The following is a 144,179-nucleotide window of genomic DNA, read 5'->3' as shown; positions in this document are numbered from 1 at the left end:
TACACACAATGGAATGGTATTTAGCCATAAAAAAGAATGAAATCTTTCTATTTGCAACAACATGGATAGAGCTAGAGAATATAATGCTAAGCAAAATAAGTCAGTCAGAGAAAGACAAATATATTATGATCTTGCTTATATGTAGAATTTAAGAAACCAAACAAACAAGGAAAGGCAAAAGAGACAAATAGAGAGAGAGAGAGAGAGAGAGAGGGAGAGAGAGAGAGAGAGAGAGAGAGAAACCAAGAAAGAGAGGCCCTTAACGACAGAGAACAAACCAATGGTTACCATAGGGGATGCGGATTAGGGAATGAGAGGAATAGGGGATGAGGATTAAGGAGTGCACTTATCATGATGAAAAAATAAATAAAATAATAAAAAGAATGTTATGTTAAAATGTAAATTGAATACAATTAATCAAGTAAGTGTATTAAGCGATCTAAAGGTAATATTGTATAATAATATCCAGTCAAAGCATACAGATTATCCTTCCAACATACCATGGAAATCTAAAAGGAATAGGCATGGACTTATTGATTCAGTTGAGAAACCTTTCTTAATAGGATGAATATAGCACTGCAGCCACTAAATTTAGGACAATGATGATTCCAATAAAACAAATATCAAAAATACATACAGTAAATCTCTCAATTGTGAGGCAAATTCTAAGGGTATTTCATTCTCCATCTTCCAAATTTCATTAAAATCACTATGGAACACATACATGATAATAAAAATCACAAAAGCCCTGAAGTCTAAAGATAAAAAGAGGAACAAAATAGTATTTCTTGATATATGCTACATTAGAAGCCAACTTAGGCAGTGCTTTCAAAGTAGGTAGATGTAACTCTTTCAGGAAAGACTGGGAGATGGGCCATTTTGCCTGCTCCCTCCACACTGAGCTGGCAGGAGGCAAGGCAGGGTATAGTATGTCTGCTGAGAGTGCCTCTGTGCTCACTAGCAACTGCTCCTTTGTGTGCCATAGTCTTGTAGGTCTCATGGACCCTAGCCTAACTAAAGCTGGGATTTGGGAGTTCCTTACCAAAAAATGTGTCTTCAGTCTTTCCTACCTGTTTTTGATATTTGTGTTTTCTCGTTCAGCTGAGTGTCTACAGAAGAAGGGAGCTCTGAATCTTCCCACGGTGCAATCAACCTTGGTTTCAACAACAAAAAAAAAAATTGATTCAGTGACAGGCATTGTAAACTTTAAATTGTTGATTACTGGGGCTCCTGGGTGGCTCAGTCAGTTAAGCTTTGGAGTCCTGATTTTGGTTCAGATCATGATCTCATGATTAATAGTTCAGAGTCCCACTGTCAGGCTCTACACTGACATCAAGAAGCCTGCTTAGGATTCTCTCTCTCCTTGCCCTTCCCTGCTCACCCTTTTTTGCTCACTCTCTCAAAATAAATAAATACACTTAAAAAAATAAAAATAAATTTTCAATTACTGAATTTTGTTGTCTGACTTTTAACAATGTTGGACTTTGTTCTGACAGGCTGTTGAGTTGCAGGAAAGTCCTATTGATCAGGTGTGCTTACAGGAGGAATCAACAAACTTTCTGTAAAAGGTGAGACAGTATCTATTTTAAGTTGTGCAGGCTAAATGGTTTCTATCTCAACTAATCAACTTTGTTGTTGTAGCACAAAAACTGCCATAGATAATATGTAAATAAGTGAGAAGAGCTGTGTTCCAAAAAAAACTTTATTTGCAAAATCAGGCAGTGGGTCAGATTTGGTTCTTAGTTTGCTTACCCCTAGTCTAGAGTAACCTATTCTAGGGATGTAGTTCAGCACAATTACTAAACCATGGCCTTGCATCTCTACAATGTTCCTTGTATTTAATAAGGTTTCTTCACTGTGGTTGCTGGGTTTTTGAAGGATCTATGGCCCTTTTTGAGGTACAGAAATTGTTTGGCTTACAGTTACCTGTAAATTATTCTTTCCCCTAGAAATTTTTCTTTGCCTACTCTCATGGTGTTTAAGCTTACACATGTAGATTGGTATTGAGCCTAAGACTCCAAAGGATCCTTATGCAGATTTCCAGAGCTTTCTCTGAGTAACTCCCTCTTCCCTGGCAATCTGCTTCCAATATTCCAGCCAGCATGGCTTCTCCAAACTTTAAACTAGGTAATTTGTGTTAGTCCTCCATGCTCTAGGATTTTAAAAATTGCCTATAAGGAGAAAGCCACACTTATTGACAACAGTTAATTCTTGTTTCTCTCCTCTCACAGTCCTGTGTTGTCTGAAACCCATGGTCTGAAAACAAATGTTTTGTTGAATTTTCTAGCTGTTCATGGAGGGAAGTAAGACCTTACCTGGAAGCATAAGTCCTCTACGTAGTTTTTATGAAGAAGCTTTTTATTGAGAAACTCGTTACCTATGCACATTCTTTCTGAGGAACACTTCTGGACATTTCTGAGGAAAAAAATACAGAATAGATAAATTACTATTTTTCTCTAAAATCTATAAGAAGTTAAAGGACTGTATCAGTTTCCCAGTGTGTTAGGATGGCAGAGTCCTACTTTTGAAGTACACCTTAGCAACACTGTATAGCCAAAAATGCTCTTATACATTGAGTGTGTATGTTGCTTGTTTGGAGAATCAAAACCACAACTATGTAAAAAAAATTAAAGTTTAAGGTTTCATTGCATATTTTTACTGATTCTACTGGCTAGAAAGGTATTCAGTGGGAAAATCTGAAAGAAAAGTCAAGCTTTAATAGTGACTTTAGGAGTTTTTTGCCCTATCTAGCTATTCTATATCTAATATTGTCACTTTTTTTCCTAAAACAGGTGGTATTAATATTTATAGTCATTTTAAACTCTATCTCTTTTCCTTCCCCATTTGCTATTGCTGGTATTTTGGGATTTCAAATATTAAATAACCTGCTTTCATTGTCACTATCTTGAGAAAGATGGCTGGTGTGTAGTCATAAACCCTCTCTGGCAATGCAGTTAGTGATACAGTCTCTCCATTAAGCCAGCTCTGCTCTCCAAGCAGAGAGAATTTAATGACCTAGATATAACCACCGGGAGAAGCAAATAATGCAATCCTGGTTAACTTTCTGAAATATACTTTTATCTAACTTGAACTGCCAAATTTTATATGATAGCTGTGTTAGGGTTCTCTAGAGAAACAGAACTAATAAGGTATACATGTAGAGAGAGAAATGGGGGGGCAGAGAGATATTTAATATAAAAATTGGTTCACACAATTATAGAGACTATAAAATTATAGAGACTATTTCGGAGGCCAAAATCTGCAGTGTGAACTAGCAGGCGCAAGACACAGAAGAGCCAATGATACAGATGAAGTCTAAAGGCAGTTTGCTAACGAATTTCTTCTTCGTCAGGAAGGTAGATCTTTTTGTTCTATTCAGGCCTTCAACTGATTTCATGAGGCCCACCCACTTTACAGAGAGCAATCTGATTTCCCCAAAGTTCATCAATTGAAATGTTCATTTATCCACAAACACCCTCCAAGTTGACACAATAGCGTGTACATTAATCCCTTACACCTTATTAAAATACTGACAAAAAGACAGGCAACTTAAAATAAATGTTTGATAAACTAACAAAGACATTCTCATTTTATAGGATGTAATGAAGAGGAGGGGGTGGAGGTTATAGAAAATCCATTAGAAGGGAATCACTGAAAAGCTGATGTAAAGGAAAACAGTAGTGTTTTTCTTTTTCTTTTCTTTTCTTTTTTTTGTATTCTGTTATTAAATCTCTATGTGTTTACTGTTGTCCCAGAGGCCTTACATATTAGTGGCACATAAAGATAGCTATGAAAACTCATGAGCGCTAATGATTTCAGACACTTCAAAGAATCATGTGTAAAAATCCTACAATTAGTGTGACAATTAATAAGCAGTTTTAATCATACCAGGGTAAGAGATTTTTCAACCTTTGCCTTCGGTGTTAACATTCCCAAAGAGAAAGCAGTATTATACACAGCAAAAATTAAATAAATAAACTTTGGTAAAGGTGTTCCTATTCTGACTCCCAATCAAGCAGAATCAGATATATATGTAAATCTGTAGATATATATTTAGGGTTTTCTGGGGGGTCATTTTCTGAACCTCTCTTATTGGTCCCGAGGCAAGAGTTAAAGTAATTTGTGAGGAATTCTCCCCAGCTAGATTACTGTCTTTTTATCCCTGGATACTTAAAATGTGTAAAATTCCTACACTTCCTTGATTCTTATCCTCTACCCTCAAAGCTTTATCCAGTGATTGGGAAAATTTTTGTTCAGCTATGCAATCATACTGGGTGAAATGGAAAATAAAGAAGCAGAATCTTGTGCCTTTTGTGTCAAACATAGCACTCTTCCAAGTGCTCAGAGTTAATCGAGCCACCCCCATTTTCACAAGGTTCTAAAACATTCATTCAAAAACTGTCTCTCTTCAATCTATAAAAAAATAATAAAATGGCTCCTAATTCACTTGCATTTTTATATCTTCATTCTTTTTTTTTTTAATTTTATTTTTCAACGTTTTTTATTTATTTTTGGGACAGAGAGAGACAGAGCATGAACGGGGGAGGGGCAGAGAGAGAGGGAGACACAGAATCTGAAACAGGCTCCAGGCTCCGAGCCATCAGCCCAGAGCCTGACGTGGGGCTCGAACTCACGGACCGCGAGATCGTGACCTGGCTGAAGTCGGACGCTTAACCGACTGCGCCACCCGGGCGCCCCTTTATATCTTCATTCTTTCAAATAACCTGTCAAATATCTTTAAATCTCTCATACCACATCTTATTTTTATATTTGGAAACAATACAAAGACCTACGTAAACATTAGAGTGAATAGATCATGTTAGAGTAATATCAATTAGATCCATTTTCATTAATCATATATTCAAATGTGTGCATTCAGGCTTTATATATGAATTTTCCCATGGCAATATGAAAACATTTAGGTAAGTGTTGCTGAACATTACATGCAACAGCGTGATCATTCACGAACATTTATATGAATCTTTCATTGCCCATCCAAATAAATGCCACATTGAGCATTCAATATGTTTGAATGTGCAATATCTTACAAAAAAAATAATAATCTTTCTTCAAACCATAATGTTATACATTATCTTACTATTGGGCTTTTACTATTGTATTAGAGTGTGATTCTGCACATATTATCTTTGGGATTTTATGCTATGAGCCATGGGATGCTCCTATACAGTGATGCTTGGATCATTGGACCTGAGCTTTATTATCTTACTGCGAAGAGAAAATAGACAAGAGTGCTTGCCACTTACATCACTGTCTCTTATTTTGATTGTTTCATTTAGATAGTAAATCTCAGTGGCATTAAAGGTGATCTTGAAGTTAAATATTGTAAAGGAATTCCAAAATTAACAATAGGCTGCTTTAAACTACAAGATGAACAAAATCCACTTAAAACTGTATTTATTTTTTTCTTCACTTCTATTTTACTTTAAACCTCCAAGAATTAATTAAACAGCCCATTTCTCTAAAGCCTACAAAGACACTAGGCTTGCTGAAGTCAGCCATAGTAAGCATCAGAAAAAAGCTGTATTTCTGCCATAAATTCCTGGATTTCTTGTAAGAAATATATTCTTATCTTACAGAAATGTTAAATAACAAAAACACGTGTAACTTTAAATAGTGTCACCTACGTGAATATTAATTACAGTACAGAAAAAAACTAATGAAACTTGAACCAATTTACTCAATACTCACAGAAATTACGGTAAAAATGGGAAGGAAAAAAGGCTCTAAAATTATTTTAAATGCAAAATCAAAGAAGCAGTGACTAACCAACACAATGTCCTTTTCAATCACTTTCTGTAGCATATAATGTGATGGGCAACTCAGAGTTCTCCCTAGGATTGAGAAACGCACGGAAGAGGCCAAGATGGTGGAACAGCAAGGAAGCTTTTTTTGTGTATCTTGTCCCTGAAATACAGCCAGATCAACACTAAACCTGGACATCTAGAAAACTGACTTGAGGATTAACACAACAATCTTCACAACTTGAACCACAGAACTCAGCAGGTACGCAGCACAGAGAGGTTAACTGGGGGAGGGAGAAGCCATGGAGGGCAAGGAGCTGTTTTTTGTTTGGGGAGAGAGGATGGAGACAGGGGGAGAGTATGGGAAAGCATCCTCCCCACTCAGAAGCAGCTGGAGAGAAAAGAAAGAGTATGCAAGGGACTGAACAAAAAAAGGGAGAAAGGAGAAAGGAAAGGGTTTAAATTCCATTAAGACTCTAGAAACAGGTGGAGTGCAGAGACTGAAACTCCACTGCTCATTACCTGGTGGTGCTCTAATGGGAAGGGCAAATCCCCAGAAGCAGGGAGCGAGGCCCAAGGGGTCCATGGGCCACATGGGGAGAGGCAGTTTCCCTGCTGGGAGGACATTTGGTAGAGGCTATGTGGCCACCCCACAGGCAAAGGTCCCAGTGGACCCTGGAGAACAACCACATTTGCTGGTGCTGGAACATGGATGTTAAGGGGGAAGGCTGGTGCCAGATACGTGTTGTGATTTACCATAATCCCTAAAACACTGCTGCTATAAGATTGTGGGAAATTTTTCCAGGGGTGTGAGGGGGTGTAGCAGCTAGCCACGGTCTCTGAGCAATGACAGCAGCACTGTCCTGGGAATGCTCCTGGGGGCAGACAGGCACCTGGCCATTGCTCAGTGAGACCCTACCCCAGAAGGTCTGAGCAGATCAAAGCCACAGTCCCTCAGAAGTGAGGGGTTGGGAAACAGCCCCATTTGAGAGAAAACACAGGAGGAAGGTGCCACCTGGCAGCCTGATGGCTTGGTCACAGTGTAGAAGCAGGGAGTGGACAGAAGCCAGAGAAAAAGGAGGGGTGCTTGATTTCCAGTCATGGAGAGCACAGAGTTCTGATACCAGAGACTGGGTAGCTGGGAGACACCATGTTCACCCCTCCACGCATGTGCATGCACTCCTAAACTTGCGTCAGCAATCTACTCCAGTAAGCTAAGCAGTGCCATCTAGTGGAAAACCCTGCCCAACAGGGCCAACCGTGCTCTTGACAAACTCATTTATGCATCTGCTTAGTTTACAGACTATCAAGTGCTTCAAGCTTGACTTCTATGGGAAACCAGATGTAATTTCAATCATAATTCCTGTTCACTGGTCTTTTATTAAATTTTTTCTTCTTTTTCTTTTCTTTTAATTTATTGAATACAGAAAAAGAAAAAAATTATTTTTCTTTTCATTTTTTAAGAATAATTTTCTTCTACTACATTTTTTATGTTTTTGTAAGTTTTTCAAATTCTACTTTACTTCCATCATTCCATTTTGTTCTATTTCATTTTTTCAATTTTTCAAACGTTATCCTTTTTTCCTTTTTTTTCTTTTCTTATCACTCTCTTTTTTCTCTAATCTATCAAGATCCTTTCAACAACCAGACCAAAACACACCTAGGACCTAGATCATTAGTGTGATATTTTTGTGTGGTTGCTTCTAAGTTTTTAATTTTAAATTTTTTACCTTATTAATTCTTTTCTTCCTTCAAAATGACGAAAAAAGGAATGCACCCCAAAAGAAAAAACAGGAATAAATGACAGTCAGGGCTTAATCAACAAAGATACAAGCAAGATGTCTGAACCAGAATTTAGAATCATGATAAAAAGAATACTAGCTGGGGTTGAATATAGATTAGAATTCTTTTCTGTGGAGATAAAAGAAGTAAAAACTAGTCAGGGGGAAATAAAAAAGGCTATACCGAGCTGCAATCTCAAATGGATGCCACGGGTGCAAAGATGGATGAGGCAGAGCAGTGAATCAGTGATATAGAGGACAAAGTTATGGAGAATAATGAAGCAGAAAAAATAGAGGGAGACTTATGCAAAAGAGCACGATTTAAGAATTAGAGAAATCAGTGACTCATTAAAAAGGAACAACATTAGAATCATAGGGGTCCTAGAAGATGAAGAGAGAGGAAAAGGGGTAGAAGTGTTATGTGAGCAAATCATATTGGAAAACTTTCCAAACCTGGGGAAAGACACAGACACCACAATCCAGGAAGCACAGAGGACTCGCATTAGATTCAACAACAACCAACCATCAATAGGATATATTCAATGCACTGAATCAGAAAAATACGCAGCCAGGAATTCTTTATCCAGCAAGGCTGTAATTCAAACTAGGAGAGATTAAAAGTTTCCCCAGACAAACAAAAATTAAAAGAGTTCAAGAAATTCTAAGGGGGACTCTCTGAGGGGAGAAAACACAAAGAAAAAAAAAAGAGACCAAGCAGCAAAGACTAGAAAGGACCAGAGAACAACATCAGAACCTCCAACTCTCCAGGTGACATAATGGCAATAAATTCATATCTTTTAGTACTCATTCTGAACATCGCTGGAATAAATGCCCAAATTAAAAGACATAGGGTAACAGAATGGATAAGAAAACAAGATCCCTCTATATGCTGTTTACAAGAGACCCACTTTAGACCTAAAAAAAAAATTCAGATTGAAAGTAAGGGGTTGGAGAAACATCTATCTTGCTAATGGTTGACAAAAGAAAGCCAGAGTAGCCATACTTATATAAGACAATCTAGACTTTAAAATAAAAAAAAAAAAACTCTAACAAGAGATGAATAAGGGCATTATATCATAATTAAAGGGTCTATCCACCAAGAAGACCTAACAATTGTAAACATTCATGCTCCAAATATGGAGTGCCCAAATATATAAATCAATTAATCACAAACATAAAGAAACTCATTGATAATAATACCATAATAGTAGGGGACTACAACACCCCACATAAAACAATGGACAGATCATTTAAACAGAAAATCAACAAGAAAACAATGGCTTTGAATGACACACTGGACCAGATGAACTTAACGGATACACTCAGACATTTCATCCTAAACCAGCAGAATACACATTCTTCTCTAGTGCACATGGGATGTTCTTCAGAATAGATCACATACTGGGACACAAAATCAGCCCTCAACAAGTACAAAAAGATCAAGATCATACTGTGCATATTTTCAGACCACAATGCTATGAAACTTGAAATCAACCACAAGAAAAAATTCGGAAAGGTAACAAATACTTAGAGACTAAAGACCATCCTACTAAATAATGAATGGGCGAACCAAGAAGTTAAAGAGGAAATTGAAAAGTACATGAAAGCCAATGAAAATAAAACACCACAGCCCAAAACCTCTGAGACGCAGCAAAGACGGTCCTAAGAGGAAAGTATATAGCAATCCAGGCCTTCCTAAAGAAGGAAGAAATGTCTCAGATACACAACCTAACCTTACGCCTTAAAGAGCTGGTAAAAGAACAGCAAATAAAACCTGAAACCAGCAGAAGACAGGAAATAATAAAGATTAGAGCAGAAAGAAATGCTATCAAAACCAAAAAAAACCAAAACAAAACAAAAAACAAAAAACAAAAAACCAAAACAGTAGAACAGATCAATGAAACCAGAAGGTGGTTCTTTGAAAGAAATAACAAAATTGATAAACTCATAGCAAGTTTTATCAAAAAGAGAAAGGAAAGGACTAAAATAAAATCAAGAATGAAAGAGGAGAGATCACAACCAATACAGCAGAAATAAAACAGTAAGAGAATATTATGAGTAATTATCCATCAATAAAATGGGCAATCTGGAAGAAATGGACAAATTCCTACAGACATATAAACTACCAAAACTGAAACAGGAAGAAATAGAAAATTGAACAGACCCATAACCAGTAAAGAAATTGACTTAGAAATAAAAAATGTCCCAAAAAAACAAGAGTCCAGGGCCAGATGGCTTTCCAGGGGATTCTACCAAACATTTAAAGAAGAGTTAACATCTATTCTCTTGAGGCTTTTCCAAAAAAATAGAAATGGAAGGAAAACTTCCAAACTCTTTCTATGAAGCCCACATTACCTTGATTCCAAAACCAGACAAAGACCCACTAAAAAGGAGAACTATAGACCAATTTCCCTGATGAACATGGATGCAAAAATCCTCAACAAGATATTAGCCAACTGGATCCAACAATGCATTAAAAAAATTATTCACCACAACCAAGTGGGATTTATACCTGGGATGCAGGGCTGGTTCAATATCTGCAAAACAATTAACATGATTCATCACATCAATAAAAGAAAGGACAAGAACCATATGATCCTCTCAATAAATGCAGAGAAAGCATTTGACAAAATACAGCATCCTTTCTTGATAAAAACCCTCAAGAAAGTAGGGACAGAAGGAGCATACCTCAAGATCACAAAAGCTATATACGAGTGACCCAACGCTAATATCATCCTCAATGGGGAAAAACTGAGAGCTTTCCCCCTAAGGTCAGGAACACGACAGGGATGTCCACTCTCACTACTGTTATTTAACGCAGTAAAGGAAGTCTTAGCCTCCATAATAAGAAAACAGAAAGAAATAAAAGGCATCTATATTGACCAGGAGGAGGTGAAACTTTCACTCTTTGCAGATGACATGATACTCTATATGGAAAACCCAAAAGATTCCACCAAAACACTGCTAAAACTGATCAATGAATTCAGCAACGTCGCAAGATATATGATCAATGCAGAGAAATTGGTTACATTCCTATACAACAATAATGAAGAAACAGAAAGAGAAATCAAGAAATTCATCCCATTTACAATTACATGAAAAACCATAAAATGCCTAGGAATAAACCTAACCAAAGAGGTGAAAAATCTAAACACTGAAAACTATAGAAAGTTTATGAAAGAAATTGAAGAAGACACAAAAATATGGAAAAATATTCCATGCTCCTGGATTGGAAGGAAAAATATTGTTAAAATGTCAATACTACCCAAAGCAATCTACATATTCAATGCAATCCTTATCAAAATAACACAATACTTCACAGAGCTAGAACAAACAATCCTAAAATTTGTATGGAACCAGAAAAGACACCAAATAGCCAAAGCAATCTTGAAAAAGAAAACCAAAGCTGGAGGCATGACAATCCCGGACTTCAAGCTGTTTTACAAAGCTGTAATCATCAAGACAGTAAAGTACTAGCACAAAAACGGACACTGAGATCAATGGAACAGAATACAGAACCCAGAAATGGACCCACAAACGTATGGCCAACTAATCTTTGACAAAGCAGGAAAGAATAAACAATGGAATAAAGGCATTCCCCTCAGCAAGTGGTGCTGGGAAAACTGGACAGTGACATGCAGAAAAATGAACCTGGACCACTTTCTTACACCATATACAAAAAAAAAAAACAAAAAAAAACAAAAAAAAAAAAAAACACCAAAAACTCAAAATGGATGAAAGACCTAAATGTAAGACAGCAGGAAGCCATCAAAATCCTTGAGGAGAAAGCAAGCAAAAATTCTTTCATCTTGGCTGCAGCAACTTCTTACTTAACACGTCTCCAGGGGCAAGGGAAACAAAAACAAAAATGAACTATTGGGACCTCATCAAAATAAAAATCTTCCACACCGCAAAGGAAACAATCACAAAACTAAAAGGCAACTGACAGAATGGCAGAAGATATTTGCAAGCAACATATCAGATAAAGGGTTAGTATCCAAAATCTATAAAGAACTTATCAAACTCAACACCCAAAAAATAAATAATCCAGTGAAGAAATAGGCAAAAGACATGAATAGACACTTCTCCAAAGAAGACATCCAGATGGCCAACTGACACATGAAAAAATGCTCAACATCACTCATCATCAGGGAAATACAAATCAAAACCACAATGAGATCCCACCTCACACCTGTCAGAATGGCTAGCATTAACAACTCAGGCAACAACAGAGGTAGGCAAGGATGCAGACAAAGAGGATCTCTTTTGCACTGCTGGTGGGTCTGGAAAACAGTATGGAGTTTCCTTAAAAAATCAAAATAGAACTACCCTATGACTGAGCAATTGCACTATTAGGTATTTATCCAAGGGAAACAGGTATGCTGTTTCGAAGGGGCACATGCACCCTAATATTTCTAGCAACACTATCAACAATAGCCAAAGTAAGGAAAGAGCCCAAATGTCCACTGATGGGTGAATGGAATAAGCAGATGTGGTGTACACACACACACACACACACACACACACACACACACACCATTGAATATTACTCGGCAATCAAAAAGAATGAAATCTTGCCATTTGCAACTACATGGATGAAACTAGAGGGTATTATGCTAAGCAAAATTAGTCAGAGAAAGACAAATATATGACAGCACTCATATGAGGACTTTAAGATACAAAACAGATGAACATAAGGGAAGGGAAGCAAAAATAATATAAAAATGGGGGGAGCAAAACATAAGAGACTCTTAAATATGTAGAACAAAGAGAGGGTTGCTGGAGAGGTTTTGGGAGGGGGGATAGGCTAAATGAGTAAGGGGCATTAAGGAATCTACTCCTGAAATCATTGTTGCACTATATGCACTAACTTGAGTGTAAATTTAAAAATAAATACATAATTTAAAAAATTTAAAAAAAAACTTTAAAATTATAAAAAAGAATAAAAGCATATAGATTAAGAAAAAAAAGGATTTAGACACCAATTCTTCCACATTTTGAGAATGCCAGTAGCTGACTCTCTCTAGAAATTCCCTTTAGCTGAAGAAAGTATCTATACTTAGGTCATATCCCATCCCAAAGTAGAAATCTACCCATTGTCAAAACAGGAGTATATAGTCATGGCTGCTTCATAGAAAGGCAAAGCCACTGCTAAGGAGCATCCTAACTCCCCTGCTTCCCCGGACACCATATAAATTCATCCATGTAACTGCTTTGAAGTTCTGTTTCTTTCTTTGTCCAATTCTAGTGCCTTTACTCCTACAAAATGCTGATATTGAAGGTACAGACCAAAACACTTCCCACATGGAAATCTCCATCTGAGTCTGTTTTCCATAAATCCTGACTTAAGACAATTAGTGTCAGTCATAGTCTAAGTATATAGTTTTAATATGGGACCATGAAGCTGAATACTATGCGAACAAATTGGCAAGGAGGACTTCATAACTGGCAGTAGGTGGAGCTCTTCAATTATACCAGTGCATTTGTTAAAACACCTGTGGTAAACTGGTTTGGTATGCTGGTGCAAATGAATGTACTCACAAATGCAGTATCTCAGGATTTTGAGTAGCTGAGGGAAGTATTAGAAGGAAATTACATCAGATATCTCCTACTGAGTGACTTTGATGCATCAGAGAAGACCAATAGAAGTCTGTGGGTGATGAATCACCAATTGGAGGTGAAATGTGAAATTCAGAGGGCCCCTATGGCAGCTCACTAAAGATACTCTTATCTCATGCAACTGGAGGCAGGAAAAAAAACCCTGAGAATTTGGCCCAGGAATTAATTATAATACATCAGAGAGCCTTCCAGAGAAGGCTGAACTGTCAGTTTTTCCAACAAAGGATGTGCCAGTGATAGATTCTTGGTTGAAAAGAGTGAGACCCTTTAGGTTTGAGTTGGGAACATCTGGGTTGCTGAATTCATAAACAATAGCTCCAGATCCCTTGAATCCTCTGGCGTTTCTAAAAAGGGCTGGTATGCCTTCACTGCTTGAAAATGATGCAGTGATCACTGCCTCATGGGACATCATGAATACCCCTCAGCACATGGCTGTAGCTCCTCATTTAGCCTCTAAACTGGGAAAGTGTGAGGCATGCTAAGGGAGATAAGGGACTATAGACCCCAAAGGAACCTGAGGTCACTTCCCAATAAACTTCTAGTGGGTTCTGAAGGACCTAGCCAATATACACTTGAAGGAGTTGGGAAAATATGTTTGGTACTACATCCTGAGAGTCCTACATCAAAAAAGGTAGAACATGAAATTGGATAAGGAATTGTTAGTTTAATTGATAAGGAAGAACTATCCCATTATAAAGGATTTGAGACTTTGACAAAGACCTCAGAAAACAGTACTAATGCACTGTCAAGATGATTCTTGGAAGCTTAGAGAAAATGATAGCCAATAATAAGTAAAGTAGAAAAGCCAAAACTGCCAAGGCAGACATGAAAAAAAGGAATTTAAAAAATTCACAAAAGTGACCAAGCTACTGGATATACTATGTAAGGCTAGACAACTTAGAACTGCATTCTAAGGTAAAACCTGGAATATACCCTAATTATAAAAACAATAGTAACACACTAGTAAAAGAAACACCATCATCCTTGAGACAATCAATGGCAACTGTCTTCTGTTGGTAGGGCTCATAGCATTTATAATAATAAGTGCTATTATAGAACTGTGTTCTCAGAAGGTAAGAGGGATGATAGAATCTAGAAAATATAGAGGTCAAAGGCAGCATCTAACCATCAGAAGCAAATTGGGTGCAATTGTTATGAGTGACAAAACTGGAGTGGCTGTCATGTGTACTCCTAGAGAGTTATGGAAATGGTTACCTTTCAGGCAATGTGAAATAATACAAATGGTGCCAGGATTAATCCAAGATTTGGAACTGGCTCACTTGCTACCCAGTAGGCAAAGAAGATGCAATCTTGAAAGGAAGGTAGGACATTAGTGCAAAGTGTGGCCCAACTCCTAGTGATTTCACTAGTGGTGACCTGGAAAGATGTTCCAGTGGGTGAGAACACCTTTGCAGGTGTGATGGTATACATGTCAGAGGCAGGAGGATTAAATGTGGAATTCATGTGACATACTTGGATACTTCCTGTTACTCCATCCCTCTAATGTAAGTGTGAAGAGACACATGCAGCAACCTTGTCCCAGGAAGATTATGATTACCACTGAGTCAGAGCACTCATGAATGAAGGTTTGGGTCAAACCACTAAGTAAGCTACTAAGACCTTCAAAGATGATAGCTGAGGGTTAGAGAAGGAGAGAGAGACAATGAGTATTAAGATATAGCCCTGTGATCATCTGCAGTGACAGGGGCTATATATTTTTTAATTAACTACTGCCTTCTAAGATTCCTCTCAGAAAGAGAGGTCCTTGAGAATCCTACAAGAAGCGCTTCTCCAACATGTGTAGAGAAGCGAATCTGGAGCAGGGAGTAGGTGGGGATAGGGAGTGACAAGAGCCATGAAAATGTACTGTTGACACATCCTGCTTCAGAAAGCATAAATGATAGAAGACCCCAGATACTACACTGTGAATTTACAACCCCATTCCTGCCAAGGCCACACTTCCTACGGGCTACTACCAACTAATTACTAATTAGGGCAGAAATATTCATGCCCTCTAATGGGAAATTTTGTTTCAAGGATTCTCCATACACTTGACTGAAACCCTTATAGTTGTACTAAAGGCTGAGATTTCATTTCCTATTCGGCCCTTTTCCCTTTCCGCCTTCCTTCAGAGGTGTAACATTACACGAATTTGATGGTTCTCCTGCCTCCTCTGGCTGCTTCCTTGTATTCCTTCCTCCAGTATATCTTGCAAGTCTAATCCTGCCTTGTCTTCTGCTTCTTAGATGAAATGAACTAACACTATGTGATCTCTTATAGATGGAAAATGCTTAGGGCTAGTCTCATGTTCTCACTAAGCTCTGAATGTATTCCATGTTCTGGATTGAAATGCAGGAATTTAAAAGCAAAACAGAACAGAGTTTGCTGAACTGCAGAGAAGATACTTGTGTTCTAGACCTGCAAATCAGCTGGAATTTCAGGACAAGTAACAGAAGAGGTAGAAATATGCAAAGCAGTAGCCCCAGAATTCTACATGTGGTTTCCCACACATTACAGCATGAGGACAGAACTGTGCATGTACTCAGGGGGTCTTAAAAAGACCCAACAGAAGGTAATTAACTGCTGCAGGATAAGACCTAATGGAGATACCAGAGGTCATGTGAGGGTGAGAGATTTTGGAGTTATAACACATCCAAGGCTTCCTATAATAAATTATCTATCCCCACTAGCTGCTCTACAATAAAAAGAAAGAAGACATGCAAAACATGTAACCCCACAGTTAAGCAAAAAGGGCACATAGAAACATAGCCCAGTATAAGCCAGATACAGAAATTATCAAAAAGAATTTAAAACAGTTAAAGCAAATATGACAAAGGTATTACAGAGAAAATTGGACATGATGAAGGAGCAGATGGGGACTCTGAGAACTGCTATGAAAATCTATAAAAGTGAACCAAATGGAAACACAAATATACAAACAAATATCTGAAATGAAAAATTTAATGAGCAAGCTTAGTGGGAGGTTAGATATAGCATGAGAAAATGTTAGTGAATTTGAACACAGTCCAATAGAAATGATCAAACCTAAAGAATAAAGAGGAAAAAAAAGTTGGGAGAAAAATATAAAACAGGCTCAGTGGCCAGTGTTAAAATAGCAATTGATATGATACATGTCATTAGTGTTTCAGAGGAGAGGAAAGAAGAAAATGGGTCAGAAAAAGAGTTCAGTTGAAGAATGATGGCCCAAACTTTGCTAAACTATGTGAAAAACGTCAGCCTATGATCCAGAAAGCTTGTTAAACAACTCCTACATACATAATAATCAGACAGCTGGAAATTAAAGATAAGAAACAAAATGCTGGAGAAAGATTAAAAGACACATACTTATGTAGGAACAAATATAGGAATCACAGCTGCCTTCTCATTAAAAAGATAGAGAGAGAGGGAAATAAATACAATGAAATAACATCTGTAAAGTGCTGGAACAAGAACAATAAATATTATCCCATAGGTATTCTATATCAAGCAAAAGTGTCCTTCCAAAAGTTGGGTGAAAAGAACATGTTCCCAGCAGACCTGAATTACAGAGGATATTAATGGAAGTGTGTAGGTAGAAGAAAAACAATGCCACATGGAAATTCATATTTGCATTAAATACTAAAGAGGATGGTAAACATATGGATAAAAATAAACAAATATTTTCAGTTTGTACTATCTTAAAATTTTTAAATGTCTACCAATTGAAGCAAAAACAATAACAGTGTATTGTGTGGTTTATTATATATTCGAAGGGACACTATATGACAAAAGCACAGTGGTAATAAATAGAAGTATATACTTGTAATTTTCTTACATTTTAATGAACTGTCATAATATGCTTTATGAATGAACATTTCTAACTCTTAATCCTCTTCATGGAGATAAAAAGTACAATATAGGAAATATACTCTATAATATTATAATAATGTGACTATACTTATCAGGGTGAGCACTGAGTAATGTATAGAATTGTCAAATCATTATGTTGTATAACTGAGACTAGTATAATATTGTATGCAAACTGTACTTCAAAAAAATGAACATTCTAACATGCATAGCAACCATTCTATGAAAGTAATAAATAGAAATATGTCTAAATATATAAATAAAATGAAATGGTAAAAATGTTGGAATAATCTAAAAGAGGGTGGGAAAGACAGGAAAGAAAGAAAAGAAGCACAATAATTAATCAAGTAGAAAAGTAATATCAAATTAATATACCTAAACCAAAGTGTATTCAAAATTGGTTAAAATTAAACAGAATTTTAAAAAATTAGACTAAAAACTCTAAATGAAATGAAAAATTATAAAATTTGATTTAAAAAATATCAAGTCTTAATTATAGGCTGTCAATAATTTCTCCTTAAATATAAAGGCAAAGATAAGTTGAAAGCAAAAGAAGAAAAAGGGTAGAATTTACACAAAGGATACAAGAGTGCTGATGCATAGGGGCATTTGTACCCCAATGTTTATAGCAGCACTTTCAACAATAGCCAAATTATGGAAAGAGCCTAAATGTCCATCAATTGATGAATGGATAAAGAAGTTGTAGTTTATATATACAATGGAATACTACTTGGCAATGAGAAAGAATGAAATATGGCCTTTTGTAGCAACGTGGATGGAGTTGGAGAGTGTTACGCTAAGTGAAATAAGTCATACAAAAAAGACAGATACCATATGTTTTCACTCTTATGTGGATCCTGAGAAACTTAACAGAAGACCATGGAGGAGGGGAAGGGGAAAAAGAAAGTGACAGAGAGGGAAGGAGGCAAACCATAAGAGACTCTTAAAAATTGAGAACAAATTCAGGTTTGATAGAGGGTGGGAGGGAGGGGAATGTGGGTGATGGGCATTGAGGAGGACACCTGTTGGGATAAGCACTGGGTGTTGTATGGAAACCAATTTGACAATAAATTTCATATTAAAAAAAGGAAGAAAAGGTATATGATAATGCAAATTATCAATAAACAAAATATTGAAAACTCTCAAAACAAAGTCATGAAAGAGAAGCTACTAATGATTTTATATAACCATTCCCATGGAGCTTAAGAATAGGATAAACTCATCTACAGTGAGATAAATGATAAAGAATCATTGCATATGGTAGGCAGAGAAAGTAAAAAAGTACAGAAGGCATTTCTGAGCTGATGGGAATGATCTATGCTTGGACCAGAGTGCCAGTCATAACTTACGGATTTTACCATACTCATCAAATTGCCCTCTTAAGAAGAGTACATTTCAATGAATGTAAATTATATCAATAAAATTAAAATGACTCTCCCCACAGTCCACATTAGACAATGAGAAAGAGTAACTAAACTCATTGTTATGCTTTTTTGAACACCTCTATTCAGCTAATTGTTCCTTTGCTTACTTCTTTCTCCCCTGATCAGATATTTTGGGTTGTTGGCTTGATATTTCAGAGTTTTTACATCTGCCTTTCAAATGTAAACATTATTAACTTATTGAGGTGATATAATTAAGGGAAAACTGTCTCCAAGATTGAGATTCAGGAATATGTGTGTGTCATGTTTGTTCTCTGGAATTATAGTGGAGTACACCCTCTAAATTTTTAGAGTGGAGTAATAGTTGCCTCCTGAGAGAATTTTTAAAATTAAAGAGCAGAGACACAGTTGTTATATGAAGAACACCCGATAGCTACATAGCCATGAAGACATAAATGTAACCTGACTATGGATTAATAATACTAAAGAATAAATATGCCAATCATAAAGGGTAAAGAGTAAACCAGAAATAGTACAGAAAAGAAACCTGAGCTATAAGTTTGGCAGTTCTTACCCAATCACAGTCCTATGGAAAGAGCTTTGGCCATCAGGCTTCAAATACATTTAGTTCATTGGCAAAACCATTCCTAGGCTGAGATGAATAAAATAAGCTATTAGCTATTAATAATGTGAGCCTGCCCTTTGACACATGGAACATCATCATATATTTGAGTCAGTAAATTTGGTGGTCAGACACTGGATCATGAAAGTTTTACCATAGAATTGCTATTATGTGAGGGTTTTAGGAATATGGACTAGTTAACTTTTCTAACAGTACTATTCCCATTGCTTCACCTGTTTTTATTTTCTATGATTTTTACAGAAAGATTCTTGACATTTATTCTTTCTTTAAATCTCCTCTCCCTTTGGACCCTGCAGACTGTCAGCATTTGGATTTCTATCCGTGGCAGATAACATGTCTATCTGCCCAGTACAGATTTATCTCCTAATGATTATTTTCCTAACGGATCTATCTATTATAACGTTTTATCTTGTGTTAAGATCTCAGTGCTACATTCCAGTGGTAGGATTTATTTTAGGTGCTAAATTCTTGCTTTTTTTCCTGGTAAGGGCCTTACCTCGCCTAATTTATGAACAAGGGGCACACAGAGACCTCCTGAAGGATGTGCCATGGTACTATCTCATTGATTTGGGGCTTGCCTACAGTACAAGCTTTAGCCAAAGGAATGTGAGGGAACATAACATACAGAAACTTTAGGAGGCATCAAGAGTTCTTCTTTTTTGGGTGTCCCAAATAAGGCACACTTTTTGAGGCTGGAATTTGGAATGAGAAGACATGTAGCAGAGCCATAGAAGTTGACCACAGCCACTGACATCTATTATGAAAAAGAAATAAGTGTGTGTTACAGTAAACCACTGTGATTTGGGGAGGGTCACTTGTTACTAATAAAGCTAACTAGTAAAATTCATATACTGGATTAGGAGATAATCAAAATGAAATACTGTAACAGCAAACTTGAATTGCTAATTTGAAGCCATTTTAGAGGTTGTGTCAAGTAAGAGTGAAAAATATACTGTTTAAACAAAAATAAAAATAAGATTAAGGTTACTTGAAATTCACATTGATATAAAATAAGAAAAAAATCTTAAATAAGAAGGTATTTGAGATCTAGAGTTACTAAAAACATATTATTTCTTTGCCTTTTGGTTATAACAATTTAAGATTAAGTAGCTAGCTAGTCTTCTCATCACTTCATGATCACTTTTGAGCCTTTGAGGAGAGATCACTCCTTCTCCAGCAAGCACTCACAAGAGAAGTCTATTTTTCTTTGGCATGTCAAGTAAGTCATTGTCAGTAAAGGAAAACTATCCCTTTTGGTTCCCCTTTACATATACAATCTCTCCATTTATGTCATCAGTGTTATCTTCATCGCCTCCTGTTGTCATCTACAGACCACCTATTCACTGTCATTAATTAATGGCCTGCTCAGTTTGTGTAATCCACACTTAACTCCTATTATTCTTAGTGACTTCCAATAGTCACACAGACAATTTATCTAAAACCCTAGACTTTCTGCACTTCTTGTTTTTCTCATCTCTAGCAAAATTTGGTTTCACTTCAATTCAATCTCCCATTAGTCTCCCATTCCCGTAATAATTTTGCATCCTGCACCATCATTAACGTATTTTCCCCCAAATCCAAGTTGTAAGTAACTCACTCTCTTAGTACTACCTATCACCTTTCCAGCTTACTTTCCCTGGCAGCCCCTTAAATTTAGTATATTGTATTGAAATTTCATCCCACAGGGTTGTAGACTTTATCTTAATGCATCTGTCCTCTTATGTTTTCCCTTCCCTTTTTTCCATATTAGATTATCATCTTAGTTCATCATTATTTTCATTAGTTTTTAAGTACAGTAATTACAAGTCTTATTTTCTCTCCTTCTGCCGTACTTGTTCACAAAACCTCAGCCCTGGTTGAATTCAAGTATATATTTCTGTTGTCTAAAGCCTGTATAACTCAACTCAGCTGAAAATAGTCATTGTAACCACACTGAGAAGTCTCTGTTTAAATTCATGAGGTCAAGCCTTAAATAGACAAGCAGCACTACCTAAAAGTAATATTACATGTTCTAAATAAGTTTGCTTTCCCAGACTTTGGAATAAATAATTCAGAAATTTGCTTTCAACAAATACCTTATTATACAGTATCTTCCATTTTGCTTAGTTTATTATGCATGATATAATGGCTTCCATTGTATTCTTTATTTTCTGACATTTCTGCCTAGCCATTCACTACTTCTTGCCCTTTGTACTTGCTATTCTCTCAGCCTACAATGCTCTTACCCAGTTCATAGCTCCCTCTTATTCCACAAGTCTCACTTCAAATGTCACCTCCTCAGAGAGCCCTTCTCTGACCATCTTGTTCAAAGAACAGCTCCTTTATTACCCTGTTATATCACCTTGTTGCTCCTTCACAGCACTAATCACAATATGTAATTACCTCATTTTTTTTCTTTTTCTTTCCTTTTGTCATATCTTTCTGCATGTAGAAATTAAACTTCTCAAAAGGAGGAGGAGTTTGTCTGTGCTGTATTCTGCTGTATCTTCAGTGCCAAGTATAATGTCTGGCAAATAGTATGTACTCAAGGAATATTTTTTGTCTAATGAGTAAATGAGTATGAGAGAAGCAAAATATCCCACCCCAAAATATATTACTTTGACATATTATTTTAAATTAAAGTTATTTAAAAAACAGCAGGTATAACAAGGACACTCTAAGCTCCTTTGTTCAGCCGAAAGCAAGAAACAAAAGGTACCCTACCTGTATCAGGAGTTAGAAGGCAACTTTATCATCAGAGTTAGGGACAGCAAGGAATATTCCAAGCTCAAAATTCTTTGTGTTGCCAATTCATCACAAATTTATTTTTTCATTGCCTAAAAGGTATAAAAGGTTCCAGCTTTGGTAATTTCTTTTAGCCTCATATATTTATGAATATATATATATATATATATATATATATATATATAATTAATTAAATTTGTTTTTCTCCCATTAATCTATCATAGGTCTTTAATTATTAGACCAGTCAAAGAACCTAGAAGGGAAGAAAAGGTTTTTTTCCTCTACAAATCAATACCCTATACAAATCACTTCATAACACATTAACTGTTTTTTTAATATGTAAAGTAAGAAGATAATAGTAATAAATGGCTTTCAAAGTCTACTGTGGGCTTCTGGTTCCCTCTTTAACCCCTTACCTATAGGTTGGGAATAAGTGTACCATGAAATTAAGTGAGTAGTTGAATTTACTCATTTGAAGCGTGTTTTTACATGTGAACTACCATTTGTCATCAGAGAACCCATGATATAAGGCTAGTTCTGAGGCTTCCTATGGGTAAATTCATCTTCAGAGGGATTTCAACATCCATGGATAAGAATCACCAACTTCCCAAACACCTCTGCTCACCTAAACAGACATATGACAAGTGTCTATAATACCAAGGACACACATTCAAAATCTTCATGGGTTCCAGGTTAGTCCCGAAAGGAATTCTACACACCAGAAATGTTATTTAAAAAAATGTATAATAATCCATTCACCCCTGAGAATTCCCTATAAGTTCACTTCTCTGTCAAAAAAATTATAAGTGAATAAATCCAATCTACTTTCTTCATATCTCCATCTAACACATGCAGTCAAAGGTAGTTTTGCATTCAGGTCATACAAGAGGTGTAAAATGAGGTACAGGTCAGATGTGAATTAGACTCATTATTATTTCTTTATTCCCACAGGCTCCCTCCAATAAATATGTATTGATTCATTCTCCCAAAACAACTTTTTCCTGCTGACAGAGTAGGCAGGCATCTGTAGACTCAGCAATCAAAATTTTAGCTCATAAAGGCTTTATCAAAATTATCAATATTTCAATCCATTAAACAGGTAAATCATAAAATGTGTATCCTTTAACAGAATTATTTACTTGAAGTATTACAAATTCAAATATATGTAGGGACCAAGTAGATAAATGAATAAAAAATTCTGGAATAAAATAAATTAAAGGGAGAGATGAAACTACCTAACTCTACTTAATTGTTACTACCAGAGTAGGTGAGTTTGGTATTAACAGGTTTTATGGTATTTTTGAAAAAAAATTTAAAATATTGGTGACTCGCTGTGTGTGTATGTGTTTGTGTGTATTTTATTTTTTTTTTTAAATTTAAGTTTATTTATTTATTTTGAGAAAGAGAGAGAAAGTAAAAGCTGGGAAGGGCCAAAGAAAGAGGGAGAGAGAGAGAATCCCAAGCAGGCTCTACTCTGACAGCACAGAGCCCGACACAGGGCTCAAACCCACAAACCGTGAGATGATGATCTGAGCCAAGACCAAGAGTCAGATGCTTAACCAACTGAGCCACCCAGGAGCCCTTGTGTGTGTTTAATTTTAATCCATTTTGCAAGAAAACAAACGTCTTCTGTGGGCTTTACCAGTTAATAATGCTTACCAGTTTACCAGTTAACAATGACCTCAATAGTATTTTTCTTTAGAATCTTCAAATAATAAACATTAATGGATCATTTAAAATGACTGCTTCACAAATTTCAATTTACATAGGACTGTTCCATGTTATAATTATGTACACTGAAACAATATTTTCCAGAGATACTCATTGTATACTATTATAACTATAAAAGCAATTACAGAGATGTGTGTGTATGTGTGTGTATGTGTATATATACACATATACTAATAATTTTTCAACCTTGAACAATTTATACTGCTTTTTCTCCTTTGCTTTTATTATGGTGAATTTAAAATTATATAAAAGGAAGGTGAGTTGCATTCAAGAAGAACTAAGTGGGTAATTGCACTGGGAAATATAAGAAAAGAAAGATAGTAAGACAGGAGGAAGAAATTCTATCTAAATCAGATACAAGAGAGGCATTTAGAAAGTTCACAAATATTAAAGAAATTATAACCTTAAACAAAAAACTCTCTAAATAGCAACATAGAAAATTATCTAGTAAGTGATCACTATTCAATGGAAAAGCAGTTTGGGGTAGTATTTAGCCTGATAGTTACTCTCTTCTTACCATTCAGTCCCTCCCCTCACCACTGGGAGAACACACAAAAAAATATTGCCGTGTTATCATGTAGATCAACAAAGATTTCCCAAAACATGTGTAGGATAGTGTGTCTGTTTATTTTGACATTTCATGGGTCTGTGCAATACAAAAAAGTAGCAAGAGCTAGTATTATAGAACTAAAGGGGTTAAGAGTCTATAAACAATTAAAATGTTGGTTGTGAGCAAGTGAAATACCCATTCCAAACTGGGGTATATTTGACTAGTAGCAGTTAAAAGATGTTTTACAGAACATTGCAAATGACTATTATAAATTAAAGAATATTTGACTAATAGTACTTAAGAATCGTATCTTCTAAGGACATTCACATTTAAATAGAGATCAAGTACTAAATGCAAAGGATAATAAAGTACCATGGGTTAGATAATGGGGAAGAACTGAGAATGGATATGATGGGATTTATCCTGTTCCAGAAATTATACTAGATTCAAAACTGTATCTTGCATTTAAAGTCAAGGTCACCCTTCTGTTGTAAGCTTATTATATTTGATTATTAAGGATGAAAACAAAAGTAACAGAAGGCTGATGAATATACATATAGAAAAAAATCTGTGTAGCTTTTATGGATATTTACATAGGCAAAATAAATTAATTTAGAATAATTCTTTAAACTAGATATCACCCCCCCCCCCAAATAAAAGAGATTGGGCTGTCTAGTGGCGAAAAGCTGACTTTTCTCATTAATACCCTTCTTGCTTTTCCTGATCATTGATTTATAGGTAAAAGGCTTTATATGAACAATTCTTAGTGTATTTTAAGATCATTAACAAGAACTTCAACCAGCCCATCTGTGACGATTTTCTGTACCAACTTGATTAGGCCATGGTACCCATGGTACTCGTTTTTTGGTCAAAAACTGGTCTAGATCTTTTATGTTACCATGAATGAAGGTGTTTTTGTTTGTTTGTTTATTTGTTTGTTTTTTAGCAACATTTAAATCAGTATAAGTAAAGCAGATTATCCTCCATAATATGGGTGGTCTTCATCCAATAAACTGAAGGCTTTAAGAAAAAACAGACTGAGTTTCCCCAAGCAAAAGGGATGTCTGCCTTCACATGTCTTCAAACTTTAGCTGCAGCATCAACTTTTCCCTCTTCCCAAGTCTCAAGACTACCAGCTTACTCTATAGATTTGGGAATTGCCAGCCTCCACCATCACATGATCAATTCCTTAAAATAATCTCTTTCTCCCAGTATAGACACACGTGTTATTGGTTCTGTTTCTCTGGAGATTATTGACTAATCCACCAATATTGCCATTATTAAAATGTCATGGGTTCTAATAGCAAGAAATAATTGGAATTTGAGATGAAAAAAACATTCAGAAATATGTCAAATTCTGAATCAAAGAGTGAAAAAAGAAATGAACCAAGAAAGAAGTAAATAAATGAAGAGATAATCCATGTTCACAGAAAGGAAGACTCAATATTGTCAAGATGTCAATTCTTCCCAACTTGCTCTCCAGATTCGATCCAATTCCAATCAAAATCCTGGCAAGTTAGTTTGAGGATATTGACAGAATAATTCTAAAATTTATTTGGAGAGAGAAAAGACTCACAGTATTAGAGGACAACAAAAACAGAGGATTGACATTTTGAGACTTCAAAACTTATTATATAGCTACAATAATCAAGACAATGTGAAACTGGTGAAAGTATAGACTAATAGATCAGTGCAACAGATAGAGTGCTCAGAAATAGACACATGCAAGTATAGTCAACTGATCTTTGAGAAAGGAGCAAAGATACCACAGTGCAGAAAAGATGGTCTTTTCAGCAAAGAGTGCTGAAACAACTAGACATCCACATGCAAAAAAAAAAAAAAAAAAAAAAAAATCTAGACATATACCCTACACTCTTCACAAAACTTAACTCAGAAGTTAACAGGCCTAAAATAAAATGGTAAACTATAAAATTCCAGAGGATAAAACATGAAAAAATCTAGATGACCTTGAGTCTGATGAAGACTTTTTAGATCAATGTAGGAAATCATCGATAAAATGGACTTAATTAAAATTTAAAATTTCCTCTCTATGAAAGACACTGCTGAGATAATGAGAAACAAGCCATGAAGTGGAAGAAAATATTTGCAAAAAAATATGTGATAAAGGACAGTTATCCAAAATATACAAAGAACTTTTAAATTAAGCAGTAAGAACAACCCAATTTTAAAATGGACAAAAGGTCTGAACAGACATCTCACCAAAGAATATATACAGATGGCAAATGGACATATGAAAAGATGTTTCACATCATACCTCATCAAGAAAATACAAATTAAAACAATAATGAGATACCACTATATACCTATTAGGATGCCCCAAATCAAAAAAAAAAAAAAAAAAAAACCCAAACAAACAAAAAACCTGAAAATACTAAATGCTGGCGAAGATGTTGAGCAACACAAAAACACAAACTCTCATTCCTTGCTGGTGGGATGGAAGATAGTACAGCCAGTTGGAAGACAATTCAGCACTAAGAACAAGTTTCTTATAAAGTGAACCATAGTCTTACCATCTATCTTATCAGCAACTGTACTCTTTGGTATTTACCCAAACTGCACATGGATGTTTACAGCAACTTTATTCATGATTTCACAAACTTGGAAACAGCCGACATGTCCTCCAGCAGGTATTTAAGTAAATAAACTGTGATATACCCAAACAATGGAATTTTACTGTTAAAAAACAAAAACAAAAACAAAAAAAACTTTCAAGCCATGAAAAAAATATGGAGGAATCTTTAAAGAATATCATTAAGTGAATGAAACCAATATGAAAGGGCTTTCTGTATAATTCCAACTATATGACTTGTAGAAAAGGCAAAACTATGTACACAGTAAAAATCAGTGGTTTCCTGGGGCTGGGGGGGCAGGCATGAATAGCCAGGGCACAGAGGATCTTCAGGGCAGTGAAAACTGTATGATACTGTAATGGTGGATACAGGTCATTATACATAATACATCGGTAAAAGCCCGTGGAACGTACAAGACCAAGAGTGAACTCTAATGTAAACTATGGAGTCTGGATGACAATGATGTCAGTGTAGTTTCATTGATTTTAACAAATGTACTGCTCTGGTGTAGGACGTTAATAGTGGAGGAAGTTGTGCATATTTGGAGGGGAGGGCATATGAGAAGTCTCTGTACTTTCTGGTCAATAGTGTTGTAAACCTAAAACTACTCTAAAAAAATATCTGATTGAAGCATGCCATAGGCTATTATACTATATGATACTGCATGTATTTACCCATTTCTTTCCAGCTAAAGCAGAGGGCACAGCCAGCAATTAAAACATGATTCACATTAAGTTAAAGGATAAAGTAGCATTTTAAAACCAGCTGCCATTACTTGCATTATTTATTCATCAGGTGCTGTGTAATTGCAGAATTGTGCTGAATAAAGACAAATGTGTTCTCTTCATTGAAGAACTTACAGTCCAAAGATAGAAGGGAAATTTAGAAACATCTTTAACATCTCAGGATCATCAAATGGGGCATGCTAATGGAAGGAGTTGAGTCCAAAAGACTCTTATGTGGATAAGACTTCTTACTCAATATTTATGTTTATGGTTCTTGTACCTAATAGCATATTGAGAAGAATCAGACTATCCTCAGTTTGGCCTAAGTGTTGGCCTATGTCTTTTTTTTTTTTTAACCTGGTAAATTGTTATGGATGTATATTTCATAAATCTAATCATATTAAACAAATGACACTAAATTACACTCTAAAACCAAAATTATTCAACTATGGGAAAGAGGAATCTCTTGAGTGTCACCAAAACTATTATCAGTCATTCAGAAGTGTTCACCTCAATATAAAAGGTGTTATGCTTAATGAATACAGAAATAGCAGCATTATACAACTGGAGAGTTCTTTTTTTTTCCTCCTCTCAATGTTTACATTTTCTTATGTGTTCCAGTAACTAGTTCTTTGTGTTCTTTTGTTTCACTCTTGGTGGGTTTACTTTGTTTTGTTTGGGCCAAACGAACAGTTTCCCCTAATTTAACTTGAGGCATAGTACATAAATTAAACACACTTTCCTCTTGAAGATATTCTTGTTGCAACTTCCCTATTAGAGAAGACAGTTTGATAATGTGAAGCTATAGAATATTACGATCACACTAAAACCTTATGTCACTATTCTCCTTTCCCACTCCGTGTTCTAACAGTACTGAACTACTTCAAAGTTCCCCAAAGTACTGGCATTTTATTCTCTGAAGTGCACAAAATCTTGCTTTGTTTGCAGTGTTGTATCCTCCCTCTGCCTGGCTTGCCCTAGTAGATGTGCAAACCCCACTTTATGTGTGCCCTCTTCCAGGAAGCTCACTTTCCTTGCTCCCAACAACTCCATACACTCCCAACCACTCCATCTGCTGCTCCCCTGCAGCTTACCCAGATAGGAGATACTTAAAATGCTGGCATTAGTCCATGGTGCCACATGGCAACTTAATTCTTTTACAATCTGACCTCCTCTGAGTGAATGAATTCCCTCCCTCCTTAGATGCTATATTTTATTCAACTGTGTCCCCATGTCCTCACAGATTTCCTGGACCATATTAATTGATCCAGAATATGTTGGACAAATTTTATTAAGTGATGCATATTACTCCATTCCCATCAGCGAGCGTTTTGAGTCCAAAACATATTTGTTTACTGTTTAGAAACCAAATGTTAACCTAAAGAATTTAATTAATTAACCTATAGAATCCTAACCATGCACTGCCCACTCCCTCTCTGCCCCAATTCCCTTTTAACTTAAATAAAAAGCTGTTTTATTCTTGCAGTTTCTGCTAGTTGAGAAGTCAGTGTGATAGAGATGCTAGCGGGATTTGCCTAGACATCAATAAACTCCAAAGGCTCCCGGCGGGCCACTTGTAGTGTCAATAAAGACTCATAATTACTTGCTCCTTTGAGCATTTTAGACCCAACCCCTTAGTTCACTCTGCTGCGAATAAGAGGCTTGAGAACTGAGAGGCTCTTAACTTCTTAAACCTTAGGCGAAGAATGGCAAACATTGGCAGGTACCTCAGAATTTTAAGCAAAGGTGCTGGCTGCTATAGTTGTTATTTTAAGCTGCTAGGGGACTAGTAACTCAGAACTCCCCTTCTTGCTCAGCTCCCTCCAAGGACTGGTGGTGGGCCTCACCATGTCCGGGCTTGGGGAGGTATAAACCCCAGGGGCCAAGAGTGGAAGGCAGCTGGAGCCACTGCACAACCCTAAGGAACAAGTGATTCAATTGAGAGAGGCCGTGGGGTGGGGAGAGGAGAAAGCCGAGAACTTGGAACCTTTTCTTACAGATGGGGTAAATCCTGGCTTCCGGGCAAGATCTCACACTAGGGGTGCCTCCCGACCCATCCATCCCACTAGCCATGAGGCAAAACCAAACCAAGGCATGGATATAACTAGAACAGCAAGCTTCTCTCTCTTGGTGAGGGCGAGGCCAAAGAACAGTGAAGGAAGTACTCAGACTCACGGTTAACTAGGACTCCAAAGTGCCCCTTCCACACAATACAACAGAAGTAAGGAAAACAGTAGGAGGGAGGAGAGAATGTAAATCAGACGCTAAACACACATCACTGAAATTTTTGAGGAAGAACGTGCCCTTCCTTCTTTCCTTTCTTCCTATCCTCCTACCTTTCCCCCTTCTTTCTCCTATGTCTGGGTGTACTTGCATTTAAAGGATGTCCTTGGTGGCTGCTTTTTCGCAAAATTCTGTTTCTCCGCAGTGAAGTTTAAGGCGGATTGGAGTTTCCTTGACTCCTGCGTGAGGAGTTTCCAAATGGCAGCGAAAAAGCGTCACATAAATATCCATAAAGCGCTTAATGACACCTCTGTCATCTGTTTCCTTCAAGATCCTAAATCGGGGTGGTCATCCACCACCCACCCTGAGTGGGCGATCGGCTAATTGGTTCATGTGTGTATGGGTACTTTCCAGATCGAGCTGTGCACCGAATACTAAACGTCCTCCTCCTCCTTCCCCCTCCCTTCCTCGATTCACTCTTCTCGGGAGGGCGTGTGTATGCGCGTTCGCGTGTGTGTGTCCGCGTGTGTATGTTTAGGAAAGGCTCTTGGATGAAGCTACCCCCTTGTAACCCACTCCCCCCCCCCCCGCCCTGCTTAGGACGAAGCATCTCTCAAACAAGATGCATCTCTAATCTGTCCCCGGCTGAGGTGTCCTCTCCCCGCTGATAAGGACAGACTATCTCTGCGCTCGTCCAGGGAGCTGATACGTAGGTTTCCCAGGAGGGCGACCTGACTTCCTTCTGGCACGCTGCGTTCTCCCCGGGTTGTGTGACTTGCTGTTGCTTGCGTGCGCGGGTATGTGTGTGTGTGTTTGTGTGTGTGTGTGTACACGGCTGTGAGCTTGTGAGCTTCCTCTCCCGGCACTGTGCAGGCAGCGCCGGCGACGTTACTCTCCAAGCAGCCGACAGCAACGCGAGGCAACCGCAGCCTCCGCCCCCTCAGTCTGGTGATTGGCTGGTTTTGCTCATCATTTCCCTGCTAGGAAAAGGGAAGGGCCAGTGACGCCCCCGAACCCAGCTGCAGAAGCGGCCGCCACCTCCGATGCACAAGGTGTCTCATCTGAGAAGAAACCTGAGCCCCAGGGAGGAGGCGCGGAGCGACCGGGGCAGGGCTGGCGCGAACCAGGAGGCAGAGCGCTGGGCAGCGCTCAAGGACCAGCGGGAGCTCGGCCGCGGAGGACCCTTGCGACCCGCTCCTGAGATCCCGGCTCCACACTCTCCTCGAATTTTACAGATTTCCCCCGGCGACTGTATCTCCCCAAAACGGAGCCTTTATCCCAAGAGAAGGTGAGGGAGCTGGGGCAACCAGGACTTTCCCGGGCACCCAAGATGCGCTCCATTAGGAAGAGGTGGACGATCTGCACGATAAGTCTGCTCCTGATCTTTTATAAGACAAAAGAAATAGCAAGAACTGAGGAGCACCAGGAGACGCAACTCATCGGGTAAATGCAAAGCTTCATTTCAGGATATAACAATAATAATAATAATAATAATAATAATAATAAAGTCAAGCCATAAATGAAATGTGAATATAGACGGGAGAGTGAGGGTTGGGAGAGTGTGTGTGTTCATAATGAGCTTTTGTGCGTTTAGTCTCATGAATTAAATAACAAAGGCTGTTGTTGAGGTGTGTGTGCTTCTCCCCGGCGTGCTCTCAGTAGGAGTTCAACTTGCCCTGTGTGGTGATGGTGGCAGTTGTGTTCGCGCCGGGGGCTCGCACGCCCAAGGAGAAGTCACTGCAGAAGTGTCAACAAAGAACGTGTGCCTTTGTCCTTTTAATCCCTGGGCAGAACTCAGGAGAGGTGGCTTTATTTCCCATGTGGCTGTCCTTCTTTTTCTGCCCATCACTCTAAGGAGATACTGGAGACAGCCTGGCTTCCTCAAAGACTGAAGTTAAAGCCCAGAAAGCAGGAGAGGTGTCTCCACTGATTCTTTACTCTTCTTTTCGTTGGGTAGATCTGTGTATCGTTTGAATTAGAAACTCCAGTACAACCAAGAATTCTTCCCTATTTGCTCTTCTGTGGCAAAACGCATGGGCGTCATGGTTACAGTTTTAGCAACTGGGTACTGTAGATTCTCACAGACTATATTTCTGCTATTTCTTTAGTTTGTCTAAATGAGTTCAGAAGCTTCCCCCACCCGAGTAAGTTCTCTAAATATCACACTTCCTTCCTCCCTTCCCCTGGCTTCTGTTTCTTTGAAGTTTACCCAGGAGGTGGCTGCAACTTTGTGTTGCTTACATATCTTGGAAGCGTTTTCTGAGGATGTGAACCTGGTTGTCAACTCTGTTCAAAGTCCTGTTTCGGAAATCCTCCCTTATCCGGAGGCGTCCGCTATCGGAAACTCCACGCTGGCAGAGATGCCAGCCTGATTTTTATGTTCCCTGACATTTATTAAAACGAAGATAGAGTCTTTGCGTGTGTGTGCGTGCGTGTGTGTGTGTGTGTGTGTGGACTGCTAAAAGGTGCACGCACGCGCGCGCGCACACACACACACACACACACACACAAACTTCATGCACTCCATTTAATATTCCTGCTCCTCCCTAAGTAATGAGTGTTTAAGTGAGCAAGATGCAGGCTTATACTTACAGAAAGAATCTTCTGTTCGATCGGAAACTAAGATAGCAGAAGTACAGTCGAAAGGGACTGGAAGGGAATGAGAAAGCTGACGGGCTGGATGGTCGTTATGCATCACAAATCTGTAAAAGGTCTATTCTGGGGAAGAGAAGAAAAGCCGAACTATATGAGGTCGTTTACATAGGGAGTGGGTGGGTTGAAAACGCCGCCTAGCTCAATTGTCAGGAAAGCAGGACTTTGGGCGGGGACGTGGGCATCTCGGGCAGACTTGTGCTTCCCAGGCAGACAAAGGGGTCTTAGGGAAGGTGATAAACGGCGCGCGGGGGAGAGGTGGAGAGGCGGAGGTTGGGCGTGGGGGGGTCGAGGCTCTTTGTTCCCCTCCGGGCTGGTGGGCTCCAAACAGACGCGTGAGCCCAGACAAAGCCGCCAAGCCTCGCCAGGACTCTGAGGGTTCAGGCCCTCAGCTCGCTGACGAGCAGGAGCGGGGAGGACGCGTGAGGCGAGAAGAGGCGCCCCGTGCTGCCCAGGCGCCCTCTCCGGGCCTCCCTAAACCGCCGCCAGAATCGGGGAGCGCACCCCGAGTCCCTCCGAGGGAAATCACCGACCTGGGACACTCCACATTTCCCGGGCAGCATTCCTCCTTGGCCCCTTCCTGGGCGCCGCCGGCCAGTGGGCACCGCACAGGACGCCGACGAGGGGCAGGGGGCGCAGGTAGGGGCGCCGCGCTTCGGCTAGCCCGGCTGGGTTTCGCGGGCCCCCTCTTGGGGCGGAGCTGCGGTCGCTCCCCTGCTGCTCCGAGAAAGCGTGAGGCGAGCGCGTGAGTTAATCAAACAGGAAGCGAGGTACGCACCGGTATTCTCCCCTCCTCCGCGAGAGCGGCAGCGGGGGTGCAAGAATGAGTGGGGAGGCAGGGGAAAGCCTTTAATGCAGGAAGCCGGTCTCCTCTTGGGGAAAAAAAAAAAAAATCACTTTTACGGCTCAGTCGGCAACCGGACTCCTCCTCCTTAATTAAAACCCGCAATTACGGCGGTGCGGGGGCAGGGCTGAGAGGCGGACGCCGGCGCCGCGCCTGCACTAGTGCCCTGCAGCGCCCCGGCCGCGGCGGCCGCTGCCCTGACGCCCTAGAGTTGGCGCTGCCGGGAGAATGCGGGCACAGCCAGTCCCGCTGAGCGCTCTTGCCCTTCTCCGTCAAGATGAAACGTTCGGTGGAAAAGCTTGTGATAACTAGTTCATGATTTCGTTTTAACTTCCCAACAGTGCTTCTAGTGGAGGAGTTGACTCACCCAAGGATCTAATGATCTCTGTGACTCTATTTCTAACCTAAGCCACTTACAGGGTCTATTTTTAAGATGAGTGAACTAGAGTGGAGCTTTAGCCCAGAGCCCTGACTGATATTCAAAAGTCAGGTTAACGGGCAGTCTGCCCTTTGGGAGGCACTGCGTGACTTTGAGAGTGGGCAGTACATTCAATTAAGGGCCTTTCGTAATCCTTGTACCTTAGGGAACCACCCCTCACCACCAAGAAAACACCCTCGTATTTAGCTTCCCTGCTACCATTTGCAATAGGCAGACCTTTTCTTTATTACACGCCCCCCTCTCTTACTGGAGGTCCTATCTGGAGTCAGCGCAGCGTTGTTCTTACATACAATATTGAGCGGACATTCCATGCAGAAGGAAAGAGAACACCAGCACAACTTTCCTGCCTACCATCCACATTCTCATATCCCCAGAGGAATACTAGAAGCATGGATTTTATAAGGAATTCTTTGAGAATAGGTCAAGTAATTATTGGAAATTTAACCATTCATGCAAACATATCAATTGCCTGGTATGATGACTAGTTAGTAAAGTTTAACTCAAAAGGCATGGAACTATAAAGTGGTTTATTCTTGACAGACATTTTTTTTTTTTTATGGGAAAAATGGCACTTACTTCACAATTGGCCCATGATTTCACTTGCTTTCTGTGATTTGGAGGTATAATTGGAAATGTGTTAACTTAAGGGTCCTACAGGTAAAAACATGTGGGTGTGCTCATTTAATAAGATAATGTATTTGAAAGAGTGGCATACACTTTAATATCATACAAATACTTGTTTTGATTGTGACTTCTTAAAATTTCCACATACTGTGTTCCTAGTTGACCGCAAATGACACTAACTTAATTTTCTTATCATCTAGAGATTTCCTTTTGGCCCATGTATGTTAGACTGTCTCACTAAATGATCGCCCACCCATATTAATAATGAAACATGATAATATTGACAGTGGAAATAAGCATTCATAGAATATTACCATTGTCAGCAAAGTTGGTTCCAGTTAGTTCTAGGGTAGAACACACTAATAAACCAAGAAACCCAGAATCTGCACTTTACGTGTTTTATTTGGAATTCTACTAAAACCTTAAGCAGTAGGTAAGGTAGTACATCTCATCTTTATTTTTAGTTGTTTGATGCTTAGGGAATGAAAACACAAAATTGCCTGCTGTTTTTATTCAGGCTTACTTTTGTGTAAGTTCTTTTCTTTTGAATGACTTTTATAATTTTGTATTAAGAAGGAAATTTAACCTAATCTGTGGGGAGCACATTTACTCCAAAGCCAAGTTATGAGGACTTTTCAGTAGGGTTGAATGAAGGTCTTTTGGGACCTAATCTCAAAAAACAAAAAAATTAATCGTATTTGTCATATACTGCAGAGTTAATAGAATAAGTTGTAGTGATGCCTGGCAACTCATATTTTGAAGAGAAAAATATTTGTAAAAACTGGTGACATAACTAATGATCAGTTTCCGTTACTACTTTCATATAGACAATCTTGTAAGTAGGTTTTTCTTAGCTCAGTATAAGCAGGAATACCTTATAATATCTGTTGCTTTATGCTGCATTGTTTCCTTAACGTGTTTTGTGATTTTTCTCTTTAGAGGTATATGTTGAATCTTCCTGAACATAGCCCTATGCAAAAGATATTATCAGTGTGCTGTTTAGTAATCATGTTTGATCTGGAATGAAACACTAGTAGAGGGTAGCAACATCCTTCATGCCTTGCATTGAAGGAAAAGCCTTTTTAAGACAGAATACTACCAAGGTCACAAATGAAACATCCCTTGGGACCCATCTAACTTTGTACAAAGAGATTTGCTCCAGAGCCTCAGATTGCACTAAGCCTAGGCTTCTTACACAGAAATTCCATCGACCTCAAGAAGAAGTGGGACTGGTTGTAGCTATTTTCATTTAAAGTTCTTTCCAGGAATAAAGCTGAATTTTGGCTTATCACCAGTTCAATGAAAACTATTCAAAGAGCAGAGCAATGTGGTTATATTTCATTAGTATAAAACTGATTTAAACTTTTAAATTACTTTTTTTTAATCCTACAGGTTCTGAAAAAGACTCCATACAACTAGTACATCACAGCAATTATTTTGCCATGCAAAATGTACCTTTAGCTACATGTCAATGAAACAATCTTCCACAGATATTTAAAAATGCCTACCCATTTATATATTTTTACTTCTCCTATGAAGGTTTATTGGGGGTAAAAACAATTGTTATAATTATAGCAATCTCTGGTTAGAAAAAGATGATATTAACAAGCCAGTTAATGAGAGGAAGAGTGGCAAAAAATCCCTAGCCTTAAAAATGGTGAGAGTTTGTGCCCATATTCTTGAAGGTATAGTTCCTAAAGTGTGAAGGTTAACTTCTGTATATATCCATATTCTCATTCAAATACAGTTATTATCATTAAACATGTAACATAAAAATTGACTTCTGGGCCTTTGAGTAGTAAATTGCACCCCATGTTTCCTAGCATCTTTTTAAATTTTTTTAAAGTTTATTTATTTATTTTGAGAGAGACAGAGAGCAAGAGGGGGAGGGGCAAAGATAGAGAATCCCAAGCAGCTCCACACCATCAGCACAGAGGCCAATGCGGACTTAATCCCACGAACTGTGAGATTATGACCTGAGCCAAAAGACTCAGATGCTTAACCAGCTAAGCCACCCAGTCACCCCTATTTCCTAGTATCTTTTTTTTAAATATTTTTTTCAACGTTTATTTATTTTTTGGGGGACAGAGAGAGAGCATGAACGGGAGAGGGGCAGAGAGAGAGGGAGACACAGAATCGGAAATAGGCTCCAGGCTCTGAGCCATCAGCCCAGAGCCTGACGTGGGGCTCGAACTCACAGACCGCGAGATCGTAACCTGGCTGAAGTCGGACGCTTAACCAACTGCACCACCCAGGCGCCCCTATTTCCTAGTATCTTAAATGACCTCTATAAAATGATTATTGTTAGCCATGAATAGGCATGCAAGTGCATCATTTTCATCAGCAGCATAGTTTAAAATATTGATTTTTATAGAATTCTAAATTTCACAGGGAGTAGTTGCATGTGATACTTTGAGTTACTTCAGACTGGAACTACATGTTTAAAAAAGAATGCAAACCGAAATACCAAACTATAAGCCTCTAATTACAGAATTCATCTAACAGCTGTTACACAGGCAATGTTTCCATTGATAGTAGGAGAGGATTGCCTACTAATAAATACAGATTTAGACTTCTTGACTGAACAAATAATCGCCTTTTTAACTATATTTTTGAGATTTAAAAAAAAAGTAAAAGGTAACATGTAAAGAAATGAATGCAGATACTGAAAGGGCTATACAATAAACAGGTAGCATTTTGTTTCTCTGAGTCTCAGTTTATAGCTAGCTATAAAGTGCCATGAAAATAGTCTTTGAACAATAAACTGGTTCTGTTTCAACTGTTCTAATGACACAAATACTATCACGGGTATCTGTCACTATCAGCACTACCACCAGCACCTACCGTGCCACATTATGTACTTGCCTGACAATATTGACCGAAAGGGGTAGCACAGTTGTTTTGTGTGTGTGTGTGTGTGTGTGTGTGTGTGTGTGTACGTGTGTGTATAATGTAATAGAAAGTATCAGTAAAAATGGCTAGTGAATAAGTTTTCTTTCTCCTTATTATAATCCCTGTCTCCCTACCACCAACAATTATCAGGAAAGTGTCTCATTGTTGAGATGATTTGAGACTCAATGTAATTTTAGAAATTAGCACGTCAATAATGCTTTATAAATTACTTTCACATACAGACTCCCACTGTCACAAATTCATTGCATATTAGATAATGTTATTGCAGTTTTCAAGATCAAGCAAGGCCGCTGTGGCCTAGAAAGAGAATATTGTCCAAGGACATATAGGCTAGCAAGTGAAAGAATCACCAACATGTCCAGATCACCTGGTATTCCAAGGTCTTCTTACTCCAAAAAAAATTTCTTTCCATTGTGTCTATATGCCTTCTGTGGAAACAAAATTACAATCTTGAGAGTCACAATTATACAGATGCAGGAGAATTGGCCAAACTTCCTGTTTCTATTGTCTAAACACAACAGGGAGGGGTGACAGAGTTTAAAACAATTTTTTTTTCTTTAAACACCACAAAAGCCTTTATAGGCAAACTGTTTTTATTTCAAAAAGAATAAGTGTAAATGATTACCCTGATAAAGTCATATTCTCTTAATTCTTGTAGTACCATTCAGCAATGTCATATTTCTAACATGTAGAAAAAAGTTGTATCGACAATTTGTTACCAGTAATCTAAGTCAAATTATGTATTATGCTGCTTAGATAAAATGTTTCTTACTTTCACATAACTGGCATTTTTGTTTTGTTTCAGAGATGGTGAACTGTGTTTGAGTCGATCACTTGTCAATAGTTCTGATAAAATCATTCGAAAGGCTGGCTCTTCAATCTTCCAGCACTCTGTAGAAGGTTGGAAAATCAATTCCTCTTTGGTGCTGGAAATAAGGTGGGTTTCTTTAATAAGCCATAATAAATTTCACATCATGTTCTTGAATACATTGGGCTTGGCAAACTTATATTGAATGCTTGATTTATAGTTTAAGTATGAATACTTTAATAAAAGAGTGAACCAGCTCTACTTAATGTTGATCAATGAAGGATATGAAGCCATAAAACTGAAATCATTATGCAGTCAGAAATTTAAGGATGAATGTGTGAGTTTTGAATATACTGTCTCTATTCTAATGGAATAAAATATTCAACAGAATACTAATATTTAATAGGCTTTTCTTTTTTTTATTCTATTAGTCAGGGTGGACATATATTTTGAAACCTACCTTTAACTTCCTTATAAGTTTTTCCCTATCTTGTGTTTTTGCACACTGGATGAAAGGACAGCCTATTCAATTCCTATTTTGCTGACTATTATAAGTAAATTTGCTTTACCCTATGAATAGATATTTCTATGTGAGCCCCTGTAATAAGAGTCTCAATGATTATATCCTAAATTGGCAAAAGTCAGAAAGTACATTTTCTAGAGTACTGGTTTATTCTTTATTCTTTATAAGATTTTGGCATTTTACCTGAAACAAGCTCATGAAATCAATCTCAGTGCCTGCATATATCTATTATATCTTATTTTCTTCTAGTATAATCCTATAACTAATAAGAAGTTTAGGGCCAGACCTTCCTAAGCATGGAGGAAGCAAGCAGATCATGTTTCTTTACAACTACATAGCTATATTGGTTGGTATGTTTAAATCAGAGCATTTCATTAAGTCAAACTTGTTTTAAAAGTTTCAAAGAAATATCCTTTACATGATAAAATAATTGCATTTTTATATTGGCAAAATGCTGATTATTCAATGATTGGATATTCCTGCACAGATTTTGTAAGACTAGGTTAGTGGTTAAGAGGATAAGCCATTGATCTGTTTGTTGGGTTTCTATCTACTTGCTTCTTGGATCATACCAACATATAATATAGATTATGACCAACTTGAAGGAAGAGTCTACTACACTCATCTGTAGAGTATGCATAACAATTCTTAAAATGAGTTGTAGCAAAGACACTACATGTTGAAATATACTTGGAAGATTGTCTGGAAATTTGTTTAAAAGATGGGTGCCAGGGAAATGTAGGATCATTAGACTACTTTGCTTGAAGCTTTGGAAGTATAAGGAGAGGGAAACAGAAATTAAATCACGGCAATATCAAATAGTGTATGCTTGGTTGCTTTTAGTTTAGGGGAAGTTTTGTATATTTGTGGGCAGAGGATAAGAATGAGGAGATGAGTAGAATCTGATGACAGTTTATAAATTGGTGTCTTCTGGGTAGAATATGGTCAGCAAGCAAGATTTATTTCAACTGTATAAATAAAAACCCTCAAAACCAATATTAAAATTAGGAGATTCCTTATAAAAGCACAGATTTTCGTATACTCTTGAGAAAAGGAAAAATTGGATGACTCTGGGCCTGTATTCCTCCTGAGAACTAGTTATCTGAGGCCGACTGTAGCCATGATCTCTGCAGTTCCAACATTTTTACACCTGGGGTTCATTTCTTTATTGATACATATCTAGTATCTTCCTCACTATCTCACACCCCTATACACACATTTAAATTAAAAACCCTGAAAGAGATAACTATATGAGGAAAAAGCAACAGAATATGGGACTACATAGGGTCATGAATACAGGTGTGTTTTAGTTTAGAACAGAATAAGGATTACTACTTCTTGGAAGTAGATTGGGAAAACAGAAATATATGGGTGATTTAAAAAGGAAATATTTAATCTATACGTGTCTCAAAAAGAACTCTCAAACTGAAAGATTGGGCAAGAAGGGGGCCAATTAGGTAAGGGTATACAGATCAAGTAAAGAAAAGTAGTGGAAGAAAGTAAAGTAAAATAAGAAATTTTAATAGTTTAATGTATCTAAGTATGCTAAATAACATATCAGATAAGGTAAAGTCTAATAAGTAAATTCAGTAAGTAATTAGCAATAGTTTAATTAATATATGTGGCCATGCCTTTCTAGTATCTATACAAAAATGAATACTATAGATCCCCATGAGGATACAGAGATACATTTTGCCATTTTTAAGATATTCAAACTAAGGGTATTAACCATAAATTGAAGAAATTCATTATTATAATTTTACAGTTTAATGAAGATTGTGTTCATATCTTTGAAGGTGATTAATCTGTTTTCAGTTATAACAGATGATAATATGTATGAAATGTTAGTACTCTTTTCATATGATTCTCCGTAACAGATAAAGAAGTAAACAATAAAACATTGAGAAAATATTGCATAATACATACAAAGTTGTCACTTCCTTACAAGGAAATAATCTGTAAAACCATTATTGTACAACATGCAAACAGTTCATAAAAATTATAATTGCCTATAGTAGTAGTAACTAGTGAGTATTAATCAGTTTGACACCTGTAATAAAAAATTCAGACTATGAAAATGTCTGATTGTTAGCTGAGTTTTTGTTTCTCTTAAGTTGTACAAGAAACTAACCATAAACTATTTTGGATTATTAAATTTCTTTATTTCTTCCCTGCATGTGTAACATTTATGAAGAACCATATTACTTGGTGTATGTGAGTGGGTATGGACATATTTTACAAGTGTTTTTAAAATTCTACTTTGAAGTTTTGATTAGGATATTACAACTAATCATTTTTGATCTTACATGATTAAACCATGCTTACAAATCTTTCTAACTTTAAAAATCTCATTACATTTATAATGCTCTTGTGACATTCCTAATAAATTATCTATTTGCATTAACATGTGAAGCAGTCACTAAAGATAAATTGTTTTTCCCTACATTAGTAGACATGATTTTCTTTCTTATTACTAATTTTTCCAGCCATATATATATATATTCTGCTACTTTCATAAGCACATCAAGAATTGATTTATATGTGTTCATCAAACAACTGTACCTCTGGGGAGTTTTCTAAGAGAGATGGCTCCACCTTCATTGTACTTTGAAAATTCATCAATATTTAGAAGAGTTTATACATTCCACAGCTAATTTCACAATTAAAATAATTACTTTGGTTAAGGACTTGATTTCATTGGTAGTTGTTTGTTCTTTGTTAGTGTAAGCCAAGAAATGATACATTTAGGATACATCAGGTGTTTGTGAGTAAATCCATAAACATTGTACTGAGAGATTATTTGATCGTGTCTGACACTGATGACTTGACTTTTTTTTACATCTTTGGGTTGTTTTTTTTTTTCCCCTCATTTTTCATAGGTTAAATAGAAACTTAAAGAATTACAATACCAAATGTGGACATATAGAGAGGTACGAGGTCAGCAACTTATCGGGAAAGATTAAAAACATCATGATTAGTTTGAAATAATATTTTCAACTCTTAGCATTGTCATACATCAAAGTTTTTAAAAAGGTCAAGCTTGCAGGTTAACTAAACATAATTGCACATTTATATATGCTTACCTATCAAAAATAATTCACTGTTGCATGCATTCATTTACTTTAGAGCAAAGTCCACATAAAATTCTTCTACATACTTTGTTCAGTAAGTAACCAGAGGAGCGCATTTTGGGTCACACAGCTTGTTTGTTGCTCAAACTTCAAAGCTAGTTCTGTCCAACTGGTACCAGATCTCTTATTATGAAAACAATTTGGGGGGGGGGGCTCTATTTTCATACTAAAAATGTAGTCTTTATGGAATACACATAGTGGAGGGTTCTTTGCTCCAAAATAATAAAATATATTATTCATCCATGTTGCTAAATGCTGTGCCAAATAATCAAATGACCATCTGAGGTGTAAATTAAGCTAAAAAAATGCTTTTCTTCAAGTATTTTGAGACAATTTTGCCTGGCTGTGGAGGATTTTTCTTTGATGCTAGAATATCTTTCTGTATCAGTTGGGACCCTAAGCTCAGAAGTCCTATAACAAGCTAATTATGTTCTTTCAGTGCTTTGAAAAACATTGCCTTGTGAAAATAATCTTTGAGACAAAAATTTGTGTGTTCTCTCTGCATTTTTGTAGGCATAATGAAACACTTGGCATTTCTTAAACCTTTTAATTTTTTTAATAAACCACATTAGTAACAATTGATTCAATTCAGTGATTTTTGGTTAAAGTCAAAAGTTTACAAAAACTGATTCTTTTTATAACCTAATTTGCTTCTCAACTTGTGATGCGTTCCAGCTGTAAGATTTGTCTTACCAATACTCTCTGATGGAGTCAACAGTGTCATTTAGATTAAATTTTAGTTGCCACAGCACGTATGCTTGTTGTTGACAAGAAACCTACAGAGAAGAAAGAGTGGCACCTGGTGATAGGTTAGCTATATTTAACATTACACAAGTGAAAACAATGTTTAGTAAATTAACTCTCTGGAACTCTGCAGCTGCTATTTCAAGTGATGTGTGTTGTTGAAAGGGAAGTTCTAGTTGAAAATTCAGTTGAAAAGTTTCTGTATAGAATCTATTCCTGTCAGTTTAACAGTCTCAACCAGTCTTTCAGTTTAACCCAGGATTGCCTAACAAAACATAATCTTTATGACTAAGATTTTTAGTCTCACTGAAAGTGAAACATATTTTCAGACTCCTTCAGTTATCTTTATCATCAAAACAGTTACTGAATTTAGGTTTTTGCTTCAAAAGTTACATTATGGCCACAAAACGACAGTTGAAGACCTGTCAGGAATCTTTTCTGTTGTTGCTCTTTTCAGTCACACACAGAAAACATGACCCCTTGCTTTAAGTATCTGGTAATAACTTGACCACATATTAAGAAAATGTATTACGAATAATTTGTCTCTCTCATGCTGAAATCATTTTGTTGAATCTGCTGTTTTCATGCATGTCAATTATCTGAGCAAAAGCATGTATGTTCTTGGTGATAAAGTGTTGTTTCAGTTCAGCATAAGAATTTTTCATGTTTCCAATGGCATTTAGTTAATTATACTTAGGCATTAGTTTTTTTTTTCTTTTTCTTCAGAGATTTACAGTCTGAATAACAACTAGATTTAGCAAATCTACAGAACTTTTTATAGTCCATTACATCTATAATCTAAAAAAAAAAAAATGCCTATAGCTTGCTAGGGAGAAAAACATAACCTTTCCATACTGTTTGCAAAAAAAAAAAAAAAAAAGTTATTAAGCTTTGAAGTCACAATATTATTCACTCATAATAATTATTTTCAATTTTTCTTGGATCCTACACCAGGAGTCTGAGCTAAAATAATGTTCCATGCATAGATGTAAGCCCTAAAATAGAAAAGTTTAGTTCAATATTAGAAAAAGGACATACTGCAGACATTCAAGGTTTCCTTTCCCCCTTTTTCCAGTTTAAAAAAAGCAAATAAGGCTACCTGGGTGGCTCAGTCGTTTACCTCCCACTCTTGATTTTGGGTTGGTTCATGATCTCACGGTTAGTGAGTTCGATCCCCACATTGGGCTCTGTGCTGTTAGCATGGAGCCTGCTTGGGATTCTGTCTTCCCTCTCTCTCTCTGTGCCTTGTGTTCATGCTCTGTCTCTCTCTTTCAAAATAAATAAGTAAACATGGGGCGCCTGGGTAACTCAGTCTGTTAAGTGTTGTACTTTGGCTCCGATTGTACTTTGGCTCAGGTCACATCTCGCAATTCATGGTTTTCAGCCTCCCCGTCAGGGTCTGTACTGACAGCACAGAGCCTGCTTCAGATTCTCTCTCTGCCCCTCACTTCCTCCCTCTCCCTCTCTCTCTCTCTCAAAAATAAATAAACATTAAGAAAAAGAAAATAAATAAATAAACATTAAAAAAAAATAAAATGAATAAAAAGACAAATACTATACTAACAAAATAAACAATTGTTCGCCTATACAAGAGCATTGGAAGAACACATAGTATTATCTGCATTTAATAATTATGTCATGTATCTCAAGTGTTAGACAATGTGTTATCTTTTGAAATTTCTCTGAACTCTTATTGTTTGTTTTTAATATCAATTTGCCCTAAGAGTGAACAAATTAAAGATGTTCTATTATACTGAGGAATGTAAAAGACCTGTGTTTAAAATATTTTGCAGTGCTCGGGGTTGGGCTGGCTGGAAACGCGTATTGAGCTTTTCTGTGTATGTAGCAAACTGTGTCCAAATACAGTAGCTTTGTGCCCTGAAAAAAAAATAAAGAATAAAACATTTTTCTGCGAAGTCTCTATAACACAGCAACGGTGCTGTTAATTGGAAAGTCCCCATCAGTTGACAAGAACGTAAGTGGTTACTTTTTTCTTGAGTAAAGGGATTTTGCTTTTTGGATTTCCCAGTTAAAGAGTCTTCTTTCAAATCTTGTTCTCTGGTCTATTTACCTCACATTTGCAAACACTTCACCACTTGTGAGTTACATCTTCAAATATCTACAACAAGCCCTTTAAATTATGTTCAAAGGAAAATGATAATCTACTTTGGTGATTTGACCACATCCGTGCAGTTTTTATTTTAGAGCCAGCCTTGTCATTTTCACAGGAAATGAGAATTTTTTTTTGAAATACAGGTGTCAGGCATTACTAAAACTTTTCTCCAAACAAACAAATGTCAGTAAGTATGTACAAAAGTTTCTATGGATTGCTGTTCTTGGTGATAGTTAACTTTTGTGAAGAATTATATGTTCTTAACATAATGAAAGACTTCTTAATTTTCTGTAATTCATATACCCTATAGTTGCTGATTTCACTAGCAATTGTCTTCACATATAATCTGTACTTAGTTAAGATGAACTGTTATGGTGCTTGATAGCATTTTTATTAATTTTTAAATTTCATTTATAGGGCATTTATAAAGGTTTTTCCTGTATAAATTCTAATTATGAACCTGATATTCTGATTGGAGCAAAAATTCAAAAAATATTTTCTTTTCCAGAGAATTAATGGTTATATCCCTTGTGTATCAAACCTGGCCAAAGTTTTCAGTCAACTGGTTTTCTAATAAGACATTAAACTGACACCCATTTAAAGCAAGCCAAAGTAAAACAAAAAGGAAGATTTGAGTTAGTTATTTTTCATCCCTCCTTGCTATTCATGCTTCTGGCTTGTGTGATACGGAGAATTGCCCTTTTGGTTGAGTAGTGGGAGGAGGTCACATTGTGCTCAGTAATAAAATTTACAAATGTGTTAGAGTTTAAACCGTAACAGCACTAAAGAAAAACATGTCTCTCATATCTTAAATGTTATAATAATGGCATTGTTTTTAGCACTCTGAGAATACAAGCTTATAATAAGAGCACTTCAGTAAATTATATCCAACTTCCAATCTTGGAGAGAGTTTCTCAGATTGCTTCTGGCTGGTATATGTTTGGTAGCTTGAGGATTAAGTGATCTCAGATGTCTGTAGGCAGGCTTATCATTTCTTTAGAAATATAATTCCCTCAAAAACATACTAGACTCCTGGGCCATTTCCTTATAGTTAATTCCTTGTATAAATAACCACACCCAGAGATTTCTTCTGAACAGTTCAGCCTCTGACTCTCCTCTAATTATTCTAGCTTCACCATCCTTTCCCTCAATTTCCCTCCCAAGTCATTTGAATCTATAAATTTGGTGGGAAGGCAATGACTCTTGCTCCTGGGATGGCTCTGATTTATAGTTGTGTCTTTTGATAATTGGGGTATTTGAGACATTTTGGAGGTCCCAATTACCAAACTCACACAGTTTACATACAGGTCATTGCCATTTCCATCTCAGCTTGCCACTTGGCTGACTTTGTCTTAGTGCCTTGCTAAAAGGAGCAACCAACATAAAACAACATGAAACACTTTTTAACCATTTTTCCAAGAGCAACAGGCTTATTAGATATAGGATATAACTCCCAGGTTACCGCAGATAAGAGTTTTGATTATATCAAAAGCCAGCTATACCTTTATTTTTTTTATCGTCTAACTTAGCATATACATATTTGTTTATACAGCACCTTTGAATCTGTTATAAATTTCTTTATTTGGTATGGAATAGGCTAAGCTTCCATAATACAAAAGAGAAACCTTAAAATACAGTGGATCAAACAAGTTGAGATTTTATTTCTCTCTTGTATAGCCACGCACATGATCCACCCGTATCCCATGTAAGAAAACTAACTCACATGACCAAACCCATCTGCACTTGGGTTTGTAAACTTGGAAATGTTTTAGCTGAGGATTCTTATGCCTGAGCAAAACTTAGAAAATTCAAATACTAAAAGCAAGATAGCAAGGAAGATCACTAAGGAACTATTAGCTATCTCTGCCATGCATAGTGAGGTATTTTATCTATCCATTTTTTTTCCTCTAATGTACCCATCTTTCTTCCTGGATTCTTGAAAGAAAACTTTCATACAGTGTAGTTTTAACCCTTCTACAAATAATTATAATATATACATGATTTGAGTTAATGTATAGGTTTATTGGGAGGTTTAATCCTTTTAATAGAGTTAAGTAAGGTATAATTCCAAACCATTTTAAGTTATTTCTATTTACCTTAACTACAGAACACAAAACAAAACAATATGACTATAGAAAATTAACTAAAGCTAGCAGAATATCTAGTTAGGCAAAGTCAAGTCACAGCATTTTTGTTTTATTTAATAAAATTTTCTTTTTGGCCTTTTTCAAGTTTTTATTTAAATTCTAGTTAACATATAGTGTAATATAGGTTTCAGGAGTAGAATTTAGTGATTCATCACTTACATGTAACACCCAGTACTCATCCCAACAAGTGGCCTCCTTAATACCCATCACCCATTTAGCCAATCCCCCACCTACCTTTATTCCAGCAACCCTCAGTTTGTTTTCTATAGTTAAAAAAGAGCCTCTTATGGTTTACCTCCCTTTCTTTTCTTGTTTCCATCCCCCCATGTTCATCTGTTTTGTTTCTTAAATTCCACATATGAGTGAAATCATACGGTATTTGTATTTCTTTGACTGACTTGCTTCGCTTAGCATTATACACTGTAGCTCCAACCACATTGTTGCCAATGGCAAGATTTCATTCTTTTTGATGGCTGAGTAATATTCCATTGCATATAAGTGCCACATCTTCGTTATCCATTCATCAATTGAGGGACATTTGAGCTCTTTCCATAATTTGGCTATTGTTGATAATGCTGCTATAGACATTTTGGGGTACATGTGTCCCTTCAAATTAGTATTTTTGTATCCTTTAGGTAAAACCTAGTTGTGCAATTGCTGGATTATAGGGTAGTTGTATTTTTAACTTTCTGAGGAAACTCCCTTTTGTTTCCCAGAGTGCCTGCAGCAGAATAAATTATTTTTTCTATATCTTTTGATAGATGGGGACCTTTTTTCACTCTATAAATAGATGTGTATACTATATTTATTTGACAAATCATTGAGAATGTATGTGCAAATGATTTTTTAAGGACGAATTCAATTTCAATAGAATTCACTTATTTGGTTGCTTTAATTACCACCTGACAATTTAAGATTAGTAATTTACCAATTTATATTTTATTACCTGTTACTTTGTGCATATCACCAGTTCTCGGCTATGTTGTCATTAATGGAAAACTTTGTATTTCACATATAGGAAGAACATTCTTCGTTTCCTAGATGCAGAACGAGATGTCTCGGTGGTCAAGAGCAGTTTTAAGCCTGGTGATGTCATACACTATGTACTCGACAGGCGTCGGACACTAAATATTTCTCAGGATCTTCACAGCCTCCTACCTGAAGTGTCACCAATGAAAAATCGCAGATTTAAGACCTGTGCAGTTGTTGGAAATTCTGGCATTCTGCTCGATAGTGAATGTGGAAAGGAGATTGACAGTCACAACTTTGTAATAAGGTGAGCTTTCTTTTGTTCCTAAAGATTGTAATTTCTTCAAAGATGTTTTACTAAGGAATAGAAAACTGACAGAAGAGTGTAAGTCTAGTATCGATATTAAGGATTATTGAAAAATCAAACAAATATTTATGTATGCTGTGTTTTTCTGCATAGTTTCCAAATTTACATTTACCCTGGAAAATGAAGTTAAAATTATTGTGTCATTGAAAGAAAAGGTGATCTTATTGTAGCAGTAAGTGTCACACCAGCTTTTTTTTTTTTGCCAGTTGAAAATTTTATTAGATTTAATACACAGAAACTGACTTTCATTAATCGTTTTCCTTGATATCAATTAATTTAATGTTAATTAATTAATTCACTAATATAAATAATAGTTAATTATTGGTTAATTAGTCGTTAATTTTATAATCCTTTTTATATATAAGAAATTATATTTATTTATTCATAAAGATTATGAACATCTATGTAATGGTGTAATAGATGTAAGTAATTTTACCCTTATAATGACAATTATTTAGCAGACTCTAAGAACATAACAAGTTTATAAAGCAAATTTTCAAAAAGTACATAAGCAAGGTTACATTTGATATCTTTCACCAAATTGCCTTCATTACAGTACTCTATATATTTATGTATGTTAGTATGGTTTAGTTTTTGAGTTTTCTCACATAATTAAACATCCCTGTTTTTCATTGATGGTGAGCAGATGTTTGATGAGTCATGTGTTTGGTTAACCTTAGGTGAAACAAACAGCCATAGAAATGGGATTGTGATGACGTCATAGGTACTGGTTTTTAATTTCCAGTTCATGCATCTGAACATATTTGTTGGCTTGTTTTCGTTCTTCAGAAAAAATTTTCTGAATGAATGAACTATGTATGTTTAAATATGAAATAGCTCAATGTCAACATAGGAAAGCATACCAATTTGCTATGTTGAAAACCTAGAGTTATGCTGGAATTCAGCCTGTAAAAGTATAGATTTTGAAAGATAAAAGTATAGATATTTCTTTGAAATATAGCCTTAAAAATAAATATAATTATATAAGTATTAATCATAAATTGGCAGCAATGTTTTCATAAAGTAATAATGGCCATGAAAAATCATAATAGCACACTATCAGGTGAATACATTTCATAACAATGAATAGAACTACAAACATTTTACTTTATTATCTTTTTCTCAATTGGATGCATGGTCAAAGATTGATTGGATTGAGGGGGAGAAAAAACTCTGTCAACATGTAGATATACAAACAATAGGGGCGCCTGGGTGGCGCAGTCGGTTAAGCGTCCGACTTCAGCCAGGTCACGATCTCGCGGTCCGTGAGTTCGAGCCCCGCGTCGGGCTCTGGGCTGATGGCTCAGAGCCTGGAGCCTGTTTCCGATTCTGTGTCTCCCTCTCTCTCTGCCCCTCCCCCGTTCATGCTCTGTCTCTCTCTGTCCCAAAAATAAATAAACGTTAAAAAAAAAAAAAAAATTAGATATACAAACAATAATGTATCCAAAGAGGAGGTAAAAAAAAATAATAAGGGAAAGAAAAATTGGAAATTTAAATTGGGAAAGAAAAAGGGAAATTTAAATTGGAAGTGGAGGTAATGAGCTCCAACCACTGAAGTCTGTGTGAAGTATGGTTGTGAAGAAGAAACTAAGGCTTCTAGAATTTCTAAAGAGACTGAAAATCAGAGGACAGGAATAATAAAGAAGTAAAGATTTATAGCATAAGTGGAAATTGTTGCAATATAAAGAGAAGAATTTTCAAGTTTGGTTAATACTGGAGGAATACAGGATCACCTGTGACTGAAATCCTTGTTCTTACATCCCTCTAAGCTTTAGCACTGGGATCTATATAACTTATTAGGTTCAGCCTCACCTTTGATTAAAATTAAGACTGTTGTCTTAACACCTCTGCCAGTTCATATAATTGCCACTTCTTTCTTATAGTGAAAATGATTGGGTATTCTAGCAACTTTGAAGTCTATAGTACAGTATTGTTCACTATAATCATGGTGCTGTGCATTGTATCTCCAGAACTTTATTATCTCCTTGTTGCAAGTCACTTATTGGTTTTGAGCATTTGCAAATGGGGGAGTGATTTTAGGAACAGAACTTCATGAGGTTAATTATACTTTTCTGAGCTATGATTATTTTTTTTTGTATATATGAAATTTATTGACAAATTGGTTTCCATACAACACCCAGTGCTCATCCCAAAAGGTGCCCTCCTCAATACCCATCACCCACCCTCCCCTCCCTCCCACCCCCCATCAACCCTCAGTTTGTTCTCAGTTTTTAACAGTCTCTTATGCTTTGGCTCTCTCCCACTCTAACGTCCTTTTTTTTTTTTTTTTCCTTCCCCTCCCCCATGGGTTCCTGTTAAGTTCCTCAGGATCCACATAAGAGTGAAACCATATGGTATCTGTCTTTCTCTGTATGGCTTATTTCACTTAGCATCACACTCTCCAGTTCCATCCACGTTGCTACAAAAGGCCATATTTCATTTTTTCTCATTGCCACGTAGTATTCCATTGTGTATATAAACCACAGTTTCTTTATCCATTCATCAGTTGATGGACATTTAGGCTCTTTCCATAATTTGGCTATTGTTGAGAGTGCTGCTATGAACATTGGGGTACAAGTGCCCCTATGCATCAGTACTCCTGTATCCCTTGGGTAAATTCCTAGCAGTGCTATTGCTGGGTCATAGGGTAGGTCTATTTTTAATTTTCTGAGGAACCTCCACACTGCTTTCCAGAGCGGCTGCACCATTTTGCATTCCCACCAACAGTGCAAGAGGGTTCCCGTTTCTCCACATCCTCTCCAGCATCTATAGTCTCCTGATTTGTTCATTTTGGCCACTCTGACTGGCGTGAGGTGATACCTGAGTGTGGTTTTGATTTGTATTTCCCTGATAAGGAGCGACGCTGAACATCTTTTCATGTGCCTGTTGGCCATCCGGATGTCTTCTTTAGAGAAGTGTCTATTCATGTTTTCTGCCCATTTCTTCACTGGGTTATTTGTTTTTCGGGTGTGGAGTTTGGTGAGCTCTTTATAGATTTTAGATACTAGCCCTTTGTCCGATATGTCATTTGCAAATATCTTTTCCCATTCCGTTGGTTGCCTTTTCGTTTTGTTGGTTGTTTCCTTTGCTGTGCAGAAGCTTTTTATCTTCATAAGGTCCCAGTAATTCACTTTTGCTTTTAATTCCCTTGCCTTTGGGGATGTGTCGAGTAAGAGATTGCTACGGCTGAGGTCAGAGAGGTCTTTTCCTGCTTTCTCCTCTAAGGTTCTGATGGTTTCCTGTCTCACATTTAGGTCCTTTATCCATTTTGAGTTTATTTTTGTAAATGGTGTGAGAAAGTGGTCTAGTTTCAACCTTCTGCATGTTGCTGTCCAGTTCTCCCAGCACCATTTGTTAAAGAGGCTGTCTTTTTTCCATTGGATGTTCTTTCCTGCTTTGTCAAAGATGAGTTGGCCATACGTTTGTGGGTCTAGTTCTGGGGTTTCTATTCTATTCCATTGGTCTGTGTGTCTGTTTTTGTGCCAATACCATGCTGTCTTGATGATGACAGCTTTGTAGTAGAGGCTAAAGTCTGGGATTGTGATGCCTCCTGCTTTGGTCTTCTTCTTCAAAATTCCTTTGGCTATTCGGGGCCTTTTGTGGTTCCATATGAATTTTAGGATTGCTTGTTCTAGTTTCGAGAAGAATGCTGGTGCAATTTTGATTGGGATTGCATTGAATGTGTAGATAGCTTTGGGTAGTATTGACATTTTGACAATATTTATTTTTCCAATCCATGAGCAGGGAATGTCTTTCCATTTCTTTAAATCTTCTTCAATTACCTTCATAAGCTTTCTATAGTTTTCAGCATACAGATCCTTTACATCTTTGGTTAGATTTATTCCTAGGTATTTTATGCTTCTTGGTGCAATTGTGAATGGGATCAGTTTCTTTATTTGTCTTTCTGTTGCTTCATTGTTAGTGTATAAGAATGCAACTGATTTCTGTACATTGATTTTGTATCCTGCAACTTTGCTGAATTCATGTATCAGTTCTAGCAGACTTTTGGTGGAGTCTATCGGATTTTCCATGTATAGAGCTATGATTATTTTAATATTTATTTATTTATATATTTATTTTTGAGAGGGAGAGAGAGAGAGGCACAGGGAGAGAGAAAGAGTGAGAGCGAGAGAGAGAGAGAGAGAGAATCTTAAGCAGGCTCCACTCTCAGCATGGAGCCCGATGTGGGGCTCAATCTCAGGACCCTGAGATCATGACCAGAGTTGAATTCAAGAGTCAGATGTTTAACCAACTGAGCTGCCCAGGTTCCCTGCTATTTTATTTTTAAAACTTATTTTACAAGAGCAAAATAATGACCAATTCTATAAGCTTATAACTGTGTTATGGAGTTACCAAGAAGTGTAAAAAAATTAGGATAATGATCTTAATGAAGGCATGAAAATTATCACTATAATTATTTTAATTTTCTTCTCCTACCCCGAAGTTTTTACTAGTTTCCAAAAATAGAAGTTGGAATATTCTAGATAATAGTATGTACTAGGGCAATACAGCCCTGGATTAGGTTTCTGGTTTTATAAGGAAAACTTTAGCCAAAGTCCACTTATGATTGGAAAGAAATAATCTCTGCAGGAAAACAATATTGGTTGTGTAATAGCTGTTTGGAGAATTCATTCCTTTGAGTCTCATGGATGCAATAGTTTTCAGTGACATATCACTAAACCAAACTTCAATCTTTCCTAAAGCTCTTGCCTTTCTCATGGAGTTCTGCCACATCATCTATGTGCCAAATACCTTTTCCTTCTCTGAGTATATGTGTCTTTTTTTTTTTTTTTACTGTACATATGTTTCTTTTACTCTAGAATACCACAAAGGACTTTTGCTTTAAAACTCAATGGGAGACTCATTCCTTGAATTAGTTTTCTATCCATATCAAGCTGGTTGAAGTTGTTACAAATTTTGGTAACAATCTTTAGAATCTTTCAAATATCTCACCATCCTAGATACCTACTGCACATATATCTGCATATCTACAGATGGTGTTGGTCATTTGGTTGCATGCATAGCCTGTGTTTCCAGGTTGTTTATTTGTTTCCCACTTTTCCTGTTAGTAAGTTTGTTAAGAGAGAGATAAATTATGCCTGGTCTGCTTGCAGAGGGCACTGATTAGTTCAGTGACTCCTCAAAGATCACATACATAGAAGTATTACGTTCAACTTAACCTCAAGCTTTATAAACCAAATATTATTTTTAGATAAAATCTTCAGTTGACATTAATTAAATTTTAAGCTTCACTTTTAGTTTTTTTCAGAAAGACTTTAAAGGAATAAAATGCTTTTTTTTGTTTAATGATGTATAAGTGTATTATTATACGGCAACGGGAATCTCTTGTTCTAAGCTGTTGTCCTATTGGGGGGAGGAGGGTATATGGTGCATACACGTGGCATCATTGACCTGTGAAGTATAATTTTGGAGAATATTATTTTTTATTATTTTATTTTATTATTATTATTTTTTAACGTGTATTCATTTTTGAGAGACAGAGGCAGAGCGCAAGTTGGGGAGGGGCAGAGAGAGAGGGAGACACAGCATCCAAAGCAGGCTCCAGGCTCTGAGCAGTCAGCACAGAGCCTGTTGTGGAGCTCGAACCCAGCACCCATGAGATCAAGACCTGAGCCAAAGTCAGCCGCTCAACCGACCTGAGCCACCCATGTACCCCAGAAAATGTTATTTTTAATACCTCACATAAGTATTTTAAAATTAGCCTGTGAAAAGTGACCATTTGTATGTTTGCCCGTATAGTGGTAGTTTTACATAAATACAAAGACACACACATTGTCATGCCTTTCTTGTCTTAAAAGAAATATTGCCTTAAACAAAAAAAAAAAGAAAAAAAAAAAACAAACCAAAATACTCCCTTAGTGGAAGTTTGTTTCATCACTTAACTAATTAAATTAAAGGATGGTTTCAGTGGGATATTACACAAAGTAAAAGCCCTGGTCTATGTGATGCTTCAAGTAAAAAAAAAAAAAAAGGAAAATCAATTAAAGCCTAGTTTGGATTCCCTAATGACTGACTAAATATGGAATTTATGTGTAAAATCTATGTCTCATATTTACATGTACTTAAATAACAGGAAAATGCACTTAAATAACAGATTCTACATATAAATGATATCATACAGTATTTGTGTTTCTCTTATTTCACTTGGTATAATACCTTCAATTTCAAACCACGTTGTCACAAATGGCAGGAAAGGAAATATTTTAATATTATTCATTACATCTACTTCTTCAGATCTAAGCACTTTGAATACTCTGGATTTGTTATCTTGAAACCATAAGAAACTATGACTTTCTCTTATGTGCCTCTGCATCCATAGAGTTGGCACAGACCAGGATCTATACAAAAGAATTCTATGGGATGTATGATTTTATCTCCAATATTTTCTTTTCCTGTCTGGGATAACTCTTCTTCTCTTCAAATAAATTCTATATCTATGGCATTTTTAAGTGAAGAGAAGTATAATTTTAGGCTTAATGATAGCTTTGTTTTATTAATTAATAAAAAGACATTCCAAATATTCAGTGGGCTACTGTTACACTGCTAACATCATTTTAAAAGATGTCTGTAGACAAAAGAAGGAAAAATATATGTGATTTTAAAATTGTGAAACACTCCTTTGTACCAGTATTTATAGAACCAGTAAATTTAGAGGTTTCCACAAATAATTCTCTAAAATTCTTCTCCATCCAGGTGCCACATTAACTATAATTCTACTCATCGAAACACATTTGTTTGGTATGATGCTAATTGTCATGTAAAATGAAAATGTGTTAAAAAATAAACTGTAATTATTTTCTCAAAAGTATCAGTAACTTACTACATTAGTTTATTCATACAACAAACCTGTTGTGGCCAACCATGCCATTCAGGCCAGTCATGAGTGGAGCACAGTTATAGAAATGATTACCTATACATTCCTTCTTGCATTCCTTCTGTGTGGGGTCAGAAATAATCCCTGAAATGAGACATCTCTAAACACACATGGTAAATTTAAAATATTTGTCTGTGGTCAGCTCCATTAGTTCAAGTTGTACAGAACAATACAACATATTTGAAAGAGAATAAGGTATGCTTCCTATACTGAATGAGACTGTTCAAACTCAGAATTTTATGTGAAGTCTTTGAAATATTGAAATATCCCATAAGAATTCTAGATAGGTGACTAACCTTTAGATATCACATACAATACATTATAAGAAGATATCACAGAGCATTACAAGGCATTAGTATAGTGCCACAAACTGTCTCACAGCCCAACATACACTAAACAGAACATACCAAACAGCTACACAACTTATAGAAATAACCAAGCCTTCAATAGACTCAATCACTTTCACAAGATATGGAACAATATTCAACTCAGTCTAAAGGGCATGGTGACTTCTACTATAGTTATACTGTAAGGTATTGGACGCACTTTTAGGCTTTATGTACAATCTATGGAACAATCCTAATAGTACTTTCTCTGAGCCAAATTTAATTTTGATAGCTCTTTAATATCACATGAAGAAGAATAATGATATCACTAGAACCTTCATCATTAAGTTTAAAAAACTGGTAAGCATTAAATAAATTATCCTATTGATATTAATTTTTTATAGTTTTTCTTTGGGTGGCCTGACATATGCTAAATATTGGAGAGAGAATCAACACTGCACAGGAAAACCATTGCCCAGTATAGAATTCAGGAGTACAAGCCCAGTTCATTGTAGATGATATTGAAAGAAGGTATATGCTTTCTATGCTTTTGTTTTTTTTTTTTTAATTTAGAAGCTGAGATCATTGTATAAAGTATTTATCTTTACTTAAAGTATTACAATTTACCTACTCACAGAGCCCACAGAGTGATAGAATTGCCTCTACAAAATCTCTGCCCCATTCATTCCACACATACATATCTAAAAGTATGCTGTAAAATTTCAAGAATTTCAAGAATTAGAAGACAGTATGTATCATTTTATATCATCATAGGCAAAGGAAAACAGGTTTATAAAGCTACTTTTACACAATCTGTTTAAAAGTATCTTTTAAGTCTTTTTTTTAACTTCATGTAGTTGTAAAATTATTATAACATTGTATATTTTAAAGTTTACAACTATTTAGTGGTGAAAATTGCTTTGGATTTTGTAATATTTAAAGTGCTTTTAAATTTTCCTTCAGTTATTTTTTTAAGTTTTTCACATAATTTACACCCATGTGAACTTACAAAACAGTACATTCTAATATTTGTCTTTACTCAAGAATTTCATGAGCTTAGTAATAGTAGTTTTCTGATGACAACAGAAATTTCAGATAATTCTTAATATTGATACTGAGAGATGGTGGAGAACAAATCCTCACTGCATCTACCCTATTCTTCTCACCTCACCTAAGTGTGGGAAAGCGATGGTGTATTCTTTCCTTTTCCTTCAATATCTGGGGATTGGAGGAAAAGTCAGGCAACCTGTCCCTACTGGGTTTTTATAGAAGGGAGACTGTGTCCAGTCTGATAAAATAAATATGGTCTGCTCTGTACCACTTTGACATCAGGTGGAAGACTCTGAGAGAGGAGTAAATTAACAGTTGCAAACAGCAACTGATATTTTTGACCATCATATGCTGCTCTTCACTGTGCTTAAACAGAGATGCTAGGAATAGCAAGTAAGAGTGAAGTGATTAAGAAATGGTTAACTGAAGGCTGTAAAACACCTTTTGTTCTGTTCGGGCTAGTTGGAATTTCAAATTTAATTTTGTTTATTTATTTCTTTCCTTGTACCGCTTTTTTCTCCATTTTATACTGCCCCCATCTTCCCTCCAGTCTAGACAACTATCTTGTATTTGCTCAGTTTCTCCTTTGTTAATCATCATCCTTGGTTCCTGACATGTTCAACCAACTCTCTCCTAATTTCCTCTTCGTTCATTTTTTTCCTTAAAATATAAAATCAGCAATGAGAGGTCAGTTAAAATTATCTATCTATCTATCTATCTATCTATCTATCTATCTACCTATCTACCTACCTACCTACATATATTTATACATACATATTTATATAAGTAAATCCTTGCTGTTCAAATTGTACTTCTGAACTACCAATGCTGTCATCACCTGGAAGCTTGTTAGAAATACAGAATTTCAAAATTTGCAGCAGACCTGTTGAGTCAGAATGTGCATTTGGTCACAGTGCTCAGGTGGTTCTTAGGTGCTTTAAGGTTTGAGATGTATTGGACATCTCAGTATATGTAGACACTAAGCTCTAGGTAAGCTGGAACTCCCAATATGTCTAATTTATTTAGCCTGTATCTTCAGGATCTAGCACCAAAACTGATATACTGAAGTATATGCTATATATTTATTGGATGAAAAAATTAATGTTGGGCTTAAGAAAAATACAGTTTGTGTTCATGTATTGTTGTCTTAGAGATCATATAACACTGGATTTCAAAATTAATATGTTAAGAGGAGTCATATATAAGTAAAGGTCATTGAAACACTTACAATTAAGAAGAAAATACAGAAATATGAAGGGTAGTATAGTGAAATATCCTAGATGTCAAAAAGCTGGGTTCCTGCTAATAGAAGCATAATATTAAACAAATGTCTAATTTTTCCACTGTTCAGTGATAATAATAATATATGCCTATCATTTCAAAGTGTTTTTATAGTGTCAGCTGGGAAATATAGTAAAGAAATGCATAAACTATAAAAATAATTAATGATGAATGATACTAAAACACATCATGCTTAAGTGTTGTAGTTAAAAATTAAATTTGTCAGTGCATTTCCCAATAGACATGGACATTGACTAGAAATGACAATTCTCATTGTCTGATATATACAAGAAGATAAACTTTCTCCAAAATCATCAAATATGTGTATAGTTGACACTGAATAACATAAATATGAAAGGCAAAGACACAGACAGGAACACTTCTTAGATAGGAGCATCTGTAAAATCTGAGTACATAATATTAGAAATAATTGTAGTGAAGATACATATTTCTTCAGGAAACTGAGGCAATCAGATAAAAATGTTTACTTTATGATGATCTAGTTTCCTAAAGGAAGGGATAATATGTCTTTAAAAAAGAAGAAGATGGAGGAATTTATTCCCCTTGACTGATACAATGCATTTTCATAACCTAGTCAGTTCTTGATTCTCCACTAGTGGGTAATTTATGGCAAACTTTAAATCATCCTCTTGCCCTTCTATGCATGTAACTCTTACAGCAAAACAGACTCTTTTCTGGGAGAGAAAAATATTTCTGCTTTTCTCAATGTTCATGAAAATGGCCTTAATTCTTTCCCCTCCACCTTCACAGAGAATGTTTGTCCTTAACTCAAATGTGTTAACTGCAAACAGCTAAGTTTCTGGTAATGAGTCAGGTCCAAGGCATTGGAAAGACTTAAAAACATTTTTTTTTTTTTTTTTTTATCAGGAGTGCCTGGGTGACTTAGTCAGTTGAGAGTCTGATTTTGGCTTGGGTCATGATTTGGTGGTTCGTGTGTTGAAGCCTCACATTGGACTCTGTGCTGACAGCACATAATTTACTCCAGCTCAGAGCCTGAAGCCTACTTCAGATTCTGTCTCCCTCTCTCTCTGCCCCTCCCCACTCATGCTCTGTCTCTGTCTATCTCTCAAAAATAAATAAACTTTAAAACATTCTTTTTGATTAAAATAACCACTTTATATTTTATATTTTAGGGATAGTTCCATTGCATATGCAATATTTACTCCATATATTTCCTACCGTATTTTTACTTAATATTTTATTCATATTTTGGATCTTAAATTTTATAGTTTTTATAAAACTAATTATCTTTATGATTTCTATTGATTTAATCATACAATTCATGTTCTGGGTAGAAAGCAGAATTCCCATTTTATATAATTATTTACGAATTTTAAAATTTAACTTAAAACCAAATATGGACTTCATTATGGATTGTGATCTGAGGTGAAAGTCTGAGTTTTTTTTTTTTCCCTAACGACATCATTCCTTGGATAAAAAGACTTTATCTAGAAGAGATCATTTTTTTAATGGAAATGACAATGATTAACTATTTTAAGTTTTAGAAATTTGACTTACAATGCATATCCCATTTTCCAAAAACACATTATTATAAACAGATACAATTTCTCATCTATCAGTCTGGCAAGGACTTTTAAAACTCTTCATATTCAGTGCTAAGTTGTGTTGATACTGGAACTCCTGTGAAATGCTTTCAAGTACATAAATTGATACAATTATTTGAAAAAATCAGCTTGATAATGTCTACCAAAACTGACAAATAGTGTATCCCTTTATTTACTATTTGCAGTTGTAGGAATCTATCCAAACATAAACAATTGCTTAAGTATCAAGGAATTGTATAACATGTAAGCATGAAAAAAAGCATAAGTCAATCATGGTACATCTAGATGATTTGTCGTTCAACAAGTGGAAAACAGGAATCTAAGGCAAAGAGACCAGTAATCATAAAGACAAATACTTTCCATGATCTTCGGTTAGGTAGAGGTTTTGGGGACCATTGAACTATTAGGTTCAAAATGAGAAACAATGTGGAAGAGGAAATTGTCCAGGTATGTTGGGCTTATAAGATGAAGGATCATTATACCCTATTAAGGATCTACATAGCATCCTGTAGTTCAAGAAAGTTCCTTAGAGTTTGTTGGTTTGTTTCTTCTTGTGTGGGTTTTATTGTTGTAAGCAGAAGTGGGATATACTTTGAGGTATATAAGCATAGCATATTTACAGATTAAAGGACCATGATAATAAATAAATCAAAGATAAAAACAGGAAGAGAACTGAATAAGGAAGTTACTAGAGGAGGCAAAATGTGATTAAATCCAACTCATAGGACAGAGAAAGTTGATATAATTCATATTAATATAAAATGTTGTGGAGATTATCTTTTCCTGATATGAGTTGAGCATTAGCAAATGGACAGTTGATCAGTCCTTCTATAGATTTTCAAAATATGGCTTCAGTTTTGGGTTTAAAGTATTTGTTATTTTTCAACTAGCAAACTCATCTGTAATAGACATAGGCCCAAAATATCTACTCCAAAATCAAATACAAACTTTCAGCACCTATTGTTTCAAGTGATGCATAGCATAGCTTTGATCTTTCTTATAATTTATTCATTAACACCTTCATTTTTTTTATCTGCCTACTTAACAGGAAGTGGAGATACAAAGGGAGTGGGGAGTAAGGAAGTGGGGAGTAAGTCTCTAAGTTTGAGGTGATTACAGTCTAGTGTAGGAAATAAAGTAATGATCAAAAATGTGCATATTGCTTTATGAGAGTTATACAGAGAAGTAAGCACTTGTGGTGAGGCAGAGAGGAGACATAAGCTGATGGTCAAGGATGATTTCCTGAGGGAAGTAGCACTTGAGTTGACTGAGAAGGTTAATATAGAAAGGAGAGAAAGGAGAGTGAGACCAAGTCCCAACTGGATCCATGATGCACAGAGGGACCTGAGTGTGGAAGACAGTGGCATTTCCAGGCCTGTGGGGGCGTTTCAGCATGCTAGAATAGAAGTTTGTATGGGTCAATGGAAGCAGGTGAGGCTGGAGAAGGAGGCTGAGAGACAGGTAACACAGGGTCCCTGGTGCCTAGCTAAGGAGCTTGGACTTCATTTTGCAGGTAGTCTGTAAAGCCACTCAGTAGAGGAATGACATGGCCAGTTTAAATTACAGGAAGATTTCTAGGTAATAGATAAAATAGAGAGGGATAAAAATGATACTACTAAGTCTAAAAGGTAGAGATAATGAGGGCAAAGTAAGATAGTGACAGTGGAGCTAGAGTGGAAGGCAAATTAAGAAAATAAAGGAATGATATGGACTGTATACTAAATGGAAAGGAAAATGATAATAAATATGAATGTGCTATGTTTTAAAATGTGACATTGTTTTGGATGACAAAAAATGAATCTTGAAGAAACTAAACTGATTCCCACTAGTTCCTCTGAGTTACTTAGGCTTAGGTTGACAAACTGTTTTTCCATGGGAAAAAAAAGAGTTTGAGTGACTTTCCTGAGTACACACAGTAAGGGAAGGAAGCAACAATAGAGCTTTTTCCTCTCCTACTCAAAGCTTAATATTTTATTTTTAAATTAAGATTGGAAACATATTTTTTAATTAGAAATAATAGTTTGTGCTGTACTAGATCAAGAGGTCTTCAGTTGTATGTTTACTCTGAGACATGAAAACCAGTGACAGATTGTTTTTATTAGGGTAAATTTCAAATTTTGATAACTTATCATGAAAAAAAAGAATGAGGAATGCCGTTTTAATGTCTGATATTTCCACAAGGCACCAACCATTCTTCAAAGTAGGCTAACAAAACAAATCCAACAACAAATAAAACCTCACACACACGAAATGGTAACTATGTGAGATGATGGATATTTTAATAATCTTTGTTTTGGCAGTTATTTATATATATATATATATATATATACACACACACACATATATTTGTATTTATATGATCATCATGTTGTATACCTTCAACCTACACAATATTATATGCCAACTATATCTCAATATGGTGGGAAAAACAATTTAAAAAATCACAGAAATACAAAAGAAACACCAATCTGAATTTATAGTGTTGAGCAGTTTCTCCAGTTATGATCTATGGACAATTTTGTGGGGCATTCCCTTTTCTAAATTTTTTTAATGTTTATTTTTGAGAGAGAGAGGGAGAGAGAGACAGAGAGACAGAGTGTGAGCAGGGGAGGGGCAGAGAGAGAGGGAGACAGAATCTGAAGCAGACTCCAGTCTCTGAGCTGTCAGCATGGAGACTGATGTGGGGCTCGAACCCACAAACAATGAGATCATGACCTGAGTGGAAGTCAGATGTTTCACCTACTGAGCCACCCAGGTGGCCCTTTAAATTATTTTGAGAGAGAGAGAGAGAGAGAGAGAGAGAGAGAGAGAGATTGGGGGAGAGGCAGAGAGAGAGAGGGGGGGAGAGAGAATCCCAAGCAGGCTCCACACTGTCAGTGCAGAGCCAATGCAGGGCTCATACTGGTCAACTGCAAGATCATGACCTGAGCCAAGATATAGTCAGATGATTAACTGACCGAGCCACCCAGGAACCCTAGAAATTCCTTTATTTTAATATGTATTTAGTGTGTGCAAAAAGTATCCCAAAATATCCTAAGGCCGGATAAATGAGGGGGAAACTCAAGACCTTTTCTCTCAAGAGAGTTAACACCTTCATCAATGAGATAAATCTTTAAATCAGATAGATCTGATTTCAAGTCCTAGCCTTTCCATTTAATATATATATTCAGTCTCAAATGATCTATTTACTTCTGTAAGCCATGGTTTCTTCACATTTAATGTAAAGAAAATCATCCTTACCTTCTATTTTTTGTGGGTATAGAAGTAGAATGAGATAATGTGTGAACTTGACTGATATAAATTCAAGTACAAATTATTTATTCAGTAAATGTAAATCTTTCTTCTGATGGTTTAGGATTAATGTATTTGTAGTATATTCATGATGTGAAAATTATATCTGTGACCTAGGTACAAAGAAGATGTAAATATTTGCAGTTAAATGGTCATTGTTGCTAAGCAGTACATTTTCTCCATTGAAGTATAATTGAAATAATAGTCATTCGAGAGTTCAGAAACCTGGATCCTCCTGCTGGCATCAGCATTAAATATAGCTGTGTGACTTTGAACAAGTAATGTAAATCACTTTGGGTTTTAGGTTTCCAATATACCAAATGAGTCAGTTGAACTAGATGGTCTCATAAATTTCTTTCTGGCTCTGAAACTCTATGACTTTATTTTCTTATGATTCAATAGACACCTTTGGAATAGGTTCTGTCAACTTGCACTGTTGTTTCAATTTTTTTTCCTTCTGGTTGCCATGTTTTGTGAATAAATTTGCTTCTCATCAGTCAATTTGTGGAAATAATATTGTCCACTTAATATTGCATCCTGTAATCTGGCTTTTGTTTCCTTTGGTCCAGGAGTGTTGCCTTTCTTCCTGATGTAGTCAAGCAAATGTTAGACTCAAAATTAAGAGAAGAGTATCACTTCTTAGGCAAAGAAAAACAAAACTAATTTTTAATGATTCATACAGGTTTTGGTAAATATGATAAGGTGAAGGCCTTGGGAAGTCATGGTACACAGAAAATAAATAAAGAAGAACTAGTAAATACAAGTATCATCAAAAGGGAGAGAAGTTGTTTTACATCAACATCATTTAGTATAGTTTTGGGGAAAGGACCCTGACATTTTTCTAAGAGATCAGACCTCCCACTTCCCATATCTACTTTACTGGCATCCACCAAAATTCTGGGAACTACAGAATGTAGTCTTTTCAGTATGTTGTTTGACTTATGCCATTACTGGAAATATTTTTTTCTTAGAATATTGGCAGTCAGTATGGTACCAAATGTTAACAGTGACTATCTTTTAGAGGGAAACTTAAAAGTGTTTTACGTTTGAGTTAGCTTAACTTCTGTTTTTGGTAGTGATAGTGTGTGTGTGTGTGTGTGTGCGCGCGCATTTCCCCATGCAGTGAATGCAAATACTGTTTTAAAATTGGGAACAAAACCAATTTTACTTTTAAAAAGAAGGTTAAAGTGGGTGATGGACATTGAGGAGGGCACTTGTTGGGATGAGCACTGGGTGTTGTATGGAAAACAATTTGACAATAAATTATATTAAAAAAAGTGGTTACAAATTTGGAGATAGATGAGAAAGATGATATCCTGGCAATCTGAAGAGTTGGGCTCAGTTGTAATAGTACCTGAGTGATTTTGAGCATAAAAAAAGGCTAGAGGGGCGCCTGGGTGGCTCAGCGGGTTGAGCGCCCGACTTCAGCTCAGGTCGTGATCTCACAGCTCATGAGTTCGAGCCCCGCGTGGGGCTCTGTGCTGACAGCTCGGAGCCTGGAGCCTGCTTCCGATTCTGTGTCTCCCTCTCTCTCTGCCCCTAACCCACTCACATCCTGTCTCTGTCTCTCTCAAAAATAAATAAACATTAAAAAAAATTTTTAATGTTTATTATTATTTATTTTTGACAAAGAGAGAGACAGAGCATGAGCGGGGGAGGGGCAGAGAGAGAGGGAGACACAGAATCGGAAGCAGGCTCCAGGCTCCGAGCTGTCAGCACAGAGCCCCACGCGGGGCTCGAACTCATGAGCTGTGAGATCACGACCTGAGCTGAAGTCGGGCGCTCAACCCGCTGAGCCACCCAGGCGCCCCTAAATATTAATAAACATTAAAAAAATAAAATAAAATAAATAAAATAAGGCTAGAGTTAGGGCTAGGGTAACTTATAGAGTTTTGTAGCCTATAGTTTTGTGTATTTTCTCATTAGTGACAAGCATTGTGTGTGTGTGTGTGTGTGTGTGTGTGTGTGCGCGTGTGTGAGGGGTGGAGGGAGACGGGGGGTGGGGGACAATGTGTTTTGGATAATCAAAATCATTTGAAACTTTGGTATTGTGCATTAAATTTTAGGTTTGTAGTTTTGTTGTTTTGTTTTATTTACTTCAGTTTCATTTTGGGCCAACTTATTTACTTATTTGAAGTATAGTAGACACATAATGTTAGATTACTTTCAGGTGTTCAACATAGTGATTCAACAAGTTTATACATTATGCCATGCTCACAAGTGTAGCTACCGTTTGTTGAATTTGTAGTGTTTTATATTCAAAGTTGGGTTTAAATCCCAGATCTGAAGCTATGTAAACTGAAGCTTTCTCCCCCCTCATTTTTAAAACATGATTATAGGGGCGCCTGGGTGGCGCAGTCGGTTAAGCGTCCGACTTCAGCCAGGTCACGATCTCGCGGTCCGGGAGTTTGAGCCCCGCGTCAGGCTCTGGGCTGATGGCTCAGAGCCTGGAGCCTGTTTCCGATTCTGTGTCTCCCTCTCTCTCTGCCCCTCCCCCGTTCATGCTCTGTCTCTCTCTGTCCCAAAAATAAATAAACGTTGAAAAAAAATTAAAAAAGAAAAAATAAAACATGATTATAGATAACTCAATTATGTGAATGTTCTTTAAGATTTGAACAACTTCTATATAGCATCTGACAAAAGGTTATAACTAGTAGTTGTTATTATATTTAGTGAATTGTGCAGATGATCTGACTGAAGAAATTGGTCTTGAGTCAAAAGCATGGTGATCTCATAAATAATTGAGAATGATTTTTCTACTGTGATCCATAACTTGTTCAGGAAAGAAGTTCAAAATTAGAGTCCCATAATTTTTTGAGTAATGGTATAATCTTTTGCATAAATATATGGCTCTTAATTGTCATTATTTCAAAAAATAGAAACATGTATTTAAAGTTTAAAAGTAAAAGCAGTCATTCTATGAATTTGTTGTCACATAATTTCAACAAGTATTATTTCATTCAACAAATAATTATCAAGCAGCCACTATATGCCAAATCCTGAGAGACTGCAGTAGATATTAGGGAAATAAAGATAAATTACATGGTCTAATCTGTTTGGAGTTTGCAGTCCAATGGAGAAGATAGACATGGAGAGGAATAAAAAAATAGTAAAGTAGCAATAGTAATAGAGCTAGGAACAAAGTATTGCTGCCAGTGAGACAGAAGGAATTAATTATAAAAATGAATGAAACTAAGTTTTAAGACAGTTCTATTTGGAACAGGAAAAATAATTTCCTTTCCAAGAATATTGTATTTTTATGGTTATTATTGTCCTTAATCTTTGTTTTCATCATCTTATCAAAGTATCGTGTGAATGTGCTTTTCATGCGTTTTATGATCAAGATCACTGATAATCATCCTTAATTTTTTAACATGTATATATGTATGCCTTGCCCTTCACTTTAATTTTTCAAATGCCCCAAGCATGATTTTCTATATGTATCTTAAGAAAACTATTGGGGCGCCTGGGTGACTCAGTCGGTTGGGCGTCCGACTTCAGCCCAGGTCATGATCTCATGGTTCGTTGGTTCAAGCCCTGTGTCAGACTCTGTGCTGACAGCTCAGAGCCTGGAGCCTGCTTTGAATTCTGTGTCTCCCTCTCTCTCTGCCCCTTCCCTCCTCATGGTCTGCCTTTCTCTGTCTCTCAAAAATAAATAAACATTTGGGTGCCTGGGTGGCTCAGTCAGTTGGGCGACCAACTTCGGCTCATGTCATGATCTCGCAGTTTGTGAGTTTGAGCCCTGCATCGGGCTCGGTGCTGACAGCTCAGAGCCTGGAGCCTACTTCGGATTCTGTGTCTCCCCCTTCTCTCTAACCCTCCCCTGCTCATGCTCTGTGTCTTTCTGTCTCTCAATAATGAATAAACATTAAAAATATTTTTAAAATAAATAAATAAATATTGAAAAAATTAAAAAAAGAAAACTACTAATATTTGGAATACTTAATTTGGTGCCTTTTATATTTACAATATTTTTGATCTATTCTTTAGTTACCTGATAAGGATATTTCTAAGTCTTTGTCAATTTTAATGCATAATAGGCTTTTAAGCTTATCTCAGTATTTTATGTGGTGTTCAATAAAAAAACAGAACACTATCCGGGTAAGAGAGAAGTGGGAGTTTCATTTTTACAAGCCACCAACTGAAACTTGTTATATTTTAATAAAATAAAGGGGTGGGGTCCTAACAATTGGAAGAATGCTAAACACTGGTAGTTTCTTGTTTCCACTTACCATCCCTATGTACTAATTCTTCTTACGGGTAAATTCAGACTTATGGGTATTTTAAAACATCAGAGTGAAAAAATTTTATCCGTCTTTAGAGCTTCTCCTGTCTTCCTAACTTGTTTTGAATGAATTGCTCTGCTTGCTGAAAACACTAGTTACCTAAACTAGATACATCAGTGGAACAGGTCACATTTCTTGTTTCGGTTTAAATAATTCCAACTTAAAAGGATGATTTTTTTTCCAATATTGGTCTATTTTAGTTAGCACAGTTTCTGACAGTTAAACATTTTAACACTTTCAGTTAAAACAAAGCTGCCAGCTTAACACATATTTATTGGTACCGCACCCTTTGTTTTCCTGAGCTCACCTCTCTAAACACATTTTATCAAATGTCTAATGGGACATCTGTAACATGTTTAACAGAACTAACATGTTAAAAATAAAAATTGAAGCAACTATACAGGTATCAGAAGATTTGGTGCAGAGCTCACAAGACACCCTGAGGGCCCAATCCAGGTAGTAGATTTGTTTTCTTTGGCATGTACCATCAGAAGCCCAGAAGAGCCTGTCCCCTTTAAATGAGGAAATATATTCAAGCAAAACTGCCCATTTTCCAAAGTTACATTACCTCTGACCCAGTTCTGCATGTTTTCAGGACATGGTTTAGAGCATCAGCAGTGCTCTTAGAAGACTGAGATATCAAATAGCTGTACACAGGTTCTCGGTTCACATATACAAGATACACAGAGGAACTCTCATTATTATTATGGTTAGCTCTACTAATTTCATTAAAGATATCAACACTATATAAGCAAGTAAATATGGTAACTTTTCAAATGTGGTTGAATAAAGGTACTAGTAAATATTTTAGAACAGTAGAGGGGCAGTGATTTGTTCTGCCAAAGAAATACTGTAAAGCATTGCAATGGATATTAACCTTTGACTTGTAAGAACAAACACAACTTTTTTGGATTAGAGGCTAGAGTGTATTGGAGAGGGAGGTCATTTCAGGAGGAGACCTCATCATAAATAAAGGGACATAGACAGAAAAGATATATATGGAGTAGTCTGAAGCCTTATCTCAGATTTAAGATAAGCAATGGGCTTATAGAAATAAAATTCTGAAAAGTAAGGGTAGGGACAATGTATGAAAGCCCTGGACTGATATCAGCGAAGAATTTTTGGTTAGGATAAAAATGTGATCAAAGGTGCATTTCAGTAAGATGATAACATCCTTGAAACAGAATAATAAAGTTGGAGTCTTTGTGTTAAAAAACTGGAGAGCAATGTTTTTCAATTCTGTTTAATAAAGATACAAAGTAAGAAATACAACTTACATCATGATATACTCCTACTACTGCTTCCATGGCTGTTACTACATAGGCCACACACACACACACACACACACACACAAACCTTCAACAAATTTTCATAAAATTATGTGCAAGAAACACTGTCATTTTCTAATATTTTCATTCTCTTCTTTCACATTCTTTAAAAATGATGATCAGTGACCCCAAATATAATTCATGATCCACCACTGGGTCTAGCTAGTAGTTTAAAAAATAATTAATTAACAAATTATTGCAACAAAAGTCCAAAGAAACATAGTGGTGACTAAGCTGAGAAAATATCAATAGGAATAGAGAAGAAAGACTATACTAAAGAGAGATTTTCTTTTTTTTATGTTTATTTTTGAGAGAGAGAGAGAGAGAGAGAGAGAGAGAGAGAATGCGAGTGGGGGAGGAACAGAGAAAGAAGGAGACACAGAATCCAAAGCAGACACCAGGCTCTGAGCTGTCAGCAGAGTCCGACGTTGGGCTCAAACTCCCAAACCACAAGATCATGACCTGAGCCAAAGTCAAACACTTAACTGACTGAGCCACCCATGCACCCCTATTCAGGGGAGATTTTCTGAGAGGAACTTTCTGAATCAGATATGGAGGATGAAAGAAATATGGAGATCAAGGCCTTTCTGCCAAGTCAAAATGTGGTTTTCTACTAAAACAGACTATAAGGAAGTTCTACTTAGAATAAATATGATTTAATGAATGTGAAGTTGCCTTGGCCTACTTTGTTATATCAGAAAATAAAACATTCATTTTTATTCACTCATAATATGACAATTTTTCTGAATACTTGATTGGTACCAGAATGCCTAAATCCTCTGAGCATACTACCAACTGTCTTTCCAGGGCCTAGTGTGGAATAAATCATATATACTAAGTTAGAAATTATTTTTCAACCCTTGGTTGTACTTTCAAAAAAATGAAAAAATATATTCATAACTTATAATGACAAATCAAATTTTTTTTCTTTTCTTAAACAAGAAAATTAAATGTCAAAGCTATGTTGTCGTGACAAGTTTGATAGTATAATCACTAAAAGTTAGCAAACTCAGATGTGTTTCCCACAGCCTCTGTAATGACCATAGTGTACATTGTTTATTAACACCATGGATTACAATGAGAAGAAGTTACAGTTTTTCTGCCTTGGTTTTCTGGTTTGGGTGATTAAAATATCAACTATAATATTTCGTGAATCCCGTTTCCTTCTTTTTAATGCACAACGTAACTTTTAAGGACATACATTTCATGCTTAATCAGTTCTTCCGTCTTTAAAACAGTAGTAACTGCTTATCAACCATTGATCAATAGGGTGGTCCAGTCCCCTGATTATGACAAGAGTACCTGAAAATATATTCTAAGTATTCTTGCTTGGTTTCCCACTCCTATGTCTTAAACATTCCCCAGTCATGAATTTTTACCCAAGATAATGAACATGGAATGTCTCAACAATGGCCAGCATTTTCTCTTTACACCGTCTTCAGAAAAATAAAAATGATGTTTTTTAATTACAAAGGAAGCATTTTGAGGGTATGCTTAGGATTCATTCTATATGCAATTCCAAGAAGTAACATTTACAGTAATTCAAATAAATATTAATCTTGCTACCCTATATACATTACATATTTACTTTTGTGAAAAAACAATCACATGCAAATTCTTAATTGTGATAAAGGCTGACATTAATAAATCATTTTTAAATTCCTTTAAAATCTGTGTCATATAATGACAAGTTTTTAACAATGCTCAGGAGGTTTATGAACTTTTATAAATACATTGTCAGGCCCCAGATAGAGGACAGCAGTTAAAATTCTTTCCTTCTAAATTGCTTATTGCACATTACTGTGCATTGACAACCAGAGGCTGTGAGAGTTCATTTTTTAATTGAGAAAAATATATTTGTAAGTCATTGCTCTTCTGATGCCTTACTTTCCCCTTTTAATTCTCCTATAGTTCCTTTTATTGCTCCTCCAGTTTTTTCCTCTTTTCTTGAAAAATAGGTGATGATTTGTAAGTATTCATACTACTCAAAGTTAAGCAGGCTCCAAGAAGAATGATCAATGTCAGAGATTGATTAAAAATGTGGAATCAGAGTGAAAAGCTTTGACTGTCCCCACCCTTCCTGATTTCCCAGACTCTTGTCTATTCATATGCTAGATTTCATGGTGAGAGTCTAGGCAGAGGCCCATTGAGTCAAAATACCTGTGTAAGCTGAAGTCTTCGAGTGAGTCTATACTTTTTAGGACTTATTTTTATTTTTATTTTTATTTTTTCCCAGTGGAATAGGCCTTATTTTTAAACCAATGCTTTATATAAGAGGAGATATTTGTATTTTATATTACATTTAAATTTGTTAACGTTACTAATAGCCTTCTAGTATTCTCTATATTGTTGTGAGATCTTTTCAGTATCCTTTCATTATTTTAAAATCCAGGAGATTTTTCCTTCCAACAATACCTCTTGTTCATATTAGTTTTTCATAATGAGAGCACTTTTTTATGAGAAAGAAGTCCCCAGAAGAGAAACTGAACATCTAAACAGTTCAGTGTATTTCTTTCAAAATTAAACTCATTGAGTAGACTGTACATCTCATTCTCTCCTGAGACAATTTCCTTATTTTACAGAAGAGAATGTAATCCACTAATGTTAACATAGAGTCTCAACTTGAATTTTAGTCTTGTGCTTTTAAATGGCACCACCAGGGGTGCCTGGGTGGCTCAGTCAGTTGAATGTCTGACCCTTGATTTCGGGTCAGGTCATGATCTCATGGGTTTGTGGGTTTGAGCCCCGTGCTGTGAGTGCAGAGTTTGCTTGGGATTCTCATTCTCACTCTCTCTCTCTCTGTTACTCCCTCAAAATAAATAAACTTTAAAAATAAATAAATAGGGGCGCCTGGGTGGCACAGTCGGTTGGGCGTCCGACTTCAGCCAGGTCACGATCTCGCGGTCCGTGGGTTCGAGCCCCGCGTCGGGCTCTGGGCTGATGGCTCAGAGCCTGGAGCCTGTTTCCGATTCTGTGTCTCCCTCTCTCTCTGCCCCTCCCCCGTTCATGCTCTGTCTCTCTCTGTCCCAAAAATAAATAAAAACGTTGAAAAAAAAATTAAAAAAAAAAATTAAAAAATAAATAAATAAATGTCACCACCAGCCTGATGCCTTCTTTTCTTCCTTCCTTTTATTCCTTCCTCCCTCCCTCCCTCCCTCCCTCCCTCCCTCCCTTTCCTTCCTTAGTCTCTGTATATATACTTTTTTTTTTTTTTTAAATTTGTTTTTTTTCAACGTTTATTTATTTTTGGGACAGAGAGAGACAGAGCATGAACGGGGGAGGGGCAGAGAGAGAGGGAGACACAGAATCGGAAACAGGCTCCAGGCTCCGAGCCATCAGCCCAGAGCCTGACGCGGGGCTTGAACTCCCGGACCGCGAGATCGTGACCTGGCTGAAGTCGGACGCTTAACCGACTGCGCCACCCAGGCGCCCCTGTATATATACTTTTTTAAAGCTTACTTACTTATTTTTTTAAGAGAGAGAGAGTGAGAGAGAGAGCAAGAGCAACCGAAGGGTAGAGAGAGAGAATCCTGAGCAGGCTCTGCACAGTCAGTGCAGAGCTCCATGAGGGGCTGGAACCCACGAATCGTGAGATCATGATCTGGGCCAAAGTTGGATGCCTAACTCACTGAGCCACCCGGATGCCCTTCTACTTTTAATTGCCTCACCTTTCTTCCATAATCTGCATATTTTTCCCCTTCACATTCCTTTTCATGTTTACTTGCTTTGATTGTTTTTCAGAGGAACACAGCTGTTTATATATCCCTGCCAAGGAGTAATCTCCACATGCCTGGGTAGTTATCTTCTCCCATCCAAGACCCCATCTTTGGTGAGGAGTGTTTACAGAAGAGTGAGGCAGGATGTAACTTTCTCACTTCCTTTAGTCAACCAGACCTTCAGATCAGATGTGTGAATCAGTGAAGTTACTGGGATGATCAAAGATAAAGCTCTATCACATTCAGGTGCAACTGAACTTGTGACAAAGATATCTAAATTCGTTTGTCTAGTTCTTCCTTTTCATACACAGGACTTAATTGATGCACAATGTTTCAGAGCTTAAAACCTGCCTTACTCTTTACAAGCTTTGTAAATTTATACAACTTACAACGACTCAGTTACTTCATCAATGGAGATACATAATGATAGTGCCTGTCTTATGAAATTATTATGAGGAAAACAGCAAAAAAAGGCAAATAGAACAATTTCTAGCACACAATCAATGCTAAATAAAACTTAGCTATTAATCTTCTTGCTGTAGTAATAAAAGACCTTCACTACTTTAAGAATTGTGTCAAAGTCCTAATTATAGAACTTTATTCTAGCTTTTCCTGCATATATGTGTCCTATTCTCTTAAGTACATTTAGCCATGTTTATGAGCTTGAATAGTTTTCATATTGCCTATGAAATTAGATTTGTTTTGTCTAATATTCAAGTCATTTTTAATCAACCACTGAGTCAACCATTTAAATCCTAATTAGTTTCTTTTTGGAGGGGGGAGGGGGAAGAGTGGCTCGACTCCAGCCAAAATGGTTTATCACATGTGCTATCAGTCAATCTTTTTTCCCCACACTGTTGTTCAGTAAGTTTTTTTCTATCTACATGCTCTTTAATTTGCCTGCATGCATTCCTTTTATCTCTCATAATAGGTTGCAAAAGGAAAGGGCATATAAAAAAATGATTACCATAAGCTAATATTTATTACCAATTCTAAGCAAACAATTCTAAGACGAAATTCAGATATTTTGTTTCAATTTTCTCATAGCATTTTAATCAGTGTTAATAGCATCATTTATAGAAAAAGTTGGATCTCAGAGAGTTTGAGTAACTTGCCCAAGGCCATGCAGGTTGGGATGTGAACACCAATGCCCACATAACTACTCTTAAAAAGATGGCTGAGGGGGTCGCCTGGGTGGCTCATTCAGTTAAGTGTCCAATTTTGGCTCAGGTCATAATCTCACGACTTGTGAGTTGAAGCCCCTCGTTGGGCTCTATGCTGACAGCTCAGGGCCTGGAGCCTGCTTTGGATTCTGTGTCTCCCTCTCTCTCTGCCCCTCCCCAGCTTCTCTCTCTCTCTCCCTCTCTCTCTCTGTCTCTGTCTCTCTCTCTGTCTCTCTCTGTGTGTCTCTCTCAGAAATAAATAAACATTAAAAAAAAAGATGATTGAGGGCAGAAACTAAGCCAAATACTTTTTATTCATAAAGTTTAAGCCAAAGTTGCATACATACTGGATGCATATTTAATATATTATTTGATTTAAGCACAATATATCCATTCATTAACATTCCTTCCATACCCTTCAGTCCCCAAAAAACTAAGTTATTAAATCGTATCTATGCAGTTGAAGCAACTTTGCCTAATGACTCCATTTTGGATTTGGCAGAAGTGTGGGAATAATATAGCCTAACGTAATTCTCGGTATCAATTTTTTTGAAATGTTATTTATTTTTGAGAGAGAGAGAGAGAGAAAGAGACAAAGTGTGAGCTGGGAGGGGCACAGAGAGAGGGAGACACAGAATCTGAAGCAGGCTCCAGGCTCCAAGCTGTCAGCACAGAGTCTGATGCGGGGCTTGAACCCACGAACTGTGAGATCATGACCTGAGCTGAAGTCAGGCAATTGAACAATCGAGCCACCCAGGTGCTCTCATTTTTGTATTTTAGAATGAGTTTGATTTTTTTTTTAATTCTGTGATTTCCCTGGAAATAATATGGCACTGTTTTTCCCACCCTTGCCAGTAATGTAAACAAATCTGGGTTTGTGAAAAAGTTTCCTCTTCTGGTTTGTCACTTAGTTATTTTCACGACATAAGTGTCATTTGTTTTTATTTCTGTCAAACTGAGGATTCCATTAATTGTTATCTGATCAAGCATAAAATGTGATATGTGTATGTGTGATTGTGTATTTCTGTGTGCATCCATCACACTGAAACACAAATCTTCAACATGATGTTTCATCTCTATTTCTTACACTTTGTTTACTACATAATGGTATGCAACATATAAATTAACTGTTAATCCTATGATTCAAATTTCAAAATGTCATATCAGTTTGATACTTAATTATTTTATCGACATTCTGAAAATCCTCTCCTTCAAGAGATGTGAAATATAAATATTATTCTTATGGTTGAGATACTTAAAACGCTTTGTTTTTAAGCATTTTGTTTTGGCTGAATGGACTTGTATAATATGCTTAAGTCCTGGGAGTCTGCACTTTCTCCTATAGGAAGGTTGGGATGAAGGATGAATATATTGACATTTTCTCTGATTCTGAAAGAAATCACATGTATAAATATTGTCAATTAAAACCGCTATCCTGAATCATTCTAAGACAGTTGTGCTTTTCTTTTATATGCACTATGTCCTTGGACATGTTTCTTAACCATTTTGTCCTTAGTTTCTCATCTCTGAAGTAGAGCTAATATTATTCCTTACCATAAAATATTGCAAAAATTATTGGCTTTAGGTCTTTTCAGGGCTTACTAGAGTCACTCAACAAAGTCAGCAAGACTGACTGATAGGTTGCATGTTTTAGCTTCCTCTAGCCATTTGGAGAGGTTAACCACAAAACCTAAAAAAAAAAAAAAAGAAAGAAAGAAAAGAAAAGAAAGAAAGAAATAGGTATCAGAGATTCTTTGTTCTCTTGGCTCTTCAACTCAAAAGCAGGATGGGAGCAGATATGAACCATAAGCTTCCTTTGAGGGCAGAAAAGAGAAGAGGTTATCTCACATTTCATAGTCTGTTGACAAACATGGTTCCCTTGGTAATGATAGTTTGGGTTGAGATATTTCAGTGTTGATACCTAGAAACACACACAATGGGACTGGCCAAGAGAGCAAAAAAGATGTTAATCATGTGTTTGGAACTTGTTTGAACATTAAATGGCAAAAAAGAATACAATTTGGTCTATAATCCACTCGTTGTTTTCTGCTCATTAATCTATGTTATTCATTTAAAGAAGTGATTAGCAACCTCCTGTATCACAGCACACACTGTTTTACTTTAGTATTGTGGATGACTAGTTCTATAGCTAGCATAAGTGTGTAACACAACCCATGGGATGAATAAACGCACAGCTAAATGAATGAACCTTATCTTATGGGTATTACTAACAATAATGGTCAAGATTATTTTTGGCCAGATTATATAATTTGAAAATAGCACAAATAGTAAAATAGCTGGGAAAAGAGTTCTGAGTATTTGAATATAGTATAGTATTTGAAAAATGAACTCTCAAGACAAATCTGCTGAGCTGTTGAAAGGGGGAACTTCTAGTTGCTTAGACTATTGAGCTATTACTTAAAGGACATGCAGAGAATATTGACAAATTAAAAGACATGTTCCTAGGGAATTCTGTGATCCTGAGGTGTTACACATGAAATAAGAGTTTTTTCCTTAAAAAATTAAATGAGTTAAAATTAAAATTAATTTAAAACATTTTCTATAGCATTGAAAGAAATGAAAGTATTGTCAGTTCTATATAAAAGGAATGTTGAGAGGCAATCACATCTGGTGTGAGGTCAAGAAGAAATTTCAGAGGTCTAGAGTACACATTCCTGCAGGTTTTTAATGATGGAAAATAAACACAAATAAATTTAAAATTGGGTAGCTTAGAGTATACAGGGAGTTTGGCCAACATACCTAATTCTGAATACCTGTTTTCATGTTTTTGATATGTCAAAAATAGTCAGGTAGTACACAAAATTTAATCTGGTTAAAGAAATAGAGTTTGAGTGTATTAATATTCTTATGTACTCAGTAGTTTTGACTCACAGAAATCCTTCATTTAAAAATTGGCCACTGATCAGTTTTATGAGATTAAGAATTAAATGAAAAATAATGTGTTAATTCATAAATGCTTGCTACACATTCTGGATACTTTTGAGTATTATAATCCCTCAGAAGATTTTAGAAAAAAGAAAGATGAAGAATGTTTGATTGCAGATCTATTCATAATCTTGCTCACTCAGCAGTATTGCTACTAGTAACACTATGCAGTTCACAACAAGTCTACTGAATTGCGGGAGTGCAACACAGCTGGTTGGTTATTTTGGGTTTTATAATGCTTGCCCCGATTATGTGGCATTCAGCTAATTATATGACTAAATATCTGACTCAACCACAGAGTAGTTAATTTACTGACCACATGTGGACACGATGTTAGTCTTTCCTTCCAGTGAAAAATCAGATATAGTCACTCCAAGGAAAATGAATATACTGGACTCCTAGAGCTAATGTAGATTATATTTTATCATGTGTCCTTCTGTTGTGCTATTTTCAGTGCTTCTATTTCCATCCCTCAAGCCTGGTTACACTATGCTTAGGTAATAAAACCTTTACAATAGAGTTCATGTGAATCAATTACTCTTTCATCTCCTCCTGCTTTTTTAGTGAACAGTACAATCAGTTAGTATTCCTTGCATCATATACATTGGCTGGTCTCCTAGATCAACCCTATTCTGAAAAAATATTCTTATTCTCTAAGTTTACTTTTGCTTCCTACTGGAAAGTACCTGTTTTTCAACACCCAACATCACTGATGAATCTATTAGTTCTTAAAAGACACATGGCCATACAGTTATGTTTAAGACACATGCTGAGTCAATTCTAAAAGTCAATTCTAAAATCCTAAAAAAAAAAATGTTGGCCAACATGGGACTAGGAATATTTAATTTTTTTATATTTATGTATTTATTTTGAGAGAGAGAGAGAGCACAAGCAAGGGAGGGGCAGACAGAGAGGGAGAGAGATTCCAGAGCAGGCTCTGCACTGCCAGCACAGCCCAATGTGGGGCTCGATCCCATGAACTCTGAGATCATGACCTGAGCTGAAATCAAGAGTCAGGCGCTTAACCACCTGAGCCACCCAGATGCTCCAGTATGGGTGTTTTTAAATCTGTGATAAGAAAAAGTAATGTAAATCATAAAGTAATTAAGTGACATTTTTCCCCTGAAAAGATAATGCAGTAGAATGTTATTTTTGTTTTTTCTAACTGGGTTGGCTCTGTTAATTTTAACAATTATAGAAAAAATGAAGTAGAGATGTTGTTTTTCTACAGTAGAAATCCTCTGAAAAGAATAGCTGAGGAATTTGATGGGGAAGACATATTATGTTAACTCTAACATTAACAAGCATTGTCTATTTTTACCTGAGGAAGGAGAAGTATCTGTAATACTGACGTTCAGAATGCATGTTCCCTGCAGTATTCAAATTCATCTTGCAATCAACTTGGTTAGAATTTTAACTATTTTTAAAGTTGGTATGAAACACAGTTTAGGACTTGAAAAATAATCATGTCCTCAACCTACAGTGAGTTCCACAGTAAGATGTCCATTTTGGCTTCTGTTCACATGTAGCTATTCCTTTCATAATATTCTTCATAATATTATGATGGCATCCATAATATTCTTACTGTGATGGGAATGAATAATATCTAATCTCATATAGTGCATGGATCATGGCTAAAGACAAATAAATATGACACACTGTAGTGGGTATAATTAAATATATATAACTTGAAAAAAATATTTTCTAAACAATATGATGCGTTATTTTTTATTTGTTTTCTCTGAGGAGCTCATCCTAAATAATACAGACTTTGCTGAATTGTGTGAGTTGTTCCTTATGGTAGCTAAATGTTGTCAGAGATCTAGCAAGTAATAAGATATATTAATTAAGAGAGATAAGGAAAGGAAGGATATACAAGCCAGTATTTTTAATAGTGGAGCAAACACTTCACCCTTTAATTAAATGTGACTTGTTTGAGAATTAAAGTGGCAAAGAGCACAAGGAAGGGAAATGTGAGAAATTTTCATAATGCAGTATAACCCACAAAAATACAGAAAGAGGAAATCAGTTTATTTCCCCTTTTCTTTAAAGGCTGATATTAGGGAAGAAAAATAAAAGAAGAAATTGCATGTATGTACTGTGTGTGTGTTTTCTTGAAGGGGTAGATTGAATAGATTCAAATGATTTTTTTATAAATTATCAAACTATTACTTGTTAAATATCTAACTTTTCACGTACAAATTAACGTTTTTTAGAAAATGAAAAACATTTTAAAACTATTTTTAAGTCAAGTATCCAAACACCTATGTGATAGGATCAAAGAAGCATCAAAATTTGATTGAAGACAAAATTCAAGGTGCTTTTCAAAGCTTTCTTGCGATGTAAGAATAAAATCAGGTGCAGGCACTTTGTGAGACCCTGGAGCTTCAGTGGGGAGAACAGGACATGGAATTCTGTCCCTCCTCCACAAAGCATATGAGGCCTGATAGCAGGGAAAAAAATGTGCATTTTGATGATGTGCTCAAAAGGAACAGAAAGATATTTGATAATAAGGGATTTTCTGAATTGTTTAATATCTCAAAAAGGCATATTAAATATGATAATTCCACTTTTCTTACACTTCTTTCCCATTTAGGGCTGTAGCGGGCAATTAAGAATATGGTTGTGGAAAATGCTATAGCAAATTGTACTTTTACTGGACCTCAGGATACAGAAAAGCCACCTTCACTTAATTATGTTTATAAAGTTATTAAAATGACCTAAGTTTGACAAGTGGTGTGGAATTAGAATATCAAGTCTAATGTGTGTTTTACTTACTTAGAGAACAGCATGTGGTTTTAGGTTGCCTACTGCACGGCAGCTGAGCTTTTGTGAATTTACCATCATAAATTCAACTATTAGGAATTCATATCATGTGGTTTTATGAAGATAGCAACAAAGAGTGTTCTTAGACAACAGGCCGAATTAATATCAATGACAGTTTGAGCCCTATACTAGGAGAGCACATCCTTATTGAAGATAATATTCCTGAATATGTGATAACTTACTGAAAATATAATTTTATCAGGCAGATTATCTTATTTTTCTAACATGGTAGGAAAAAAAAATGCTTGTTCCCCATTCTTCTTTTTATGTACACTGTTTTAGGAGTTAATGTTTCATATTAATTTTTCATTTGTCCATTATTTTTTTTTTCCTCTTCAGGTGTAATCTAGCCCCTGTGGTGGAGTTTGCTGCAGATGTGGGAACTAAATCAGATTTTATTACCATGAATCCATCAGTAGTACAAAGAGCATTTGGAGGCTTTCGGAATGAGAGTGACAGAGAAAAATTTGTGCATAGACTTTCCATGCTGAATGACAGTGTCCTTTGGATCCCTGCTTTCATGGTCAAAGGAGGAGAGAAGCACGTAGAGTGGGTTAATGCATTAATCCTTAAGAACAAACTGAAAGTGCGAACTGCCTATCCATCATTGAGACTTATTCATGCTGTCAGAGGGTAAGTGTCTGGAAAGGACCAGTCTGTCCTTGGCACAATGGAACACATAACTAAACATTTTCCCTAGACAGGAAGGAGCTTCAGGAAAAGCTTCCAATGGATACATGTTTCTCCTTTTTTATGATGGGTACGCTATTCAGCAACTTGCATTTTGTTTATGTGCTATGTTATCTTAAAGCTCATTCTCTTTCTTAAAAAAAGCAAATATTTGAACTTAGCATCTATTTATGTCTAGTCATGAGCATACTACTGGTTTTTATGTTTTGCCATGTTAAAGAGTAATAAGAATTCATGGTAAAGTTGATGAATTTGGGGTAAGAAAACTACCAACAGAAGTGCTAAATGGCTACTGGGCAATATTGTGGAAGCATAAATGTTAGCTATATTTAAGGAGCAATTAAGTCCCTTCTGTAGTTAAGAGGTCTACTAGAGATAGAGAAGGCTGGATGAGATAACATGCCCTGATGCTTCCCCCCAAAAGCCATAGATTCCAATTTTATGAATTAAGTTAACATTTCCCTTTTATTAATACAAGCTCAGATGTAAAACCAAGAAATATACTTTATATAAAAGTGGCAAGTGGCCAAAAGGCCAAGTTCAGTCATGCACACATATAAATGTGTAAAATATATAACACAAAGATAAGCAGTAATGTGTATTTATTGAATATCTACTGAATGCCAGATATTGGAGATAGAAAAATGAAGAAGTCTGATTACTTCTTTAAAGGAATGCATAGGCTTTATAGCAGAAACAGATGTATATATACAACTGGCTAGTACATAAACGAATGGTAAGAGGGTATATTGTCAGGAGTGTAGAGTTTGTTTCTCATGTTAGCAAAGAACACTTAAAAGTCTAACATTTCAACCAGACATAAAAAACAGAATAGCTATTTATCAGGGATAAAAAGAGAAAGAGAGAAACAGGACAGAGACAGAGAGAGAGGGTGACAGAGAAAACCAAACAGAAGGAAATGTTATTGCATTATTAGAGTGAACCGAGACAATGATGTAATTAAGAACAAGGTAAACTTGAGGAATAATGGAGTCCAGTGTAAAGCATTGGAATACAAGGTTGGAAAAATAACTTGTGATTTGATTGGGAAAAGAATCAGTTTTATTTTAAAGCCCAGTTATATGTGTGAATTTAGGAGAGTAAGTCTTGTAACACCAGACTCTGAATTGGCAAGAAGAGGTGCTAGGAGTATGAAGACCAATTAGACTTTTTTGATTAACATACTCGCAAGATGATAAAAATGTGGGGCAGAATTAGTGGCCATGGGAGGGAAGGGCAAGTTCAAGGGACCAATTAAATACAATGGATAGAAGTTCTAAAAGAAAAAAAGTTTCCAAACCCAGAATTAAAAATAGTTTGCTTGATATACTGTAATTGGGACTGGGCTAAGGTGTTTTCATTTTGTTTTGTTATTGTGATACTTTCCTTCCAGGATTTACCTACTGTTTCCTTGTTTAAACTCGAGACAGTTTCTTGGATTGTGTTATTCTTCACACAATTAAATTGCATTCTTATAACTAAATCATGGTTATTCAACATTCACTCTTTTGATGTTTGACATGAAGCTTCAACAAAGTAAGATAAAATACATTCATTTGGAGGATAGGTGTTTTTTTTTTAATTACAAAGATTCCTGGTAATTACAGTTTGACTCTGAAGGAAAAAAAAAGTATTTTTAACAGGATAACTTTATAAAGCATTGTGCTAAGAACACATCTGATTTTTTGATATGTTAATGTGGAGTATCATTTGAGTGTGAGAAAATATTAAAGATAACACTGTCTTATTGTCTTATCTTTTTTTTTTTTTAATTTTTTTTTCAACGTTTATTTATTTTTTTTGGAACAGAGAGAGACAGAGCATGAACGGGGGAGGGGCAGAGAGAGAGGGAGACACAGAATCGGAAACAGGCTCCAGGCTCTGAGGCATCAGCTCAGAGCCCGACGCGGGGCTCGAACTCACGGACCGCGAGATCGTGACCTGGCCGAAGTCGGACGCTCAACCGACTGCGCCACCCAGGCGCCCCTTATTGTCTTATCTTAAACACACACGAAGACACATACACTCTGACACACACATAGAAATATTCATACACACTCCAGTGATAGTTTATTAAGATCCAAAAATAAATGTTTTGAAGTAAGTACTCTTTGATTATAGGAAACTAATAAAATTTAAGATTACTCTGAATTAGTACCATTTTAATAGACTATTTTCGGAGCAGTTTTAGGTTGACAGCAAAATTGAGAGGGTGGTACAGAGACTTCCCATATGCTCCCTGCCCCTACACATGCATAGCCCCACTATCAACATCTTGTACCAGAGCCGTACATTGGTTACAACTGATGAACCTACATGGACACAATATTATCACCCAAAGTCCATAGTTTACACTGCAGTTCACTCTTAGTTTGTACATTCTGTGGGTTTTGACAAATGGGTAATAACATGTATCCTCCATTATAATATCATACGGAGTAGTTTTACTCACCTAAAAGTCCTATTCATCCATTCCTCCCCATTAATTCATGTAAGAACATTTTTTGTTTGCTTTTGTTTGTTTTTACTGTGTCTATAGTTTTGCTTTTTCTTGACTGTCATATAGTAGGAATCATATAGTAAGCCTTTTCAGATTGGCTTCTTGTGCTTAGCAATAAGCGTGTAAAATTCCTCCATGTCTTTTCATGGCTTGACAGATCATTCCCTTTAGTGCTGAACAATCTTGCATTGTCTGGATGTACCAGTTTATTCATTCACTTGTTGCTTCCAAGTTTTGACATTTATAAATAAAGCTGTTGTACACATCTGTGTGCAGGTTTTGGGGTGGACATAATTTTCAACTCATTTGGGTAAATACCAAGGAGTATTATTGCTGGATCTTATGATAGGGGTATGTTGAGTTTTGTCAGAAATTGCCAAACTGTCTTCCGAACTGGTTGTACCATTTTATATTCTCCACAGTAATGAATGAGAATTCCTGTTCCTCCACATCCTCACAGCTGTGCTTTCAGTGTTCTGGATTTGGGCCATTCTAATCGTTAGCGTAGTGGTATTTTATTGTTGTTTTAGTTTGCATTTCTCTGATGACATAATGATGTGGGGCATCTTTTAATATGTGTATTTGTGGTCTTTATCTCTTTTTCAGTGAGAGGTGTATTGAGGTGTTGGGCCCATATTTTAGTCAGGTTGTTGGTTTTCTTATTGCTGAGTTTAAGAGGTTTTTGTATATTTTGGATAACGCTCCTTGACCAAGTAGGTCTTTTGCAAATATTTCCTCCCAATCTGTGGCTTGTCTTTTCATTCTTTTGACAAATGTCAAAAGAGCATAAGTTTTTATTTTTAATGAAGACCAGCTTATCAATTATTTCTTTCATGGATCATACCTTTGGTGATATATCGAAAAAGTCATTGCCAAACCCAAAGTTGTCTTGATTTTCTTCTATGTTATCTTCTAAGAATTATATAGATTTGCATTTCACATTTAGATCTATCATCCATTTTGAGTTATTTTTTGTGACGGGTATAAGGTCTGTGCCTAGATTCTTTTCTTTATATGTGGTTGTCTAGTTATTCTAGCACCATCTCTTGAAAAGATTATCTTTGGGGAGCCTGTGGGGGTATATATTGAAGGGCAGGAGTGAAGTTTGGTTGCATGCACAGTCTGGGTCCTCCCAGCAATTTCCAGTGCAAGATGGTGCCAGGAGAATCTTAAAAAAAAAAAAAAAGACTATCTTTGCTCTCTTATATTATCTTTGCTTCTTTCCGAAACATTAGTTGACTATATGCTGTCCTGATTTTGCTAGCTTTATGGTAAATCTTGAAGTTAGGAAGTGTCAGTCCTCTGACTTTCTTTTTCCCCAATAATATTGTGTTGACTATTCTGGTCTTTTGTCTCTCCATATAAACTTTGCAATTAATATTTTGTTCCCTAAATTCTGTTGTATATTTCTTCATTCACTCTAAGTGGCAAAGCACAAAATAAGAGGTATGGTTGAAATGGAGCATTTTCAATAAATTAGAATCTAAATGGAATTGTACATGATTAATAGCTGTGGATTCACATAAGCTTTTTACAGACTTTTAAAATTTATTTATTTATATTGGGAGAGATTGAGAGGATGAGCAGTGAAGGGGCAGACAGAAAGGGAGAGAGAGAGAGAATCCCAAGCAGGCTCTGTGCGGCAGCGTGGGGCTTAAACTCATGAACCCGTGAGATCATGACTTGAGCCAAAACCAAGAGTCGGAGGCTTAACTGACTGAGCCACCCACATGCCCCTTTTAACAGATTTTTTTTTAATATAGAAAGTGCAGGGGGGAGCCTGGGTGGCTTAGTGGTTAAGTGTTTAACTGCAGCTCAGGTCATGATCTCACGGTTCATGAGTTCAAGCCCCATGTTGGGCTCTGTGCTGACAGCTCAGAGCCTGGAGCCTGTTTCGGATTCTGTGTCTCCCTCTCTCTCTGCCCCTCCACCAATCATGCTCTGTATCTTTCTCCCTCTCAAAAATAAATAAACATTAAAAAATATATAGAAAGTGCAGAACCTTTTAATAACTAGTTCATCAATACTCATGTTTTGTTTTATCCACATTCCTTCCATAACGATTATAAACTATTTCACCTAAGCATTTTATTCCAAAGATTAACAAGGCCAAACTTCGGACCACTGGTGAAGTTAATGGTATACTTTCTTTAGATTACTATGCTTTAGATGTTTTTCACAAGAATTGTTTTGAATTCTCCATGAAGAATTCACCTTGCTACTTTACTACTCATCCATCTATGTGCTCCCCCTTCAGATGTCAAATGATTGAATTCTAAACTGTGACCCAGGGTATAAAGAAGTAGTTCTAGAGGTGCCTTTCACTCTTCAAATCCCACTGGAAATTTGTACAGGTGGTATATGTGAAAGGTGACTTCATTTATGGAATTAATGAAATGAACACATTAATGCATGCAATGTAGCATTTCAACATAATGTTTATACTCTGCAAAGCTACTGGAACTCTGGAAGAAAATAAGGAAGTGTGAATACTGATGAAACAGATTCACATGATATGAAAGCATGAGCAAACTCCCCAAAGATCTGTTCTTTAAGTATCTGTTTTACATCTCTCTGAAACACTGTGGTTAATAAAGTTCAGGAAAATAGTTTAGAGAATTTCATAGCCTCTGTTGATTCCTGGAGTTTGTTGTCTTTCATAAAAAGTTTAGAACACCTAGTAAAAGCACGCAGTTTAGTGTGCATGTAATCACTGTGTATGCAAAGGGCCTTCCAAGCACTGCAATTACAAGTAGAGAGTTTAAGTGATTTGGAAAGCAAAAGGTTCCTGAACACAATGAGAATCATTTAGATAGTTTTCATATTGTCAAGCATCATTATTTAAACTTTTTCCTCGCTGAAAATTATGATGGCTTACCAACTTCAAACGTCTATTCAATTGTAGGGATTTTTTTATAAAGCCCCCAAAATAAAACCTCAATCATAAAACTCAAAGAGATTCTTAGATTATGTTTTAATGGTCATTCTTCCCAAGCCATATTAAATAAAATGTAAGGACAAAAGGATAGCTAGATTATAATTTTAAAACAATCTTACAAAATAATGAAAGGGTAATCTAATGGGGACAAATAAAAGATATATTTACAAATTTAAGAGAATACCTGAATGCATTAAACTGGTGTGGAGTTGCAAGCTTTTCTCTGGTATTTCTTCAAAAGCTGCACATGACTACATATTTTTATAATTATTTTTCAGTTTTCCTTATGAAAGAGGAATAATTTTCATAAGACTTTAAGAATGAAGAGGGGATTTTGAAACTTTAAAATGACTTGCTGAAACTTTAAAAATGTGACAAGATATAAAAAATTCAAGGTTCTATTACATTTATAATAAAATTGTCAATGTACAACACATAATATACTGAAACAAACATTACCCCTTGGACTAGTTTAAGATACAATTTTAAATTATTATATGACATATCAAAATATATTTTTATAAAATATTTAGTGTTAGTCAAAAAAGTCCTATTTTTATAATTACTATAATTTGATGCACAATAGCCAAGTGCTGTTTTATACAGTGGGATGGTTATACTTTATTTTCTCATTTATTAACATGGTAAAAACAAATCAGCATGAAAAAGTAAACCCTCAGTTCCACTACCAAATGCTATAGATAATTTTAAGTTCATTTATTTATTTTTGAGAGAGAGAGAGAGAGAGAGAGAGAGAGAGTGAGAGAGAGTGGGAGAAGAGCAGAGACAGAGAGAGAGAGAGGGAGAGAGAGAGAGAGAGAGAGAGAGAGGGAGAGAGAGAGAGGTTTCCCAAGCAGGTTTCACACTGTCAGTGCCAAGCCCAATGTGGGGCTCAAACTCATGAACTACGAGATCATGACCCGAGCTAAATAAAATCAAGAGTCGAATGCTTAACCGACTGGGCCACCTGTGCACCCCTGATAGTTTCTTAAGAATTCTCCAAGAAAAGGGGCACCTGGGTGGCTCAGTTGGTTGAGCATCCGACTTCAGCTCAGGTCATGATCTTGCGGTTGGTGAGTTCGAGCCCCGTGTCAGGCTCCGTGCTGACAGCTTGGAGCCTGGAGCCTGCTTCAGATTCTGTGCGTCCCCTCCCCCACCGCCCCGTCTCTCTTTGCCCGCTCCACCGGTGCTTGTGCTCTGTCTCTGTCTTTCAAAAATGAATAAACATAAAAATGTTTTTTTTTTAAATAATTCTCCAAGGAAAGAGATTAGATAGATAAATAAGTGTATTTTATTTTTTTTTTAATTTTTTTTTTCAACGTTTATTTATTTTTGGGACAGAGAGAGACAGAGCATGAACGGGGGAGGGTCAGAGAGAGAGGGAGACACAGAATCAGAAACAGGCTCCAGGCTCTGAGCCATCAGCCCAGAGCCCGACGCGGGGTTCGAACTCACGGACCGTGAGATCGTGACCTGGCTGAAGTCGGACGCTTAACCGACTGCGCCACCCAGGCGCCCCAATAAGTGTATTTTAAAATTATATTTTATATGCATAAAAATGTTATATACAAATTTCCAGTTCTTGCTTAGAATGATATATAGTCTTCTGCCTCTTTTTTTTTTTTTTTTTAAGTTTTTACTTTAGGGAGTTTGTTCCTTGGGATCTTATCTCTATTCTCTGATATCTTAATTATAATTCTCTTACCTCTATTCAGATATTTATATTTAAGAGCATAATTGATTTAAACTTTAGTTGTTTTTTTTTTTTTTCGGGGCGCTGGGGTGGCTCAGTTGGTTAGAATGTCTGACTTCAGCTCAGGTCATGATCTCATGGCTCCTGTGTCAGGCTTTGTACTGACAGCTCAGAGCCTGGGATCTGCTTCAAATTCTGTCTCCATCTCTCTCTGCCCCTCCCCACTCGTGCTCTGTCTCTCTCTCAAATATAAATAAACATAAAAAAAAAAACCTTTAGATTTGTTGCAATCATTCTGGAAAATATATTCAAACATTTATATTTGAATCCTTTTCTCTGACAATTATTATGAAGCATTAAAGTATTTAAGTCAAAATTTAAATATTCAAGTCCAAATTATTTTATAAATTTATATCATCCATTAGTTTATTGTTTCAGTTCTACTACAACAAAAAAATGTTTGTCCTATTTTGTCATCATACCCTAATTATTTGTTTTAATATCAATATTCATATAATAGAGACTATACTCTCTTTAAGTTGATAAAGATACTTTGTATTAATCAAGATAAACACTTAGATTAAGGACTGGTGATTATTGAGATTAATAAAAGTTGATAATGTTCTATGTGTTACCTTCATAGTTGGTAATTCTAAAGTTATCCAACAATTTGTAAACATCTTCACCAAAATGATTAAGGGAAAGATAAATTCAGTTCATGTATATTTTAAAAAATTTTTATGAGTTCTATCTATGATATCTGTTTTTTTTTTATCTTTTAGTGGAGAATATGCTACGCTTATAGTTAACAAATCTTCCAAATGTTTCTTATTTAAAGGATAATTTAAAAACTACAAAAGAAATGTACAAGTGTGAGTAAAATTGACTAATGACTGCATTAAAATAGCTTGGAATTAAGAACTTTCATTTGAAATGCTTGGTATACCCTATGACCTATAGCAGAGTTTCTCAAATTAGAGTTAACAGATGTATTTTGCAGGTTCTGAAAAAATATTCTTATTCTTTTGAAAACTTGTCTCTACATTGAACCAAACTGAGAATACTGGCTTAGAGAATTTTCAAGAATTATTTAGGAGTTTAATATACAAGAAAGGTCAAAATGAAACTATTCTGTCCACGGACAAGACTATTTATATCCTTCAGACTCAGATTTGTGTCTTTTAAAATGTGGGAAGTGACATAAATAACCATTTAGGTTCTTTTGGGTGCTGAGTTTCACTGGTCCTATGCTTTAACTGTTGTTGCTTAAGTGAATATTCAAAACAACACAATACACATTTGTACTTAATATTTACAAACATCCTCAGAAATGTCATCTATTAACCTAAATAAAAAGTTTTGTTTAACTTAATCAACATAATAATTGAGGTAGCTTACTATAATATTCCTGCTTCAAAGTCATTTCTCTTGGAATTTAAATATTCTTTATATTTTTCAAGACCATAATTAAGCTAACCCACCCCCATCTAAATGTTTCTCGTTGCTGGTAAAAGACATACACACACACACAAACATGTACACACACATATACACACAAATATGTGTAAGTGTGTGTATATAGATGGGTATAGATATAGATGGTATAGTTATAGATGATATAGATATAGAAGATATAGGGATATATGTTTGTTAGGGAGCCATTTATCCTATTGAATTTGTTCTTTCTTTAAATTTCAAAAATTATTAACCTGTTTAAAAAGCATAGCTTTTGGGGCGCCTGGGTGCCTCGGTTGGTTAAGCGTCGACTTCGGCTAAGGTCATGATATCGCGGTTCATGAGTTCAAGCCCCGCGTCGGGCTCTGTGCTGACAGCTCGGAGCCTGGAGCCTGTTTCGGATTCTGTGTCTCCCTCTCTCTCTCTGACCCTCCCCCGTTCATGCTCTGTCTCTCTCTGTCTCAAAAATAAATAAACGTTTAAAAAAAAATAAAATAAAAAGCATAGCTCTTTCTATAAATGCAAATTATGTAAAATTACTTCTGGAGTAGTGTTTATATATTGCATACAGGAAAAATAAAAATAATATATACTGCTACATGTACACACAACATATAACAATATTTAATATACTATTAATATTTTGTATACACTTAACACACTATGTGATATACAATATAATACACTATTATGAGCAAATATATAACATATGATATACTAATAGTATCCCATGCAAGTTGTTTGTTGGACTTTTTGCATGTCAGACAGTACCAATACACTTTCCTTATAATGATACATTCATATGCAACTTGTCATCACTTAGGATTTTGAAAAATTGATTTTGTCATGCTTAACATATGGCAAAAGTTTCCCACTTTATATTTATTGTGTTGGCATTTGTTGTGCTATCTTGAATTTATTCTTAGTAATTTCATCTTGTGTTGGGAGGATAAGTATTCTTTTACACTATTACTGGAAGTGACTAACTTTTGAATTATTTCCTCTTATTCAGAATATAATAAATTAATCTGCATACTTCATAAGCATTACACTTATTTCTTCATTTTTGTCATTAAATGAAATGAAGTTTAACAATGGGATATCACTTAATATACCCTCTTAAGTTTCCTGGGATTTTGCTGGATCATTTAGGTTTTCTTTTGGTAGGCAACCCATAAACTAGCAGGTTGTGAGTACTTCATTCACAATTTAATGATCAGGGTCATAATTTCTAGCGTGTGCATTTAAATGTAGGAAGGAATAACAAGACTTGCAGAAATCAAATCAAGTGACATGTCTTTTCTGTGTAGCTGATGTTCTAAATTTTTCATTAGTCAAGTATATCTTTCTATTAAAAGAAAAGCAGCACACAGTTAATTTGTTACAATGTATGATATTTTTCCTTAAATTTTTTTATTTGAATATAGTTGATACACAATGTTAACATTAGTTTCTATGTACAACATAGTGATTCCACTTCCCTATACATTATGCTGTGCTCACCACAAGTGTAGCTACCACCTGTCACCATACAACACTATTAGAATATCACTGATTGGGGCACCTGGGTGTCTCAGTCAGTTAAACTCCGACTTTGGCTCAGGTCATGATGTCACGGTTGGTGAGTTTGAGCCCTGTATCCAGCCTGTTGCACAGAGCCCACTTGGGATCCTCTGTCCTCCTCTCTCTCTGCCCCTTCCCTGCTCATGCGCGCGCTCTCTCTCTCCCTTTCAAAAATAAACAAACATAAAAAAAAAAAGAATATCATCAACTGTATTCCCTATGCTATGCTTTTTGTTCCCATGAACATTCCATAATGGGAAGCCTGTATTTTCTACTCCCCTTCACCCATTTTGTCTATCCACCCACCTCCTTCCTCTCTGGTAACCATTAGTTTGTTCTATTTATAGGTCTAATTCTGCTTTTTGTTTGTTTGTTTATTCAATTGTTTTTCTTAGATTCTGCATATGAGCGAATCATATGATATTTGTCTTTCTTAGTCTGAGTTATTTCACTTAGCCTACTACTCTCTAGGTTTACCCATGTTGCAAATGGCACAATATCATCCTTTCAATGTCTGCATAATATTCCACTGTATATATAACAATGTATGAGTTTTTAAATTTTTATTTATCTTTTTATTTTTTCTTTCAAGATTTTATCTAAATTCAAGTTAGTTAACATAGAATGTATGATTTTTTAATGTGGTTCCTAACAAATTAAAAGGTTTTATCTTCACACATCTTTTAGCATCACTTTTTTTCCAGTTTTAAGACTGACACAAAAATACCACTGCTCAGATTTTAGTTACTACACTCATTTTTCAGACATGAAAATCTTTCAATTTTAAATGAATCTAAAGATAAAAGGCTAATTAAAATTAGGTGATCTTCTGCAGGCTAAATTCATGTAAATGACATGAGCTTTCAGAATTTGAATCAGACCAGGCTCCCAATGGAGTTCCCAGTAAAAATAGAGACTGAAATAGACCATTGGTAGGAAATATGAGTTCATCACTGTTATTCAAATGGATTGTTTTGGAATATTGAACCAACTCAAAGTCACACAAGGAAAAGTAATTTTAAGAAACAACTGAAGATCGTGACATTCACTCCAAATGTTTTCTGAAAATGGCTTGTTTTAAATTTAATCTTATGCCAAAAACATTTCCAAATGATTTCTATTTTGACCAATGAGCAACACAGCTGTAATATTTATTTAAAAAAAACATGCATCTTTAATGTTTTTGATTAGCTAAACACTGCATACTGGGTATTTTAAACCTCATGATATTTCCATGATGAAACGTTTCTTTCTTTGCTGGGAATGCGGATGTTTGCCCTTCTGGAACTGCAGTGTTTCCTGAAATCATAATCCAGTTACCCTTTTGTTAAAGTATTGTTTCCTAGCAGCTCATGTCATTTATATTTCATTGTGGAATGTGAAAATATAAATGGCTTGTATCTGAGAAATGATTCACAGGTATATGGCTCACAAAGGAACCTGTGGGAAGCAGAGCTTCTAGGCTGCCCTCGGCCAACATATTTCTCTCTCATTGAGACTAAAAGGTTCTGCAAAGTATCTAGAATGGCTTTTGAGGAGTGGGGAAGCCTTCATGGCAGTCAGTGACAATGACCCATCCTGTTTTTTTTCCCCTTGGTATGCATTTTTTTTTCTTTTCTCCTCCTGGATCATTTCCATTCTTTCTTCACTCTTGTCCCTTATTCAGAGATTGACCTGGGAGTCCTTTCTCTGTATTTTCTTTACAAAGGATGTGTGCCTCTAAACAGTAATCAGAATGTATTTTATTGTTCCCTTTGTTCTCTATGTTATAAATTTCATAAGTGCAAATACTTATTTATCTATCTCTTCATATAACTAAGAGAAAGGATGAAAGCCTATATTCATTATGATGGGGGTTGGGGCACAGGTGCAGAGGAGTAGAAAATTGAGTCATGAAAAAGGGCAAAGTTGTTCTGTAGAAAGACTTTGAAGTTTGAATCAGGGTTAGTTCTTTAGAGCAATCAAAGAAGCAGGGCAGCAGGCTGGATGGAGGAAGAAATTTTTTAATCAATCTGGGTATCACTGGAAATCCTATTTACCATGCAGTTTATTTTGAAGCAGAGGGAAACCCTGCCAATAAGGAAGGCTTGAATCTCCATAGAGATAGCTTGTTTTCCCAGCAATGTATTAATTAATCAACTGGTATATGTGAAGAACCAACTTGTGCCCAGTACCCACATAATTGTAAATCAATGCTTACTAAATTGTACCTGCCTAAGGTATTGTTAGAATAAAACTGTTAGACTAAGTTCTGATTAAAAAGTAAATGAACCATAATAATGAAGTGAGACACTTGGGAACATCTAGAATGAACATCTATAAATTCATCCTGAAAAACTAAGAAAGTTGCCCTAATTCTATAATTTCATAACTTAGTGTCTCTTGATTATTACCTTGAGCATTATCTTTCAAAATCTGTATATATACATATATATGTGTGTATATATATATATATGATTTTTTAACAGATTGATTTATTATAGTGTTTTCTAGAAGAAAAAAGGCTATTTTAAATACTTTAGCCAGGGAAATAAATTGATTTTCATCATTTTTAAATTCCAAGACTGAAATTTAGTATTCAGAACAAATGTTTATACTGCTATATTTAAGAGCTACAGGAAAAATTCATAAATTTATTTCATAGGTTATAGTCAGTACATGCTTTTGGTTGTTTATTCCCTTTCTACTTTCAAACCCCAATCCTGTAATGAGTGGTAGAAACTATATAAAATACCTTAGAAATTCCCTTGTTTCTCTGACCTTTCAGGAAAGAAAAGAGGAACACTCATCAATATGCAAACTATGTATTGAATTATTCTGCATAAAGCTATTCTAATTTAAGTCCAGGTGACTGGGACTTTATTCCATTCCAAGATTTCTTATATACACTAAAATAATTGTCAATTCAAGAAAGAAAGCAAATATATAATAATGTTTAAACAGTGAGCATGACTAGATACTGAGTTTGCCAAGGAAGGTGATTGAATCAACTACTCCATAAATCTTTAAAAAATTTATAGTTTCTTATTTCCTTAGAATAATTTAAATGTGGTTTATCTTGAACTCCTTCAACCTACTTGATTAGGTGTTTGCATATGATTGATCATTGTCAGTCAGCTAACCCTAGCTCCTAACATTTTTTAATAGATTATCACAGTCTCAGCTGCAACTTCCAAATTATGGCTTAGATATTTGAAATGCCAGCTGGTACCAAGATACCAGTAATATATGAGAAGAGAATAAGACAAAAGACTTGATGCTTTGGATTCTGTGTCTTCCTCTCTCTCTGCCCCTCCCCCATTCACTTTCTGTCTCTCTGTCTCTCAAAAATGAATAAACGCTTAAAAAATAAAGGAAAAAGACTTGGGGCTTGAGCACTAGACTTTTCATGTAGGAAAAAAAGTTATTGACATCTATTGCATATTTCAAAGGCACTTTTGGCAAGGGATCAAGGGAAGGGTCATCTCTCCTTTTTTTCTCTTCTCATCATTCTTACCCCCAAATTATTTAAAAATCTGGGTGAATGAGTAAACATATTGTACCAGAATAAGGGATTGATTTTAAAATATTTTTTAAAGTCCTTTTAAAAATCCTTCTAGTTATGGGTTTATATAAAAACCAAGAATTGGAAAGCATGTTAGCCAGGAGCAGGCTAGAAACTCTATTTTCTATGTCTGGGATTGATGTCTGGTAAATAAAACATTTCCATTTTCACAATCCATGGATGAAATAAGTCAAGAAAAATATTCAGAGAAACAAGAGAAGAAGGAAAAATTATGGAGTCCCAGTAAAAACCAGTATTCAGTGGTAGGAAGGTAAACCACACTGCAGAGGTCAGTCTGATAACTCTACCAGCTTGCGCTCACTGAGGTTCATCCCAAACAGCCAGACCTATTTTCTGTCCCCCAGTAATACGCTGAATGATGTTCCTTTTTACGCATTAGTGAGTGCACTCTCCCTTCAAGATAGGGCTTGTGGTTCAATATGGTTTTCTGAAGACTGTATTTAAACTCAATATATTTGTTGACAACTGTGGGAAATATTGTTCAACAGCTTATTTTGAGAACCAATCAAATCACATTATGTAAGTTGTAAATTCTTACACTTGTTTTCAGTGTTCATTGTCACAATCATTTCCTCCAAATGATATTATGCTGGTACTGCCACTTCAGGGGCCTAAGTGAAAGTAAAATCCTAAAATATTTTCTCAGTTATTTTTCTTTTAATTTATTTTGAGAGAGAGAGAATGAGTAGGGGAGGGGCAGAGAGAGAGGGAGAGAGAGAGAATAAAAAGAAGGCTCTGTGCTGTCAGCGCAGAGCCAGACCAGGACTCCATCTCATGAACTGTGAGATCATGAGTGAGCTGAAATAAAGAGTCAGATACTTAACCAACTGAGCCACCTAGGCACCTCAGTATTTTCTCAGTTCTTAAGAAAAGATAATTTCTATCATATCTTAAGAACCTTAGCCTTTGGCATATTGTACACCTAAAACTAAGGTAACACTGTATGTTAACTATACTGGAATTAAAATTAAAAACTTGATTAAAAAAAAAAAGGCAACACACACACGCACACACACACACACACACACACAACTTTAGCCTTCTGATACACCATTGTTACTCCTTGTCAGTAAGTTAGGGTCCTGTGTAAATGGTAGAAGTTTTGTACATGCCATGAAGGCTTTCTCATCCTTTGAAAGACCTTACGTCTATATAGTTTGAACAGATTTTAGTTTCAATAAGAAATAACCACCTACACTTCAAATACTCAGGAGAGAGAGGATAAAGTAGCTTAGATAAACATTAAGGTATATATAACTGATAGCTAATTCTTAACTAATGGTAAATAAGTTGTTGGGAATAAAGAAAAGTAATCATAAAGGCCCAAAGAATACACGTGGGAAATCTGGGAGTGAGAAGTGGAAAAGCCGTGGGTGCAGCAGTACTGCTGATTTTTTCCTCCTGTTGCTCCTTACTTTGCATCTTTATCCAGCTGGATCATGAAGTTAGGCACTGCAGTCAAGGTCAGCACCAAAAATTGTGACAAGTCACTGCTCTTTTATTGGGGAAATGCCTGCTTGTTTTCACATGAGTTTGCAGCCCAAGAGCTCATTCCCTGATTAAGGTTTTTCTGGACAAAATGTCAGTCAAATGCTAGTGTATGAAGAACTCAGTTATAATCACTCCATTCTATCCTGCCTCCACTTTTATCCTCCAAACCATCATCCAATGACCATGTTGATGGTCAAATGGAATGCCTTGCAGAGAGAATGGGCTGGCGGTTGCTATCATTAATTTCTCACCAAAAACAAATTGCTTTTGTTTCGGGCAGCATAACATTTTCATTCTCAACACTAAATTGTTGTCATGAAAAAAGTATGGTTCATATTGCTTGCCTCATTCTCTCATTACTCATTTGAAGCATGCTCTTGAAGAAAATACTGTCCTTTGATGTCACTCTAGGGATAGTAAAAACAATGGAAGAATCCATTTGTCCTTCTGTAAAAAAATAAAGTCATAAAGTGATAGTGTAATAAAGAAATTAGGAATTCTTAGGTACCTAGCTTGTATAGATTCCATTGAATGAATTATATAGACTCAGCTTCCTTGGTCTTTATAACATTTCAGGGCAATTTGCCAAAATTAATTAAGCTGTAGTACCAAGTAACTGAGTTCAGATATCCAATGATAGTTGTGCCAGTTAAAAACTTGAATGACATTTAATAGCTAAAACAATCATGTGACATCTAGATAACCTTTACGTAATCTAAAATGCAAGGGACTCTATATTACACAGTTAATATTTTTGATAATTTGGTTTAATAGTAACTCATTTTTTGCTCTTCCTTTCCCCCAGTGGATCTTACTCAAAGTAAAATTATTACCCGCAGCTACTTATGATTTTGCATTTTATTCCATTGATCTTACTCCTCTCAGTAGAACTCCGTAAACTTTCTGCAGAAATTATTTTATAGCCACATATAAAATTTTCACAATGTGACAAGCTGATCTTACATTAAAATATATGTTTTTCGGTAGTGCTTGAGAAAATTGCACAGTCTTATAAATGTTTGACAGTAATCATTTTAAAATAATAAAAATTAAGGAAGCAATGTCGGGGTAGGATGTGGGCATCTTCCCCAAACTCTTTGTTTTTGCTTGTTGATAGTCATCACATAAAAAAATAAAAGAACTTGATTCTTTGTATAATCCATATGTGTTGTAGTCAATCCATCTGTAGGTTCCCATTAATAAAAGTCACTACTAGGAAGAATCAGTGCTACTAAACATATTTTGTAGTTTATTCAGCTGGCAAATATTTTCTCTGTTTCTTTTTTGCCTAGACCAGATGCCTACAACAAAATTGCTGTCAGTTTCAAAACTAGTAAGCTGATTATTTTACAGAAAATAATAAACGCAGAATATGTTTCATACAAATATTGTAGTAATACACAAAGCATGGTAGTCCTATTCGACAGAATAAAAAATCGGATTCAGAATTTTGCATTAAAAAGTTTGTTTTGAAGCAGCAAAATACTTTAAATCACATAACTCCACATTTGGAAAAAATGAATAGACAGTGTTTCTGCACATTTGCTCATTCAGGAATATTTATATGGCCAGGGCTGGGCTACATCTGGGGCTGCAAAGAAGATATCTAAGCATGGGCTCCCCCAAGGGAGGAAATCCCCACTTTCATAGTCCAGGGTTTTATGTAAGGAAGGGACAAGGTAATTTGGGAATGTAATTTGGCAAGTGCTTGGAATACCTTCAGTGGGATGTGAGTGGTATCACTGAGTAGAAATGCACAGAAGAGTTTCCAAGCAGGATTAAAAGTCAACTGAGAGTATATACCAATAATTCACAGTACTGCCTACTTACAAGTTGTATCAGAGTTACCTACTGCAAAATAGTCCTCTTTTGAAAGATCTAAACATAATGATACCTATACCTACAGCTTGATTAAAAAAAGAATGGTAATAGAGTCCTGATTTACAAAGAGCTTCAGGATCCAAACAATGCTTCTACATGCTAAAATTTATTCTAGAAAGGGATGGAAGATAATAAAAGGAAACAGTTATACAACTACTGAAATGAGTAACCTGTTTAGAAATAATTCAAAGTGATAGAACAAAATTATGTTCAAATAGATTTATGAATCTCTCTTCTTTCTCCACCATGATATATTGTGGGTTTGACATTTCCCTTATTCCATTTTTCTCATTTAACTCGGTGTGCAAAGGAACTAAGTCCTTGGATTTCTCACTGTGTGTGAGACACTGAATATGACAATGAGGAGGCATACTGTGACTACAAATAGATTAGGTGGGGAGGGTGGGGTTTACAAGAATAAACAGGAAGAAGCAATTATGAAAGAGAAAGGTGACACGCTGGACAAACTATCTTCATTTTTTGTTGTTGGTTTTTTTGTTTTGTTTTGTTTTTTGGTTTTTTTTTTTTTTTTTTTTTTGATCTCTGTAATTGGAAAACTTTGGAGATCGGTTTTTTAAGAAACTAAGGACAAGACTGTTACAAGAGCAAATGAGGCTGACCCTCAACAAAAAGATCCAGAGACAATAAAGCTATTCTACAGGACACTTCTCTGACTGGCTGGGAGATGATGGAAGCATGAGGTTTCCTCTCTAGCAGTTAGAGTGTTAGGAAATAACTTTGCATTGCCCAAACATTGTGACTCATGATGACATGAACTGCTTGGGGAATTTGACATTCCTCCTCAATGCTCTGGACCTTTTAACACTTAGGTTTGATTGGGGACTTTCTAACCAAGCTGTTCTGATGGTGATATTACAGAACATTTTCATAACTTGTGCTTTTATTCCATTACAGTAACACATTGAAAGATGTTTTATAGTGTCTTTGAAAATCCCCTGTCTTTACCTCTAAATTTGCCATGTATTTATTTATGTTCATCAAGCTGTTTCTTTAAAGATACCACTCAGGTCCTCCCTAAAATAAAAATATTTGGAAATGTTGAAAAAGGTGTGAAGAAATTCATAACTGCTTAGAAAAACCTAAACCCATTAGAAAAACATTGAAAATTCTCATTTCATGCATCAGACAATTTTTTTGTGTGTCTCACTGATAAAATCATAATAACATAATATATAAGTAAGGGATCAGGAATATTTAAAACAGATTTTAGTTGCAGGAAAATATTTAAATGATATGATTGTCATAAAAGTATATAAATATATTCCATTGTGTGTGTATATACATATATATATATATATATATATCCACTCATTAGTCAGTGGACAGGGAGGTAAGTGGGGGATAGAGGAAACAGATGATGGGTATTAAGGAAGGCACTTGTGATGAGCACCAGGTGTTGTATGGAAGTGTTGAATCACTATATTGTACACCTGAAACTAATATTGCACTGTGTATTAACTAGCTGGAATTTAAATAAAAACTTGGACAAAAAAGTATATAAATGTATTATCCATAGCTAATTAACATGTATTAATTTTTTTTTAATTTTTTTTTAACATTTATTTATTTTTGAGACAGAGAGAGACAGAGCATGAACGGGGGAGGGGCAGAGAGAGAGGGAGACACAGAATCGGAAGCAGGCTCCAGGCTCCGAGCCATCAGCCCAGAGCCTGACGCGGGGCTCGAACTCACAGACCGCGAGATCGTGACCTGGCTGAAGTCGGATGCTTAACCGACTGAGCCACCCAGGCGCCCCTAACATGTATTAATTTTAGTGACCGTTTGATGTAAACTAGATAAACCTCTTCTTTTACAGAGCAAGGTATTGAGGCCCAGAGTCCCATCTAGTAAGATACTCAGTAGCAAGCCAGAATCACTGATTCTAGGAGCAGCTCACTTTCCACCATTATCTCCATAGAAGAACATAGCTTTATATTATTATAACAGTTTTTGTGCTATTTTATAATTCCTTTTTGATGTATTGGTTTTCAATGTTATATATACCTATTAATTTATATAGCCTTGTACTTTGCCAAAATGGTATTCAGAAAGTGAATGCATTCCTATTTATATAACTTACCACATATCTTGAGCTGTTTCTGGCTTGTGTTTCCTGGCCAGAGATAAAAAGATTATTTTTCACAAACAAGAAGAGGAAACACTTAAATAAACTGCCTATCTAGCTAAGGATTTTTATCCCAAACTTTAGACATAAGTTTTTAAGTAATTCTAAAATAGAGTTCCATTTATTATTCAACTCAAAAAGAGATAACACAATTCCTATAGCTGAGTTCTGAGCATTTCATTATATTTAAGTTCATTTATCTACTCAGGCTTTCAGCTGACATCTGCAGAGCAAAATCAAGATCTCTTCTAGAAAATTGATTGATGGTGTGCCATATTATTTGTGAATCTCATGCCATCTAAATTTGGATTATTTTATTTTAAATGAAATTTGAAAGCCATTAAAGAACCTTAAAATATGTAGTTGGCTAGAGAACAATTGAAATTTGTATCAAAACTGAGTATCAATTCTTGAGCATTCTAAGTTGGTGAAAGTTTAGAGGAATAAATAATGTTTTTAGAGAAAACTTTGTCAACATGGCTTAGTTTTTCTGGGGAGTTTAGTGTGGACAGCACAGCATCAGAATCAGAATGTTGCTGCTTCACAATTTGCTGAAATTACCTAGTAATTATTTTTTCTATTGTACATATTTATTATTGTATACAAAGCAAATATGTGTAAGGATATACTTGAGAAAATTTCCAGAGAATACATTCTAAGTGACTACAATGTTGATGACTTACACTTCAGTCTCTGGACTTAAGTCTTCATATTAAGTCTTTATTTTAAATTTGGATTGAACAAATTGCCTTCTTACAGATACATAACCAAGTGACTTGCAATACTTTGACTTTTAACTCAATATTTAATTTAACAGATTCTTTTACTCTGGTGCTCCCTGTTACTAACTCCTTCAGTTATTAATGTTTGGACTAGAATGAGAAAAGTACAATTTAGATATTCTTTCCGGCCAAAACACATTTTTAAAATATGTTGTTTATAGTGTTTCTTTGGCACTTATTTATTTGTAGGCATGTGTATGTAGTATGTGTAATATTACATTGGTCTTTATTAAATTCCCTGATTTCTTTCACTTCTCTTCTAGAAACACCCTATTGCTATTTCTGTTCCCTTTCCTGATTAGAGAATAGGGGTAGCAAATTGATGACTAACAATTGATTCCAGTCCACTGACCTGTTTAACACCACAGATACTTAAAAATGAAGTTTGTTGCCAACGTTTTATAACTATGAGCTTTCAAATAAAACTTTCATTTTTTGTTGATTCTTTAAAAAATAGGAAGATCTGGCAATATCGGACCTTTATAGCCTCATGATAACTATGAGCCACAGCTGAGTTGTTCTGTCTTCTATAGTCTAGGCATTGTTGTCTAGTTCTTCACAATCTACATAACCCTTTGTCTCTTCCATTCTGACAATGACCCTGACTTACTGATCATAGTTTTCTGCTTTATTCATCTCTCAACCATTTGTTTCATTACTCTACCTTTTGGGAGGAGAATGAGATACAAACATACATGGTAATTGATTCAGATAGTATTAGAACTGGAGAAGACTTTGCATGTCATCTACTCAAAGATCTCATTAAAAATAATGACATTAAAGAATATTTGGAGGGTGCCTGGGTGGCTCAGTTGGTTAAGCGTCCGACTTTGGCTCAGGTCATGATCTCGCGGTTTGTGAGTTCGGGCCCCACGTCGGCCTTTGTGCTGACATCTCGGAGCCTGCAGCCTGCTTCGAATTCTGTGTCTTCCTCTCTCTCTGCCCCTCCCCTGCTCATACTCTGTCTCTCTCTGTCTCTCAAAAATAAATAAATGTTAAAAAAAAAAGAAGAATATTTAGGCAGGTTAAATGACATCCTAAGACTCTAAGCAACCTGTCTCGAACATACATCTTTTGATACCAAATGTTATGCTCTTTTCACTAGTTCAAGAAGTTCATTCTGAAATAGTTGTAGAAAATTACACAGTATTTCACTGATGCAGATTCTTTCCAAGTAGTGTGTGTGCTAATAACTTTTTAAGAATCAGCTCTCTGGGGAAACAAACAAAACTGGAGTATAGTGTAAATACTCCCACCATGTCCAATTTCAAGCTAATGATGAGATGTCAGCCAATTTATAAAATTCAAGAAGATTTAACAATGGCCTTGGTGAATCAGTAAGAACCAGCTCCAGCCCGCCAGACTAAGTATGTGATTCAAAGAAATTCTTGTGTATATTACAGAAAAATTCAAGCTATTAACATACAGGCTATTAACAAAATCTTTACTATCACACTGTCAGAAATGTCTGTCTCATTTATTAGAATATTCTCTTTTTGTTATATCTACTATTGCAGTTTAGATTGGCTAATGCAAATGCACTAACAAGAGTGATATACATAAAAGCAAAATCAATAACTTTTATTTACTATACTAATAAAAACAAGCAGGCATAGCATATATTTTATATAATCCCTAATGTGAAGTCTCTAAATGTTATTGACTACAGAAAAATACTCGACTTCTTTGCCCTGGAATTGAGTTTGGCCTGGCTAAATGCTTTTGAATAGCTTTCAGATTTTATGATATTTGTCAGAAATGAATATTTGTGTCCATTATTTTTGACTTACACATTCATCATTTTTTTTCTAAAATGTAAGAACTCCTAATCTCATTAATAATAGTTATGATACAGCAAAATTCTTATATTCTAATTTCTGTATTATAAATGCTTAAAACCTTTTTTTCAGGAGTTAAAATTTTCCATTTTATTAGAAACTTAGTGAATTGCTATTGACTCTCACAGATAAGAAACATGTTTACTTATGGGGCACCTGCATAGCTCAGTTGGTTAAACATCTAACTTTTGATTTTGGTTTAGGTGACGATTTCACCATTCATGATTTCAAGTCCTGCATTGGACAACAAGGAGCCTGCTTGGGATTCCCTCTCTCTCTGCCCTTGCCCTGCTTGTGTGTTCTCTCTCTCTCTCTCTCAAAAATAAATAAACTTAAAAAAATGAAACATGTTTACTTACATAATTGGAAAATTTTGATTTCCTAACTACTTAACCCAAAATCCAAATTTTATTAGGAAAAATGATAATAACTTATCTGAGAAAGCAAAATTATATTAAGTCATTTGCTTTGGTAATAACTAAACATACACAAAGAAAAATATGTATGTGTCTATTCCAGTTAATGAATATCTAATTTTATATCTAATTTCAGAACTCTAATGCAATATTTTATTGAACTAATTGAATTAATTATTAATACAGAGTAAGGTTCATTTCTTTTTTTAATGTTTATTATTTTGAGAGAGAGATAGAGCTCTTGTATGCATGAAAGAGAGTGGGGGAGGGGCAGAGGGAAGAGAGAGAGAATCCCAAGCAGGCTCCTTGCTATCAGCACTGAGCCCGATGTGGGGCTGGAGCTCAAGAACTGTGAGATCATTACCTGAGCTGAAATCAAGAGTCAGATGCTCAATGCCACCCAGGTGGCCCAATTAATACTCATTTCTATACAGAAAAACAAAACAAAACAAAACAAAACTCATGTGGGTAAAAAGTAGCAGTTCAGAGTTTTAGAAAAACAATTCACTTCACTTGTGACATGTTATTGTAACTCTCAGGTATCTATTTCAGACATGTTTTAAGAAACTGAAATATTGTTTCTTCCTCATTCCAAAATAAAAAGTATCTCATTAGTAGAGAATTAGAAACGTTTACAATACATAAGACATCGTTCATCATTATTCTCTAGCAGTTTTAATCCTATAATTGAAGAGAATGATTTTGTCAAGAAAACTGACTTTGGAGAGCTGTTTTTGGCAAGATAAAATAATGGATGTTTCATCTAAAATCTCTTAAATTCCTTCCCATAGTTGAACACAGTTCTACTACAACCATTACATCTGAAATATGCAAGAAAAAGAGTTGCCCAGAGCCACAGAATTATTAAATGTTATAGATGGTGAATCTGTGTCATTGTTTCCATTATTTTTCTTTTCTGGTTGAAAGAAGCAATAAGGAAACAGGCAAATGTAACATCTGATTTAGGGAAAGGGAGAAAGGATAAGATTTGGAGATAAACGTTCAAATACTAGTGAAAGGTTGCTGATGCTCACAGGACCTGGGAACCCTACTTACTTTATTTATTGTCTAAAAAAATACTGGCAAAATGGAAGTGTGTGTGTGTGTGTGTGTGTGTGTGTGTGTTGCACTGGGAGAATCACTTGGAACAGTTGTTGAATTCTAACTTTATTATTTATTAGTTTTTCACCTAAAACATAAAGTAAATTATCTCTTTACTCAATAGTTTGGAGAGGGTTAGGACTTTGAGTTTGGGGTGAGTGTATGGAAAATAACATCAGAGGGGCATCTGGGTGGTTCAGTAGGTTGAGTCTCCGACTTCAGCTCAGGTCATGATCTCATGGCTTGTGAGTTTGAGCCCCATTTCAGGCTCTGTGCTGACAGCTCAGAGCCCGGAGCCTGCTTAGAATTCTGTATCTCCCTCTCTCTCTGCCCCTTCCTTGCTTATGCTCTCTCTCACTCTCTCAAAAACAAACAAACATTTAAATTTTTTTTTTTAAATAACAGCAGAGAAAAGTAAAATCACCTGTGTTCTCATATTCTAAAATGATCCTCAAGACAGAATTTAGGAGTAGAAATGGGTGCATAAGACTAAGCTATGTATTGGCTGATTATTTAATGTGTTTTACTGAAATTTAAAGAGAAAGTGCTGTATGGAAAATAAAGCTACAGGAATCTATCTAGCCAGCTAGCTAGCAATCTAGCTATTTACCTATCTACGTATCTATCATTTGTTATTTGTCTTTTGGTTTCCTTCTTTGTAAAAGAAGCACCTCTGACAGCTATGATAACTCAGATTGTGAAAGTGGAAAGTAGAGCTAATAATAAAAATAGTTTCTTATTTCCTTCAGCTTTATTGTGTGTGTGTGTGTGTGTGTGTGTGTGTGTCTATGTGTGTTTTAGCACTAATGAGAAAATTCCCTAGACTTCTTTAGAGTGCCTATGAGTAAAGTCAATAGTGATAATAACTGGCATGGGAGTGTTTTTACCTGGAATTGGAAGGTAAATCTCAAAAGTGTTTCATTTAAATGTTAGCACAGAGCAGTTTTCTCTGATGGATTTTATTCTTTCCTAAGCATCAGTGTTATTTCTGCCAAATCTAGGTAAAAATAGAATCTGGAGATGATAGAATACTTTTCTAGCATTTTTTTCTAATTGTGTGTAGTTCAAGTTGATTGACTAAATTAGTTTTTATTTCTAAAAATTATTTGTCCCCCTCAGATATAAGGAATGATAACTGACTTGGCAAGTGGAAGTCAACATGGAATTTAACACTTGCCATGGAAAACTGGAAGTTGTTTAATCCCGGGTGACATGTAGTAAGGAGTACCATATATTTAACTGAGAAAAACATGGTAACCTTCTTTGTTAGATTTTAGAAGTGTTTCTATTTCTGTTTTTTTAACTAGTTAATGTAACACAACTAATAACTAATCTCAGAATAATACCCAAAAAAGTTATAAAATGGAATATTGGAACCTCAGTCACATTTTACTTTTTAGTAATTTAAAGACTTGAAATTAATGTAATGCCAACTAAAAATGGCATGACGAAATTAATAGCATTACTGAGATTCAGGGCAACCTAATTTTTCGGGCACATTCTCAGGAGGGAGATAGGTTAATTCCCAGTTCCACAGCTTACAACACGGTGATTTTGGGCCAATTCATTATTCTCATGATGCTTCAGGTTTCTAACCTGTAAAATGGGGTTATTAAGAGTAAGTACCTCATAGGGCTGATGAGAAGATCACTTGGATTATATGTAAAGCATATAGAACAGTGCCCAGCACACTGTAAGTGCTAAATAAGGCTTAGCACTAAATAATGCATCACTGAAAAAACAGGTTCAATAAATTACCCTGTGGGTAATTAAGAAAAGCTCATTTCTTTCTCCAGGTATTCCCATCTCTCTAGGCACCCCTCATTCCCCACCTTTCTGTTGGTTTATTTACATTAATAGTGATTGCTCCTAATAAAATACATTGAATTATTCAAAACTTTGGCTAGAAAAACCTATCGCAGACCCAGTAATTACATCTTATATGTTGCCCTGGTATCAGAAAGTACTCTACTCCAGCTATTCAAGTTTATCTTTCTCTCAATTTGGTTTGAAGTAAACTGATGTTTATCATTCCATTCTGGTGAATAATAATAATAATGGATGAATATTTCTAATGCATCCACCAAAGGGGAAATACCTCCATTCCAAACTTGGCAGATGTATCAACTCTGTATCAGTTGTTGGTAAATCTCTATTGTCTTTTACTATGTTATTTCTGAAAGGCTAATTGGCAAACATAGTGCCATAACAACTTTTTCTGTTCTAAACCTAATTTTAAACTTTGCACAAGTGACAAGTAGAGCTTCTGATGCAAAATCTAGTATGAATGAATATGAAACTTATTTCAACCACTAGTAATATCAATACACCATAAGTAAATCATCCGGTGTTTACTTTCTATAACACTGTATGTGTTCCAGTTTCAGGTGGCCACATTTGTTGGGACTAGAAAAAAAAGGATTTGAGAAAATCAATGCTTTTTTCCACATATTTTCCCACATAATTTGGTTATGTTTGAAAAAAAATAGCAATATCTTTCAAAGTAGCCAACCATGCTTGTCTGTCAGAAGATCTAACATTTCCACAAACAACTGACTTAACTCCGCATATGGTAATCTCTGGGGTGTTTTCTGATACCAACAAGCAATTCTCTGGACACCAACTGGTTGTCCAACAATTCAATTCATTTTTCACACAATCTACATGGATTTAGCTTTAGATCCCACAAGTTCAAGGGCTCAGGCCCATATGCCTACCCTCCACTTCAGACACAACCCCAGGTCCCCAGCCACCTGCATTTCCAACAGACTGGCTATAAATCAAGGGTTCCCACAACTGCTTCCTCAGGTTTGATAATTTACTAGAACTCACACAAGTTAGGAAAGTGCTTTACTTACTATTATCATTTTATCATAAGGAGTATAACTTAGGAAATGCCAAATGGAAGGGAGGTATATGGCAAGGTATGATGGAGGTGGAAGAATATGGAAAGGACATGGCTAGGAGCTTCCAGTACCTTGGTGTATACATCAACCAGGAAGCTCTCTGACTTTCCTTGTTCAAGAGATTTTATAACCCAATCTCTAGTCCTCCCTTTCTGGAGGTCAGGAGTGGGGCTGACAGTCCCCACCCTCTAATAGTTGTCCTTAATCACCAGCCTTAGTCACCCCACATTAAGTCACCTCATTAGCATAAAGTCAGGTGAAAGTGAAAGGGACTCTTTATGAGTAACAAAAGACACTCCCATCACTCAGGAAATCCCAAGGGTTTTAGAAGCTCTGAGCCAGGGACTGGAAACAAAGACTAAATATACTTCTTATTATATCACATAACTGAGAGAAATGTTACTTTGTTGAGTTAATGAAATGACCACTTGTTAAAACATCTAAACCTATGGGTGTCTTTAGAATTTGGATTGAGAACTTTGTGTACAAATTGAGAAGACCAAATTAGGGTCATGTCTAGGATGTAAAAATGCTACAGCTATAAATTCAATAGTATAAATTGAAAGACTTCTTCCCATTTCTCTCATGTTTTATGGCTGTGAAAAAAATTAATCCAAAGAGGATGCATCAATTTCATCATCATAACAACTTGAGAATGAGAACAAAATATAAAATTAAATTAAATTAAAAAGGCAGAAAAAATATTTTTTAAGCATTCAGAAATTCAAAGCCATCAACTTAAAATAAATCACACAGTAATCTCTGGCAGCAACTATGTCCCCATAGGATACCAAATTGCAGGCATTGTCACAAATAAGGACATTTTTTTATATGAGATAGATAAGCATGAAGTTACTGTATTTAATATCCAAGTAAAGTTTTAAGAAGTGCTAAGTCCTAAGCCCTTCCACCCTTTTTCATGCCCCACAAACTAACAATTGTTCCTTTTGTCACTATGGGATTTCATGTCCTATTTCCTTTTATTATTTTTCCATTTTTTGACTTTTCTAATTTTATTAAAAATAGACCGCAATAGTATATACACATACACATAATATATATTAAAATATTTAGATCATGTTTTACAGGCAGCTGCATTATTATTATGTTAGTACTTACATGGTTAAGATGATTTCCTAAACTTCAGCTTTCTATAATTCTTTCATGTATTCATTTAATAGGCTATGTGCCAGGTGTTTTGCTAGGTCCGGGGTGCAAATATGGGTTGAATAGACACAATTATCACCTTCACTTGGATGATTATATCACCACCAGAAAGTTGGAGTCTGGTATAACAAGTGCTATATTGTGTGTGTGTTTGGCTGGGGCACGGAGGGGTCACTTCTAGAAGTGAGAATGGGAGACTGATTAAAAGAAAAAGACCTTCTGGGGAAATTGATGTTTTACAGTTCATGCCAGGAATAAGGAGGAAGTGTCTCAGGCAGAGAAAATGACACATATAAATACATGCCTTTGTGCAATCATTTTGTTATCTAATATTAGCTGACACTCACGTAGCACTTACTGTGTGGCAATCATTATTACAAGTGATTTTCGCACTAAGTAAACAACTCTGTGAGCTAGTTCCTTTTTTACTTCCATTCTAAAAATGAGGAAACTGAGGAAGTAACTAGTTAGGTAACTTGCTAAAGTCTACACAAATGGTAAAGAGCAAAGCCAGAATCAAAGCCAAGAAACTTGATTCCATAATCTGTACTTTTCATTTTATGATTGACATACATTAAAGAAAATTTTTATTTTTTTATACTAGGTATTCTTTTTTTTTGATGCATGTATTGAAATTTTAGTTAATATATAGTGAAATATTGGTTTCAGGAGTAAAATTCAATGATTCATCACTTACATACAACACCCAGTGCTCATCACAACAAGTGCCCTCCTCAGTGCCCGTCTCCCACTCACCTTCCTCCCTCAGCCCTCAGTTTGTTCTCTATCGTTAAGAGTCTCTTGTGATACTATATGATTCCACTCATATGTGGAATTTAAGAAACAAAACAGATGAACATATGGGAAGGGGAGGAGAAAGAGAAGTAAGTATTCATTTGGGAGCCCAATAAAACCAGTAAAATTATTTTAAAGACCAACTTACAATAGCTGAAATAATACAAATCAACAAGTAGACTGTCTCATTTATCATGAATCAGAATTTTATGACAGACTAGGAATTCACTTCACTTTGACAAAGATTTATTGTTTTTCTCTACATGCAAAGTTCTCTGCTAGGACCTGGGGACATAAAGATCAATTAGTTTATTAATCTCTGTCCTCCATGGCTTCTCAATTTTGCCTCAAGTTTATATGTTAACCAATAAGAGTATATAAAACCTAAGACAAATACAACCAAGCAGATTTCTGAATGATATGAGAACAGAGAATTTACCTTATTTGCCTCTGGATTCATAGCACAGTAGCAACACCTAATTAAATATAGAATGAATAAATATGATGATGTGCTATAAAGGGAAAAATTACTTGCATCAGGGTAAATCATTAGATATTTCATTTAAAGAAGGCATCTGGGGCCCTGAATAATGGATAAGATTTCCTTGATATAAGGTGGTATAGTTGGAACTTGCTTGACAAATGGAGGAGAGGATGAACAAAATCATTAGAGTGGAAAACTAGAGAACTGAGTAAAACCATTGAGAGAATTATCTAAACAGTTTGACTTTGTAAGATTCCAAAAAGTCTTGATTGATGTAACAAGAAGCTTTATTCTTTTGAAAGAGGACAATAAGAAGTTTGTGAGCAAGAAATGAAAGACTACAGTGTACTTTCTTAAAATTAGTGTTGTATTGGGTAACTGGAAACTATAAGCATATTGTAGAAGCTAGTTTGTTAAACTGTGTGAAAATTAATGATGATCTACAGTACACTAATAAAAGCAAGAAGAGAAAGCAGCAGAAAGATTTGGGAGTTAGCTAAAGGTGTACTGAATTTTTAGGATGCTACAATACATGTTAGTGCACTAACCTATATTAACTGAAAGACAGTCACACTTTGAAAATAACAATTTCCTTCACTTCATTGATGAGAACAGCAAATCTTTCTTATTATTACAGTTGCTGGGGTCCAAAGCATGTTTGAAAAGGAAACATCTGTGATACTGAAATATCTTCAATAAGGAAACATCTGTGATACTGAAATATCTTCAATATTTTTTAAGAATTGGAAAGGCTTCCCTCAGGCATATGTCCCAGATATACAGTGCTGCATTTTAGGTATACTTGCAAAAACTGTGGTGCCCCGACATAGCCCCAAAAGAAAAAACTTGTTTCTGTAGAGTTAAGCAAAAAAACAAAAAAAACAAAAAACAAAACAAAAAACAAAAAGAAAGAAAGAAAGAAAGCAAGCAAGCAAGCAGGGACTGATTCATATCAAAGCTCTTATTTTAAATATAAATGAATGCAACACATTTAATTTATCCAAATATGAAGTCTTTGTTATTTATATTATCTACTTAGAAAAATAGGTTTACATGAAAATAGATTCTGTTTAGAACTCATAGATAAATTCTAAGACTTTGCCAGAATTAAAATTATTTTTTATTTATTTAAAAAATTGTTTAATGTTTATTGATTTTCGAGAGAGAGGCAGAACATGAATGGGTGAGGGGCAGAGAGAGACAGAGAGAGACGGAGACAGACTCTGAAGAAGGCTCCAGGCTCTGAGCTGTCATCACAGAGGACAACGAGGGGCTCGAACTCACAAATCACAAGATCATGACCTGATCCAGACTGACGCTCAACCAACTGAGCACCCAGGTGCCACCAGAATCATTATTCTACACAAAGTATGGTTCTAGATTCTGAGAGACTCAAATATTTTTCACTTACATGTATAGGTTCCTATCATGTCTGAATTTCTATGTCACCCATCATTCCCCACTCCAAAAGAAAAACAAATGTAGAAAAGTTAAATCAAGGGTCAGATGTGAAGAATTTTAAAAATAAAATGATTTGTAGGGCACCTGGGTGGCTATGTCAGTTAAATGTCTGACTCTTGGTTTCGGCTCAGGTCATGGTCTCACAGTTCCTGAATATGAGCCACGTATCAAGCTCTCTGCTATCAGTGCAGAGCCTGCTTTGGATCCTTTGTCTCCTCTCTCTGTCCCTTCCCTACTTGTGCACGCTTTCTCTCTTTCTTAAAAATAAACACTTAAAATAAAATAATTTGTTTGGGGTCCTCTTAGTGATGACCAGGCCTTACTCATCTAGGAGCGCTTTATCCAGCTAAGAACTAGAGTCTGACTATGATGGAAGCTTAGGTAGTAGAGCAGAAATAGTGGAAAATGAAGGAAAGGTAAATGTGATGAAGCCAAAGGGAGATGAGTGGATATGCTGCAGATCTGGGTGTCTGCATGGGGGAGTGGAATAACAATAACAGTAACTCCATTGAGCATTTACCTTCTCATTTAATCTTCATAAAAAATAGATTTTATAAGCCTCTTTTTAAGATGAGAACAATTGAGGCTCAGAAAGTAAGAACTTGTTCAAAAATCCAGGTAGGAAATTGTAGAATTGAGAAATGCTTTATTTCATAAGATACAATCCTAGTATTTCTATAGTCAGATTTTGGAACTTTTCCTAATCGGACACCACCAAGGTATAATATACATCTCCTTACTTCACTTATAAACAGCTCATGGGGTGTTCAGTTACAGGGTAGAGGTTATCACTTTCTCCAGGATGGTAAACTGTATCTGGTGAGTAGTAGTCCCTCAAAACTAAGTGGTTGCTGGAGGACTGGAGCATTAAATGAAGAAAAGAGGAAATCTTTCCAAAATTAATTTACACAGATACATATAATTATATAATGTAAATAATGATCCACTGATAAAAACCAGCAACTTCAGTTTCAACTCATATTATTGTCAGCAGAAACTTAGAGCAAGTGCTATATGTATTCACAGTAGGATTTATTTTAAGAAACTATGGGTCTAAATTTTAAGAAGTAATGTGTTGGTTCTATTATATTTTAGCAATTTGTTATTGAAACACTGAAGTTAGAGTTAACCTAATTAACATAATAAAATCACAACCTAAGTAAAAACAATGAAAAGTATTTAGATTTGAAGTCTATGTAAGTATGACTGTATAAATAGATATGACTATTTACTTAATCCTCTGTGGAAATAATTTGTACCTTTTTTTGAGATTAATTTGGTTGTATTTGCACACATATACTTTCTTTATGTCTATGCTAACACAAGCACACAGACAAATATAATGCAGCCATTCAAAAGGATAACTGGCTAAATAACACATTGATTTGCCATGTTATTCTGGATGAAGTGTCCTTGACTGCTTGCCTAAACTCACAAGCATTATTACCATATATTATCATCCAGAGATATTGGAAGACATAAAATAGGTCTCCTGAGAGTTTGAAAGGGTATCCTGAATTAAGGAAAATAAAATCTTTGTTTTATATAGATATTTGCTGCATAAGCACAGTTTCCAACTTAGAAATTGATTGAGATACAAAAATGTGGTTTCTTATTGCCTGCTGCTTTTATAGATTTTATTAATTGGGGATTTTTGCAATAAATATATATTGATCAATTTCTATGTGCCAGATCTAGTATTAATTGGTAGAGATACATTGGTAAATACCACCCTAATTGACACAGATTTTTCACTGTAGCAGGGGAACCTTGATTAGATAAATTATTTGTATTAAAATTGGGTAAGTAGTACAAAGGAAAAATGGGTGAAAAATAGGGAAGATTTCCCTGAGCAAGCGATAGTAAGCTAATACTCTCTCGTTCGCTGTTTTATTCAGTAATAAATAGTATAGTGCTATGTGTGAGGCATTATTTGCAGCACTTTACAAATATTAACTTATTTAATCTCTATAACAATCCTATAAAGTGAATATTATTCCCATTTTACTGACGATGAAGTGAGATACAACACAGTTAAATATCTTCTTCAAGCTCACCCAGTAAGGGTTAAGGTAAAATTTCTAATCTATGAAAGGAAAAAGACAAAGGAGAGGTCATCAGGCCTAAAGATAATTGTTTTGAAGAGAGGGACAGTGCTACGAAAGAGTCCTTGATTCACAAAACTCTCAGGAGCTCACCTGGTTCTTTTGTTCACTGGGATCCTTTTGGTAATTATCCTGAGAAGATGGAGCATGGCAGGGCTTTGGGGTGGGTTCACTGATATTTCTACGTGCAGGGTAGTCACATTTCATGAGGAAAGATCTGTAATTTGGTAATAGTCCTGTACTTACACATCCCTATTCCCACACTATCCACCGGAGGATCACAGCACTGTGTCTGGGCTCAAATATTTCTGCATCAGAATTCATAGACATTTCATAGTAGGCCACCTGACAGGGCCTTGTTCTTTTCCTGACTGTAACAATTAAGCAAATGAAACTTCTTCTCAGTCTCAAACTTGCTAAGAACATTTCCCAGGAATCTGGGTCTTTGAAAAAGCTGAACTTGTTCAATCAGAGAGCATTATTAACTGAAGGCCTTGCCCTCTTTTGACTTGAATCAACACCTGTGGACTAAGGATCTCCCACGCCCCATGCAATCTGCTGATCCTCCTGTTTTAGAATTTTAGAGCTTTCCACCTAGATTTTCCACAGGCAAACTGCAAATTTAATCCTGAAACATGGCCTTAGATGTCTCTAGAGTCTTGCAAGTGAGAAAATCTACAGCACAATCTATGCTTTTGGCCTGAGAGAAATCTTTTTGCAAAGATGTGCTTAGAAATCTTAAACTCAACCTATATTCCCATCTAACACAAAAAAAATTTTATTCTATTATAAGCCACTTTCAGAGAGGTTTTCAAAGAGGTATTGCTTTTTGAGATCTCAGGAAGAAAACCTGGAGCTTCAAGCCTGCAGAAGGAAGAGCAGAGGATTGCTCTCTCAGGTGCTCTGGGTGAATGCCCTGAAATCTGCTGACCTGGCACAAACAAGAGACTCTGAAAAGCCGAGGGAAATATTCCTCATGTCAGGACATATCAATTTATCACCCATCAGCTCGTTAGGGTTTTGCACAGTGGTTGGTTTATGCAGGTCCCAGTTGGTAATGAACTCACAAAGTGAAAACTCACCTCTGGAGGGAAGCAAGTGCTCATCCGGGACAGGTAATTCACCCTCCAGTGAACAGGAGTGGACTCTTGTTGTTACAGTCACAGCTTTGCTCTGACTGGCAAGATGTCTCAGAACTGTAAGTTAAGGGGCCTGATTTTTCACTTTGGTTTATATATCTGTATATACATAGATAAATGGATGTAGATAGAGATTCCGTTTGAGACTTGAACCACTTAACTGGTGTTTATAACAGTGCGCATGGTGCTTATGCTGTCCATGGCATCAGGGAAGAGCATTGCAATGGGACACAGAAAATCTGTGATCTTCAAAGGCACTTCACACGGTCCTCATAGTGTTACAGAGATTGCTACCATGAATGTCACTGCTATTTAGAGAGCCATGAGAGTGACATTGGTACATCCTGGACTTCTTAGAATGGCGTGTAGCCTCACGTGCAGCTTGTCACTGATTAAATACAGAGCCCACCCACTGTGAGAAAACTCTCTGGCATCCCAGCTGCCATTCAAAATGTGAAATCCAGGATGTGACCTGTCAAAATGAGCCGCTTCAGCATATTGTGGCAATGCAGCTGTCACTGAAATACATAAGTCTTCAGAGAAAAGCATTCCGACTATTTCCAAGGTGGAATGCATACAAATGTACAGTTCTGGTCACATTTGGATGTGACTTTTTCAACAGGATCCTCTATGCTTAATAAGCAGATGAGTGAAAGTGACCCCAGTACCTCTTCTCATCTTTGATTGCTAAGCATTTTCTGGAAGCAAACTGGTTCATTATTTCTCTTGGTCTGTTTTTGAGAGAGGTAGGAAATATTTGGAAGTCATACACATTTAAATTAGGCATTGATGTCCTTCTCTTTCCTCAATAAAGATGAAAATTCATCTAGATTCCCCAAAATATTTCAATGGAATGTCTGAAAAAGAGACAGTTCTATAACCCAGATTTAAAAGAAGTATTTTATATTTATTACTTGATACTGAACTTATCCTATTCTACATTTTTATAAATTTATAGCATTAACACGGAAGTTTATAATAAAATTTGAAAACCTCTAACTTGTTCCATTAATGTCAAGAGAAGTTCAGTAAGATTAGTGATGATATAAAAATTTTCCAAATAAGGAATTAACACATATGGTCCCTCAGGTGTGGCCAAATCGGTGGCAGTAAATCAATTTTAGAGCAAATTTATTTTCTTGTAAGTTTACTATTTAAAGTTTCTGAAAAATAGGAAACAGGGTCAAGTAACAAATTAATGATTGATTGGATGTGGTATGTTCTTGATAAAACTGGCTGAAATAAGTTTCATAACAAAAATGCCTCATCCTAGAGTTTTATTAGGGATTGTACAGATCCACATTGTCAACCAACAGACTTCCTTCTAACAGCAAAAGGAGATGTGAAAAATATTTGATTCAACTAACACTACAGTCATAAAAGTCTTGCCATCTCAAACAATTTTTTATTTTAAGGCAATATTGCGAACTATGCATTCTGATATTTAGGTAGTTGTAACATATCTATGATTTGTTCATGTATATATACATTTGCATAGCAAACTAGCGATATACATTTACATATGCATCGTATGTGCTTATTTACATGTGTATTCTACATATCGGTATATTATATAAAATGGTACATATAATATGTAACATATAACTAGATGTATTATATAGTCATACTTAGTATATAATATCTAGAGAGTCACTTTTTTAAAATTTATTTATTTTAAGTAATCTCCACCCCCAATGTGGGTTCAAACTCACGACCCCAAAATCAAGAGTCACATGCTCTTCCAACCGAGCCAGCTGGTTGTTCAGAGATTTACTTTTTAAATTAGAACGAAATATCCTATTTCCTAATCATAACCTGTAATAATTTGTTTCACTTATCTTAGAAACTCTTGATTCCAACAATTCATTAATTTATTTTACAAGTATGTTCATGCTTACTGTGTAAAATTGAGTAGATTAATGTTTCTAGTTTGTATATATAGAAATTTAGAACTTGTCTATTGCAAAGTACCTGAAAGCCATCACTGAACCATGAGGTAACCTTGAGACTTTCACACATTTCATTTCTCCATTGCACTGTGACAGATATTTTTTTCCCCAAACACCTATCATATTCCCCAGATGGCTTAGACATCATCCCTGGAAGATTATGAATAATGTTTTAGGTTGAACAGATGTAAGCAATTTGTAATTTTTCCCCTTTCTGAACCAGCTTTGTTTTGATGAATCAACTGGAAATTGAAACTTATGTAGAAGTCCTGTCTGAAAAGGGGCAGTGTTTTCCCACAGTGGAATATGTAGTCCGCTCTTAAGTGTGGGCAAAAGACCAGGAACAAGGAAACTGGCCAAAATGTGTAACAATAAAAACCGGAAGATCATCACTTAGCATTGTAGTGTAGTTTCAATTTCTTTAGTCTAGAGCACCACATATAAAAAATAGTTCTAGGTCATTACAAACCAACTCAATTTCCATAAACTTTTGAAGAGATGGTATTTAACTAGTATATGTATCAGGTTGCCTGTGTTTGTCTCTGGTCAGAAAACTCTACAGAAAACTAATTTGGGAAATGGAGAACACGATTAAATGTTAAGAGAGAAGGGAATAAGCTAAACTTCTGGCAAGGATTTGTTTACTCTGCCAAATTATATTTTATATAAATTATACAGATTAAAATTATATTTTTGACCTTAATATAGTCAACCTAAATTGAGCCTTACTGGAAATTCAGTTTTAGGGAAAACACTCTACAAGGTATAAATTAGTTAAATACTCTTTTATTAAAAAAAAAAAGATGATAAAAAAATCTACCTATGACAGCTAAATTTTAATTCTACAGCTATAGGTTGCACATTTATTTATATACTGATATTCCACTTGTAAGTTATTTTCCTTACCATAACCAGTTGTCAGACGTAAAGGACCACTTAATGCCTGGAGTTCAGTCACTGCTGTGCACCTTCCAGAGCCTCTCTCTAACCTGGTAATTCTTGCTGTGGGAAGAATAATCATAGTGAATATTTTTGGCTTTCTTTAAATTGACGTTTATGAGACAAACTAATTGGCGATTGGTCTGGATTAGATAACTGAATTCTTAAGTACTTCAGAATTTGGAAACTCCATATGCTACAGACAGAATATAATAACCAAAATGTGAACTTTGAAAGACAGCCATCAATGTTCTTATTTGTATGCTTATTACTACATTTCAACATTACCAACTGAGAAAGCTTAATGTTAATATTATAAAAAAATTTTAGGTAGCTTTAAGAATGGTCTATTAATTCTATTTTAAACCTTGCCTCTTTTGAAAACTGCCAAATCTCAAGTCCTTCTTTAGTTATATTTGGAATTACAAAATAAATAGTATGACTTAAACCCAATCAAAACAATTGTAACATTTATTATAGCTCTTCTACATCCACACCGCTCCAGAAATCCACCTGTTTCCCCATTTGCAGTGAAATAATCACTGGCTTTAATAAGCTAGTTAAGGATCTTATCAGGTCTCACATGTAGGCAGCCATTTCCAGGAACTCATTTGGTATATTTTCTTATTTAATTAAGGAACTCTACAGGATGGCCTACATTGGCGCGCTCTCTCTCTCTCTCTCTCTCTCTCTTAGATTCTATAATTAAATGTTCCTTGGATATATAGCTTTGTCCCTAAACTCCTGAGTTTGCTTTTATATATAACTGATAAGCCAAAGATGAAAGGCTTGTTTTCATGCCAATACAAAATGAAGGACCCTCAAGACTGCTCTAACAGAGTGTCCATGAATTTTAATGATTTGCAGCTTTTTGGTGTAGCATTTCATTTACCCTCTTTATTTGAAAGTATGAATGTTATGATAGCAACTGAGATATTTTAGAGGTATTTTATTAGTTAAGCAAGACCATTAGAGATTCAGTGTGAACTTTTTTTTCAGTTTATTTATTTATTTTGAGAGGGAGGGGGAGAAGGGGAGTGTGAGTGGGGGAGGGGGAGAGAGAGAGAGAGAGAGAAAATCCCAAGCAGGCTCTTCAATACGGTGCTCCATTCCAGGAACCATGAGATCATGCCTGAGCTGAAATCAAGAGTGGAACACATAACCAACTGAGCCACCCAGGTGCACCAGTGTGAACTTTTTTAATATTTGAAACTTAATCCATGGGGTGGCTGGGTGGCTCAGTCGGTTAGACATCCGACTTTGGCTCAGGTCATGATCTCACAGTTCCTGAGTTCAAGTTTAAACTAAACTTCAAGGCTCTGTGAAGACAGCTCAGAACCTGGAGACTGTTTGGTATTCTGTGTCTCCCTCTCTCTCTGTCCCTCCCATGCTCATACTCTGTCTCTCTCTCTCTGAAAAATAAAAAAAAAAAAAAAAATTAAAATTAAAAAAATTTTAAAAATATTTAAACTTAATCCCTTTATTCCAAAATTTAAATGTAATTTATTCTCCAGTAGTGCATACTTCTTTTCTGAACCTATATATTCTCCATATTTCATCTCTTGCTTTCTGTATTCTTTCATGTATTGTGCGTGAAGGAGGTTTTTAAATGAAATTGGAGTCAGCATTCAAAACAATATTACATGAATGTACTAACACAAAGAGAAACAGATGGTCAAGAATACTGTACACATGCTTTGTAAACCAACTCCCACAGATTGCCTGTCTTCAGATTTTTTTTTTCCCAAGTAGAATCAATCATCAGACAAGTGATTTCAGATTCTTTATTATGGAAATATTCCTCTTGAGCACCAGCAACAAAAACAAAAAGCCATTTCAATTACATTTCCATGTTAAAGAAAGTTATGTTTCACCCTCTTGATAAGTTTATTGTTATGAAGTCTGAGCTAATTATCTCTATCAACTTATATTCTCATTCAAAGAGTCAGGAAAAAAGTTTCCTGACTCTCATTCTGAATTTCTATTATATCAGTAAAACGAAAATAAAACAAATCACATAAAATAAATGGTTGTCTTAGGCAGTGCCTCTAAACTTCTGTGAATTTCATGATTGCTATATTCATTTAAACTGCATAGTTCACATTCTAGATGGAAACCTTATGATCATTTCTCCCTGCTTGTTAAAATTTATCAAATTTAAAAGAAGTAACTATTAGGCTTTTTGTTTTGTTTTGTTTTGTTTTGTTTTGTTTTGTTTTGTTTTGTTATGTTAGATGATTTGGCCCTAGTATATAATGCAGGCAATAATCCATCAAGTTCTTTAAAAAAAAAAAACAAAAACAAAAAAACAAGAACTAAACTAAACTCAAATTCACTAGTTGAGTGAATATTCTATAGGTATGTGCATAGGTACTGTGTCTGACTTTCTTAATATGCATCAACATGATATACATGCATTTGTACATAAAATTCATAATTTATAGTGAACTGTTATTTGTATGAGATCATCCAATTTCTCCAATATTCCAGAAGGTAAGATGTTTTGCCTCAAATTTACAGATCAGGAAACTGAAACACAGATAATCAGATATTAAGGGTGGAGGGATTCTCACCTGAACTAACTGAATAGGATTCTTGCTAAACACTAGAATCATTAAGGAGGAACACAGAAGGCCAAAGGAGAGGCCTACTTGAAAAGAGAGCTCAGAGAAGCGTAACTCAATTTGGTTGAGACAAGAAGCTTCTAGCTAAGAGTACAATTGCTACATATATGATAACTTCATGTTTAACCTTTTGAGGATCTTGCAGACTGTTTTCCAAAGGGTCTATACCACTTTACTCTCATGTACAGGCACCAACAATGTATGAGTGTCCAATTCCATAATATCCTTGACAATACTTACTATTATTTGTCTTTTTTATTATAACCACCCTAGTTGGTATGAAAAAGTATCTCATTGTGGTTTTGACTCACATTTCCGTGATAGCTAATGATGTTGTCCATCCATATTGGTCATTTGTATATCTTCTTTAGAAAAATACCTATGCCTTTGCTCATTTTAAATTTTAGGGGTTTTTTGTTTTGTTTTGTTTTTGTATTTTTATTACTGACTCATAGGAGTTTATTAATTTTGATGCAAGTCTCTTATCAGATATCTGATTCACAAATATTCTCTTCCATGAGTTTTTCACTATTTTGATGGTATCTTTTGGAGCACAAAAATTTATAATTTTGATGAAATCCAATTTAATTTTTCTTTGGTTGCTATCTGAAAAAAAGCTTTGCCTAAGGTCATCGTACTTTATTCCTGTATTTCCTTCTAAGAGTTTTAGAGTTTTAATTCTTGGATTGAGGTCTATGATCTATTTTGAGTTCTTCTTTTCATATGGTATGATGAAGGCGTCCAATTTCATTCTTTCAACAGTGCACATCTCAGTTAAAGTACAGTTAGTTACACAGTAGCTTGATTTTGTAGTACTGTTTTCACTTTTATACTTTTCCATTGCAAAGAATAGCATATTGCATAATGTAGTTGTCTTTACGGCTGTATTTGATTGTTTTATTTCCTCAGAAGTGCAAGAACATTGTTTTGTTTTGTTTTTATTTTTACTAGTGGACTTTCATTTAACAACTAGTTTATAAATGTGATTTATAAATTAAATTATTCTACTTAAAAATGTATTGAAGGGATTGGCATTCAGTGAGGCTGAAAGAGAGTAAAAGGAGGATAATTAGCATTGACTCCATCAGATTGGAGTTTCATCAAAAAGAGATGGCATCTGGAGGGAAAAATACACAAGCCTTCATTAATATTTTGACTTAATGAAAACATTATGTACCACCTATAGCCCTTCAAAGTTTCAGGGATAGGAATATAAAATTTCCCCTAATTAATCTGGTGGAGGAGAATTACAACGGTAGTATTTCTAGTGAAGCCAGCTCTGGAATATAATGCAGACCCCAAAGCCTGCATCAGTGGTGTTGCCTTGGTGATATTCCTTTATGGGGCTTTTCCCTCAGCTGGAAGCCCCTTTATCAACTTATATGCTCATAGAAAGCTGTTTATTGAGTGATAAATTTATGTCACGGACAAAGCAATTGTCTAAATGGGCAGTCCCTTCACTATTGCACACTTTATGGCAGGAATAAATATAGAGAATAATGATCTACATTTGACTAACCTCCCCACATGTGATTATTTTGATACTTGCTGGGAAAGCTTTAAAGAACTTCTTAGAACTTGCTTATGGCTATCTTGATTCTGTTCCTTCACTGGGCTTTGAGAAGTCTGATCTTTGGCTGATGTTTAGTTTGTATACTTAGCTAGCAAGCATTTTACATTATCGAATGGATTATGGATCACATTAGTTAGTCTTGACCGCTCTTGAAATAGATTTTAGCACAATCCCTATTTGGAAGGTTAATGTAACCTGACTTATTGATGAAAACTGGGCATACCCATTTGTAAATTGTCCAAATCAAGCTAAAATAAGGACATCAGACCATTAGAAGAGTTGTTTACATTTTATCATAGTAAAAGGGATTTTTATTAGGAAGTTGTCTTATGTTACCTAGGGAATGTGGAAATACAATCTCTAAGTGCCTTCTTGGAAGTTGTTTATGTAGAGAAAAAATTTCCATGAATAAAATACTGCTATCATTTTTATCTTTCAATATCTAACCCATTTTTGATATGCTTTAAGATTACCTACCCCCACTTGCTTTTAATTAATTTTTTTCTTTTCTTGTAGGACCCCATGTCCTATGATAAATGATTTCATTGTTTCCTTTTCATATTAATAGGAAAAATGAAAAGTTTCCATAATTTTTGCTTTTCAAAAAGCAATGTGATCGCATAAGGAGGATCCTACATAAGGCTGTTTAGCATTAACCTTATTTAACTCCATCATGTTTCAAAAGACCATCCCCCTTCTGTTTCCAGTATTTCACCTTTTGGATGCCACTACTTCCTCATTCTGCAAGTTCAGATTATAAATTTCAGTTTATCTTTCAGACTTCAATTGTGTTAAAAAAAGAAGGGTCATTAAAACCTGTGGCTTTACATCTACTTTTTTTTTTTTTTTTTTGGCACAGCCCCCATGCACCAATTCAAGTTTTTAAGCATTATCTTTGAGAAATTCCAAAATATATTATCTTTAATAACTTCTTTTAAAAGATTTTAAGTACTCTTTTTTTAGGCTTTTTAAAGACTTTAAGTACATCCAATGTGGGGCTCAAACTCAAAACCCTGAGATCAAGAATCACATGCTCCACCAACTAAGCCAGCCAGGAACCCCCATCTTTTATATATTTAATATAGAATTAATCTGTATATTATAATTGTTTTTTAAATTCTCCTTCACCAAAATCAGATCGACATGTGATATAGTTTTGGAGTGATCCATTTAAATTCTATTTGCATTTCTTTCGTGGTGAATAAATTCTAAAGGATCCCCTTTGTTTATTTTTAATTTTTCTCACGTCTCAGCAAGATTCCATTTTCTTGGACACTATTCTCCCATTAGCTTTATCTCTGAAATTGTGATGGATAATTTTATAATTTTTAAGTAATCAAAAAACAATTTATTAATTTTTATGGAGAGAAAAATTTTTGACCTCTAGATACGAGTAATATAGGGAACTAGAAATGATATTAAAGTTTTTAACAGGGTGATTTTATCAAAGGGCTCTATAACATTATTGAAGAGATGAGCTGCATGTGATATCAGATTACACATTATAAAAGTAGGAGTAGTTAATCACCACAAGCAAAACATAGACTCCAGCTACAAATAGATTAACTCTCATGCTCCTCAATCTGAATTCAGAAATTGTGACCTTTTAAAAATGAGAGTTTTAGATGTAGTAGGAACCATATTAAAAATCTCATTTTATTGTTGACTAAACTGAAGCTGAATAAATTTAAGTTGTTTGCCCAAGATCATGTAGTTAGTTTAAGGTAAAGCAAAGGCAGCACTCCAACTTTTCCAGTGCTTTTCCCACTATTAAATATTGTTACTCCGAGATTGCCAGACCATGAGTATGTTCCATTTTATTAACACTACAAATCTCTAAAACACCAGCAAGAATAAATTAAATATGCACTCATTAAGTATCTGCTGTATATCCAGGACGGTGCTAAATATCATATTTAAGAGATAAAAATAGAAGACTCATTCATCTCTGTTTTCATCATATAATAATGTTAAATTTCTCTATTATCTTACATTATTGAATGCAAATTAGGGGCACCTGGGTGGCTCAGTCAGTTAAGCAGTCTGACTTGATTTTGGCTCAGGTCATGATCTCATGGTTGGTGAGTTTGAGCCCTGCATCAGGCTCTGTGCTGACAGTGCAGATCCTGCTTGAGATTCTCTCTCCCTCTCTCTCTGCCCCGCCCCCCCACTCCTGCTTGCTGTCTCCCTCCCTCTCTCTCTTTCAAAATAAGTAAGTAAATTTTTTTTAAAAAGATGCAACCTATACCCTCATCTTCTCTCTTTACAAGTGAGGTATAAATAAACAATTACCTGGAAATTTTTCTAAGGTAAGCTTCCTTAATGTTGAATTTTTTTGTGCAGACCTTATGGGGAGACAGGTTGGGAAGAATATTTTCTATGTGTTCTCCAGCCAGTGGTATACTGGAGCTAGCTGGTAATGGCTGGCAAGAGTGGATTGTGTTCCCAACTCAGTGTTCACTGATGTCAGGTCAGTAGCTTGAAATCAACTGTGATGGGAGTATTTACACCACAGAAATTGGCAAAGGCAACTCTTTCTCAGCAACTCTTTCCCCCTGGTTAGTGACTGCTGGCTGTTAAACAATTACCAACACACCATGTATAGCATATTGGCTGAGCAAAATCAGACAAATTATTTACTTCCTGAGCTTTTCACTGCACCTTCTGTGCAGTAGAAATGATAACATATACTGCAGCATATATAACAGGATTTTATGAGCAGCATGTGAAAGTACTTTAAAACTCTGAGTATAAAATATAATTACTAATATTACAATAACAAGAGTTATATGTTCACTGATAAAATATAAGACACTTGGCAAAACCAATATAATAAGAGGAGATCTTGAGTTTTGTGTCACTATCTGTGCTCAACCAGACTACATATGTGGCCAGGTAAAAAGAGGGCTGAAATTCAGAATTAAGGTCAAAGCCTGATTCTTGTGTTGGACACCAAATAACATAAATAGGTACCAAATAGAATATAGAGATTATTGGGCCTAAATTAGTATCCCTATTCCTTTTTCCATGCCATGAAAACTCTATGCCTCTGATGAGTCAGGTTTATGAAGGTCAGTATAATAATGTAGAGCTCTGCATGCAAAGGGCACCTAGAAAAAATACTGACAAACTGACCCATTGAGGTTATGAATTCCTGCATTTTAATAACACGTCAAAATACTTTAAGAAGCTTATTCATATCTGCATGGAAATCCCTACCCTTTGATACAATGTCATTGCCTTTGACATTTGCAGTGTGGTTAAGTAAGTTATATATTGAAACTACAAAATCGTCTTCTGACGTGGAACACTTTTGAGAGTGTTCATGGGAAAAGTGGGTCCTATATACTGGTCAGCTCTTATTTGCCTTTGAAAGAAACAAAAAAGCCAAAAAAGCTACATGTGTAAAATACATCACCATTGACACCAGACTATTAATCACCAAAACACCATACAGAACTTTATTTTTTCCCATATGAACCCTATGTTGAAAATGTTCTGGGGAATTACTGTTCCAAGCTGAATTCTCTTGAGAAGCTAAAGAATCCCATTCATTTTTAGTTTAAATTGAAATCACCATAGCCAGATAGGGGTGGTTTAAAACCCAGTCTGTCACCTACAATCTCCATGACCTTAAACTGGTTATTTAACCTGTGAAGCTTCGATATCCCCATCTGTGAAATAACATCCATTCATGGGTTTGTGATGAGGATTAAAGGAGAAAAACAACATAGGTAGAGTACTTAACGTGGTCTCTGGTCCTTTATACACTCTCAATTAATTAGTGTTACCATTGCTACCTTTTATGCCACTGCTTATGTCTATATTCCTGACTTTATTCCTAGCTTGCCTAAGAACTTGAAATATGCTTCATATCAAGGTAGATTTAAGCATCTATTACTTTTTCTTTCAATGGAATAACATAAGGATTAATTATGGTGGACTGAATTATTCTCTGTGAGTATAGTGCTGGAAGTTTTTTGTTGTTGTTATTTGTGGGTTTTTTGTGTGTTGTTTTGTTTTTCTTTTCTTTTAAGAAATGATCATCCACCCTGCTTTTATAGAAAGATGGGCTATTTCATAATCTTAAGAGGTATTATGAACTTAACCAAAACAACTTTAAAACAAAATTAAGTTTTCTATACTTTAAAAAGTAAATTCACATGATGGAGCATATTGCAGACTGGGAATATGATGGAAGGATAATTTGAACAGTTGAAAACAAAACAGCAGAGATATGCCATTGCAATATGCCAAGGATGATTGCTTTAAGTGTTATATTAGCCAGCCTATACACATGTACTTTTTCTAAGAATGAACCAACATATTAACAAGTATGAAGGACAGAATATTCAAAAACTCATATACAATATTCAGATATTATTAAAAATTAGTTTGGAGACATGGAGTACAGAATTGGGGCAATGCCAACATCTTCTGCAAAGATGAATTATGGAAAGCTAATTTTTAAATTTTTTTAATGTTTATTTATTTTTGAGAGAGAGAAACAGAGCATGAGCAGGGGAGGGGCAGAGTGAAAGGGAGACACAGAATCAGAAGCTGGCTCCAGGCTCTGAGCTGCCAGCACAGAGCCCTACACAGGGCTCGAACTCACCAACTGTGAGATCATGACCTGAGCCGAAGTCAGACACTCAACCGATTGAGCCACCCAGGCACCCCTGGAAAGATAATTTTTAAACAATATCTCAAATTTCTGTAGACATCAGACCCAGAAGCCATATTATTTACCCTTAACAGAATCTTTCTGGGAAACAAGCACAAAGCTCAGTTGTGGGAAGATAAATATGAGAGGAGAAGTAGTGTGAACAAGCACCTCATGCTATATACTTCAATATTGCATTCCAGATAAAAGAATCACTGGGCTCATGAATGGAAACTTTGCATATAATATAACATTAAAACTGGAACAGTGGGATTCCATACTTTATATTCTAGGATATTTTAATATATATATTATATCATATATAATATATATTATCTATATTTTATGCATATTTTTATTATATATTTTTATATTCTATTTTATATTTATATAGAAATTTCCATTTTTTGATTTTTGAAAGAATAATATCTTAAGAGGAAAAAATACCTATTACTTCTAAACTTCTACACTTTTTTGTTTAAATATAAACGCTAATTAATATTCCTTGTTTGCCAAAATGTTGAGTGTGAACTGTCATGAGTGTATCAAATGTGGAATGCTGTTGAAGATAAGGTTTTTTTCTTTTATTTAGAAAATGTTGATTGCTTGAAATAATATATTTTGGCTTATCAGGTGATCATTACCCAATTTTAATATGAGATAAAAATCTAACCTATTGCTGGCTTTAATGTCAAAACTACTATAAGTACTTTCTTTGCTTTTCAGTATATTCAAACCTGAAAAAAGCGAAGGAGAACAGAATGAGGAGCAGGTAGCACAGCAGGACCAAGAGTGTTTCACACAGTTTCAGGCAGTGTGCAGTTTCATGGAGACAGAAGATGTGAAACACCAATGGAATCTTACAGATGAAGGAAACTCCAAAGCCACACAATCAAATGCTTTTGTTTCTCAACTAAGGAAACATGCCCACTAAGGTTAAATGACATAACCACAGGGAACATATAGTTACAGAAGGCATCAAGAGAGAAGTGTGAGTTGGAATAAAGAGTGGGTTTTTCTGAAAGATGTTAAAATTCAACTAGTATTACTTACTATGTGTTAAGCTTTCGGCTATGATTTCCACACATACTATCTCTCTTACATTATCATGACAACCTTACAGGCTTAATATTATTAATCAAGGCCCAAGGAAGAGAAGTAGTAGCTTGCCCAAGGGCTCAGGCATTGATATATGATATCACAGATTCATACGCACTTCTTGTGACACAGATTTGGTGGATAGAGACATTGCAACTGCTAAGTTTGTTTGAAATAAGAACAATGGATATGTTGGAGGAAGAGTAGGTAAGACACCTGGCTTAGCAAGAACTGAGCTTCCAGGGTGGGAAGTAGTGAGACCTATGGAGGCTACTGCATGTATAAAAAGTTAGAAATGTTCAGGGCACCTGCATGGCTCAGTTGGTTAAGCGTCTGACTCAGTTTTGGTTCAGGTCATGATTTCATGGTTAATGGGAATGAGACCCATGTGGGACTCTGCTCTGTCAGCTTGAGATTCTCTCTTTCCCCCTCTGGCTCTGCCCCTCCCCCACTTGCTCTCCCTCTCTCTCTCAAAATAAATAAACTTAAAAAAATAAAAACTTAGAAATGTTCAATAAAATCTAGGGTGAGTTTGTTTCATACAACAAGACAGAGTATTACAACATTAAAGCAGAAAGGAAGAGAAGGAGGAAAGGAGAGAGGGAATTAATAGTATCTGAAATAAAACTTAGCCTAGCTGGTGAAAAAATATTCTATGTATGTCTATGAATGATATATTAAGACTAAAACAGTCAGAGAAACAAGACGATGCAGCACATTATAACAGTAGTTATCTGCATGTAGTTGACTTATAAGTAATATTTTATTCCTCATTTTTTTCTTCATATTTTCTACAGGGAAGCTGCATTGATTTTGTGATGAAAAATATCAATTTCTATAAAAAGAAATACATACAGAGAAACTAGATTATTTGCTGAATTGAAAATATTGCCAAATTTGAAATTACAAGAGAAATGAATTTGAGATAAAAATTAGAACAGCTTATCCTGAATTAGAATATAAATAGTTCATTATTTTATAAATGCATTATTTTCAGTTCAATTTCTTCCTAATTAGGATTTAAAATTTAAGTTAACATTCTATTTTTGATTAACTCTTTATAAGAAATTTGTGGTCTTTAAATTCCAGCTTGTACATAAGTAGATACTGAGCGATATGGATTTTAAAATTGTTCTCTGGATTTTGGCTTGTAAAGTTGGCAGATATTATCTAACTGATTGTGCTAATAAAGTTTAAAAAGAATATCCATTTTTGTCCTCTTCATATATGGAATGTGCTCCTGGGCAAATACTGAATATCGGTAATTTATGTTGGCCTATACAATGTCAGGCCCAACATTAGATTTATAATAAGCACATAGGAAATTCTTACTGACTATATTTGGATCGGCTCCTGTGTTTTTTAATTTCACAGAATGTTATTAACTGTGGCCTTAGTTCTCAACTGCTTTAAGGTTTTGTTTCAACTTATCTGTTACATGTTGATACCATTTAGTAAGGTCTGTTTGATAAATGGCATTTATTTTGTTCTTTTTCTCCAAAAATATCCTGAAAATGGGTAGTTAATTTTCTTTGAAATTATTCAAATTGTTTCAAACCAAACATCAGACAGTTTTAGAATTTCTAAAGCAAAGTGTATTTACACCAGTGTTTGAACTGCATGGATTAAAGTAACAAGTTTCTAGAGCCTCTCTACCCATTACTTTCAAATAGGATGCTTTGTGATCTGAGTTTAGTTTTCAAAACACAATTTTTATTAATATTAATTGATTAATATTCTAGGTATATCTTTCCTGTTCCAAAATTCACAAATTTATTTCCTCCATAAAAACCTCACTGAAGTCACATCACGTACTTGAGAATTGTCCCCAAAATTACATGTTTCTATTGTTTTCTTCTGGATGTACTGATGTCTCCACTATGCTCTTTTGCCTGCTAGCTTTTAGATGTCAGGCGTTTGAGGGTAAGGAGATGACTTCACTGATTTTCTGTTGTGGTATCACATGGGGTGCCCTGGATCAAAAAAGGTTGAGTTACTATGTATCTGTGATACTATTTTAAAACATTTAGGCCAATAATTTTGCCATCAACGTTTTTTTTTTTTTCCCTAACACTATAATTGCTTATTTGTATTCATAAAAAAGTTGCTTTGGTATTTTGTCTATGAATGATCAGAGTTGAATGAATATTCAGGAAATCTTTCCAGAATTAGAAAATGCAAAGTGTTTATTTATAATGTGTTCTTGAAGTCACATACAATGTGACTTGGAGTCCCATATAAATAATATGGCATTATACTATTTCCTGATAGCTTTTTTTTCTCACTTTAGAAATAACATAATTCAGCACAAACTTCATATTGTCAGACTATTCCTAATCATTGACATTCATTGGTGGAAATAATCATTTTTTGACTGAGTTTGAACTTGCTTCACCTGTTTTAAAAATTTATAAATAAATGCATTTTTTAAAACTAACCAACTTCATCAACTGACATCTGTAATCACACACAGATCACATTACAAAATTTTCCAATAAGAATCATTCTATGCTAGAACATCTGCTTTCTCAAAGCTGAGACAGCTTTGGTCTCTATCAGTCTCTTCAAAACCTTCAAACCATAATTTAACTAAACTTCTCACACAGAATCAATATCTGGGTTTCTTCATGATGTCAATAATGCATGCGCTATGGTTTTTGTTCATTAGCTACCTTTGTGTTATGAGAAAATTCTTATATAATCTTCTTTGAAGACTCCTTCCAAATGTTCTTTACTGAGAATAGGCTTTCTTAAAAAACTTTTGTTACAAAAGATCTATAGTGCATTTCATATGGCTCAAAACATTTAGCACGTGGCCTTTACCCAATTAGAAAACTAAAAAATGTGAAAGGTCAATCCTGGTTCAGAGAGGGAGAAATGAAGGGGGAGAAAAGAGGAACAATAATGGATAAGTATCTTTTCCCTGTTTTGGATGTTTGTAGGGAGGTTTCAAAGTCCAATATTTCTTGATCAGCATTCAGTAGTCTAGATGTATTTGATGTCCCCTGGAAAACGTCATAAATTGGTAAAAAAAAAAACAAAACAAACAAAAAAAAAAAACAAAGAATACTGTGTAAATCCAAGGCAAGTGTTTAAACACAGCAATGACCAAAATTTTATATAATCTTGCCCTTACATTTGGATGGCAGGGTATATATTTCCCCAAATAAGAGACAATAGTAAAAACAAAAATTAAAAAAAAATAATTATTAACTTTATTTTATTTATAATTGGACAACTTTGAAAGTTAAAGAAAATCTATACCCTTCCTCTTTTAGCTGTTTCCACATGAGATAATGAATATGCCAAGAAATACTGGAAACCCCCTTCTTTGCCAGGGGTGATGATTAACTTGTGAATTTGCATGCTTTTCAGGTGAACAAAGTTTGACGACAATGATGGATCTGAACATTTTGGAGTATTTTATCACCTTTGAAAATGAACAGTATAAAATACTTATCAGCATTAAATTTATTTTGCTTATTTAACAAAGTGTTAAACTGAATAAGTGGTGAACTGTTTATGTTCATATGTTATTTGTTTTATGTTGTTGTTCTGTGGGTTGAGGCAACATTTTTAATTAGCTTTAGTAAAATGGGATTTGGACAATTGAAATGAAATAAGTCAGTATAATGCAAGTGAAGCATTTGTTTGGATTTTTAATTGAAATATCAGAGATTTTGAAAAACCCAGGGGCAAAGTTTCAAATTTTCTTTTTCTAGGAGAATTACTCAATCTTTGCCCAATTACTGTGTCTTTTATAGTCGTATTTAACACTTTCTGAGAAGATTCTATTCTGTATATTATGTATTTGGTGCTAATTCATTTTGAAGATGAGATTCTACAGTAATATTTACATACTTTCTGGGTCCCCTGTTTATTTATATGACCTCAAAAATAAGGAAATAAAGGATAAGAGAAAATAATATAAAGAGATTAAATTTCTAAATGCTTAAGAAATATTTCTTCAGGAATCTTTTGATTGTTATTCATAAGCATACTTTTCAAATTTGATTTACTTTAATTCCACATAGTACACTTTGCTGTAGGGTATGTTGTGTGTTCCTCTAAATTCTTCTCTTCTGTGTGTGTGTGTGTGTGTTTTCTTTTCCAGTTACTGGCTGACAAACAAAGTTCCCATCAAAAGACCCAGCACAGGTCTCCTCATGTATACACTTGCCACAAGATTCTGTGATGAAATTCACCTGTATGGATTCTGGCCATTCCCTAAGGATTTGAATGGAAAAGCCGTCAAATATCATTACTACGATGACTTAAAATATAGGTACTTTTCCAATGCAAGTCCTCACAGAATGCCATTAGAATTCAAAACATTGAATGTGCTGCATAATAGAGGAGCCCTGAAACTAACAACAGGAAAGTGTGTAAAGCAATAAAGCACATTTGAAAACATACAAACAAACTGAATATGCACTTCTTTTCTGAAGATGCTTCCTAAGATTTGAAAATAGGATCCAGAACAAGACTGAGTTTCAGTATCCACCAATTATCTGAAAGGTGATAAAGGACATTTATGAGAAATCCGCTACCAGCTGATGAAATACCTGCAAAGTGCTCTAAAAAACATATTTCGACTTCAAGGGTCCTAGTAAGTGCCACTTCCACTAAGAACACAGTTTGAATGTATAATCAGTAGTGTTTACAAGATCCAACAATGCACTTGTCATTAGTTAATGAGGCAAATATGTTCATCACTGTTGGGCTGCCACGGCAATGCCAAGCACATTAGAAGAGTAACCCAGCCCTGGGGATTAAACCATCCTTGTCAGAAGAAATCAAGATGGAAATAGTTGGAGCAGTGAAATCCATAAGATTAAACAACTCAAGTAAATGCCTTCAGTCAGGACTCTGAGTCTGATCATGAATTTTATGTTTTTGTTTTTGTTTTTGTTTTTGTCTTCTGGAATCTCTTTTGGTTTGGGTATTGGGTGCTTAGAAATCCTTTCTGAGATAAAGATGAATGAGATAAATAACCTTTAAGAAATCATTTTTAAAGTTCTTATATTTTTAAAGAGCAATCACACAATGACTTTGTAAAAACGTTTTATTTTGCACAACTCTAAACCTCCAGAGTTTTTCCCAGTGGTGTAGAAGGTACCAGCTAAACTGTGCCACTCAGTAATCTTGAGCCATTCTAAAGGAAAGATGTTCAATGTCATCTGAGATGGTAAAATTAGCAGGAAAAAAAAGTACTTTTGGTACCAAAGATTATACTGATGTTTCTACACAACAAACCATTCTCCTTTCATGAAAATAATATATTAATATATTATGATGCTACTAATACAGAAGTTGTCTTTAAATATGTTGAATTTTTCAAACTCAAACTTTATTTTTATTTGAAGAAGACTTCCATAACTTTTACATTTCATAATAATTTTCTGGAAGCATTTTGCCCTTTAGGATAAATGTCAGACTGATAGGGCTGAAATCTGACTTCCAGTTTTTTGATATTCCCCTTATTACTCAAATGGAAAGATTGGCATTCTCTTTACATTACTGTTAAGTTTTCTTAGTGCAGAAATAACGTGATTAATAGAATGCTGTTTCCAAAACAGGGATGATTACTTTTAAGAGGTTCAATAATGAAACTGTGTCAGCATTTTGCACTTCAAGTGAATGAAGTTGACCAATATTTTCTCTGTGGTTAAATTTATTCACAGTACTACATTAATGTGTTTTCAAAGAAGCACATGAAATTATTAATAAAGTGATTCAAAAAGTTTTAACATGTGATAGAATTGACCAATGGGCCAGTTTTCTGTTAACTTCTACTTCAGCGGCAGGTAATTCTGACAGTGAATTGTTTAGAAAGCAGAAGTCCTGTGTTCCCACTTCTACTCTTGGATTGAAACCCTTAGATGACCTCTTGTTTCTTAGGGAAGGCAGTGTAAGAAAAGAAGAAATAGTGTGGGGAACATATATGTTTTGTTTCTTAGGGAAGACAGTCTGAAAAAAGAATAAATAGCATGGAGATTTTATATATATATATATAAAATATATATATATATATATATATTTTATATATATATATATATATATATAAAATCATAGAAAAGGATGTCCACAGTAGTACAGTTCTTAATATATTAATAATACATGGTATTATTTTTAAAAATATAAGAGAACCTTGGGTTTCAAAATCCTATTTTTTAGAATTCATGTGTCTCTAAGAAAACAAAATAGAATGCATAAAGGAGATACATAGCTAAAAATGCTATGAACATGATGCACTTTTATCATTAACCTCTTATTACCTAATGGAAATCTTAAAAGAATTAGGCACATGTTTTGAATGTAAAGTTGAAAAGTCTGATTTATGTAACAAATCCAAAGTAGGTAACTTATAGAACCTTAATTTTTCTATTTGTGGGTAAGTTGTTGGAGTAGTCTTTAATTTGAATTCGATAGAAAATTTGAAGTCACAAGTAAATTCTGGTAGGTACTATCCATCTCAGAGCTCATTAAAAGTATGTCTTACAAAGCAGCAGCAAGGAACCTTGCCATTTTTACTGCATTATCAACAAATGTATTTCAACAATTTTAAGGCCACAGCAAAAGCATCCAGCCACTCATCGTTTTGTGCATTAATGTTTATCTCATAGATGCATTGAGTAGTGCCTTTTTAGCTTTGCATTGCTTTGTTACCCTATACTTTGTGTTCTCTAAATAAATTGCCCAGTTCTGAAAATGTTCAGCATATAAAAAGGGCTTCAGTATCGACTGAGACTACTTTTGTTCATCTCAGGGAACTTTCAATACTCAAGAATGAATTCAATTAAAGGTATTTAGTGTTCAAAGAAAACAAACTGTACAAGACCATTTCATTCCCTATTGTATACCTTTCCATTCACCCCACCACCTCCACAATCTACTGTGGCCTTCTTACAGGGATAAGGCAAGGAGATCACTAACAGCAAGAAGAAGAAGAATTCCGTTTAACCAATAAGGGCCAAAAGGGATCATGATAAAATAAAATTATACATACGTACTTGAAACATCTGAGTTTTTTTTTTTCTTTTGAGACTATCTATCATATGTTCACAGCTTTAATTTTTTTCTTTTTCACAATTTACCCCTGTACCTGGCAATGGTCAGGCAGCTGATTGTGAAAGATTCTTGTCCTTTAGAGAACATGGTTGTTACTGTGCTGTTGACATGAATAGGCCATGGAAACATTTTCACCATTACCCAGCCTGTTCTATATTTAATATTATGTTGGTCGAATAAAAAAAAAAAAAAAAGAATCAGTAACAGATTTTCCGGGCAAATCTAGTCATTCTGCCCATGGGACTGATGAAATTACTGTGGAAGTTTTTGAGTCTCAAAGAAGGTGCTGGGCATTCAAATGTCTTTCTGCATTGTATATCATATGAAATGTATATCAATCGCTAATGGGAATTTCTACATATATGCTTACATAAGAAATTTATGTAAATGCTATGGGTAGTGTACATACCAACTAGTTATTAAACTTCTCCACAGGAAAAGGGTGAACAAAGTAATTTATTTCTAATTGAGCCAGTTAGTCATAATGCACACAATGTGGTATTTGGTTCATAAGAGTTGTTTTCACGTGCTTATTGTTGGGGGTATCTATAATTGTGGAAGAGGTGTAGGAAGAGTTACGTATTGTTAGTTGTTACCTCTACAAGTTTGAAAGTTTCCTCATTAGACCTTATCAAGTTACCAATGTTTTGAAAATTGAGTGAGAGAGGGTTATTGTGCATATCTGACAAAAGAAAATCCAAATAAAGCCCACCTAGAAATAGATATTTTATTATATATGTGCTATAGATATATCTATATAGTACAAATAGACATGTGTGATGCATATATACAATGTTATATATGTGTGTCTGTGTTATATACACAGAGTCTGTAATATACACGCACTAGATTTGTGTTATGCTAACATCTTCAGAGGCTGTGCTGTTAAGCACTCTGGAGATAAGACCACTTTAGAATAAAGAAGTTCTTTTGAGACTTCAGTTACTAACCTGAAGAGGGATCTACTTTATAACTGAATTCTATTGTTCATACTTAGAGTGTTAGTAAGGGTCTAGTATGGCCAAATCTTAAAAAAAGAAAAAAAAAGAAAAATTAAAAATTAAAAAAAGTTTTGAAGCTGGCAATGTATTTGACTTAGACTTTTCAGATTGTGGCTCCGGGCCCTGTGTCTCCATTTAAGTAGCACCTTTTAATAAATACTGTTTCTTTGTGTAGGCAAAAAGCACAAGTGTTTCAAATGTATATAGCAGGAGAAAAAAAAAAAGAGTTTACAGAGATAGCACTGCTGCACAGGATAATTGCTACTGAGTATTTCTTAAATCATTTGTGGAATTGAAAGATGAGATTTATTCTGTCAAGTTCATTCTGTTCAACACTGTTTCCTATTGTTTATGTATAGCAATTGGGTGTAATTGTTTTATCATTTGTAAAATTGTAAAATAAATTAAATCCCCCCCTTTTTTTTCCAATTTTTCTCTTATCTCTTACATTTAAGCCCTCAGTTCCACTTTATCTGTCATTATAAGGAACAGGGGTTTTGGGGGCTTTTTGTTTTTATTTTTATTATTTTTATATATAAGAAAGTGCATGAGTGGGGGAGAGGGGTAAAGGGGGAGAGAGAGAGAGAGACAGAGAGAGAGAGAGAGAGAGAGCGCGCATCCCAAATAGGCTCCACGGCCAGAGGCAAGCCTGACATGTGGGTGCAATCCCACAACCCTGGGATCATGACCTGAACTGAAATCAAGAGTTGGATGCTTAACTGACTGGGCCACCTAGGTGCTCCTCATGAGGTCCCTTTTATACTATTCTGCACTTGTAAAGCATTTGCTAGAGAACCATTAACAATGGATAATGAATATAGACCTTATTTGTATTTACATGATTACTTTTTATTTATAAGGATCCATATGTCGTGGGTAATCCTTATTGATTCTTGGGATAAAATAAGACCTGATGTGAAGCTGTAAGATGGATATGGCAATATTTCAGTTTTACAGATGAGATTGAGAGGTTATGTGATTTGCTGAGGGTCACCCAGCTTAGAAGTGAAAGAATCAGGATTTGAATCCAAGTGGTCTGACTTCAGTGTCCACATTCTTACCCATCACATTTTGATGCTGCCTCTTTTTATTTAACGAAATTATTATTTAATGAACACAAATCAAAAGCATAAGTAAGTATATAGGAGGGGTATATAATTTAGACGTTAGGACTGTCTGATAAACTATCCCTGTCCCAAGATAGAGCAATCATCCTCTGTGTCTTCCAAGTCAGCAGCTCTCTCCTAGATGGTGCTGGATAAACATTGCCAATTCTTGGTCCAAACTCTTCCTATATTTTTTTCATGCAAGTTTGATTACTTTTATGTTAGAATCTGACTTTATGTATCACAAAATCTACTACATTACAGCTATATAAAACTCTCATTATGAGATTCCTATGCAAACATTTGACTGAATTTGGGTGTTTCATTCATCTCTATTAGCAACTACTGAAATATCTTAAGGTTGAAGTTCTGCAGATGGCAAAGTTCATGCATTTCCTATATTTTAAAAACTTTTTTACTAGTGTCCTCTTTATAAGAATAGGAGTAATTAAACTCCAAATTAAGGGGGCAGCTTAATGATTTCCCCTATTCACTAGTTTCAATATGCACAAGCCCATGAAAGAAAAACAATCTTGGATGTAAGAATAAAATTGTTTGATTCATTCTTTTATTTTTAACATTTATTTCTTTATTTTGAGAGAGAGAGAAAGAGACAGACAGACAGACAGCATGGGTGAGGGAGGGGCAGAGAGAGAGGAGAAAGAGAATCCCAAACAGGTTCCATGCTGTCATCACAGAGCCAGACCCTGGGCTGGATCTTACGAACCATGAGATCATGACCTGAGCTGAAATCAAGAGTCAATGCTTAACCACTGAGTCACCCAGGAACCCCAATGTTTGATTCATTCTTAAAACATATATCTCAGTTACTTAGTTGCTTAGGTTCTGAAACTTCAATAAACAAGTTATGTGAAATAATTGAATGCCAATATAGAGCTCACGCTCTCTCTCTCTCTCTCTCTCTCTCTCTTTTTTTTTTTTTTACTTTTTTGTTTCCAGATTGCTGATTTCTGACTCAATTACCAAAGCAGAAGTTCTCAAGTAAACACAGAGAATACTAGTCCAGGACATGTTCCACAAAAATATGGTCTTTAGATAAGAATTTTGTGTATCTCTCTCTTGGAGATTCAGAAAATATACCAACATAGTAAAGGATCTGAGAAATCTTACAGTAAAGAAAGGAATTTCTATGTGAAAAGACACTGGTAATTTTACATATAACTTCTATTAAGTGTGAAATTATGTTCTACACAGCACACTTTGGATAATACTTCAGAACATAACAGTGCAGAAAAGAAAACATGTAACAGCAGGCAGAAAGGTTGATAATTAATTTATTCAGTGTTCTTTTTCTCATAGATCAAAATATTATCTAATAATATTTTCAAATATAAAAATATTTGAAACATTCTACAAAGTTTCTATATTAATTTTTACATTAACAATTATTCTTTTTTTTCCCTAAAATATTAATCAGATCATGGCTACATTTTTTAAGAGCAGTCTCAGACCTAACTTTATTGCTCATTCTGGGCAATGGGAACAAATTAGTTAGCATGAAGGCATTAACAGCACAAGAAGAAACAAATGCTATGAGGTGCTAATTTGCATTTTCTAGAAACACTCAGTGTATTATAGTAAGCTCTCTGCTGTCTGTCCGGCCCAACTTCCCTACCTCTACCCCCCCAACACCACACAGATGTGCTGTCTATGAGCACATCTGTCAGTGCTGCCAAAATGTAAACACACTCAGTTGGTAGCAGATGTTTTCCCGGAAAGATCGTACGCTGGAGTTGTTTCACTGTGGGTTCCATGTTAGTTTTCTCCACGATTGGGCATAGGGTCATTGTGTTCAAATAGATCATTTGTCTCTCAGATACAGAACAATAATGGTAGATGGAAGCTCACCTGTTTGGCATTTACCATGTGCACATAAATAGAAATGTTTCTTAAGTCTCTGCCAAGAAGTCAAATTAAAATATATATATGGGCCTTTAATGTACTCTAAGTCCTTATTTGCTGAGCTCTGCAAAGCTAAAACATAGGTTTAGGTAAAAGAAAACTAAGTATTCTCAGCTTTTCTACGGCCATCATTGTAATGCAATCTTGAGGATTGTTATAATAATTGCCTGTATTCATAGTTCTTAGTGCTACTTTTTATCAATATCCTAGGCATTCATTTATGTGGCAATTTAATTTTGTAGACACTGATGGCATGTTTTTCTTATGTGAGTTTATAAACTCATTTGATATGTATGTATTTGCAAATCTTCATGGTAGGTAAAATCTAAAAATACTTCATCTTATAATGGTTACGCTTATTCAAAATTTATGAAGTAATACTACTTATTAGGCACTCTACTAAACATGAGGTTTCCTTGGAAGAGACATACAAGAAAATAAGTAATCAGATGCTTTGGTAACAAGTATTCTATTTCTAGAGTTCCCAGAGAGTTCAGGAAGCATAAAGGAGGCCAGGCAGAGGACATAGGCTACATTGGCATGGTTTATAGTCAGGTGGTAAAATCAAGACAAGCAATACTCCACTAACAAAGAACTACAGAACACAAACTAGCTGCATTTTTCTTTTTTTTTCTTTTTCTTTTTTTTTTTTTTTTTTAGTAATCTGAAGAGTAGGGTCTGAGAAACTATTATCCCATAAAATGGAATTCAATTCCTGCTTATGGACATTATATAATTTTCACCCCCACTCCTAACCAGAATCATTTAAAAAAAAATTTTAATGTATATTTTTAAGAGAGTGTGTGAGCAGGGGAAGGGTAGAGAGAAGGAGACACAGAATCCAAAGCAGGCTCCAGGCTCTGAGCTGTCAGTACAGAGCCTGACAGGGGGCTCGAACCCACAAACTGTGAGTTCATGACCTGAGCCAAAGTCAGATGCTTAACCAACTGAGCCACCTAGGTGCCCCCTAACCAGAACCATTTTTGAATAAGTTTAAATAAAACTGAAGTCCTCCCTAAACCAAATACCTACTACCAAGGCCAAATAACTGCAGACCTACTGAAATTATCCACTGAATAAGATTCTCCACTTCCAAATATCTCTGTTAATATTAATATCTACTTTGTTTCCAGCTAGATGGAATGCACCATAAAAAAAAGTCTTGTACTTATCTCCAAGTAATGATTTTTAACAATGATTTATTTTTATCACTTTGATACGTTTCTAAATTATCATGACTTTTAAGTTTGATTTTGGGATGGTCACAGAATTTGAAAATATACCTGGTCAAACTTTCCAAGATACAGAATGTAAGCCTTCTTTTATTACCTCTCATTCAGTGACCACACCCTCACTTTGCTTCATGGGCTTCTGTTTTTATGTCCTATCTAAAATGTGTTTCTGAGGATTTTTCTTCAGTCTTCTTCTTCATTTGTTTTTCCGCCTCACTTGTAAATTTTATTGTTCCTGGAGACAGGAAGGCAGGTAGCCCTCACCCTGTACAGAGAGTGTCCCATGTTCTCACTTCTTCCTGGTGCAGTTGATGGGGAACTTTGTGTGCCAGGAGAAGGGGAAGGCCTGAGCTTGGGCCAGACACTGACAGACACCACACAGGCCAAGAGTAGGGGGAAGGAGTCCAGGCAGCTGGGGACCAGGACCTGGTGAATCAGCAAGTTCAGCAGGTTGTAGTCTGCGAAGGACATCTGGTTGCCCGAGATGAAGGCCTGGTCCCCCTGGTTCTGGGACAGTGGGATCTCAAAAAGCTTCATGTGCTCTGGTCATGCCTTTATATACTTCTCCTTGCCTGCCTTATAGTTGTATAGATAAAAACAAGGTATTTGCAGCAAAGATCCTCCACATCGTCTTTCACCACATACACCAGAGTCATCTCCCACTGGTCTTTCTCATAGAGCCCAAGGGAGCAGCTTTCAGATGGCATTGGATTGGCTCAGGATAAGATCTCTACCCTGAAACTCAGGAAGCTGCCCATACAAACTGGATGCCTTGAGTGAGTCCTGCAGCCAGGCTTCCTTGGTCACCACTTCTTTCTTCCAGCTCTGGCCCTGGCCAGCCAGCAGCATGGGCATGGCCTTGTAGCACCCATGAATAGGGAAGGAGACAATGGTGTAGGGCAGTGGTTGTAATACAGGCTGCAGGGGGGGTGGCAGAACTCTTCTGTTCTCTTTTTCTTTTTTTTTAACTATCTATCTATCTATCTATCTATTTTTGAGATAGAGAGATAGAGAATTCCAAGCAGGCTCCACACTGTCAGCACAGAGCATAGAGCATAGGGGGTGGGGGTGGGGTTTGAACTCACCAACCATGAGACCATGACCTGAGCCGAAATCAAGACTCATTCATGTAACCAACTGAGCCACCCAGGCACCCCTTTTCCCTCTTCTTTTATCTCTACACCTCTAGATATCTTACCTATTCTGATGCTTTCTAAACTGGCACATGTATGGATATGTGGGGATAACAAATTTAAGGAATCTATCCAGAGAAAAAATATGCATATTCATGTCATATTCATAATATAAGTTCCCTTTAAAACACAGTTCAAAGTGGTTTTAATGCAAATAGTGTATTGGGCACATGTTCCCAGGGAGTGGAAGTGAGGAAACAGGGTGCCAGAGACAGAATGCTTGTGTCCCTCCAAAATCCATATGTTGAAATCTAATCCTCAATGTAATGGTATTTGGAGGTGGGGATTTTGGGAAGTGATTATGTCATGAGGGTGGAGCCATCATGAATGGGATTAGTCCTTATAGAAGAAGGGCCCCAGAATGCTTCCTGACCTTCTACACCATGTGATTACATAACAAGAAGATGGCTGTCTTTGAACCAGGAGGCTGGCCCTCAGCAGACACCCAATCTGGAGGTGCTTTGTTCTTGGATATCTCACCCTCCAGAACTATGAAAAGTAAAGATGAAAAGTTTATTATTCATAAGCCACATAGTCTATTATATTTTGTTATAGCAGACTGAATAGAGTAAGACATAGGGAAAGCATAACAGGAAAGATGAGAACTATATAAAGATGTGTTTTCAAATTGTTTCTGTGGAGACTGAGTGCTCAGTCCCACCTGGACTGAGGAAATTTAGAAGCATCTCAAAATTCAAGGAATGTAAAGAAGAAGCAATTATGCATCAGACTCTATCCTCCATTGAGAGTTTCTCCATGAGTGATAAACTTCCTGAACTTTTGGTTAGCATAAGTGAATTCTCAGGTAGCTCCCACAGATGTCCCAAGGCATGTGCCAGAAAAGCACCCAAGCAGTATGCAAGAAGCAATGCATGCTTAATATTAGGCACAGTCTGTGCAGTATTGTTTGCTAAATCAATTACTAGCATGAGACATGAGGCAGGGAAGAAATGAGGCAGTGCACAAGGTATTTAATCTAATGTACCACTTGTATAGGCTGGTAACCTCCATTAATTCCAATCCATAACCAATCCAAATTGTCAGATGGCTGTAAGCTTTACAGAAGAGGATTAATTTGGCAACTTTAGTCCTATCATCTGTAAACCATTCCAAATCATAATTGGTATTCATCATCTCCTTCTTAGAATTCCCTCTCTTCAGCTAATGTGGGTTTCTTGTCTAAGAGGTGACCCAAATCTTCAAGGAGTTTGAGCACTTAGTTGACTTATCCATGGTGGACTCTGATTGCTGCAATTTTCCACTCAGATTTATTTCTGAGGACTGAAGCAACAAGAGACACCCCGTGAATCTTCTGGGTCCCAGACATACCTCCTCCTTCCCCATTGTATAGCACCAAATCTATCTCTTTGTCAAGTTTAGGGTCAATTTCCCCTGCCAAAATCATAACTCATTGGCATGAGCAGCCCAACTCAATGAGGTAGTAATCTTAGCTTCAGGTTCAGTGGGATCTTTATTGCGTCCGCTGGAAGAAACATTCCCACATTAGAAATCAAGACTTCTCATCTAACAGAGTCTGAATTGTGAATACCAGAAACAAAGATTTCTAAAATAGACTGACAGGAGTAATAGGAAAAGCAATAGGAAAAGTACCAATGGTACTTTTATTACTTGATAGGAAAAGGAACAGGAAAAGTACCAATGGTACTTTTATTACTTGATAACAAGACTGGAAGTCTAGATGTTAGGGACACAACATTATATATTGGCCATTAGTTTAATGGATATTACACATCTTAAAAGATAGCATACCAAACCTGCATGGTGTCTTAGCTCTGAGCTGTCATTTTACTGAGGAGTTAAGAGGTCCTTCTATTATCACGTTAACACTTTATGGTGATACAGTGTGGAGTAAAACAAGTAGAGTCAGTGGTAATGGAAATGCATGCATTACCTCACCTTGCTTGCCATAAAATTGGCCTGTTAGTGCAAGGAAATTTTAATGATCCTATTCTAATGAATTAGGAGTTTTTTAAGACCCTGGATGATAAGGTTGGTGAAGTACTGAATGTAGGAAAGCAAATCCATACCCAGAATTACGTTAATTCTGCTAAGTTTAAATTATTGTCTCCTCTTGAAGGATCTAATTTGAAAGGGTCCAATAACTTCACCATGTATCATTTCAATAGGCCTTCAAATTGCTCAACTTGAGTGTGTACCATATTGAGGGCTCACATTGGTTGCTACCATTGATAGGTTGTACATTCAGCAGTGGCAATAGTTACTCAGCCTTAGTGAGAAGGAACCCACACTGTTGGGCCCATGCATAGTTCCATCTCAGCCACCACAGACAACTTGTTCATGGGTGCATTGTACAAACACTGTACTGGCTGAGAAATGAGTTGATGCTCATCAGTAGGATGGGTCATCTTGTCCACCTAGTAGTTGACATATTCTTCTGTGACAGAGGTTTTTTGTCTCTGTCAAACATGAGATACACAATAATCTAAATCTATCTGAAAGTAATACTCCAGACTTCCTTTTTTTCTATGTTCCGATCTTTGTCCTTCTAGGTTCCTATTCAACTAGTTAAATCATGTGTCACTTTGATACAGAATGAATGACCAAGCATACTACTCCCAACTCTGCTCACTGGGAGGGTTCCCTCTTACCACTGTCCTGTAGGACCACGCTCGGATTGTGCTGAAGTACAGCAGATGTACATTTTCAGAATCCTCTAAAGCTGACTCATCAGAGAATTAGACCTGAATTTTCCCTCTCTGTCAGTTGGTCCGAGGGAACCCCGTAGGAAGCCATAGATGTGAGCTGAGGGATAAACAACAGTTCAACAGAAATAATTGATATGGAATTCTGTGCCATAAGTATAACTTATGCACCCTAGACTGACTTAGGTTCTATCCTGGATCATTTGGTGAATCAAAATAGTATACTGGTATCATATAACAGGTATGGGGAAATAGCAGTTTTAAGAAAAAATAGGATTAAATGACTATTGTTAAACATCATAACTGATACTCTAGAAAAATACAACAAATGGCTATTGCTAATTAACAGTCAACTAAAAAGATAAAGAAAGGGACCCCCTGAGAGTTCACACAGATGTATTCTTCCTCTGAGGAGGGAAAAAGAGAAAGCTGAGGACTAATCCAAAACTTATTATGTGAATAGCCCAGCTCCAAAAGAAGGTAAAACTCTCAAACAAGGAAGCTTGTTTTTTTTTTTAATTTTTAAAATGTTTTTATTTATTTTTGAGGCAGAGAGAGACAGAGCATGAGCAGGGGAGGGGCAGAGCGAGGGAGACACAGAATCCGAAGCAGGCTCCAGCCTCTGAGCTGTCAGCACAGAGCCAGACGCGGGGCTTGAACTCACCAAATGCGAGATCATGAGCTGAGCCAAAGTTGGACGCCTAATTGACTGAGCCACCCAGGTGCCCCTCAAAGAAGCTTGTTTTATCAAAAAGGGAGCCATGTTTGGGGAAGAAATTTCAGGGACACATAGAGTGACACATCCCCAAATACTGAACTCATAGCTGCCAAAGTGTTCAATAGCAACACAAGGCTAATGACTATTGACTTGGGTAGCAGGGCTCAAGACTGTTCTTCTTTAACAGTTTGGGGCAAAGGGAACTTTCATAGTCAATAATCAGTGGTGTCTATGCAGAAAGAAGCTCGGGGCTACAGACAAAAAGGCCTGGTCTAGTCCTGGCTCTCTCACTTATTTGCTCTGAAATCTCTAATTTTCAAATTATCTGTTAACTAGAGAGTGTAATACCCTCATAGAGTCTGACACATAGATATGCTAAGATGTGATGACTGACAAAAATTAATTAAATAGGGGGCGCCTGGGTGGCTCAGTTGGTTAAGCGGCCGACTTCAGCTCAGGTCACGATCTCGCGGTCCGGGAGTTCGAGCCCCGCGTCGGGCTCTGAGCTGATGGCTCAGAGCCTGGAGCCTGCTTCCGATTCTGTGTCTCCCTCTCTCTCTCTGCCCCTTCCCCGTTCATGCTCTGTCTCTCTCTGTCTCAAAAATAAATAAACGTTAAAAAAAATTTTTAAAAATTAATTAAATAGGAGAAGGATTTGTGATATACTATACACTGAAGGTACTTGATAGGAAGAAATATTGTAAAAAACCTATTTTCTCATAACAAAATATACAAACCTTAACATATATATTAACATATGTTCATAGCAAAATAGAATATAGAACGCTTGATTTTCCATGGTAAATTTATATGTTTATACTATTAAATAATGTATAGTTTATTATGCATGGTTTAAACTTAATAAAAGTAGAATTATACTTTTATGTATCATTTTACCACTGGATTTTTCTCTTAGTATGATATGGCCTAAATTGGTGTTGATACATATAGCACTATTTGATTCATTTTCACTACTATTTAGTATTCTGTTATGCGAACGCAAATTTTAAAATCCCGTCTGTTGGAGTATTCAGATGAAAGAATAATTTTCAGACAACATCCTGCCTCCAGCTTCCCAGATGCAGAGCCGAAGCTTCTCTGCATGTCTCAAGATGCACTCTATGTGCACACCTGTACGTCTCAGGTCACAAAGTTCTCTTAATTACAGGTTGATCCTCCAGGTAAACATTTTCCTTACAACAAACATTTAATTCCACTTCACTCCAAAGGAAACAGGGTATTTCAAGGAGAAGATGCACTCAGGGTGGCTAGGACCCTGACTGTATTAAATGATAGCTATTACAGATTTCAGTGTAGTTTTCTATTACTCTTGGCTTATCAACCCTTCAGGAACTTGTATCTTTTTGTTTCTTTAATCACATTTCTTGACACTTAAATTTTATGACCCAAATAGTATGTTCTAGCCATACTAAAACTTTTTAGCACCATCATTGTCCTATTTCCTCTGGTTTACTCCTCCTAGCTAGAACACCCTTCCTGACACCCACTACATATTAGCTGGCTAGAATCTATTTATCATTTGGGTCCCAGTTCAAACATCAATTCATATTTCCTATATCAAAGCACTGTCCAAACTTTATTATTATTACATATTTAACTTTATATCTACTTTTGCAAACTGATGACAGCTTGGGGACAGATATTGTACTGTACCAGTTCTGTTATGACTAGGGTGCCTCTCATAGTATCCAACACATAGTACGTCCGTGATACTTTTAATGCA

At 35.7% G+C, this 144,179-nt stretch overlaps 1 protein-coding gene, 2 long non-coding RNA genes and 1 pseudogene across 3 annotated transcripts; 2 read left to right on the top strand and 2 right to left on the bottom strand.

Moving 5' to 3' along the window:
* Positions 1 to 30,577: 30,577 nt before the first annotated feature.
* On the top strand, positions 30,578 to 134,008 carry ST8SIA4 (ST8 alpha-N-acetyl-neuraminide alpha-2,8-sialyltransferase 4). Its single transcript, XM_030325622.1, is given in 7 exon segments — positions 30,578 to 30,740; positions 30,742 to 30,828; positions 30,830 to 31,020; positions 37,855 to 37,986; positions 47,534 to 47,791; positions 78,885 to 79,178; positions 129,622 to 134,008. Coding segments are annotated over 7 exon segments (1,365 nt in total). The 5' UTR covers positions 30,578 to 30,620; the 3' UTR covers positions 129,905 to 134,008.
* Positions 31,697 to 45,351, bottom strand: LOC115520888. Its single transcript, XR_003970893.1, has 3 exons — positions 45,261 to 45,351; positions 34,285 to 34,291; positions 31,697 to 31,707 (listed from the first exon to the last, which is right to left on the bottom strand). It is a non-coding gene; the product is annotated as an uncharacterized LOC115520888 (long non-coding RNA).
* On the top strand, positions 115,551 to 124,280 carry LOC115520883. Its single transcript, XR_003970890.1, has 4 exons — positions 115,551 to 115,563; positions 121,643 to 121,646; positions 123,002 to 123,005; positions 123,103 to 124,280. It is a non-coding gene; the product is annotated as an uncharacterized LOC115520883 (long non-coding RNA).
* Positions 134,009 to 138,053: 4,045 nt separating the features above from the next.
* LOC115519766 lies at positions 138,054 to 140,438 on the bottom strand (annotated as a pseudogene).
* Between the last annotated feature and the right edge of the window lie 3,741 nt (positions 140,439 to 144,179).

This window comes from Lynx canadensis, chromosome A1 (genome assembly GCF_007474595.2).
Source record: "Lynx canadensis isolate LIC74 chromosome A1, mLynCan4.pri.v2, whole genome shotgun sequence".
NCBI lineage: Eukaryota > Metazoa > Chordata > Mammalia > Carnivora > Felidae > Lynx > Lynx canadensis.
The sequence above is the reverse complement of the archived record's forward strand: the minus strand, read 5'-3'. Positions and strand labels throughout refer to the sequence as shown.